The 144,179-nt window shown below is 43.7% G+C and overlaps 3 protein-coding genes across 7 annotated transcripts; 2 read left to right on the top strand and 1 right to left on the bottom strand.

The window, feature by feature from the left end:
- Nucleotides 1-30,792: 30,792 nt before the first annotated feature.
- Nucleotides 30,793-45,272, top strand: LOC120045665 (cytohesin-1-like). Its single transcript, XM_038990599.1, has 10 exons — nt 30,793-30,859; nt 30,957-31,075; nt 31,422-31,502; nt 31,588-31,700; nt 31,838-31,986; nt 39,609-39,720; nt 41,161-41,237; nt 41,377-41,448; nt 41,554-41,708; nt 45,194-45,272. The coding sequence occupies exons 1-10, from the start codon at nt 30,800-30,802 to the stop codon at nt 45,270-45,272; spliced, it is 1,017 nt and encodes a 338-aa protein (XP_038846527.1). The 5' UTR covers nt 30,793-30,799.
- A 16,935-nt stretch (nt 45,273-62,207) lies between these two features.
- On the bottom strand, nt 62,208-108,641 carry LOC120046671 (CDP-diacylglycerol--glycerol-3-phosphate 3-phosphatidyltransferase, mitochondrial-like). 4 transcript variants are annotated; one of them, XM_038992070.1, is made up of 10 exons: nt 103,910-104,186; nt 99,948-100,158; nt 99,295-99,469; nt 99,026-99,215; nt 98,725-98,903; nt 97,550-97,752; nt 97,088-97,379; nt 95,871-96,019; nt 95,367-95,505; nt 62,208-62,375 (listed from the first exon to the last, which is right to left on the bottom strand). In XM_038992070.1, the coding sequence occupies exons 1-9, from the start codon at nt 104,095-104,097 to the stop codon at nt 95,386-95,388; spliced, it is 1,707 nt and encodes a 568-aa protein (XP_038847998.1). In that variant the 5' UTR covers nt 104,098-104,186; the 3' UTR covers nt 62,208-62,375; nt 95,367-95,385. The 4 variants fall into 4 exon arrangements, with proteins under 4 accessions (XP_038847998.1, XP_038848000.1, XP_038847999.1 ...); XM_038992072.1 differs by lacking the exons at nt 62,208-62,375; nt 103,910-104,186 and adding exons at nt 89,246-89,763; nt 108,346-108,641; XM_038992071.1 differs by lacking the exons at nt 62,208-62,375; nt 103,910-104,186 and adding exons at nt 89,246-89,763; nt 108,404-108,641.
- A 22-nt stretch (nt 108,642-108,663) lies between these two features.
- LOC120046673 (suppressor of cytokine signaling 3-like) lies at nt 108,664-117,400 on the top strand. Of its 2 annotated transcripts, XM_038992073.1 has the most exons (4): nt 108,669-109,052; nt 109,668-109,783; nt 110,604-111,033; nt 115,799-117,400. In XM_038992073.1, the coding sequence occupies exons 3-4, from the start codon at nt 110,905-110,907 to the stop codon at nt 116,393-116,395; spliced, it is 726 nt and encodes a 241-aa protein (XP_038848001.1). In that variant the 5' UTR covers nt 108,669-109,052; nt 109,668-109,783; nt 110,604-110,904; the 3' UTR covers nt 116,396-117,400. The 2 variants fall into 2 exon arrangements, with proteins under 2 accessions (XP_038848002.1, XP_038848001.1); XM_038992074.1 differs by lacking the exon at nt 109,668-109,783 and having other exon boundaries at nt 108,664-109,052; nt 115,799-116,395.
- The last annotated feature ends 26,779 nt before the right edge of the window (nt 117,401-144,179 follow it).

Raw genomic sequence — 144,179 nt, 5'->3', positions numbered from 1 at the left:
CAGGTGAAAGCTATGATCCCTTATTGATGTCACTTGTTAAATCATCTTCAATCAATGTAGATGAAGTTGAGGAGACACGTTAAAGACAGATTTTTAAGCCTTGAGACAATTGAGACATGGATTGTGTATGTATGCCATTCAGATGGTAAATGGGCAAGACAAAGGATTTAAGTGCCTTTGAACGGGGTATGGTAGTAGGTTCCAGGTGTATCGGTGTGTGTCAAGAACTGCAAAGCTGTTGGGTTTTTCACGCTCAACGGTTTCCGTGTGTATCAAAAATGTTCCACCACCGAAAGGACATCCAGCCAATTTGACATAACTGTGGGAGCATTGGAGTCAAAACGGTGCCAACATCTTTGTGGAATGCTTTCGACACCTTGTAGAGTCCTTGCCCTGATGAATTGGGGCTGTTCTGAGGGCAGAAGGGGGGGTACAACTCAATAATAGGAAGACATTCTTAATGTTTTGAACACTCAGAGTATGTGGAATCATAATGACTCAAAGGTCTTCAATGGTCTTCAAAAAGGATAATGGCGCCGGAGGGGATGGCTGCCCTTTTATGGGCTTTTAACCAATTGTGCTATTTTGTATGTTTTTTTGCATTGTTTGTAACTTATTTTGTATATAATGTTGCTGATACTGTCTCTTATGTGCCGCAGCAGTCTAAGGCACTGCATCTCAATGCAAGAAGTGTCACTACAGTCCCTGGTTCAAATCCAGGCTGTATCACATCCGGCTGTGATTGGGAGTCCCATAGGGCGGCGCACAATTGGCCCAGCGTCATCCGGATTTGGCCGGAGTAGGCGGTCATTGTAAATAAGAATTTGTTCTTAACTTGCCTAGTTGAATAAAGGTTAAATAAAATAAAAAATAACAAATATGACCGAAAAGAGCTTCTGGATATCAGCAATTACTCACCTCGACCTGGACAAAGATTTTTTCTTTAATGAGTCTGATGCGAAGGATATACTTTTGCAGGCTCAAATCCCCATCATTCGCATGAAGAAAAGATGGAGATACAGGGGGTGCAAATCCGGGTACCTTGTGAGAATTCGTTGGCGAGTGGGTAACCCGCCTCTACCATCCGTTCTATTGGTCAACGTGCAATCACTGGAGAATAAACTGGATGACCTCAGTTCGAGACTATCCTACCAATGGGACATTTAAACACTGTAATATCTTATGTTTCACCGAGTGGTGGCTGAATATAGACTTGGCTGGGGTTTCCGTGCATTGGCAGGACAGAATTGCTACGTCCGGTAAGACGAGGGGTGGTGGTGTGTGTCTATTTGTCAATAACAGCTGGTGCGCGATGTCTAATATTAAGGAAGTCTTACCTAATGATAAGCTGTAGACCACACGATCTACCATCTATATTTTTCGTAGCCGTCTATTTACCACCACATACCGATGCTGGCACTAAGATCGCACTCAACGAACTGTATAAATCCATAAGCAAACAAGAAAATGCTCATCTAGAAGCGGCGCTCCTAGTGGCCGGGGACTTTAATGCGTTTTACCTAATTTCTACCAGCATGTCATCTGCAACCAGAGGAAAAATAACTCTAGACCACCTTTACTCCACACACAGAGACACGTACAAAGCTTTACCTCACCCTCCATTTGGCAAATCTGACCATAATTACATCCTCCTGATTCCTGCTTACAAGCAAAAGCAGGAAGTACTGGTGACTCGCTCAATACGGAAGTGGTCAGATGACACGGATGCTAAGCTACAGGACAGTTTTGTTAGCACTGACAGGAATATGTTCCCCGGATTCATCCAATGGCATTGAGAAGTATAACACCTCAGTCACCGGCTTCATCAATAAGTGCATCGAACACATCGTCCCCACAGTGACCGTAAGCACACATCCCAACCAGAAGCTACGGAATACAGGCAACATCCGCACTGAGCTAAAGGCTAGAGCTGCCGCTTTCAAGGAGCGAGACACTAATCCGGACGCCTATAAGAAATCCCGCTATGTCCTCAGACAAACCATCAAACAGGCAAAGAGTCAATACAGGACTATAATTGAATCTGACGCTCGTCAAATGTTGCAGGGCTTGCAAACTATTACGGACTACCAAGGGAAACCCAGCCGCGAGCTGTCCAGTGACGCGAGCCTACCAGACGAGCTATATGCCTTTTATGCTCGCTTCGAGGCAAGCAACACTGAAGCATGCATAAGAGTGCCAGCTGTTCTTGACGACTGTGTGATCACGCTTTCTGTAGCTGATGTGAGCAAGACCTTCAAACAGGTCAACATTCACAAGGCTGTGGACCAGATGAATTACCAGGACGTGTACTCAGAGAATGCGCGGACCAACTGGCAAGTATCTTCACTGACATTTTCAACCTCTAGCTAAGTCTGTAATATCTACATGTTTCGAGCAGACCACCATAGTCCCTGTGCCCAAGAAAGCAACGGTAACCTGCCTAAATGACTACTGCCGCATAGCATACATGTCGGTAGCGATGAAGAGCTTTGAAATGCTGGTCATGGCTCACATCAACACCATCATCCCAGAAACCCTAGACCCACTCAAATTCACATACCGCAACAACAGATCCACAGACGACAAGATCTCAATCGTACTCCACACTGTCCTTTCCTACCAAGACAAAAGGAAGAACTACAGTTGAAGTCGGAAGTTTACATACACTTAGGTTGGAGTCATAAAAATATTTTTTCAACCACTCCACAAATTTCTTGTTAACAAACTATTGTTTTGGCAAGTCGGTTACGACCTCAACTTTGTGCATGACACAAGTAATTTTTCCAACAATTGTTTACAGACAGATTATTTCACTTATAATTCACTGTATCACAATTCCTGTGGGTCAGAAGTTTACATACACTAAGTTGACTGTGCCTTTAAACAGCTTGGAAAATTCCAGAAAATGATGTCATGGCTTTAGAAGCTTCTGACAGGGTAATTGACATCATTTGAGTCAATTGAAGGTGTACCTGTGGATATATTTCAAGGCCTACCTTCAAACTCAGTGCCTCTTTGCTTGATATCATGGGAAAATCAAAAGAAATCAGCCAAGACCTCAGAAAAAAATTGTAGACCTCCACAAGTCTGGTTCATCCTTGGGAGCAATTTCCAAATGCCTGAAGGTACCACGTTCATCTGTACAAACAATAGTGCGCAAGTATAAACACCATGGGACCACGCAGCCATCATACCGCTCAGGAAGGAGACGCGTTCTGTCTCCTATCAGAGATTAACATACTTTGGTGTGAAAAGTGCAAATCAATTCCAGAACAACAGCAAAGGACCTTGTGAAGATGCTGGAGGAAACAGGTACAAAAGTATCTATATCCACAGTAAAACAAGTCCTATATCAACATAACCTGAAAAGCCGCTCAGCAAGGAAGAAGGCATTGCTCCAAAACCGCCATAAAAAAGACAGACTATGGTTTGCAATTGCACATGGGGACAAAGATCATACTTTTTGGAGAAATGTCCTTTGGTCTGATTAAACAAAAATAGAACTGTTTGGCCATAATGACCATCGTTATGTTTGAAGGTTAAAGGGTGAGGCTTGCAAGCCGAAGAACACCATCCCAACCGTGAAGCACGGGGGTTTGTTGCAGGAGGGACTGGTGCACTTCACAAAATAGATGGCATGAAAGAAATGAAAGCTGAATTAAATAATTCTCTCTACTATTATTTTGACATTTCACATTCTTAAAATAAAGTGGTGATCCTAACTGACCTAAGACAGGGCATTTTTGCTTGGATTAAATGTCAGGAATTGTGAAAAACTGAATTTAAATGTATTTGGTTAAGGTGTATGTAAACTTCAGACTTTAACTGTATGTGAGAATGCTGTTCATTGACTACAGCTCAGTGTTCAACACCATATTGCCAACAAAGTTCATCACTAATCTAAAGACCTCCCTCGGTAACTGGATCCTGGACTTCCTGACGGGCTGCCCCCAGGTGGTAAGGGTAGGCAACAACACATATGCCACGCTAATCCTCAACATGGGGGCCCCTCAGGGGTGCGTGCTTAGTCTCCTCCTGTACTCCCTGTTCACCCACGACTGCGTGGCCAACGGTGGCAGGCCTGATCACCGACGACCACTAGATATCCTATAGGGAGGAGGTCAGTGACCTGGCAGTGTGGTGCCAGGACAACAACCTCTCCCTCAAAGTGAAAAGGACAAAGGAGGTGATCATGGACTACAGGAAAAGGAAGGCCAACCAAGCCCCCATTAACAATGACATGGCTGTTGTGGAGCGGGTCGGGAGTTTCAAGTTCCTTGTGGTGTCCACATCACCAACAAACTATCATGGTTCAAACACACCAAGAAAGTCGTGAAGAGGGCACGACAATACCTTTTCCCCCTAAGGAGATTGAAAAGATTTGGCTAAGTCATAGACTGTTCTCTCTGCTACCGAATGGCAAGCGGTACCGGAGTGCCAAGTCTAGGTCCAAAAGGCTTTTTAACATCTTCAACCCCCAAGCCATAAGCTAAAACAATTAATCAAATGGTCACCCAGACTATTTGCATTGACCTCTCCCCCTTGTTTTTACACTGCTGCTACTCGCTGTTTATTAGCTATGCCTAGTCACTTTACCACTACCTACATGTACAAATTACCTCGACTAACCTGTACCCCCGCACATTGACTCGGTACCGCGGTATATAGTTATTATTCTTTTATGATGTTATTTTCTTTTTTCTTTTTTCTCTTCATTTCTTTTCATATTTTAGTTTTTTTAGTTTTTTATACTAAATTATATGCAGTACCAGTCAAAAGTTTGGACATACCTACTCTTTCAAGGATTTTTCTTTATTTTTACTATTTTCTACATTGTATAATAATAGTGAAGACATCAAAACTTTGAAATAACACATATGGAATCATGTAGTAACCAAAAAAGTGTTAAACAAATCAAAATTGATTTTATGTTTGAGATTCTTCAAAGTAGCCCCCTTTGCCTTGATGACAGCTTACTCTTGGTGTGTCCAAACCTTTGACTGGTACTGTATATACATTTTTTATTATTTTTACTTTTGTTTTTTAGTAAATATTTTCTTAACTCTATTTGCATAAAATTGTATAGTTGGTTAAGGGCTTGTAAGTAAGCATTTCACGGTAAGATCTACACCTGTTGTATTTGGTGCATGTGACAAATGCAACAGTTCACAAAAGGGTTCTTTGCTCTTTTAATGTTAATTAAATGTAAGAGGAGGCGGCTCATTCAATTATTTGGGGGCGTGGTTTGTTCACAGCTCTTTTTGAACAACCGTGCGTGATTGTGTCATTCCAGCTTATCTAATGTGTTGTGTTATGCTTTTACACATTATATATGATTATAGACAATGAAGCTGTCTTTGGAAGACTCAGGTATGGTCTTGTGTCAAATGAGAATGGTTGACTAAATTAGACAGTGGTTTTCAATTCTCTTCTCAGGGACCCCCAGCTGTTCCAGAGGTAGCTCACCTGATTCAACTTGTCAATGAACATAATAATAACATGGATGGAATATTAACAATATAATATGGCTGACCAGAATAAAAAACCCTGTATGGTTCTTCAAAAGGATCTACAAAGGACTTCTGATACATTTTTTTCCCTATATAACCCCACATTGGGTTGTGACCATAACAGAACCCTTTTTTGGTGCTATATAGAACCTTTTTTAATGGTTATTTATAGAACCTTGGGAAATGGTCCTTTGTAGCACCATACAGGTTCCATTTAGAATCGCATGAGCAGGGTTCTATATTCAGCAGCACCAAAAAGGGTTCTGATTTAGTTACAAGCCAAATAACCCCTATCTGGTACTATTTAGAACCATCAGTTTCTGGTGTGTACATCATATGCCAATTTGCTTATTCTTCACTCTGCCTGCTCCACCCAGAGCCATAGAACCTGACATTCTCCACTGTGTGCCGCATTTATGCATAGACAAATGTAGCTGTTTTAAAACAAACTCACCAAACATAATTTAACAGTGAGCTTGAAGAACAGTAATCCTATCTAGTGCCTATTCCTGTATTTAAAACCATGCTCAATAAAAACGTCCATTGAATGTGTTTTTAGTCCTCTCTCTTTCTTAGCGCTTGTCCTCTCCTGCCACTGTGGTAAAATCACCATTCACCATGGTTTAAATAATTTTACTGATAAACTCCTTAAGCAGAAAGGTCAGATTTGCTTTTGATATATATTCCTTTCAGAGGCTTATATCTAATAAGATATACAGTGCCTTACAAAAGCATTCAGGCCACTTGGATTTCTTCACAGTTTATTGTGTTACAAAGTGGGATTAAAATGCATTTAATTGGCATTTTTTTTGTCAACAATCTACAAAAAATATTCTGTAATGTCAAAGAGGAAGAAAAAATGAGGAAGTGAGGAAGAAAAAATGATATATATATTTTCATATTCATATAAATTATTTTGTATATTTGTATTATTCTCACTCTGTCCTTCAGGTGATTATTGGGGCGTCAATACAATGTTGTTAATCCATCATCAGTTTTCTACCCTCACAGACATTGTAGCGGTTTTAAAAATCACCAATGGCCTCATGGTAACATCCCTGAGCAGTTTCATTCCTGTCCTGCAGCTCCGTGCAGAAGGACAACTGTATCTTTGATGTGTCTGGGTGGTTTAATATATAATCCACTGCATAATTATTAACTTGACCATGCTTAAAGAGATATTCAATGTCTGATTTGCTATTGTTACCCATCTACCAATCACTGCCCTTCTTTATGTGGCATTCAAAATGCTCCATGTTCTTTGTAGTTGAATCTGTGCTTGGAATTCAAATGCAATACTGTTTGATGTATGGGGGGCAGAGGAAGGGTTAGTCATAAAAAAATAATGTCAACCCGTATTATTTCACACAGAGTGAGTCGATGTAACTTATTATGTGATTTAGCAAAATTTTACTCCTGAACTAATTTAGGCTTGCCTAAACAAAGGGGCTGAAAACTTATGCAACGACTATATTTTAGTTATGCATTTTTTGTTTATCTAAAAAAATTACAATTAAATCAATTTTAATCCCACTTTATAACACAATAAAATGTGAAGAAATTCAGTGCAAGGCACTCATATATTCCAATGTGTACCTTATTTTAAGTAACTTTTTCTCCTTGGTTCTGCAGATATCAGTGGCATATCATGTAATGATCTCTATGACTATATTTCTCCCAGGTTCTCTCCCTCTCTCAGCATATCCTGTTTTCCTCTCTTTGTGGCCAAATTTAGTGAATGAAGCTCTGATTCAAGCACACAGCTGCTCTTTAAAACCCTCTCCCTCCATTATCTCATTTTTCTCCCTCTTACTCTCCTCTTTTTCTTCCTCTCTCGTCTATCATTTTCTCTGTCCTTGTATGCTCTCATCTCTCTCTCTCCCGCTTTCTCGGTATAGCAAAGCATCCGATTGGCTACCCAGTAGCAAGTGTTCCTAAACCACGCCTCATTTCTACGGCATGGGACGCTCCAGTTCAGAGTCAATTCACAGCTGTTACATTTGAAGATAGAAAGTCTACAAAAATTTATCCTCAAAAAAATATGTATAATCTGAGCTCTCAAATAAAGTGGTGCTACGTAAGTAGCAATCTGTATTTTTTTTTAAGGATTCGTAGTTTACAGAAAGGCTACACGATGGTTCTGAAGTCGGAAGACGGAGTGGGTACGTAGCGACCGACCTAATTAGCCTAACGTTATCTAGCTGAGGCTATTTGATGTAGGCTCTAGCTTTATAAACAGTTAATACTTGTAGGCTATTTCTCTTTCATCTAAATTCTTGCTACATTGTTTCTGTTGGTTGTTAGTCAAATGTTTTAGCTGTACGTTTTCAAATTGACTGGCTAAAAAGTTAATTTACCCAGTCTGCAGCGCAACAGGTCTATAATCTGGTTTCCCTCTTATTCAAATTTCCAGACGACCTTAGAACAATAGGTTCATTTAGCTGACTGAATTGAGGCCATGCAGTTATGTGTGCATTGTGTAACACTGAATTCATAACTGTCTATAAATATGATGAAAGGGTCCACTGATTCAGTTAAAAGGATTTGATATAAAGAGGCTACATGCACGCACACACGTTGTGGGGATGCTCTTCTGTTAAAGGTTGTGTGGGGTGGTAGGAGTCAATTTAATCAATCAAATGTTTATTTGTATAGGTAAACAGTTGTCAACGTGTGTGTGAGTTGTGTAAAATATTGCCACTGGTGAGTGGTTTGCTTTGTCCTGTATGTGTGCCTGGTTCAATATGTATTTTCCCAATTGACAAACAGACAGAAAGTGAGAACTCCTGACATTTGTTTTGCTCAGTGAGTGTCCCAATCAAAAATGGCCCCCTTAGCCCTACATCCTATGCCTGGTGTCAGAGACTCCAGCCACCCTAGTCATAGACTGTTCTCTCTGCTACCGCATGGCAAGCGGTCCAAGAGGCTTCTAAACAGCTTCTACCCCCAAGCCATAAGACTCCTGAACATCTAATCAAATGGCTACCCAGACTCTTTGCATTCCCCCCCCTCTTTTACACTGCTGTTACTCTCTGTTATCATCTATGCATAGTCACTTTAATAACTACCTACATTTACATATTACCGCAACTAACCGGTGCCCCCACACATTGACTCTACCAGTACCCCCGTGTATATATTCTCGCTATTGTTATTTTACTGCTGCTCTTTAACCTCTCTTGGGTACGTGAGACGTTAGCGTCCCACCTCTTCAACAGCCAGTGAAACTGCTTTGCGCCAAATTCAAATACAGAAATACTCATTATAAGAATTCTGAAAACAAAACATATTTTACATAGGTTTAAAGATGAACTTCTTATGAATCCAACCACGGTGTCAGATTTTAAAAATGCTTTACGGCGAAAGCATACCTTACGATTATTTGAGAACATAGCCCAGTAGACAAATTATTACAAACAGTAATCAGCCAAGTAGAAGAGTTACACAAGTCAGAAATAGAGATAAAATGAATCCCTTACCTTTGATGATCTTCATATGGTTGCACTCAGCAGACATTCATTTACTCAATAAATGTTCCTTTTGTTCGATAAAGTATCTTTATATCCAAAAACCTGTTTTGTTCGCGCGTTTTCTTCAGTAATCCACAGGCTCAAACGCAGTCAAAACAGGCAGACAAAAATCCAAATTGTATCCGTAAAGTTAATAGAAACATGTCAAACGATGTTTATATTCAATCCTCAGGTTGTTTTTAGCCTAAATAATCGATAATATTTCAACCGGACAATAACGTCGTCAATATAACAGGTAAACAAGAAAGGCACTCTCTCGGTCGTGCGCATGAAAAAGCTCTGAGACACTTTAGGGTCCACTCATTCAGACTGCTCTTACTTCCTCATTTTCAGAATACAAGCCAGAAACAATTTCTAAAGACTGTTGACATCTAGTGGAAGGCATAGGAACTGCAATTTGAGTCCTAAGTCAATGGATACTGTAATGGCATTGAATAGAAAACTACAACAAAAAAAAACGACTTCTTGAATGGATTTTTCTCAGGTTTTCGCCTGCCAAATCAGTTCTGTTATACTCACAGACACTATTTTAACAGTTTTGGAAACTTTAGAGTGGTAGATGGTAGATTTGGGTAGAAAACAATCTATATGCATATCACATCTTCTGGGCCCGAGAAGCAGGCAGTTTAATTTGGGCATGCTTTTCATCCAAAATTCCGAATGCTGCCCCCTACCCTAGAGAAGTTAAGAAATAAAAGTAACAGGTAATTATTCTTTTTTTTATTCATAAGTAAGCATTTCACTGTAAGGTCTACTACACCTGTTGTATTCGGCACATGTGACTAATAACATTTGATTTGATCTGAGAGGATTTGATTGGTATAAACAATATGGGGAAACTTCCACTTAACCTATCAAGGTGGAGCTATTACCATATTGCTTACACTTGTCAAATCCTCTCAGATCTCCACAAGTGCATAGGGTTTAGGGCTCAATTTGGGATTGGGCCCGTGTCTCTCTGGGTCTCCCTCCAGTCTGACCTCTAAACCCTGACCCTGGGTCATACAGTCACAGAGAAGAGAGAGGGGAGAAAGGAGAGATGATGGGTGAATCGAAGGGATGCTGATATCTCACTCTCTGCACTCTTTTCCTCTCGTGACTCTGGGAGATTCTTAATTGGCAAAAGTCTGTCCTCTGCTCCTCCATGACCCCGGAAACCGATAAGTGGTGGAGAGTGTCAATTCTATAGTAGATGAACCGAGGAGTATGCTTCCCTCCTCGATTATCTACTCAGCGTTTTTTTTCTAGATCAAAAAGGGGCTATGCGGATCCGCAATGCGGATGGTTGTTGGAAGAATTTTAGAGAACATTATTTTTTTCCCTCCCCAATTTTGTAGTATCCAATTGGACAGTCTTGTCCCATCGCTGCAACTCCCGTACGGACTCGGGAGATACGAAGGTCTAGAGCCTTGCGTCCTCTGAAACACAACCCAGATGAGATGCACTGCTTCTTGACACAATGCCTGCGTAACCCGAAAGCCAGCTGCACCAATGTGTCAGAGGAAACACGGTGTCAGTGTGCATTGCGCCCAGCCCGCCACAGGAGTCGCTAGAGCGCGATGGGACAAGAACATCCTTGCCGGCCAAACTCTCTCCTAAGCCAGACGACGCTGGGCCACTGTTTTATTTATTACTTTTATTTAACTAATTAAGAACAAATTCTTATTTTCAATGACGGCCTAGGAACAGTGGGTTAACTTCACTAGGGTAGGGGGCAGCATTTGGAATTTTGGATGAAAAGCGCGCCCAAATTAAACTGCCTGCTACTCAGGCCCAGAAGATAGGACATATTAGTAGATTTGGATAGAAAACACTCTAAAGTTTCCAAAACTGTTAAAATAATGTCTGTGAGTATAATAGAACTGATATGGCAGGCGAAAACCCGAGGAAAATCCAACCAGGAAGTACTATTATTTTGAAAGGCTGTTTTTCCATTGAAAGCCAATCTACCATACAGACTTAGGACCCAGTTCACGAGCTCTGTGGCTTCCTCTACATGTGGCCAGTCTTTAGGCATTGTTTCAGGCTTTTACTCTGAAAAATGAGGGAGATACAGCACTTTCAATCAGTGGCCAGTGGAAATTTCCATTCATCAGCCATGCGCCTGATCGGGAACGCGCCTTTCTTGTTTCTCCTTTCCTATTGACAAAGCTTTTGTCTGGTTGAAATATTATTTATTATTTATGACAAACAACCGGAGGATTGATTTTAAACATCGTTTGGCATGTTTCTACTAACTTTTATTGTACTTTTTTAAATCATCAAAGGTAAGTGATTAATTTTAATGCTATTTCTGACTTTTTGACACTCGCCTTGGCTGGAAAATGGCTGTATGGGTTTCTGTGGCTAGGTGCTGACCTAACATAATCGCAAAGTGTGCTTTCTCCGTAAAGCCTTTTTGAAATCTGACACAGCGGTTGCATTAAGGAGAAGTTTATCTTTATTCGTATGTTTAACACTTGTATCGTTTATCAATGTTTATGATGAGTATTTCTGTAATTTGATGTGGCTCTCTGCACTTTCACCTGATGTTTGTTTGAGACAATGCATTTCTGAACTTAATGCGCCAATGTAAACTGAGATTTTTGGATATAAATATGAACTTTATCGAACAAAACATACATGTATTGTGTAACATGAAGTCCTATGAGTGCCATCTGATGAAGATCATCAAAGGTTAGTGATTAATTTATTCGCTATTTCTGACTTGTGAGCCCTCTCTTTGGCTGGAAAATGGCTGTATGGTTTTCCGTGACTAGGTGCTGACCTAACATAATCGCATGGTGTGCTTTCGCAGTAAAGCCTTTTTGAAATCGGACACTGTGGTTGGATTCACAAGAAGTTTATCTTTAAAATGCTGGATAATACTTGTATGTTTGAGGAATTTTAATTATTGGATTTCTGTTGTTTTGAATTTGGCGCCCTGCAATTTCACTGGCCGTTGTCGAGGGTCCCACTTGTACCAGAGAGGTTAACTGCCTTGTTCAGGGGCAGAACGACAGATTTTTATCTTGTCAGCTCGGGGATTCGATCTTGCAGCCTTTCGGTTACTAGTTCAACGCTCTAACTACTAGGCTACCCGCCACCCATGGGTCTCCCGGCCATGGCCAGCTGCGACAGAGCCTGGACTCGAACCAATTGCCAATGCTAATGGTGTGTTCTTTTGCTCGAACTTAATAACAAAATCAATACTGTTAAATTAATTGTTTTTGGAATTTTCAATTGCCCTGCCTGTCTAGCTTTTATTTTGGTGATTGTTAAAGATTATATTATTTAAAAAATAAAAAAAAGTTTTTAAAATCTTTTCTGCATACATTTATATCTGGTTTTAGTAATTTTTAAGTTTACACTGAAAGTGTTTTTCCATCCCGAAAATGTATTAACCTTTTTATTTTTTTAAACGGTTAGGCGGACTGCTCAAAGATTTCTTTGGCAGAAAAATCCCTGCCTACTTCAGCAGAGGATGCACAAGAGTATTGTAGAAAAGGCCCATGGAGTTGGTGGAATAATCTTTTAATTCATGGCCACTTACTCAGCTGGGCCAGGGGCGCTTTAATTTGGTCAGGTGGCAATGACCGACCGATCTCATCCCCATAAAAGGAGGAAAACGCCATCCCCTGATCTCGCTGCTTTCTCTTCCTTAACTCCGTCTAATCCACGTAAGTCCACCGACTCTGTTACCTTTCATCTGAACTATCTGTTGCGATCGGGAGAGTGGGCCATCAGTTATTGTTTATAGTTATTACCGCGGAGTGCGGCTTGGAGCGCACGCTTCAAACATATTGTGTAATGTGAATGGTCAATGATCACGGACCTACGGATCATCATAGGCCAATTATGCAATCGATATGGTTAATATGTACTGAAATGAATTACATGTACACATCAAATCAAATACATTTTTATTTGTCACATACACATGGTTAGCAGATGTTAATGCGAGTGTAGCGAAATGCTTGTGCTTCTAGTTCTGACAATGCAGTAATAACCAACGAGTAATCTAACCTAACAATTCCACAACTACTACCTTATACACACACAAGTGTAAAGGGATAAAGAATATGTACGTAAAGGTATATGAATGAGTGATGGTACAGAACGGCATAGGCAAGATGCAGTAGATGGTATAGAGTACAGTATATACATATGAGATGAGTAATGTAGGGTATATAAACATAAAGTGGCATAGTTTAAAGTGGCTAGTGATACATGTATTACATAAAGATGGCAAGATGCAGTAGATTATATAGAGTACAGTATATACATATACATATGAGATGAGTAATGTAGGGTATGTAAACATTATATTAAGTGGCATTGTTTAAAGTGGCTAGTGATACATTTTTACATAAATCTCCATCAATTCCCATTATTAAAGTGGCTGGAGTTGAGTCAGTATGTTGGCAGCAGCCACTAAATGTTAGTGGTGGCTGTTTAACAGTCTGATGGCCTTGAGATAGAAGCTGTTTTTCAGTCTCTCGGTCCCTGCTTTGATGCACCTGTACTGACCTCGCCTTCTGGATGATAGCGGGGTGAACAGGTAGTGGTTCGGGTGGTTGTTGTCCTTGAAGATCTTTATGGCCTTCCTGTGACATCGGGTGGTGTAGGTGTCCTGGAGGGCAGGTAGTTTGCCCCCGGTGATGCGTTGTGCAGATCTCACTACCCTCTGGAGAGCCTTACGGTTGTGGGCGGAGCAGTTGCCGTACCAGGCGGTGATACAGCCCGACAGGATGCTCTCGATTGTGCATCTGTAGAAGTTTGTGAGTGCTTTTGGTGACAAGCCGAATTTCTTCAGCCTCCTGAGGTTGAAGAGGTGCTGCTGCGCCTTCTTCACAACGCTGTCTGTGTGGTTGGACCAATTCAGTTTGTCCGTGATGTGTACGCCGAGGAACTTAAAACTTACTACCCTCTCCACTACTGTCCCGTCGATGTGGATAGGGGGGTGCTCCCTCTGCTGTTTCCTGAAGTCCACAATCATCTCCTTTGTTTTGTTGACGTTGAGTGTGAGGTTATTTTCCTGACACCACACTCCGAGGGCCCTCACCTCCTCCCTGTAGGCCGTCTCGTCGTTGTTGGTAATCAAGCCTACCACTGTAGTGTCGTCCGCAAACTTGATGATTGAGTTGGAGGCGTGCATGGCCACGCAGTCGTGGGTGAACAGGGAGTACAGGAGAGGGCTCAGAACGCACCCTTGTGGGGCCCCAATGTTGAGGATCAGCGGGGTGGAGATGTTGTTACCTACCCTCACCACCTGGGGGCGGCCCGCCAGGAAGTCCAGTACCCAGTTGCACAGGGCGGGGTCGAGACCCAGGGTCTCGAGCTTGATGACGAGTTTGGAGGGTACTATGGTGTTAAATATGAGCTGTAATCGATGAACTTCATTCTCACATAGGTATTCCTCTTGTCCAGATGGGTTAGGGCAGTGTGCAGTGTGGTTGCGATTGCGTTGTCTGTGGACCTATTGGGTTGGTAAGCAAATTGGAGTGGGTCTAGGGTGTCAGGTAGGGTGGAGGTGATATGGTCCTTGACTAGTCTCTCAAAGCACTTCATGATGACGGAAGTGAGTGCTACGGGGCGGTAGTCGTTTAGCTCAGTTACCTTAGCTTTCTTGGGAACAGGAACAATGTTGGCCCTCTTGAAGCATGTGGGAACAGCAGACAGGGATAAGGATTGATTGAATATGTCCGTAAACACACCAGCCAGCTGGTCTGCGCATGCTCTGAGGACGCGACTGGGGATGCCGTCTGGGCCTGCAGCCTTGCAAGGGTTAACACGTTTAAATGTTTTACTCACCTCGGCTGCAGTGAAGGAGAGCCCGCAGGTTTTGGTAGCGGGCCGTGTCAGTGGCACTGTATTGTCCTCAAAGCGAGCAAAAAAGTTATTTAGTCTGTCTGGGAGCAAGACATCCTGGACCGCGACGGGGCTGGTTTTCTTTTTGTAATCCGTGATTGACTGTAGACCCTGCCACATACCTCTTGTGTCTGAGCTGTTGAATTGCGACTCTACTTTGTCTCTATACTGGCACAGCTTGTTTGATTTCCTTGCGGAGGGAGAATATGATTCTCAATCAGAGGCAGCTGTCAATCGTTGTCCCTGATTGAGAATCATACTAAGGCAGCCGGGGTTCACGTGTGTGTTTGTGGGTGTTTGTATCTCGTGTCAGTGTTCGTGCCACACGGGACTGTTTTCGGTTTTGTCACGTTTGTTGTTTTTGTATTTGTAAGTGTTCAGTTTCGTTTTGATTAAATCAATATGAGCACTAACAACTCTGCGTTTTGGTCCGACCCTTACTCCTTCTCCTCATCCGAGGAGGAGGAATTAGACAGCCGTTACAAGTAGCCTTCAGAAAGTATTCAGACACCTTGACTTTTTCCACATTTGTTAGGTTACAACCTTATTCTAAAATTGATTTAAAACAAATTTTCCTCATCAATCTACAAACAATATGACAATGCAAAAACAATTTTTTTTGCAAATAAATATTCAGACCCTTTACGCAGTACTTTGTTGAAGCACCTTTGGCGGCGATTACAGCCTCGAGTCTTCTTTGGTATGACGCTACAAGCTTGGCACACCTGTATTTGGGGAGTTTCCCCCATTCTTCTCCGCAGATCCTGAGGCTCGATGGGGAGCGTCGCTGCACAGCTATTTTCAGGTCTCCAGAGATGTTCGATCGGTTTCAAGTCCGGGCTCTGGCTTGGCCACTCGAAGGACATTGAGACTTGTCCCGAAGCCACTCATGCGTTGTATTGGCTGTGTGCTTAGGGTCGTTGTCCTGTTGGAAGGTGATCCTTCACACCAGTCAGAGGTCCTGATCACTCTGGAGCAGGTTTTCATCAAGGATCTCTCTGTACTTTGCTCCATTCATCCTTCCCTCGATCTTGACTAGTCTCCCAGTCCCTGCTTCTGAAAAACATCCCCACAGCATGATGCTGCCATCAACATAGGGATGGTGCCAGGTTTCCTCCAGACGTGACGCTTGGCATTCAGGCCAAAGAGTTCAATTTAGGTTTCATCAGATCAGATAATCGTGTTTCTCGTGGTCTGAGAGTCCTTTACGTGCCTTTTGGCAACTCCAAGCGGGCTGTCGTGCTTTTGACTGAGGAGTGGCTTCCGTCTGGTCACTCTACCATAAAGGCCTGATTGATGGAGTGCTGCAGAGATGGTTGTCCTTCTGGAAGGTTCTCCCATCTCCACAGAGGAACACTGGACCATCGGGTTCTTGTTCACCTCCCTGACCAAGGGCCTTCTCCCCGATTGCTCAGTTTGTCCGGGCGGCCTGCTCTAGGAAGAGTCTTGGTGGTTCCAAACTTCTTCCATTTAAGAATGATGGAGGCCACTGTGTTCTTGGGGACCTTCAATGCTGCAGAAATTGTTTGCTACCCTTCCTTAGATCTGTGCCTCGACACAATCTTGTCTTGGCGCTCTACGGACAATTCCTTCAACCTCATTGCTTGGTGTTTGCTCTGACATGTACTGTCAACTGTGGGACCTTTTATAGACAGGTGTGTGTGTGCCTTTAAAAATCATGTCCAATCAATTGAATTTACCACAGGTGGACTCCAATCTAATTGTAAAAACATCTCAAGGATGATCAATGGAAACAGGATGCACCTGAGGTCAATTTCGAGTCTCATAGCAAAGAGTCTGAATAATTATGTAAATAAGGTATTACATTTTTTAATGTTATACATTTGCAAAAAAAACTAAACTTTTCGCTGTGTCATTATCAAATTGTATTTGTCACATGTGCCAACAGTGAAATGCTTACTTACAACTCCTTAACCATTAATGCAGTTTTAAGAAAAGTGTTTAGTAAAAAATTAAAGTAACAAATAATTAAAGAGCAGCAGTAAAATAACAATAGCGAGGCTATATACAGGGGTTACCTGTAAGGCGACACCGGTTAGTCGAGGGAATTTAGTTAATATGTACATGCAGGTACAGTTAAAGTGGCTATGCATAGATAATAAGCAGAGTAGCAGCAGAGTAAAAGAGGGGGGGGGGGGGGGGGGGTGCAATGCAAATAGTCTGGGTAGCCATTTGATTAGCTGTTCTGGAGTCTTATGGTTTGGGGGTAGAAGCTGTTAAGAAGTCTTTTGGAACTAGACTTGGCGGTCCGGGTCCGCTTGCCGTGCGGTAGCAGAGAGAACAGTCTATGACTAGGGTGGCTGGAGTCTTTGACCATTTTTAGGGCCTTCCTCTGACACCGTCTGGTATAGAGGTCCTGGATGGCAGGAAGCTTGGTCCCAATGATGTTTACAATACATTGAGGTATTGTGTGTAGATTGATTTTAGAATAAGGCTGTAATTTTAGAATAAGGCTGTAATGTAACAAAATGTGGAAAAAGTGAAGGGGTCTCTTTCTGAATGCACTATATACACACCTCTTAGTTGAGTACTAGGCCTACGTGTACAAAAGACACGTCACAACAGTCTTCAATGGATAATTTTGAGAACTTTAGCAGGTAAGTTCAATTTATTTTGTAGAAGACCTTGAAGTCTGTTGTGAGAAGACCAAAACTGTTTTTTAGTAGCCTAAATTACTTCCTTGTGGTTCTGTACATTTCGTGGATTTTTCCTCGTGTGTTTAAGGACAGTAAACAGGCAGAGGCCAACAGTGTGTGTTTTGTTGTTGAAGGTGCAGCCACCACACATCCAGTGGCAGTAGAGCTATGACAGTATGTTCTGTCACACACACTGACCTCTAAACTATACCGCAGGCCTGATTACTTCATAAGCTGATATGTAAATCCATTCTGTTATCTTCCCCTGATGAAATTTGGGACTCATGTAGTGTGGGCGTGCACGCACCAGGGAGATGTTATTCTCATGTCCATGTTTCAAAATGGGAGCTGATATTTTGGTCTACAGCTTCAGCTTCTCTGCTTAGCTGGCCTATGGTGTGACGGGTGTCCTTTGTCCATCTTTCTCGGATGGACATGTGGTGTTCTCTTTCTCTTATTTTTGTACTGCAGATATTGTTCAGGTGTGTGTCTGGGAGGGTTGGTTTGGTCTTGTGAGTGAGTACTTGGTTTGGCGCTTGAGTGCTTAATTGGCATGGGTTGGGCTGGTTTGTAAGGTGTATGTGGGGGTATGTCACCTCAGTAGTTGGCTAGAAGGGGGTTGGAGTTTAGGGTGTAATTTGATGGATGTAGGCTCTGTGTTGCCATGGTGACCCAGAGCACTATTATCCTCACTTTCTACTTCACACTCTCTCGCTCTCTCTTCCCCCCCCTCTCTCTCCCTCTCTCAGTGCCTCATGATCTGAGTCCCAAGGAGAAACAGGAGTTGGAGAGCATACGCCGCAGGAAACAAGAACTACTGCAGGCCATACAGGTAACATACACTTACTGCCAAATGCAAAGCAGCTGATTCTGTTATTGAATGTCAATTTACTCTCTCTGTGGTTTTAATTGGTTAAACCTGAAAGAGCATGTCCTAAGAATTAGGACCTCCTCCTCAACGCTGGGCCTGATTTCTACTCGCACGGTAGGCCCTCTTCACTGGCCAACCATGAAAGAGGTAGAGAAGGAGAGGGGAAGGGAGAATGAAAGGGGGGGAGCTGAAGGAACACATTGGTCCACTAGAGCGTTACATTCTAGATCAGGGGTTCCTAACTATTTTCTCCAGAGCCCCCTTATTCACTTTTGTAGTATTGTTTATTGAGAGAGTCTATATTAAATACAACACCAGCTTTATTTAATTTAATTTGAGGGACCGATGCATTTTTTAGTTTTTTTTCTTAAGATAATTTTCTGCAATTCTACCTGGTTTTACAAGACTCATATCTTTTAGGCAGGCTATTTAATAATGGATAAGGAAAATAAAGTCTAGAACCGGTTTCCCCAAATGTTATTCCATGACGAAATATATTTTATTATGATAATTTATATGAACCCTCAATTTAATAAAAAAAACAAGGTATACATCTGAATACCTACAGTGCCTTCAGGAAGTATTCATACCCCTTGACTTATTGTCACGTTCTGACCTTTATTTCCTTTGTTTTGTCTTTATTTAGTATGGTCAGGGCGTGAGTTGGGGTGGGCTGTCTATGTGTGTTTTTCTATGTTGGGGTTTTGTGTTCGGCCTGGTATGATTCTCAATCAGAGGCAGCTGTCAATCGTTGTCCCTGATTGAGAATCATACTTAGGCAGCCTGGGTTTCACTTTTGGTTTGTCTATGTGTAAGTTGCCTGTGTCTGCACTTGTCATTATATAGCTTCACGTTCGTTTCTTGTTTTGTAAGTCTGTTTAAGTATTCTTCGTTACGTTATAATAAATAGAAGAATGTATTTATATCACGCTGCGCCTTGGTCCTCCTCTCTTCAATGTTACGACGAACGTGACACTTATTCCACATTTTGTTGTTACAGCCTGAATTCAAAATGGATTACATCTATTTCCTCATACACAATACCCCATAATGACAAAGTGAAACATGTTTTTAGAAATGTTTGCTAATTTTTGAAAATGAAATACAGAAATAACACATTCACATAAGTATTCACACCCCTGGGTCAATACATGTTAGAATCACCTTTTGGCAGCGATTACTGAGTCTTTCTGTTCTGAGTAAGTCTCTCAGAGCTTTGCACACCTGGATTGTACAGTATTTGCACATTATTATTGTTTAAACTCTTCAAGCTCTATCAAGTTGGTTGTTGATCATTGCTAGACAGCCATTTTCAAGTTTTGCCATAGATTTTTTCTTACCTGATTTTAAGTCAACTGTGACTAGGCCACTCGGTAACATTTATATCGTCTTGGTAAGCAACTCCAGTGTACACTAAGTGTACAAAACATTAGGAACACCTGCTCTTTCCATGACATAAACCCTTCCAATTCAATTCTGGACCTTGAAGCCAGTTCCACTGCTTTTTTAAATTGTTCCCCTCTAATCACAGACTGATTTAGATGTGGGACACCAGGTGGGTGCAATTTAAATATCAGCTAGAACAGAAAACCAGCAGGCGCCAGACCTCGTAGGGTAAGAGTTGAATACCCTGACAGACTGACCAGGTGAAAGCTATGATCCCTTATTGATGTCATTTGTTAAATCCACTTCAATCAGTGTAGATGAAGGGGAGGAGATTTAAATAAGGAATTTTTTTATCCTTGAGACATGGATTGTGTGTGTGCCATTCAGAGGGTGAATGGGCAAGACAAAATATTTAAGTGCCCTTGAACGGGGTATGGTGGTAGGTGCCAGGCACACTGGTTTCAAGGTGCCAGGCACACTGGTTTCAAGGTGCCAGGCACACTGGTTTCAAGGGTTAGGGTTATGCTGCTGGGTTTTTCACACAACAGTTTCCAGTATGTATCAAGAATGGTCCATCACCCAAAGGACATCCATCCAACTTGACACAACTGTGGGAAGCATTGGAGTCAACATGGGCCAGCATCCCTGTGGAACGCTTTCGACACCTTGTAGAGTCTATACCCCAACGAATTGAGGCTGTTCTGAGGGCAAAAGGGGGTGCAACTCAATATAAGTAAGAGGTTCCTAATGTTTTGTACACTCAGTGTATATTTGGCCTTGCATTTTAGGTTATTATCCTGCTGACGGGTGGATTTGTCTCTGTCTGTTGGAAAACAGACCTGAACCAGGTTTTCCTCTAGGACTTTGCCTATGCTTTGCTGTATTCCTGGACCTGTACAAATCAGCTGGACTAGACAATCTGGACCCTCTCTTTCTAAAATGATCTGTCGCCATTGTTGCAACCCCTATTACCAGTCTGTTCAACCTCTCTTTCGTATCGTCCGAGATCCCTAAAGATTGGAAACTGCTGCGGTCATCCCCCTCTTCAAAGGGGGTGACACTCTAGACCCAAACTGTTATAGACCTATATCCATCCTGCCCTGCCTTTCTAAAGTCTTCAATAGCCAAGTTAACAAACAGATCACTGACCATTTCGAATCCCACCGTACCTTCTCCGATGTGCAATCTGGTTTCCGAGCTGGTCACGGGAGCACCTCAGCCACGCTCAAGGTAATAAACGATATCATAACCGCCATCGATAAAAGACAGTACTGTGCAGCCGTCTTCATCGACCTGGCCAAGGCTTTCGACTCTGTCAATCACCATATTCTTATCGGCCGACTCAACAGCCGTGGTTTCTCAAATGACCGCCTCGCCTGGTTCACCAACTACTTGTTCAGTGTGTCAAATCAGAGGGCCTGTTGTCCGAACCTGTGGTAGTCTCTATGGGGGTACCACACGGTTTAATTCTTGGGCCGACTCTTTTCTCTGTATATATCAACGATGTCGCTCTTGCTGTGGGTGATTCCCTGATCCACCTCTACGCAGACGACACCACATCTGGTCCTTCTTTGGACACTGTGTTAACAAACCTCCAAACGAGCTTCAATGCCATACAACACTCCTCCGTGGCCTCCAACTGCTCTTAAACGCTAGTAAAACTAAATGCATGCTTTTCAACCGATCGCTGCCCGCACCCGCCCGTCCGACTAGCATCACTACTCTGGACGGTTCTGACTTAGAATATGTGGACAACTACAAATACCTAGGTGTCTGGCTAGACTGTAAACTCTCCTTCCAAACTCATATTCAACATCTCCAATCCAAAATGAAATCTAGAATCGGCTTCCTATTTCACAACAAAGCCTCCTTCACTCACGCTGCCGAACATACCCTCGTAAAACTGACTATCCTACCGATCCTCGACTTCGGCGATGTCATTTACAAAATAGCCTCCAACACTCTACTCAGCAAATTGGATGCACTCCACCACTGTGATCTGTATGCTCTCGTCGGCTGGGCCTCACTACATATTCGTCGCCCGACCCACTTGCTCCAGGTCATCTATAAGTCTTTGTTAGGTAAAGCTCCGCCTTATCTCAGCTCACTGGTCACCATAACAACACCCACCCGTAGCACGTGCTCCAGCAGGTATATCTCACTGGTCGTCCCCAAAGCCAACACCTCTTTGGCTGCCTTTCCTTCCAGTTCTCTGCTGCCAATGACTGGAAGGAATTGCAAAAATCGCTGAAGGTGGCGACTTATCTCCCTCACTAACTTTAAGCGTCAGCTATCTGAGCAGCTTACCGATTGCTGCAGCTGTGCACAGCCCATCTGTAAATAGCCCATCCAATCTACCTACCTCATCCCAATATTGTTTTTATTTGACTTTTTTGCTCATTTGCACACCAGTATTTCTACTTGCACATCATCATCTGCACATCTATCACTCCAGTGTTAATTTGCTAAATTGTCATTTACTTTGCTACTATGGCCTATTTATTGCCTTACCTCCTCACGCCATTTGCACACACTGTATATAGACTTTTTCTATTGTGTTATTGACTGAACGTTTTTTTATTCCATGTGTAACTCTGTGTTGTTTGTTGCACTGCTTTGCTTTATCTTGACCAGGTCGCAGTTGTAAATGAGAACTTGTTCTCAACTGGTCTACTGGTCTAACTTACAGGAAGCTGGTGGCAAGTTCCTGTGAATATTACAGTAATGTACTTTCCGCTAGCCAGAGATGGGCAAAGATCCTTCAAAGTATCTTGTTACAAATACACAATACCTTGAAGGCCAATGTATCCTTAATTACAACAAAATTCTCGGTTACATAAAGGTTTTACTTGCTATGACGTGTTTTCTTATCAACCTTAGTATAATGCACTGACTAAGTCGCTCTGGACAAGAGCACTTGCTAAATGACCTCAATGTAAAAATGAACTTGCAAAGCACACCGCTGGGTATTATTCTGAGTTCAACCCTTAAACTACTTGTATTTTGATCAAATTAGGCCTAGTTCAGGGGCTGATACCCAGGCATGTTCTTTGCAAGTGTTCATTTTTACATTTTGGTAATTTAGCAGACACACTGATCCACAGCGACACTGTCAGTGCAAGAACATAGCACAGTCATAGCAAGTAAAAAGGTTACGTTACCGTTACCGAGAATGTTGTTATTGTTAAGCGGGCTATTTTGCAAGTTCATTTTTGTATTAGGAAATGCATGCATTCTTATTAAACTGTTACAAAATGGGCTACATGAATTGTAGTTCAGGCCAGTGAAATACAAATGACGAAATAGGTATTGAAATACCTACTGTACTGTATATCAAATACATGGAGCAGAAATACTGCCTGTCGTTGACACTAGCTACCTGCACTGTAAATCTGCAACAGTTTACTTACCACTGTTTCCAGTAATGCACTGTAGATTCTAGAAATGCAGCATGTTGCTGTAGACAGGTGTTCCTGTAATATGCTGTGCATTTGTGTTTCAGTAGATTTGATGTGATAATGATAAATGGAACGGTAGCCAGTAGGTTACTGTAAATTACTGGCAGCACAGAAGCGGCAGGTAGCAGAGCGGTTAGAGCTTTGCGCCAGTAATCAAAAGGTTACTGGTTTGAATCCCTAAGCCGACTAGGGGAAAAATCTGCTGACGTGCCCTTGAGCGAGGCACTTAATCGTAATTGCTCCTGTAAATCGCTCTAGATAAGAGTGTCTGCTCAATGACTCATTTTTATTTTTAAAAGCCAGTAAATTACTGGCAAAAACAAACTACTAAAAAAAGTAATTTAGCAGGCGCTCTTATCCTGTGGGTGTGTGCAAGTATTAGTATTAGTTTTGTGCTAGAGTTGAGTCTATTGGTAAAGGATGGTAGGACCCCAGGGGGGCTGATGGAGTGTGTAATGTCCCTGTTACCGAGACTGGCGACGTGTCGAATTGGTAACCCAAACACAGATGAAGGATACATCAGTCAGCAGACTCTCTCATGCACATTGTCCTCTGATTATCCCTCTAATCTGTTAGAAACCAGTCTGTAACCCCCTCTCTGGGTGTGTCCAAATGGCACCCTATTCCCTATGAAGTGCACTGGTAGTGGTCAAAAGTAATGGACTATGTAGGGAGTAGGAAGCCATTTGGACGCGACGTCTGTCTCTTCATCTCACCCTATAATAATAAATTATTTTTATTTTAGGAATAAGGCCTGTTTTTCTTTTGAAGCCAGAAGGAGGCTAGTATCAGCTACATTTAGGCCTATACTAGACTATGGGGATATTTTATATATGAATGCTTCTGCTCAGTGTTTGAGATCAATTGACACCTTTTACCATGGAGCTTTGAGATTTATTTTAAACTGCAAAACTCTTACGCACCACTGCACTTTATGCAAGGGTTGGATGGCCTTCTCTAGTCAATCGTAGGCTCAGTCATTGGTATACTTTTATTTACAAAGCCATTATGGGTTTACTACCATTTTATTTGGGCATTTTTATTGTTCAGAAATGTGGTGGGTACTCTCTTCGTTCGCAGGACTTTATCCTTCTAACGGTTCCAAATGTCCGAACTGTATTTGGTGAAAGGGCTTTTATGTACTCTGCGCCATCGGCTTGGAACTCCTTACAAAATACTTTTAAACTGGATGAACTTATCCCGATTGGTGTTTTTAAATCATTGATGAAGGATTTTGAGGTTGATTCCCTGACCTGTCAATGTTTTTTTTGCTGTTATATGATTTTGTTATATTCTTGTGAATTCTGTTTTCTTTACTAGATTACCTAATAGTTTTTCATGTTGTCTGTCTTTAATTGTGTAATGACTTGGTACTGCCTATCTTGGCCAGGATGCTCTTGAAAAAGATATTTCAAATCTCAATGAGCCCTTCCTGGTTAAATAAAGGTTAAATATTTTTTTCGATTCTCAAAGCGCTATGCCTCTCATCTCACCCTCTCTTATTCCTTCATCCTCCCTCTCTGTTGTTCTCTTCATCTTATTTATCCCTCTCAAATTTCTCTATCCCCCCTCTCTACATTCACAAAAAAATATTTTCAATATCCCCCCTCTTTCTCTTTGTTTCATCTTTCTGTTTTTGTGTCTTTGATCTCAGTGGCTCTGATTAGCCAGCCAGGGGCTTAGATCTTGACCTGCCCCTTAACCTGACCCTGAAAGGGACTGTGTTTGTGTGTGAGAGGTGGGACCAAGTCACTATTATCCGAGTCTCAAGTATAACAGGTCAAGACTCGAGTTAAGTCCAAGTCGTGCATTTTAAGAGCAAGTCAAGTCGAGTCACAAGTTTTCAAGTCTCAAGTCAAGTAAATAAATAAAATCTATACATGCAACTACAAATCTTTGTCTATATATTGAGGCAGCCCTTTTCATTAATTTGTCTACAACACAGTTTGATTAGACTATGTAATTATAAAATAGGAACCTTGTAGCAGTCATAAGAGCATGAAATCAGCAAAGGCAGGTTGATGTGCTCAGTGTAGATTTATTTATAGGTCTTGGTGATCCAATGGTGAAAGCACCATATCATACAAAATATACACAGGCAATAGCCCAAAATAAATAGCCTCTGTATCAGGCTTAACCTATCATATCTGAATGGACACAGGTAGAGGGCAAGACTGTACAGCCTCCCCTTGAGAAACCAAATGGAATCTGTCTAAAAGGAGCTCAAACAGGTAGACCTACATAATATAAGCACTTGGCCCCCAGGACCATACAATTACCCAATCGGCAATAAACTGGTCCTACAATGTAAAAGGCATTTTCCACATCCATTGTTACATTGGTACATTCATCTTAATCAGACTTAATGATTGTTAATATTTCAACACCATGCATACATGGAACAATCATTTTCTCTTATTGAACGTTTTGACCCCAAAGCGTGGAGCGCAGGCCATGTAGCATATTTCTGTTACACTGAGCACCATGCTCGCTCCTATTACGCACAACAATAATGGCAGAGACATAGGGCTGTATCACAACCGGCCGTGATTGGGAGTCTCATAGGGTGGCGCACAATTGGCCCAGCGTCGTCTGGGTTTGGCCGGTGTAGGCCGTCATTGTAAATAAGAATTGTTCTTAACTGATTTGCCTTGTTAAATAATATTTAAAAAAAATAGGACACAGAACTCCGACATAACACAGGAAATATTAATTAAATAAACAGAACTTCTCCCTCATTAGTCTTGCGAACGTTCATGTGCACTATAAACATTGGGCCCACTCAGAGCAGGGAACGAAATGGTTGGCTAAATGAAAATGTATTATAGGCCTATGAAACAGAAATGACTGTGTTGAAATTAACAGTACAGGGATGGCATGATGAAACGCTAGCTATTATTATTGTTGTATTGGATGTCATATAGATTTCCCACATAGGGCCTATGTATTTACATGTGTGAAAGCAACAGCAAACATTTCAACAAGAAAAAAAGCCCTCCATTGGCAGGAGTTTGGAGAGCGCAAGTGAAGAGCTTCGCATATGGTGTGTCTTCGCCACAGTAATAATTAATTTTAACAGCAAATTCCAAATACAAGCTTCATAACTAAATGATACATTTCAAGCAATTTTTACATACCAAAAGATCAGTAGGCCTATGTTAGTAATTGTTGCTGGTGAGCTAGCAAAGTAAACAGTTAATATTCTTGATTTTATTTAACTAGGCAAGTCATTTAAGAACAAATTCTTATTTACAATGACGGCCTACCAGAAGGCAGAAGGGATTAAAAATAAATACAAATATAGGACAAAACGCATCACGACGAAAGACACCACAACACTACATAAAGAGAGACCTAAGACAACAACATTAGCATGGTAGCAACACAACATGACAACATGATGGCAATGCAACATGGCTGCAGCTCAACATGGTATAAAATAGGAACCTTGTAGCTGCCATAAGAGCATGAAATCAGCAGAAGGCAGGTTGATCCTCAACACAGGGGCCCCTCAGGGGTGCGTGCTCAGTCCCCTCTGTTCACTCATGACTGCACGGCCAGGCACAACTCCAACACAATCATTAAGTTTGCCGATGACACCACAGTGGTAGGCCTGATTATCGACAACGACGAGATAGCCTATAGGGAGGAGGTCAGAGACCTGGACGGGTGGTGCCAGGACAACAACCTCTCCCTCAACGTGATCAAGACAAAGGAGATGATTGTGGACTACATGAAAAAGAGGACCGAGCATGCCCCCATTTTCATTGACAAGGCTGCGGTGGAGCAGGTTGAGAGCTTCAAGTTCCTTGGTGTCCACATCACCAACAAACTAACACGGTCCAAGCACACCAAGACAGTCGTGTAGAGGGCACGACAACACCTATTCCCCCTCCGGAGACTGAAAATATTTGGCATGGGTCCTCAGATCCTCAAATGTTCTATAGCTGCATCGTCGACAGCATCCTGACAGGTTGCATCACTGCCTGGTATGGCAACTGCTCTGCCTCTGACCGCAAGGTACTACAGAGGGTAGTGTGAACGGCCCAGTACATCACTGGGGCCAAGCTTCCGGCCATCCAGGACCTCTATACCAGGCGGTGTCATAGGAAGGCCCTAAATATTGTCATTGACTCCAGCCACCCTAGTCATAGACTGTTTTCTCTGTTGCCGCACGTCAAGCGGTACCGGAACGCCAAGTCTAGGTCCAAGAGGCTTTTAAACAGCTTCTACCCCCAAACCATAAGACTCCAGAACATCTAATCAAATGGCTACCCAGACTCTTTGCATTGCCCCCCCCCCCCCCCCCCCCCCCCCCCCCCTTTATTTTTACACCGCTGCTACTATCTGTTATCATCTATGCATAGTCACTTTAATAACTCTACCTACATGTACATATTACCCCGTACCGGTACCCCCCTGTATTTAGTCTTGCTATTGTTATTTTACTGCTGCTCATTAATAACTTGTTTCTTGTTCTTATCTGTATTTTTTTTAAACTGCATTCATTGTTGGTTAGGGGCTTGTAAGTAAGCATTTCACTGTAAGGTGAAATACAACTACACCTGTTGTATTCTTCGCATGTGACTAATAACATTTGATTTGAGTCCCATTGCTTTAGGACTTGTCCCTGTTTAGGTCACCTAATAGGACAAATTCATTCTTGGTGTAAAGGGCCAGGAGAGAGCTTAGGGTATTTAGGGTACAGGCCGGTGCTGATGGTGGCCGATAACACCCAGTATCAGTCAACAAAGTTTAATGTGTAAAACCAGCAAATCAAATTGTTTGGGGACAGACTTGGTTGGAGACAACCGAGCACTGAAGGTGATCCTTGTTAAAGATTGCCACTCCATCACCTTTGGAAGATCTGTCTTGCCGAAAAAGATTAGAACCAGAAAGGTTATCAGTGTTCAAAACTCTCTTTCTTAACCACGTCTCTGTAATGACCAACACATCTGGATTGGAGCTGTGAACCCACACTTTCAATTGATCCATTTTTGGTAATAAGCTTCTAGTGTTAACGTGCAGAAAACCCAGGCTTTTACAAGAGCAGAAATCATTGAAGCAGATATCAGAGCACAAATCAGAATTGGGGCTAGCAACAGCAGATGGCCAGGGTGTTCATGCACATTTCCAGATATAATCGGAAGTAATACAATCAGGGCAAGGCAGAGGATAGGGAGAGCTCTGCAGTGTTGATTTTATAACACTTGAATGTACATTAGATGGCAACAAGATCATATTGTACAGCAATTTCATCAGGTAACATGAATACAAAGCCGGCAAGAGGTGGTTAGAATAGGATGGGAGGCCAAGAATCTGTAACCAATAGAGAGTCAGAGTCCCGAGTGTGGGAACAAACAGTCTGTCCCACGGTTGGTCTAAACAAGCAAGTTCATAGTCAACAAAGCATGCAGGAGTCATGAGGCAAATAGCATAAAGCACAAGAGAAAAATATAACAACTTGGGGCTAGCCATTGTAAGTTCAGAGTCACTCGCCTCAACAGTGCATGTGTGCTGGAGACTAGCGAAAGCTTGGGAGAGGGGGGGGGGGGGGGGGGGGAGTGTGGCGGGGGTACCTATACCAGACAGGGGGAGACAGGCCAGGGCAGACGGTGAACAGATCGCCAGGTGGAATCCAAGCAGCAGTGCAGCAGGCAATGGGAGTAGGTGTCACACCCACTTGGGAGAAGCTTTTTTCGGGAGGCTAACTTAGCTGGTAAGTCTCTGTCCGTCTTTTCCACGTAGAAAAGGAGGTCATTAGTTTGCTATATCTTTTCAGTGTTGGTGAATGGTCTTTTACGACGTCCAAACAAAGTTCTCCTGTGGCTGTTATATTTTGGGGATTCTGAGGAGGTTATCTTCTCTGCACAGATGGAGGGGGCTTCATAAGCCAAACAATGTTTAGAGCTGCATATTTATTTATGTCAATCCTCTCCTCCTACAATTTGACCTTTGCGCTGCACCCGATTCTATAGCTCTATGCTACAGCAAATCAGTAATCTGTTCGCTAGCTCACCGACCTGTGTTGATTGACAGTTTTCTGGTCCAATCACAGTGCCGAGTGTGCGTTTCACTAGCCAATCTGTCGCAGGTTTCTTTTGCAAGGGCGATGCTGCGGCTACTGTCTCTGGCTGTGTGTAGAGTAATCCACTTTGACTCCGTGCCACAAAATGAGTGACAGGTGGGGGGAGGTATGGAGGGGGAGGGTTGTCTGGTTTGACCCTAGCTAGCAGCAGGTGCATCAGTTCCCAGTGGGACCATCTGTAGAAGATTCACCCACTTACCTCCTCCTACACAACCCATAGAACTGTCTCCACTTACCTCCTACACAACCCATAGGATTGTCTCCACTTAACTCCTCCCAAACAATATATAAAGTATGTCTCCTGTCAGAAACCTTAAACCCTTGTTCAAAGGCAGATATTTCAGTTGGTTTACTTCTTGCAAACACACTCCATCCATACACCAATTACATATACACAACAAACTTCTCTCACTCTTCTTTCTCCCGCCTTCATTCCTCTCTCCCTCCCTCTCTTTTAGTGCCATGGGTATGAGTATTAGCTGAGGCTGCATCAAAGCTGCTCTGTGGGGTTGAGGGATGGTCAGACATCACGAGACAGACAGAGTAATGTGATCTCTATGTACCATACACTCATCTCTCTCTCTCTCTCTAGAGGCTGAAGGATGAGATAGAAGAGGTGACGAATGAAATTGACAACCTGGGCATTACCAAAGAGAGGTATGATCTGTGTGTGTTTCTATGTCTGTTATTGTGATTGTGTATCACTCTACTGAGGATTGTCCTGTGTGTGTGTGTGTACTGTATGTACTGTGTGCGTTCTACCCTTTGTGTGGTGATGGCTTTGGGTGTCGCAAAACTGCCCCTCCCTGCCTTCAGGCTATGCTCAAACCCTACACCCCAAACCTAGCACTCTGTTCTGCCACCTGTGGTCTCAAGGGCCATCCCACCCCAAGCCCGCCCGCTGAAAAATAAATAATAGTTGCACTTGTCTTTTCCTACTAGCACTTTGCTGATAACTTTTTATTGAGGAAAAGGTTACTTACTACTACTGTGATATGTGTGGCTGTCTTACCTAGCTATCATAAGATGAATGCACTAACTGTAAGTCGCTCTGGATAAGAGCGTCTGCTAAATTACTCAAATGTAAAAAATGTTGGGAGAGGGAGAAGAATCATCCTTAGTGAAGTGTCCCCAGACTCCCCACCCACTAACGCATGGTATTGGTAATGATGTCAGTGATCAGGTGTTTGTGTGTGTCTCCTTTAAGAGGGATTGGTCTGGGCCAGTTGTTGCCCTGAAGCTACAGACACCTAAATGAGTTAATGGGGCTGTTAATTGAGGGATGGTGTTAATAACATGTATGAAGTGTGTGTATAAATGGTTTACAAAGATTTCTGTCTGTTATGAAGGTCATTGGAATTGTGTTTTGAAGGTCCTATGTAGTGTTTAGGTAGGCTCTATGAATGTGTTATACAGACTTCATAACTGTGTTTTGTCTGTAGAAAAAGCATGCAGAGAAACAAGCAGGTGTCCATGGGCCGTAAGAAGTTCAACATGGACCCCAAGAAGGTGAGGGAGAAACCCAATGGCAAACCAGCCCCTAACTCCCACTCTGTGCTGTGGTTGGGGTTCTGTGTTTTGATTGGCTGTGTGTACCATCAATCAGGGGATCCGGTTTTTGATTGACAGCGGTCTGCTGAAGAACACCAGCGATGACATCGCTCAGTTCCTCTATAAAGGGGAGGGGCTTAACAAGACCGCCATCGGAGACTATCTGGGGGAGAGGTGAGAAACGGGTGGGTGGGGAGGGAGGGAGATGACCTCTTAAGTGGGTTAATGCGTTCTCAGCTCAGTGATATTGATTTGGCCCATCCTCCCTAGATAGACAGACACACACATTGACCACAGAAAGGAGGTCAGTATTAGGAGATTATAGATTATATTTGGGTTTCCATGTTTCTGGTTGCAGAGCTGTTTTCTGAGAAATCTCACAGAAACAGAATGAACAGGAAACGCTAATTCTTGTTTTTAAAACGTTTAATTACAGTATTCCCTACTGAACATGACCCTGATCTATTCAGTTTTATGGCCATAAACTTGAATACTGTCTGTTGGTATGTGTTTTCTGTAGAAATGACTTCAATCTTGAGGTTCTACATGCCTTCGTGGAGCTGCATGAATTCACAGACCTCAACCTGGTCCAGGCCCTCAGGTAACACACACACACACACACACGACATCTCTTTTGCACGCATGCACACACACACTCCCTTATGATTGCATGTTCTCTCACCCAGGCAGTTCCTTTGGAGTTTCCGGTTGCCAGGCGAAGCTCAGAAGATCGACAGGATGATGGAGGCGTTTGCCCAGAGATACTGTCACTGTAACCCTGGGGTCTTCCAGCACAGCGGTATAGAAAGGCCACCATTCAGTCGCTCGCTCGCTCGCTCACACACACACACACACACACACACACACACACACACACACACACACACACACACACACACACACACACTAACCTTCCCGTCCCTCTCTGTGCTCCAGATACGTGTTATGTGTTGTCGTTTGCTGTGATCATGCTGAACACCAGTCTCCATAACCCCAATGTGAAGGACAAACCCTCCCACCAGAGATTCAGCGCCATGAACAGAGGAATTAACGATGGAGGTGACCTGCCTGAGGACCTACTCAGGGTAACTATCACTTTCTCCATCCCTCTGTCCTTTTATAAAGCTCTTTCTCGTCCCCTCCCTTTATCTATACCTCTGTTTCTTCTGCCCTCTATCCATACAATACTAGAGGTTGAGGACCTGGTCACACATGAGAAACCATCCTGTGTTTGCAGCAAACGTCTGTCTATATACAGTGTCGTAACGATGTGCAAATAGTTAAAGTAGAAAAAAGAAAATAAATAAACATAAATATGGGTTGTGTTTACAATGGTGTTTGTTCTTCGCTGGTTGCCCTTTTCTTGTGGTATTTCACCCAATACATAAAATAAAATGTTATTGGTCACATACACATATTTAGCAGATGTTATTGTGGGTGGAGCGAAATGCTTCTGTTCTTAGCTCCAACACTGCAGTAGTACAGCGCCCTCCACTAATAATGGCACCCTTGGTAAATATGAGAAAAAAAATTATATTGTTTATCCTTTTGGTCTTTCATTTAAAATATTCACTAAAATCTAAAATTTTATTAAAGTAAAATAATTGAAAGAAAAAATAAAACACATATTTTTCTCAAATATATGTGTGCCACAGTTATTGGCACTCTTCATTCAATACTTTGTGCAAGCTCCCTTTGCCAAGATAACAGCTCTGAGTCTTATCCTATAATGTGTAATGAGGTTGGAGAACACATGGCAAGGGATAGGGGCTCCCTCTGCTGTCTCCTGAAGTCCATGATCAGCTCCTTCGTTTTGTTGACGTTGAGGGAAAGGTTATTTTCCTGGCGGAGTGGGAGTTTATCAAAATTGGATTTGTTTTCGAATTCTTTGTGGGTCTGTGTAATCTGAGGGAAATATGTGTCTCTAATAGGGTCATACATTTGGCAGGAGGTTAGAAAGTGCAGCTCAGTTTCCACCTCATTTTGTTGGAAGTCTCTCACTCTTTTTCAATATCTCTCCTTGTCTCTCTGTCTGTCTGTCTCTGTCTCTCTGTCTGTCTCTCTCTCTCTCTCTCTCTGTCAGTCTCTCTCTCTCTCTCTCTCTCTCTCTCTCTGTCTGTCTGTCTGTCTGTCTGTCTGTCTGTCTGTCTGTCTGTCTGTCTGTCTGTCTGTCTGTCTGTCTGTCTGTCTGTCTGTCTGTCTCTCTCTCTCTCTCTCTCTCTCTGTCTGTCTCTCACTCTCTGTCTGTCTGTCTGTCTGTCTGTCTGTCTGTCTGTCTGTCTGTCTGTCTGTCTGTCTGTCTGTCTGTCTGTCTGTCTCTCTCTCTCTCACTCTCTGTCTCACTCTCTGTCTGTCTCTCTCACTCTCTGTCTGTCTCTCTCACTCTCTGTCTGTCTCTCTCACTCTCTGTCTGTCTCTCTCAATTCAATTCAAGGGGCTTTATTGGCATGGGAAACATGTGTTAACATTGCCAAAGCAAGTGAGGTAGATAATATACAAAAGTGAGGTAAACAATTAAAATTAACAGTAAACATTACACATACAGAAGTTTCAAAACAATAAAGACATTACAAATGTCATATTATGTTTATATACAGTGTTGTAACAATGTACAACTGGTTAAAGTACACAATGGAAAATAAATAAGCATAAATATGGGTTGTATTTACAATGGTGTTTGTTCTTCACTGGTTGCCCTTTTCTTGTGGCAACAGGTCACAAATCTTGCTGCTGTGATGGCACACTGTGGAATTTCACCCAGTAGATATGGGAGTTTATCAAATTTGGATTTGTTTTCGAATTCTTTGTGGATCTGTGTAATCTGAGGGAAATATGTCTCTCTAATATGGTCATACATTGGGCAGGAGGTTAGGAAGTGCAGCTCAGTTTCCACCTCATTTTGTGGGCAGTGAGCACATAGCCTGTCTTCTCTTGAGAGCCATGTCTGCCTACGGCGGCCTTTCTCAATAGCAAGGCTATGCTCACTGAGTCTGTACATAGTCAAAGCTTTCCTTAAGTTTGGGTCAGTCACAGTGATCAGGTATTCTGCCACTATGTACTCTCTGTTTAGGGCCAAATAGCATTCTAGTTTGCTCTGTTTTTTTGTTAATTCTTTCCAATGTGTCAAGTAATTATCTTTTTGTTTTCTCATGATTTGGTTGGGTCTAATTGTGCTGTTGTCCTGGGGCTCTGTGGGGTGTGTTTGTGTTTGTGAACAGAGCCCCAGGACCAGCTTGCTTAGGGGACTCTTCTCCAGGTTCATCTCTCTGTAGGTGATGGCTTTGTTATGGAAGGTTTGGGAATCGCTTCCTTTTAGGTGGTTGTAGAATTTAACGGCTCTTTTCTGGATTTTGATAATTAGTGGGTATCGGCCTAATTCTGCTCTGCATGCATTATTTGGTGTTCTACGTTGTACACAGAGGATATTTTTGCAGAATTCTGCATGCAGAGTCTCAATTTGGTGTTTGTCCCATTTTGTGAAGTCTTGGTTGGTGAGCGGACCCCAGACCTCACAACCATAAAGGGCAATGGGCTCTATGACTGATTTCAAGTATTTTTAGCCAGATCCTAATTGGTATGTTGAAATTTATGTTCCTTTTGATGGCATAGAATGCCCTTCTTGCCTTGTCTCTCAGATCGTTCACAGCTTTGTGGAAGTTACCTGTGGCGCTGATGTTTAGGCCAAGGTATGTATAGTTTTTTGTGTGCTCTAGGGCAACAGTGTCTAGATGGAATTTGTGGTCCTGGCGACTGGACCTTTTTTGGAACACCATTCTCTCTCTCTCTCTCTCACTCTCTGTCAGTCTCTCTCTCTCTCTCTCACTCTCTGTCTGTCTCTCTCTCACTCTCTGTCAGTCTCTCTCTCTCTCAATTCAATTTGCTTTATTGGCATGACGTAACAATTTACATATTGCCAAAGCGTACTTTGGAGATTAAGTGATACATTTACAATATTAACATAATTAAAATAATAATAATCAAGATTGTCAATGGGACAATGTTACAACAATAATCAAGGGTAAAAATAACCATACAATGGACAATAACATAGAGGACATGTGCAGGTTGATTGGTCTGTAAGACACTGTCCCTCATTTTATGGCAGCTATGTAGTGCGCTGCCAACCCACAGCGCTCTGCATCCTCCCCCAACAGGACGGGTAGCCTATTCTCATAAGAGAGGTCTTTGAAACCTTGAATAAGGAAACACTATTTGTTTTATATTTTGGACATTTTGTCAGGAAATGCAGCTCTGTCTCAGGTTCTGCTGTGGTGTAGTGGTTGCACAGCCTTTCCTCTACAGGGAGCCAGATTTCCTGTGTCTATCCTTCTCGATGACAAGGCTGTGCTCATTGAGCATGTACTTTGTCAAGGTTTTTCTAAGGTTTTGATCAGTCACCATGGTCAAATAGTTTGCCATGGTGCCAGATAGCACTGATTTGTGCTTGTGTTTCCCAATAGGTAATGTAGTTTTGTTTTGACTGTTGTAATTTGGTTTATTCTGATTCATTGGCTTTTTGGTCCTGAGGCTTCAGTGTGTTAGTAAAACAGGTTTGTGAACCTGGACCAGCTAGATGAGGGGACTCTTTGCTCAGCTCTTGGCATTGCAGGGCTTGGTAATGATATGAGAGGGGGTCACTGTATTTTAGATGTTTCAAAAACTTAATTGCTCTTTATAAAAAAAAAAATATTAGTGGATGTTGGCCTAATTCTGCCTTGCATGCATTGTTTGTAGTTTTCCTCTGGACAATCTTACAGAACTCTGCATGCAGGGTTTCAATGGGGTGTTTGTCCCATTGGGTGGAATCTTGTTTTGCAAGTGGACCACACACCTCGCTGCCATATAGTGCAATTGGTTCAATGACACAATCAATTAGTTTTCGCCAAATTTGAGGTATTTCGATTTGATTTTGTTTTTTAGAATGCCCTGTGTGCTTTCTCTCTGTTCATTCACCGCCTCATTAAGGTGTCCCGTTAAGATTATTTTTAAACCTAAGTAATTGTAGTGTGTGCAGTACTCTATATTTTGTACCAATTATGAACTTTGGTCTAATTCCCTGAGATCTGGATCTTCTCTGGAAAATGAATTACACTGCTCAAAAAAATAAAGGGAACACTTAAACAACACAATGTAACTCCAAGTCAATCACACTTCTGTGAAATCAAACTGTCCACTTAGGAAGCAACACTGATTGACAATAAATTTCACATGCTGTTGTGCAAATGGAATAGACAACAGGTGGAAATTATAGGCAATTAGCAAGACACCCCCAATAAAGGAGTGGTTCTGCAGGTGGTGACCACAGACCACTTCTCAGTTCCTATGCTTCCTGGCTGATGTTTTGGTCACTTTTGAATGCTGGCGGTGCTTTCACTCTAGTGGTAGCATGAGACGGAGTCTACAACCCACACAAGTGGCTCAGGTAGTGCAGCTCATCCAGGATGGCACATCAATGCGAGCTGTGGCAAGAAGGTTTGCTGTGTCTGTCAGCGTAGTGTCCAGAGCATGGAGGCGCTACCAGGAGACAGGCCAGTACATCAGGAGACGTGGAGGAAGCCGTAGGAGGGCAACAACCCAGCAATACCTCCGCCTTTGTGCAAGGAGGAGCACTGCCAGAGCCCTGCAAAATGACCTCCAGCAGGCCACAAATGTGCATGTGTCTGCTCAAACGGTCAGAAACAGACTCCATGAGGGTGGTATGAGGGCCCGACGTCCACAGGTGGGGGTTGTGCTTACAGCCCAACACCGTGCAGGACGTTTGGCATTTGCCAGAGAACACCAAGATTGGCAAATTCGCCATTGGCGCCCTGTGCTCTTACCAGATGAAAGCAGGTTCACACTGAGCACATGTGACAGACGTGACAGAGTCTGGAGACGCCGTGGAGAACGTTCTGTGCCTGCAACATGCTCCAGCATGACCGGTTTGGCGGTGGGTCAGTCATGGTGTGGGGTGGCATTTCTTTGGGGGGCCGCACAGCCCTCCATGTGCTCGCCAGAGGTAGCCTGACTGCCCTTAGGTACCGAGATGAGATCCTCAGACCCCTTGTGAGATCATATGCTGGTGCGGTTGGCCCTGGGTTCCTCCTAATGCAAGACAATGCTAGACCTCATGTGGCTGGAGTGTGTCAGCAGTTCCTGCAAGAGGAAGGCATTGATGCTATGGACTGGCCCGCCCGTTCCCCAGACCTGAATCCAATTGAGCACATCTGGGACATCATGTCTCGCTCCATCCACCAACGCCACGTTGCACCACAGACTGTCCAGGAGTTGGAGGATGCTTTAGTCCAGGTCTGGGAGGAGATCCCTCAGGAGACCATCCGCCACCTCATCAGGAGCATGCCCAGGCGTTGTAGGGAGGTCATACAGGCACGTGGAGGCCACACACACTACTGAGCCTCATTTTGACTTGTTTTAAGGACATTACATCAAAGTTGGATCAGCCTGTAGTGTAGTTTTCCTCTTTAATTTTGAGTGTGACTCCAAAACCAGACCTCCATGGGTTGATAAATTTGATTTCCATTGATAATTTTTGTGTGATTTTGTTGTCAGCACATTCAACTATGTAAAGAAAAAAGTATTTCATAAGAATATTTCATTCATTCAGATCTAGGATGTGTTATTTTAGTGTTCCCTTTATTTTTTTGAGCAGTGTATTTTTGTCTTTTTTGGGTGTACTGCCAGGGCCCAGGTCTGGCAGTACTGCTCTAGCAGGTCCAGGCTCAGCTGTAGGCCATGTGCTGTGGGTGACAGCAGGCACAGGTCATCTGCGAAGTGCAGGCGCTTAACCTTTCAATTGTGGAGACTAACACCAGCGGCTGAGGATTTTTCTAGAGTACCACTGTTGATGTAAATATTGAAGAGCGTGGGGCTCAGATTGCAAACCTGGCGAAGGCCCCGCCTCTGGTTAAATAGTTATTATGTTATTTTCTTACCAATTTTTATGCTGCGCATATTGCCAGTTTTAATAATGTCATATGTTTTACCCCCTACACCACCTTCAATAACTTTGTAGAACAGTCCTGTAGGCAAAATAGAATCAAATGCATTTTGGAAGTCGATAAAGCAAGCGTAAATTTTGGTGTTATTTTGGTGGACATGTTTATCTATCAGGGTGTGTAAGGTGTAAATATGATTGGTCATGTAATGTTTTGGTATAAATCGAATTTGGCTTTTACTCAAGACATTGTGCTTATTAAGGAAGTTTAGAACTCTTGCATTTATAATACTACAGAAAACCTCAAATTATTGTTCACACAAATGCATCTGTAATTGTTAGGGTCAAATATGTCTCTGTTCTTAAAGATTGGGGTTATGAGTCCTTTATTCCAGATGTCAGGAAAATAACCTACAGTCAGGATAAAATTTAACTGTTTTAATATAGCGATTTGAAATTTTGCACTAGTGAATTTGAGCATCTCATTTAGGATGCCATCAGGTCTGCATGCTTTTTTTAAATGTAAGGGCCTGAAGTTTCTTATAGAGCTCCTGGTCAGTCATTGGGGAGGCCAATGGATTTTGATTGTTCTTTATAGCTTTTTCTAATCCATTCAACTTCTCACGAATTTGGCATTGTTCTGTGTTTGTATCAGTTTGAACGGTGTTGTAGAGTGTTTTAAAATGGGTTGTCCATATGTCACCATTTTGTATTGCTAATTCCTCTAGTTTCATTTTTTTTTTGGCGTTTTACAATTTTGCCAAAAATGGTTTGTTCATGGACTACTCAATTAGTGTCAGCTGCTTGCTGTTGTACTGGGCTTTTTTGGTTCTGAGTGTATGTTTATAGAGTTTTAAAGTCTCACAGTAATAAGGCATGAGGTGTAATTCACCATTATTTGGGTCTCTGTGCTTTTGGTTTGATAGTGTTGTCATCTGTGGTCTTTTTTGGTTTGTTTTTTATAAATCCAGTTGTGCTTCTTTTGCCGTTTGCCTGACTATATTGCTGATGTTTTTTTACTGACAGATTGATGCCTTCTTCACTGTGAGTGGATGTGGTTTCCAGAAAGTTATCTAAGAGTGTTTAGATTTTTTTTCTTTCTCCATCTCTCTCTCTTTCCATACCTTTCTATCTCTTTCCATATCTCTCTTTCCAAATCTCTCTCCCTCCATATCTCTCTCTCTCTTCATGTATCCCTCTCCATATCTCTTTCTCTCTCTCTCATATAAATATATATATTTCCCTCTCCATGTTTCTCTCTATATATATAATCTCCCTTTCTCTCTCCATATCTCTCTTTCTCTCTCTCTCTCTCGCCATATCTCTCTCTCACCATATCTTTTTCCATCTCTCTCTCCGTATCTCTCTCTCTCTCCATATCTCTCTCTCTCCATATCTCTCTCTCCATATCTCTCTCGCTCTCCACATCTCCTTCCATATCTCTTTCTCGCTCCATATCTCTCTCTCTCACTCCATATCTCTCTCTCTCGCTCCATATCTCTCTCTCTCTCTGTATCTCTCGCTCTCTCTCCATATCGCTCGCTCTCTCTCTCTCTCTCCATATCGCTTTCTCTTTCTCCATATCTCTCTTTCTCTCCATCTCTCTCTCTCCATATCACTCGCTTTCTCTCTCTCGCTCTCTCTCCATATCGCTCACTTTCAATCTCGCTCTCTCTCTCTATATATATATATATAATCTCTGTCTCTGTGTGTGTGTGTGTGTGTGTGTGTGTGTGTGTATATATCTCCATCTCTCTCTCGTGCTCTCTGTAGAACCTGTATGAAGGTATAAAGAACGAGCCCTTTAAAATTCCAGAGGATGATGGGAATGACCTCACACACACTTTCTTCAACCCTGACCGGGAGGGCTGGCTGCTCAAACGAGGTGAGAGAGTCAACTTTGCTGTAAAAGTCTTATAGAGCACAGAACAGCAAGCTTGATTGATACTTCCACTCCCTCGGATGGACAGATGCAGAACTACACTCTCCTGTTTGGCCTTCTCATTCATACCAAGAATATAGCCTATATAATGGGTATACGTATTTATGACTCAATGTAGTTTGTCTTTGTGTTTTTTCTTCCTCATTTGTTTTGGGTGATTTTGGTCTCCAGGAGGTATGTAAGTATGTATTTATGGATTGGAAGCCTGACGCCTTGATCATACCAACAGCGTCATTTTGGTACACTAGAAGTACATTAATTTCCAATGGAACGCTGCATTTGCCTTGCAGCATTGCATCGTAGTGCGTTCTGTGTGGTGCATACGTTGGATTTATGGAACATATGCGTCAAACTGTATGCGTAGACGGCTTGACAGAAATGGTAGCAGAAGGTGAATGTTGAACTTTTGTTGCACACACATCCAGATGATGCTGCTTACTATTTTGCGTAATAATGCTATCGGTGTGATCAAGGCGTTAACCTCCTCAGCCTGTATGTGCTTTGCTTCTTGGTGCTGCTTCCCATACTTTGCCATGCAACCCAAGGTTTTGTCCAATGAAAATATATTGTTAACTATGATTTCATTATAAAGAATGAAATGGTTTTTAATTGTTGGTAAAATGTGATTTATCTGCTCTTTAATCTGTGCAAGATGTCATTGACTTCAACGCAAACAACCTTTAAACCTAACCCTACCATCCAATCAGTATCTCAACCATAGAGATATATAGAGGACTCTAGTGCTCAAAAGCCCGTTGCAGCATGGGCAGCGCAATTGAGGACTTTTACCATTTTGAAGTAGTCAACTGGGTGGGACTTCCTATGGGTTAAAAAATGATCACATAATTCCATCCGGGTCATCAGGAGGGATCAGCTAATGATTTATACTCGTGAGCAAATATTCCATAACTGCAGGTGGCAGTAAATCGGCAACCATTATACCTGTTCAAACACACTCCAGGTGGCAGTATGCACCCTTTCAGTTTGTTTAGCAACTTACAGAAGTAGTAGTAGTAGAAGAAGAAAATGTACTACTTCAAAATGGAGATGGCCTCAATGGCACTGCCTGTGCACTTATAGACGCCATAATGGGACAGATACAAAGAAGAGTCCTCTATCATTCTGTATGATCTCAACTAATGCATTGCATTCATGGTCGACTTTGTTGCCATCATGCTGTGTCTTCTGAGAAGCATGACTGCATTAAAGGCTACCTGGAATGCGTCCATAGCCTCCTGCCTGGTACTGGCTGATGTATGTGCTGCCATCTGTCTGTCTGGACTGTCTAGGGGCACCTTTTTAATCAGTGGATTTTGCTTGTTCTAACCCTTTCATCTTATGAATCCTGATTGAACTCTGACCTTTAACCTCTAAACCCCTCAGGAGGGCGTGTGAAGACGTGGAAGAGACGATGGTTCATCCTCACAGACAACTGCCTGTACTACTTTGAGTACACTACTGTGAGTTGCTCTCTCTTTCTATTCCTCTCTCTTTTTCTGTTATGCTTTTTTCTCCATGACATGCAATGTACCAGTTGTGAGCTGTAATGCTCTCGCTGTGCTTTCTCTCTTCTCATTTCTCACTCCTCCCTCCCTCCAGGATAAGGAGCCTAGGGGTATCATCCCTCTGGAGAATCTGAGTATTAGAGAGGTGGACGACTCCAAGAAACCAGTAAGTTACTTTCTTTCTCTCTCCCTCTTTTCCTGTGCTCTTTCTCCCTGTTTCCTTTTAAAAGCCTCTGAGTCACATCTCTCCCTCGCTTTCTCTCTCTCTCAGAACTGTTTTGAGCTGTTCATCCCGGACCACAGGGATCAGGTGATCAAGGCATGTAAGACCGAGGCGGACGGACGTGTTGTTGAGGGCAACCACACTTTCTATCGAATCTCCGCCCCCACAGCCGAGGAAAAGGAGGAGTGGATCACCAGCATAAAGTGAATTCTTGGCGGTGTCCCATTAACCTCTCATTCTTCCTGAAGTGTATATGCATTAAAAAAACACCATTGGATTTGTGTAGGCATGCGCTAGAGGGACTTTCCATATACAGTTGAAGTCGGAAGTTTACATAAGTCTTAGCCAAATACACTGCTCAAAAAAATAAAGGGAACACTTAAACAACACAATGTAACTCCAAGTCAATCACACTTCTGTGAAATCAAACTGTCCACTTAGGAAGCAACACTGATTGACAATAAATTTCACATGTTGTTGTGCAAATGGAATAGACAAAAGGTGGAAATTATAGGCAATTGGCAAGACACCCCCAATAAAGGAGTGATTCTGCAGGTGGTGACCACAGACCACAGACCACTTCTCAGTTCCTATGTTTCCTGGCTTATGTTTTGGTCACTTTTGAATGCTGGCGGTGCTCTCACTCTAGTGGTAGCATGAGACGGAGTCTACAACCCACACAAGTGGCTCAGGTAGTGCAGCTCATCCAGGATGGCACATCAATGCGAGCTGTGGCAAGAAGGTTTGCTGTGTCTGTCAGCGTAGTGTCCAGAGCATGGAGGCGCTACCAGGAGACAGGCCAGTACATCAGGAGACGTGGAGGAGGCCGTAGGAGGGCAACAACCCAGCAGCAGGACCGCTACCTCCGCCTTTGAGCAGGAGGAGCACTGCCAGAGCCCTGCAAAATGACCTCCAGCAGGCCACAAATGTGCATGTGTCAGCATATGGTCTCACAAGGGCTCTGAGGATCTCATCTCGGTACCTAATGGCAGTCAGGCTACCTCTGGCGAGCACATGGAGGGCTGTGCGGCCCCACAAAGAAATGCCACCCCACACCATGACTGACCCACCGCCAAACCGGTCATGCTGGAGGATGTTGCAGGCAGCAGAACGTTCTCCACGGCGTCTCCAGACTCTGTCACATGTGCTCATGTGCTCAGTGTGAACCTGCTTTCATCTGTGAAGAGCACAGGGCGCCAGTGGCGAATTTGCCAATCTTGGTGTTCTCTGGCAAATGCCAAACGTCCTGCACGGTGTTGGGCTGTAAGCACAACCCCCACCTGTGGACGTCGGGCCCTCATACCACCCTCATGGAGTCTGTTTCTGACCGTTTGAGCAGACACATGCACATTTGTGGCCTGCTGGAGGTCATTTTGCAGGGCTCTGGCAGTGCTCCTCCTTGCACAAAGGCGGAGGTATTGCTGGGTTGTTGCCCTCCTACGGCTTCCTCCACGTCTCCTGATGTACTGGCCTGTCTCCTGGTAGCGCCTCCATGCTCTGGACACTACGCTGACAGACACAGCAAACCTTCTTGCCACAGCTCGCATTGATGTGCCATCCTGGATGAGCTGCACTACCTGAGCCACTTGTGTGGGTTGTAGACTCCGTCTCATGCTACCACTAGAGTGAAAGCACCGCCAGCATTCAAAAGTGACCAAAACATCAGCCAGGAAGCATAGGAACTGAGAAGTGGTCTGTGGTCACCACCTGCAGAACCACTCCTTTATTGGGGGTGTCTTGCTAATTGCCTATAATTTCCACCTGTTGTCTATTCCATTTGCACAACAGCATGTGAAATTTATTGTCAATCAGTGTTGCTTCCTAAGTGGACAGTTTGATTTCACAGAAGTGTGATTGACTTGGAGTTACATTGTGTTGTTTAAGTGTTCCCTTTATTTTTTTGAGCAGTGTACATTTAAACTCAGTTTTTCACAATTCCTGACATTTAATCCAAGTAAAAATTCCATGTTTTAGGTCAGTTAGGATCACCACTTATTTTAAGAATGTGAAATGTCAGAATAATAGTAGACAGGATTTATTTAAGCTTTTATTTATTTCATCACATTTCCAGTGGGTCAAAAGTTTACATACACTCAATTAGTATTTGGTAGCATTGCATTTAAATTGTTTAACTTGGGTCAAACGTTTCGGGTAGCCTTCCACAAGCTTCCCACAATACGTTTGGTGAATTTTGGCCCATTCCTCCTGACAGAGATGTTGTAACTGAGTCGGGTTTGTAGGCCTCCTTGCTCGCACACGCTTTGTCAGTTCTGCCCACAAATTGTCTATAGGATTGAGGTCAGAGCTTTGTGATGGCCACTCCAATACCTTGACTTTGTTGTCCTTAAGCCATTTTGCCACAACTTTGAAAGTATGCTTGAGGTCATTGTCCATTTGGAAGACCCATTTGCGACCAAGCTTTAACTTCCTGACTGATGTCTTGAGATGTTGCTTCAATATATCCACATAATTTTCATCCCTCATAATGCCATCTATTTTGTGAAGTGCACCAGTCCCTCCTGCAGCAAAGCACCCCCACAACATGATGCTGCCACCCCCGTGCTTCACGGTTGGGAAGATGTTCTTCGGCTTGCAAGCCTCCCCCTTTTTCCTCCAAACATGACGATGGTCATTATGGCCAAACAGTTCTATTTTTGTTTCATCAGACCAGAGGACATTTCTCCAAAAAGTATGATCTTCGTCCCCATGTGCAGTTGCAAACCGTAGTCTGGCTTTTTTATGGTCGGTTTTGGAGCAGTGGCTTCTTCCTTGCTGAGCGGCCTTTCAGGTTATGTCGATATAGGACTCGTTTTACTGTGGATATAGTTATTTTTGTACCTGTTTCCTCCAGCATTTTCACAAGACCCTTTGCTGTTGTTCTGGGATTGATTTGCACTTTTCGCACAAAATTACGTTCATTTCTAGGAGACAGAACGCGTCTCCTTCCTGAGCGGTATGATGGCTGCGTGGTCCCATGGTGTTTATACTTGCACAGTATTGTTTGTACAGATGAACGTGGTACCTTCAGGTGTTTGGAAATTGCTCCCAAGGATGAACCAGACTTGTGGAGGTCTACATTTTTTTTCTGAGGTCTTGGCTGATTTCTTTTGAGTTTCCCATGATGTCAAGCAAAGAGGCACTGAGTTTGAAGGTAGGCCTTTAAATACATCCACAGATACACCTCCAATTGACTCAAATGATGTCAATTAGCCTATCAGAAGCTTCTAAAGCCATGACATCATTTTCTGGAATTTTCCAAGCTGTTTAAAGGCACAGTCAACTTAGTGTATGTAAACTTCTGACCCACTGGAATTGTGATACAGTGAATAAGTGAAATAATCTGTCTGTAAAAATTGTTGGAAAAATTACTTGTGTTATGTCATGCACAAAGTAGATGTCCTAACCGACTTGCCAAAACTATAGTTTGTTAACAAGAAATTTGTGGAGTGGTTGAAAAACGAGTTTTAATGACTCCAACCTAAGTGTATGTAAACTTCCGACTTCAACTGTACCAGTCATTTACTTTCAAATCCATTCCGGGAAGTGAACAAGTGCACACTTTGGGAGAAAGGAGAGAGTTTTGGTTCTTATTTCTTCCAAGTCATGTCCTATCCTTCATCTGTATGATCCTGCTCTAGTCTCATGACAAAGAGTTAAATTCATATTGCTCTCCCCTCTCTTAATGTAGAAAAGCCATCAGCAGGGACCCCTTCTATGAGATGCTGGCAGCACGGAAGAAGAAGGTGTCTGCCCTGACAAGTCTGTAGAAAAGACCCAGGCTCCAGCACTTCAGCAGGAGGAGCAGGCCTCACTCTATTCTACAGCCCAGTGTTTGTGCCCATGGACCTGAACTATGGACCTATGGAACTGTATACACAAGAAAGCAGAAGATCCCAAAAGCCTGTTGAAAGTCTAGGTGGACGCTGTCATCATATTGATCTTGTTTTCTTCAGATTCACAAACACTGGAGGGGAAGGATTATGAAGGGGCACAGGGTTGGGACAGGAAAGCAGAGAGGATTAGATGTCCTTTTTCAGCGCCCTCTACAGGAAGTTACATAATGCAATATTATGCTTTGATAAAAATTTACAGAGAAAGGCAACATGAACCTATTTTTACACAAACCTCTTTTCTGAGGGTTCTTGTCATAGTGCTGTTGTAACTACAGAACATTTCTTTCTGAAGGGTTCTCATAACAAACCACCACTGTTTCTCCTCTCTCTGTCTCTCTGTGTGTGTCTCTCTCGCTCTGTCTCTCTGTCTCTGTCTCTGTTTCTCTCTTTCTTTGGTTCCATGTTTGTTTAAAGGTAATTGATAGGAATTGCCAGGGACTGACCTCACAATGCAATATCACGCTACTTAGGTGCCGATACGATATGTATTGCGATTCTCACGATTCTATATGTATTGAGATTCGATACTGTGATTTTGCAATTCGATATTCCAAACATATTTCTCAGGATATGTCTGCTGCAGAGGGACAAGAGAGCCATGAGATAACGAGTTTTGATCAGTCATGGAAATGAAAGTGCTGAAAACAAATTGGCTCCCTATTTCAAAAGAAGATGGCGAACAAGCTATACATGAGTTTTGGTGCAGGTTAAGCCAACTAGCGCAACAGTATTATTGTCATATTGTCAAACGATATGATACATCATCAAAAATAATATCCCGATATGTAACCGTACAGATTTTATTCCTGCATCACTAGTAATTGGGCTGTGTCAGTGAGCCAGGGTTTGAGATATGGGAGCTGAGTCGGCAGAATAGTTGCAAAAAACTGTCTCTGCCCAAAGCCTTTCTCTGCTGCCATCACTGTATTAGTTCTGCTCTTCATTTAGTTTTTTTGTGTTGATACCTCTGTTACTGCAACTGCACAGTCACGTGGAAGGAGGAGGAATGGCGGAAGGGGGAGAAAGAAATGAAGGTGAGAGGTAGACAAAGGATCATAACATATCACTTTGTTTCGGGTTGAACTATTCAGTCTTTTATTCTGATATTGTGACAATTAAAAGTACTTTTGTAGAAGCAGCAATATGTTTGCAGAGAAAGGATTTGGTGAATAAATAAAAGACCTAAGGTCTATTAAGACCTTATTACAGTGTTATACAGTTGTGTGCTGTCTGTTACAAATGTGTTATAAGAGATGCATTTCTGTCATCAATGTGCTCTTTGGAGGGCTGTGATTTAGTTTTTATAATGGCAAATAAATTAATCGACAATTGTTATGTTCTCAATGTACTGATTATGAAATGCAAGTCAAGCTTGAATTATATACGTTTATTTACCTATAATGCACATCATTTATTGTTTGTTTTGTATCATAAAGGTTTGTGCTGTTATGCCCTTATTATGCCATCATGTTTTTGTTCATTTGATTTCAGATTATCAAAAATATATCTTCAATGCTAGTCTCATTTTTCCTTTCTTTGTTTAAGATTTGACTTGGCAAGTGAGGTTAAACTCAGTAAAAACTTTATTTTGACGTTGGATATAAACCACACTAGACACAAAGACACGGTGATATATGGTCCACGTTTCATAGCACCAGCCCTTTGAGCTGATTGACAAGCAGAACAAAAGCGTTTGGAATGGGTGAATTTTTAGGACAACGTTTTGTCAGTTTTGATGTCTAGCTAGCTAGTAAGATTGATGTTCACCGAAAATCAGGGAATAGCTAGCTAGCAAACAGTTGACAGTGGCTGTCAGAACTAGGAGGACATGGAAGGTTGAGAGGGTTGAGTTTTTACAGAATGTCACATTAAAGGCACTAAAATTGAAGCCGGACAAATGGCAGAAATGTATTGCAGGGGAGACCTTACAGAAATTAAATATATTACAGTACATTTGGAAAGTATTCAGACCCCTTCACTTTTCCACATTTTGTTACATTACAGCCTTATTCTAAAATGGATTAAATTGTTTTTTCCCTAATCAATCTACACATAATACCCCATAATGACAAAGCAAAAACAATTTTGACATTTTTGCAAATTTATTACAAAAAAAAAATGGCAATATCACATTTACATAAGTATTCAGACTCTTTACTCAGTACTTTGTTGAAGCACCTTTGGCAGTGAGTACAGCCTTGTGTCTTGTTGGGTATGACGCTACAAGCTTGGCACATGTATTTGGGGAGTTTGTCCCATTCTCTGCAGATCCTCTCAAGCTCTGTCAGGTTGGATGGGGAGGGTCGCTGCACAGCCTTTTTCAGTTCTCTCCAGAGATGTTCGATCGGGTTCAAGTCCGGGCTCTCGCTGGGCCACTCAAGGACATTGAGACTTGTCCCGAAGCAACTCCTGCATTGTCTTAGCTGTGTGCTGAGAGTTGTTGTCCTGTTAGAAGGTGAACCATTGCCCCAGTCTGAGGTCCTGAGCGCTCTGGACCAGGTTTTCATCAAGGATCTCGCTGTACTTTGCTCAGTTAATCTTTCCTTTGATCCTGACTAGTCCCCCAGTCCCTGCCGCTGAAAAACATCCCCACAGCATGATGCTGCCACCACCATGCTTCACAGTGGTGATGGTGCCAGGTTTCCTCCAGACGTGACGCTTGGCATTCAGGCCAAAGAGTTCAATCTTGGTTACATCAGACCAGACAATCTTGTTTCTCATGGTCTGAGAGTCCTTTAGGCAAACTCCAAGCGGGATTTCAAGTGCCTTTTACTGAGCAGTAGCTTCCGTCTGGCCTCTCTACCATAAAGGCTTTATTGGTGGAGTACTGCAGAGATGGTTGTTCTCCCATCTCCACAAAGGAACACTGGAGCTCTTTCAGAGTGACCATCGGGTTCTTGCCCTGACAAAGGCCCGCTCTTGGAAGAGCCTTACTGGCTCCAAACTTCTTCCATTTAAGAATGATGTTCTTGGGGACCTGCAATGCTGCAGAAATTGTGGTACCCTTCCCCAGATCTGTGCCTCCACACAATCCGGTCTCGGAGCTCTACGGACAATTCCTTCTCCCTGAGCTCTATCGACAATTCCTTCGACCTCACGGCTTGGTTTTTGCTCTGACATGCAATGTCAACTGTGGGACCTTACTCTATATAAACAGGTGTGTGCCTTTCCAAATCATGTCCAATCAATTGAATTTACCACAGGTGGACTCCAATGAAGTTGTAGAAACGTCTCAAGGATGATGAATGTAAACCGGATGAACCTGAGCACAATTTCAAGTCTCATAGCAAAGTGTCTGAATACTTATGTAAATAAGGTATTTCTGTTTTTGTTTTGTCATTATGGGACATTGTGTGTTGATTGATGAGGATTTTTTTTATTTGATCAATTTTAGAATAAGGCTGTAACTGTAACGGCAGTCTACTTCGTCCTCCTCCTCAGACGAGGAGAGGCGAGAAGGATCAGAGGACCAATGTGCAGCGTGGTAATTTGACATAATGAATTTAATTGACAAAACAAAAACACTATACAAAATAACAAAAGAACATACCGTCACAGTCCTAGCTGGTGCAGAACACAAACACAGAGACAGGAAACAACCACCCACAATCCCCAACACAAAACAAGCCACCTATATATGATTCTCAATCAGGGACAACGATTGACAGCTGTCTCTGATTGAGAACCATATCAGGCTGAACATAGAAACAGACGAACTAGACACACAACATAGAATTCCCACCCAGCTCACGTCCTGACCAACACTAAACAAGCAAAACACATAAGAACTCTGGTCAGGACGTTACAGTACCCCCCCCCCTGAGGTGTGGACTCCGAACGCACCCCTAAAACTCAAGGGGAGGGTCTGGGTGGGCATCTGTCCGCGGTGGCGGCTCCGGCGGTGGACGAGGACGCCACTCCACCACTGTCTTTGTCCCCCTCCTTAGCGTCCTTTGAGTGGCGACCCTCGCCCACGACCTTGGCCTAAGAATCCTCCCCAAGGCCCCCACATGATTTAGGAGGTAGCTCAGGACAGAGAGGTAGCTCAGGACAGAGAGGTAGCTCAGGACAGAGGGGCAACTCAGGACAGAGGGGCAACTCAGGACAGAGGGGCAACTCAGGACAGAGGGGCAACTCAGGACAGAGTGGCAGCTCCGGACTGAGTGGCAGCTCCGGACTGAGTGGCAGCTCATGACTGGAGGGCAGCTCATGACTGGAGGGCAGCTCATGACTGGAGGGCAGCTCATGACTGGAGGGCAGCTCATGACTGGAGGGCAGCTCATGACTGGAGGGCAGCTCATGACTGTAGGGCAGCTCATGACTGTAGGGCAGCTCTGGCAGCTCCTGACTGGCTGGCGGCTCTGGCAGCTCCTGACTGACGGACGGCTCTAGCGGCTCCTGACTGACGGACGGCTCTAATGGCTCGGGACAGACGGGCAGCTCTAATGGCTCGTGGCAGACGGATGGCTCTAATGGCTCGTGGCAGACGGATGGCTCAGATGGCGCTGGGCAGACGGATGGCTCAGATGGCGCTGGGCAGACGGATGGGGAGGTGGAATAACCCGCACTGGGCTGTGTTGGCGAACCGGGGACGGATGGCTCAGATGGCGCTGGGCAAACGGATGGCTAAGATGGCGCTGGGCAGACGGATGGGGAGGTGGAATAACCCGCACTGGGCTGTGTTGGCGAACCGGGGACACCATGCGTAAGGCTGGTGCCATGTACACCGGCCCGAGGAGACGTACTGGAGGCCAGATATGTAGAGCCGGCTTCATGGCACTTGGCTCAATGCTCACTCTAGCCCGCCCAGTGCGGGGAGGTGGAATAACCCGCACCGGGCTATGCACCCGTACAGGAGACACCGTGCGCTCTTCCGCATAACACGGTGTCTGCCCGTACTCCCGCTCTCCACGGTAAGCATGGGAAGTGGGCGCAGGTTTCCTACCTACCTTCGCCACACTACCCTTTATCCCCCCCCAAGAAATTTTTGGGGTTTCTTCACGGGCTTCCAGCCACGCTTCCGTGCTGCCTCCTCATACCACCGCTCCTGGGCTTTAGCTGCCTCCATCTCTTCCCGAGAGCGGCGATATTCTCCAACCTTAGCCCAGGGTCCTTCTCCGTTCAATATTTGCTCCCATGACCATTCCTCCTGGTACCGCTGCTGCTGTCGCTGCTGCCCGTTCTCACGCTGCTTGATCCGGGTTTGGTGGGTGGTTCTGTAACGGCAGTCTACTTCGTCCTCCTCCTCAGACGAGGAGAGGCGAGAAGGATCAGAGGACCAATGTGCAGCATGGTAATTTGACATAATGAATTTAATGGACAAAACAAAAACACTATACAAAATAACAAAAGAACATACCGTCACAGTCCTAGCTGGTGCAGAACACAAACACAGAGACAGGAAACAACCACCCACAATCCCCAACACAAAACAAGCCACCTATATATGATTCTCAATCAGGGACAACGATTGACAGCTGTCTCTGATTGAGAACCATATCAGGCTGAACATAGAAACAGACGAACTAGACACACAACATAGAATTCCCACCCAGCTCACGTCCTGACCAACACTAAACAAGCAAAACACATAAGAACTCTGGTCAGGACGTTACAGTAACGTAACAAAATGTGGAAAAAGTCAAGGGGTCTGAATACTTTCCAAATGTACTGTATATCTTGAATATATTTACATTTTGTTAAATGTATTGTGGAATATATTAGAGTAACAATATGCTAAAATATATTCTACATAATATATAAATAATATATATTTGAGATATTTTTTGGTAATGTATACAGTGTTGAGACCATATTATACATGTATTATTCACAATATATTTGAAAATGTATTGATATAGCAATATTTTTATATCATTGGAACTGTCACCATTCATATAACATTTTGAAACTGAACAAAAATATAAACGCAACATGTAAAGTGTTGGTCCCATGTTTCCTGAGCTGAAAAAGAAAATCCCAGAAATGTTCCATATGCACAAAAAGCTTATTTCTCTCAAATTGTGTGCACAAATTTGTTTACATCCCTGTTAGTGAGCATTTCTCCTTTACCAAGATAATCCATCAACCTGACAGGTGTGTCATATCAAGAAGCTGATTAAACAGCATGATCATTACACAGGTGCACCTTGTGCTTGGGACAATAAAAGGCCACTTTAACATGTGCAGTTTGTCACACAACACAATGCAAAAGATGTCTCAAGTTTTGAGGGAGTGTGCAATTGGCATGCTGGCTACAGGAATGTCCAACTGAGCTGTTGCCAGATAATTTAATGTTAATTTCTCTATCATAAGCTGACTCCAACGTCGTTTTAGAGTACTTAGCAGTACGTCCAACCGGCCTTTCAACCGCAGACCTCGTGTAACCATGCCAGCACAGGACCTCCACATCTGGCTTCTTCACCCACAGGATCATCTGAGGTGGTGCTGAAGGGTATTTTTGTCTGTAATAAAGCCCTTTTGTGGGGAAAAACTAATTCTGATTGGCTGGGCCTGGCTCCCCAGTGGGTGGGCCTATGCCCTCCAAGGCCCACCTATGGCTGCACCCCTGCCCAGTCATGTGAAATCCATAGATTAGGGCCTAATTTATTTTTCCAATTTACTGATTTCCTTCTATGAATTGTAGCTCAGTAAAATCATTGAAATTGTATGTTCCATTTATATTTTTGTTCATTATACTAGATAATATTACTGAGACAATGCATATATAATACAACCTACACAATACAACTATATTATTGTAGTGAATTCAGGGGGTAGCCCCGACTGGGAGTCGAACGCAGGTGCAGTGACTGTCAAGCCAACAGCTTAACGCCAAGAGGCCTGAACCTCTTGACAAGGTTGCTAGGTGTTGGGTTAAGGTCGCTACTTTAGCCCCTTGCTCCTCCGATGACCACCATCCCAGTTCTGACACCAGTGTAGCAAATTCAGGGGGTAGCCCTGACTGGGAGTCGATCCCTGGTCCAGTGACTGTCAAGCCAACAGCTTAACGCCAAGAGGCCTGAACCTCTTGACAAGGTTGCTAGGTGTTGGGTTAAGGTCGCTACTTTAGCCCCTTGCTCCTCCGATGACCACCATCCCAGTTCTGACACCAGTGTAGCAAATTCAGGGGGTAGCCCTGACTGGGAGTCGATCCCTGGTCCAGTGACTGTCAAGCCAACAGCTTAACGCCAAGAGGCCTGAACCTCTTGACAAGGTTGCTAGGTGTTTGGTTAAGGTCGCTACATTAACCCCTTCCTCCTCCGATGACCACCGTCCCAGTTCTGACACCAGTGTAGCAAATTCAGGAAGTTTCCCCGACCGGGACTCAAACCCTGGTCTAGCAATTGTCAAAGTAACACTAACCGTTACGCCAAGAGGTCTGAACCTCCTGACGAGGTCGCTAGGTGTTGGGTTAAGGTCGCTACAATTTTCAGATAATGCTTCATTATTGATTGCTGTCACTGAGAATTCACAAAAAAACACTTTAAAAAAGGCAGCAGATACACATTAATATGTTTATTTTTAATAGGCAGCAGATATACGTTAATATGTTAAAATTAATATGTCCGGACCTTGACAAACTATGCAGTGAATGAGTGATGACCATGAAAACGACTGATGGCTATAGCTATGCTCAACAAGTAAAGCATTCTTCTGGCTTTATCTAGCTCTATTTGTGATATTTTAATTGGCATTGCTGGCTTGCTACTTGGTAAAAAAAAGTATAATAGAGGCACGTGAGGTCAGTTGTGCACATGTAAAACCGTATATTCACGTATTAAATGTAGAGTGAACATGTTAACACCACCTTTTCACATGTGAAGAGAATAAGATGTTTTCACCTCACATGTGAATTGCAGGAATTGCAAGTTCACATGTGGGGGTGAAATAATGTTATTCTCCTCACATTGGAAAAGGTGGCGTTAACACGTTGCAGTGGGATGCTTAATTAGCCATATACAGTATACTGTAAGCCAACCATCTGTACAAATTTCCTATCTTTTCATTCAAAATCTTTTTCTTGAGCCGCCAGTTCTGGTTATGGAGTGCAAATAAATGGAGCCATAGAGACCGTACACGGACCAGTGGGGTAAATCTTGGTGGGGCAAACTTTAATGTCTTTTTTGTAGATGCATGCCAGCAAAGCCACTACACAACACTAAACCTTACATTAATTGCACTATAACGGCAACAAACGGTGCCCACAAACTGTTAGGGCCTACATAAAGCTGACCCAACAGCAGTCCCAACACCTTACCACTGCTACACCTGGCTATCAGCGGAGGCTTGTCTGGCAGCGAAACAGTTCATTCAGCCTCATTTACTGTCTTTAAAAAAAATGCTGATATGGCTGATTTGCTTAAGCAAATGTGGTTTCTACTGACAATTGAGATGTACAAACTATGGCATAAGGGGATGACTAGCGAGTAAGAGGCAATCCATAATTTTGATTAAGACAATGAGCGAGCTAGGACGGACATAGTCAGTGTAACTATTTGTTCAGCACCTTTGAAATGTACAGCGACAGAATTCAGAACATAGGCCGTTCTTATGGTGTTCTCCCTGTACACCAAGTCAGAACCGTAGGATAAATAAAAGGGGGCATATAAGCAGACAATGAAAGCTCTTACAATATTCGCTACATGTGCACCACCCAGTCAGAACAGTAAGGGAAGTTATGAGGGGAAAAGGGACCAAATTATTAGGGTGAGGCACATGGGCTACTAACAGCTTACTACACAACATACACTTAGTATTACTTTCTTAGCTACAGTATACATATCTCCCTGGCATATTACATCATTTATGCAGCAGCATACAAGACATTTTGGGACTCACCTTGTGCTGTGCTCACTTGAACAGGAAGGTGGTGCGGCGGTCCTTCATGGGTAAATTTTGTCACCAAACTTTGTCATCAAAGTCTGACATTCTCTGTGTTTATGGTGCTTTCAAGACAACTGGGAACATTTTTTATTTTTTTTAACTGGTTGAATCATAAGGTCAGTGATCTTCAGGTCGAAGCTTTAGAAAAAGTCAGAGTTCCCGACTTGCAATTCCTAGTTGGATGACCATTCAAAAAGTTGTTTTTTTCCCTGAGTTCCCAGTTGTCTTGAACTCACTGAAGTCTGAGATATACCCGGTTCCGAGTTTCCAGTTGTTTTGAACGCGGTAAAAGTCATGCTAGATTGACAGCCTGGCCAATGTTGAATGTTTATCCTTTTTTGCTTGGAAAAGAGACCCTTAAACCCAGACTTGGACTACACACCCACTCCACTGAATAGCAGGCTAATGATTACTATACTTGCAGTTAGCCACTGAATCCTTCCAAACCACTCATTGTTGAATTTGCGATTTCCTACTTGTTGTGTAATGTTTATGTCCAATGGCCGATGAGCACCGATACGTTTTATCTGTAATTTCTGTTATTTATCTTCATATGATGAGGATTGAAAAGGATTTGCCAGTAGATTGTCAACTTGATTTATGATATTGACATGATCAGTCCAATCAAAGCTACGGTAGATATAACGTGATTTGATGTCATTTTATCTGTGGCCAATTACCTTAAGCCTTCTTGGATGGGCACTTCTAATGTAACTCTATGGCAGTGTAACCGATGTGAAATGGCTAGCTAGGTAGCGGTGGTGCGCGCTAGCAGCCTTTCAGTCGGTGACGTCACTTGCTCTGAGACTTGAAGTAGTGGTTCCCCTTGCTCTGCAAGTAACGATGCTTCGTGGGCGACCGTTGTTGATGTGTGCAGAGGGTCCCTGGTTCGCGCCCGGGTCGGGGCGAGGGGACGGACGTAAAGTTATACTGTTACAGCAGCACCCAAGCGGCTTGAATTTTCGAGCTCTCCCTGTAGATTTTTTCGGTGATGTAGTGTCCCCATGAGTGACAGAACACTGAGCCAATCACGGTGCAACTAGAGAACATTACCAACCCCTACACTCCTTATTTTCCGCTGGCTGCCCCACCACCACAGAAAGCACTGAGCTAGGCTGAAACACCTACATTTTGGAGCTGCCTTACTCAAGAAAGCAAAAAAGAGACCATGTTTGTATGAGGCTTTATTAACTCAATTATATATATTTTTTTACATTGTTTGCAAACTGATATGTGACACGTATTAATGCCAAAATAACATGCAAAACTTCTTAGGGATAGGGGGCAGTATTTTCACGTCCGGATGAAAAGCGTGCCCAAAATAAACTGCCTGTTACTCAGGCCCAGAAGCTAGGATATGCATATAATTGGTAGATTTGGATAGAAAACACTCTAAAGTTTCTAAAACTGTTAAAATAATGTCTGTGAGTATTGAGGTTGAGGTCATAGTATTTCCCATTGGTTTTCTATTGAAAGCGCTTTTTAATAGGAACCTGGTTGCAGTTCCTATGGCTTCCACTAGATGTCAACAGTCTTAAGAAATTGGTTGATGTTTTTCTTTTGAGAATAGAAGAAGTACGGCTGTTCTTTGTAAGTGTCACTCCAGATGGATTCTACTGTTTGGTGCGCGTGAACTGGAACGCGCTTCAAGTTGTTTTTATCCGGTATTGGAAACAGTTTATCCTGTCTCAAATTTGATTGATTATTTACATTGTCAAACGTGCCAAATAAATGGACATTTTGGGGATATAAAGAAGGACATTATCGAACAAAAGGACAATTTGTGATGTTTCTGGGACATTTTGGAGTGTCAACAGAAGAAGATCTTCAAAGGTAAGGCGTTTATTATATCATTATTTCTGACTTTTGTGTCGCCACCTGCCTGGTTGAAAATTATTGTCATGTGTTTGTATGCGGGGCGCTGTCCCCACTTGCCACTAGATGGGAAAGTCTTCTATGGGCTTTGCTATCACAGAAGCGATCAACGGCAAAGATCAGAGCTCAATACATTTCCATGGACAGCAGCTGTCATGACATTTCTCCAAACAGCCTTTCTACATTTGCACGAGAACTAAATTAGGAAACAAGCCAAGATTGGATCATGGAAACACATGCCTGGTAGAGATATGATTCTGAAAGTAACGCACAAGTTGTTTGACCAAGTCGTTTGAGGAGAGCAGCTTGTCTACTCCCATGTTCTTCATCCTCTCCCCTGGAGTCGACCCCCCTCAAAGACGTGGAAGGCCAGTATATATATATATATATATATATATATATATATATATATATACACTGCTCAAAAAAATAAAGGGAACACTTAAACAACACAATGTAACTCCAAGTCAATCACACTTCTGTGAAATCAAACTGTACACTTAGGAAGCAACACTGATTGACAATAAATTTCACATGCTGTTGTGCAAATGGAATAGACAAAAGGTGGAAATTATAGGCAATTAGCAAGACACCCCCAAAAAAGGAGTGATTCTGCAGGTGGTGACCACAGACCACTTCTCAGTTCCTATGCTTCCTGGCTGATGTTTTGGTCACTTTTGAATGCTGGCGGTGCTCTCACTCTAGTGGTAGCATGAGACGGAGTCTACAACCCACACAAGTGGCTCAGGTAGTGCAGTTCATCCAGGATGGCACATCAATGCGAGCTGTGGCAAAAAGGTTTGCTGTGTCTGTCAGCGTAGTGTCCAGAGCATGGAGGCGCTACCAGGAGACAGGCCAGTACATCAGGAGACGTGGAGGAGGCCGTAGGAGGGCAACAACCCAGCAGCAGGACCGCTACCTCCGCCTTTGTGCAAGGAGGTGCACTGCCAGCGCCCTGCAAAATGACCTCCAGCAGGCCACAAATGTGCATGTGTCTGCTCAAACGGTCAGAAACAGACTCCATGAGGGTGGTACGAGGGCCCGACGTCCACAGGTGGGGGTTGTGCTTACAGCCCAACACCGTGCAGGACGTTTGGCATTTGCCAGAGAACACCAAGATTGGCAAATTCGCCACTGGCGCCCTGTGCTCTTCACAGATGAAAGCAGGTTCACACTGAGCACATGAGCACATGTGACAGACGTGACAGAGTCTGGAGACGCCGTGGAGAACGTTCTGCTGCCTGCAACATCCTCCAGCATGACCGGTTTGGCGATGGGTCAGTCATGGTGTGGGGTGGCATTTCTTTGTGGGGCCGCACAGCCCTCCATGTGCTCGCCAGAGGTAGCCTGACTGCCATTAGGTACCGAGATGAGATCCTCAGACCCCTTGTGAGACCATATGCTGACACATGCACATTTGTGGCCTGCTGGAGGTCATTTTGCAGGGCGCTGGCAGTGCACCTCCTTGCACAAAGGCGGAGGTAGCGGTCCTGCTGCTGGGTTGTTGCCCTCCTACGGCCTCCTCCACGTCTCCTGATGTACTGGCCTGTCTCCTGGTAGCGCCTCCATGCTCTGGACACTACGCTGACAGACACAGCAAACCTTTTTGCCACAGCTCGCATTGATGTGCCATCCTGGATGAACTGCACTACCTGAGCCACTTGTGTGGGTTGTAGACTCCGTCTCATGCTACCACTAGAGTGAGAGCACCGCCAGCATTCAAAAGTGACCAAAACATCAGCCAGGAAGCATAGGAACTGAGAAGTGGTCTGTGGTCACCACCTGCAGAATCACTCCTTTTTTGGGGGTGTCTTGCTAATTGCCTATAATTTCCACCTTTTGTCTATTCCATTTGCACAACAGCATGTGAAATTTATTGTCAATCAGTGTTGCTTCCTAAGTGTACAGTTTGATTTCACAGAAGTGTGATTGACTTGGAGTTACATTGTGTTGTTTAAGTGTTCCCTTTATTTTTTTGAGCAGTGTATATATATATATATATACACACACACACACACACACACACACACACACACACACACACACACACACACACACACACACACACACACACACTATAGCACTTTGAACCCTGTCTGTCGTGGCTGAGGCTGCTCTAGACATGGCAGCTACACTCTTAGAAAAAAGGGTTCTTTGCAGCAGGATATGATTCTACCAATAACCGTTTTTGATCAGAAGAACCGTTTTTGGAAGACAACGGTTCTTTGTAATACAAAGGGTTCTACCAAGAACCTTTGACATCATAAGAAATGTTTTTGGAAGAAAGGGTACATTGATGATTCTTTGGGAGGCAAGAAGGGTATATAATATTTCCCAGCATGCTTTAGTGCAGGGAGATTTTCAGAATTGCTTGTTTTACTGTAATATCTGTGTTTTTGCATTTACATGTATCGGTTAATACATTTGATGCTAGACAAAGATAAATAACATACAGTTTTCTAAACTAATCCATTCTGTTGGATTTATTGCACCCGTTACTGAGATGGATGTTCAAGTTTAAATGATTGAGGTAGTCTCGTTATCAATGTTTCCTACCCTGCCAATCATTCTGAATGTAGGTGATTAACAATTCCACTTGTTGGATATTCTAACTCCGGCTGGAATCCAATAGGAATTACACATCATTTTGCAAGCCAGCATAATGTGAATTGCAGGCCTGATGTGGTCTGTAAACCAGGATATTCCTAGAGTATAAATAGGCCCTCAAAAAAAGGCTTTGTGATATATGTAATGCATTGTCATGCATAGTACAATTTTAAAGGCTAATAAGGCTGGTGAAACCATTCATAGAGGGTTCTAGGAAGAACCCTCCAAAGATAAGGGTTCTTGGTAAAAACCCTTCAGAGACAATTCTAGGAAAAACCTTCAGATTATGAAATGTTTCTTGGTAGAACCCTTCATATAAGGTTCTAGATGGAACCCTCTGCAAAGGGTTCTACCCAGCACCAAAAAGGGTTCCCCTATGGGGACAAACCGAAGAACCCTGTATGGTTCTACTTGGCACCTTTTTTTCTAAAAGTGTAGAGAAGGACACTGGGTTATACTGTAGGTCCACTGTCTGTATGGGAACCATTTACTTTCTACTGACAGGCTGGAGTTTGAACAGCCAGCAAGTTACTTTCTGCGTATCAAATGACACCCTATTCCACTTTACAGGGAATAGGGGTGCCATTTGGGATGCAACCATTGTCATGGAATATTTTGTGCCAACATGAAGGATATTTTTGCATAAAGCTTTATATGGCTCTTGTTGTTATTAAACTACAATTGCAACCTCATATAGAGTAATTATATACTAACTATACAGTATAGACTATTTGCCAGGTATTAAATAATAAACCCTCTATTTTGTAGAACATCCACCTGGTGGCCAAGTGGCTGGGCAGCCTGGATAAACTAGTGGAGCGCTACAGCATGGGTAGCCATGACAACTATCTTGTGCATATGTCAGCTAAGCCTTCACCCACGCCAGGGTTGAATGGCGCCAGAGGGGATGGCTGCCGTTTTACAGGCTCCTAACCAACTATGCTATTTAGTTAGTTTTTTTGCGATGTTTGTAACTTATTGTTTTACTTATTTTGAACATAATGTTGCTGCTACCGTCTCTTATGACCAAAAATAACTTCTGGACATCAGAACAGAGATTACTCACCTCAAACTGGACAAAGACTTTTTCTTTAACAAGTCCTATGCGAAGGAAATACTGCTTTGTTGGGAACGGGCCCAAATCCCCGTCATTTGCGTGAAGAAAAGACGGAGAAAAAGGGGGCGGAGGTCGGGCTGCCTTCTGAGAATTCGTTGGCGAGTGAGTAAACCTCCACTACCATCTGTTCTATTGGCCAACGTGCAATCATTGGAAAACAAAATGGATGATTTACGATCAAGACTATCCTACCAATGGGACATTGAATACTGTAATATCTTATGTTTCACTGAGTCATGGCTGAACAACGACACGGATAATATAGAGCTGGCGGGATTTTCCATGCATTGGCAGGACAGAGAAGCTACGTCTGGTAAGACGAGGGGCGGGGGTGTGTGTCTATTTGTCAAGAACAGCTGGTGCGCAATGTCTAATATTAAAGAAGCCTTGAGGTATTGCTCGCCTGAGGTAGAGTACCTTATGATAAGTTGTAGACCACACTATCTACCAAGAGAGTTCTCATCTATATTATTAGTAGTCCTCTATTTACCACCACAAACTGATGCTAAGACCACACTCAACCAGCTGTATAAGGGCAGAAGCAAACAAGAAAATGCTCATCCAGAAGTGGCGCTCCTAGTGGCCGGGGACTTTAATGCAGGCAAACTTAAATACGTTTTACCTAATTTCTACCAGCATGTCACATGTGCAACCAAAGTAAAAAAAAAACTCTAGACCACCTTTACTCCACACACAGAGACACATACAAAGCTCTCCCTTACCCTCCATTTGGCAAATCTGACCATAATTCTATCCTCCTGATTCCTACTTACAAGCAAAAATTAAAGCAGGAAGTACCAGTGACTCACTCAATACGGAAGTGGTCAGATGTATTATGCAGGACTGTTTTGCTAGCACAGACTGGAATATGTTCTGGGATTCATCCAATGGCATTGAGGAGTTTAACACCTCAGTCATCGGCTTCATCAATAAGTGCATAGACGACGTCGTCCCAACAGTGACCGTACGTACATATCCCAACCAGAAGCCATGGATTACAGGAAAACATCTGCATCGAGCGAAAGGCTAGAGCTGACGCTTTCAAGGAGCGGGACACCAATCCGGAGACTTAAGAAATTAGCCATTACCTCTATTATGTTGAAACCATCTGGCAGTTTCTCCAAGATCTCAGTGCTAAGTGCTATAGTGTGTGTGTGTGTGTGTGTGTGTGTGTGTGTGTGTGTGGTCATTAAAGGCTCTGAGGTGGAGTGACAGTATGACAGTGTCTGTCTCTCATACCTTCTCTCTGGACACCCCTCCTCCCCCAGCACTGTCTGACTCTTTGGGCTGCACAGTGCAGAACAGCTTCTCTGAGATGATGGTGAGGAAGCCTATCTCAGCATTTGGGTGGAGGTACGGTAGGGGATCTCTGGAGACAGCAACTCATCTATATACATATAGTTGCCCTGGACACACATATTGGGGGTTCCTGAGAGATAACAATATTTGTAGTTTGTGTGTGTGTGTGTGTGTCTTCCCCTCAGGTGAAGGGCATCTTGAATGAGATCTTGGAGAAACTGCCAGATGGTTTCAACATGATAGAGGTCATGGGTAAGGTGGAGGAGAGAACTCCCTACATCATTGTGGCCTTCCAGGAGTGTGAGAAGAACCTCCTCACCAAGGAGATCACGCGCTCTCTGAAAGAGCTCAGCCTCGGACTCAAGGTATGAGACAGAGTGTGTATGTGTGTGACAATGCATCACAAATTCGATCTTTTGGTATTTTTTTTATTAGTCCACTGTTGATACAGTCCCAAAATGTTTTGCATGTCAGCAGTCAAGTTTTCAAGATATTGGACTTTCAAGAAGCAAAGTTTCACCGGCCAAATCATCATGATGATGCAAATACTCCATACACACCTGTTTGTCTAGTCATCTTCACACACGTTAGTGTATTCCCCCTCAGACACACACCTGGCTATTTACAGTCACAGACTCATGTACCAGATTCCACTCTGTCAATACAGAACTAATGAGAGTTTATTGAATGTACAAAACATCCTGTGCTACAGTTCCTCCTGTTGGTCTATATGTACAGAATGTTTATAGTTCAATGAAAACACACAGCAGTAAAAACAGTACTATATTTCAAGAATTGGTAAACTAAGGGGTCCGTTTGTACAGCACTGTAGATACACACAAACACAGAATGTGGCGATGAAGAGAGTCAGTCACAGGGGTTGGAGTGATGACAAATGTTTCTATGTTTAGAGTTCAATCCTTTATATGGTGTGTGTGTGTGTGTGGGGTAGTGTGTGTGCAGGGGCGCGCTGGGACACCCAGATGGGGATGATAGCGGACGCTCGTCTGAAGGAGCTGACCCCCAACATGCCGATCTTCATTAAGGCGGTACCGGTGGACCATCAGGAGACCAAGAACGTGTACGAGGAGTGTCCCATCAACAAGACCTGTATGAGGGGCCCCACCACCTGGACCTTCAACCTCAAGACCAAGGAGAAGCCTGCCAAGTGGGTATTGGCCGCAGTCTGCTTCCTGCTCAGTGTGCAACAGAGAGGAGAGAGAGAAACACAAAAACAGTACTTTCATCTGAAATAAATAACAAAAACAATGTTTCTAAAAAAAACTATATAAATATTTATGTCATACATGTCTATTGGAGGGATGTGATTCTGATTACAGTTATCAGTGAGGTAAGAGGATGTGTGGGGGAGAAAGACGTGTGTTGAGCTTGGAAAGCATTAAAAAACTCCACTGTATCACAGTACATCTTTCTCACTGTTCCTATAAGCTCCACTAGAGGGCAACCTGTACCAGCATGGCTAGTACACACATCAGAGGCACTGTACAGTACACACCTGCCTGCGCGCACAAATGCGCTCACACACACACAATACCGCAGTGATAACCCTTTGAATGGGAAAGTGAGGTTTGTTTATTGGCGAGCTTCCAGCCTACTGTTAGCACAGTAACAATAGAACTCCTGTAGATAAGAAAATCTATCTTTAACGCCTCAGCTATTGTTAGAGCTAGTGTTGATTTTTCCTCTGCCAGATCACCAGATAGCAGTTAAGTACTTCAACTACAACCACAGCCTTATATAAACCAAGTTTCTCTTTTATTTATATATATATTTTTATCTGGGATCCTGAAAGGACTGATCTCCATAATATATAAATAACTTTTGGATAGCTCATATTCTGAGCTAGCAATTAAAAAAGTATGGTCCACAGATCTAAGTGGATCTGAACAACCCTTTAACTGGAACAGAATATGGAAAAATATGACCTTGGCATCAACTTATACATTTTACATTTGTTCACAGACTGTACTTAACACCAAGGAAAAGTTTTATGATTAAATTGGCCACAACTCCCAACTGTTCATTGTGTCCCTTAAATAAGGCAGGCACATTCCTTAATATGATGTGGGACTGCCCTGCAGTTAAATTCTTCTAGGACAAAGTTACACAATTCCTTTTGAAGTGCATGAATGTAAATATTCAATGCGTTGCATCTGCTATGTTACTTAACGATGATAACTCATTGAATCTCTCAATTAATCAGAGACAATTACTACTGGCAGGCAGCACTGCTGAAAAAAAATGTTGGCTCTTAGATGGCAATCACCTCACTCTCTCCCTATCCGCCAGTGGACAGTTACTATTAGAAGTTATAACATTATCATTATCGACAGCGAGAATGAATAGTGCTTGTCAAGGGACAATTGAGGCCTGGACAAATATACTTGACTCTGTAAAGAAAAATCTCAGGTAAAGCCCAACACATACAAATAAACAATCTTTAAAGCTCAACACATATACTGAGTGTAAAAAAACCATTAGGAACACCTTCCTAATATTGAGTTGCTACCCCTTTTTCCCTCAGAACAGCCACAATTCATCAGGGCATGGTCTCTACAAAGTGTCGAAAGCGTTCAACAGGGATGCTGGCCAGTGTTGCCTCCAATGCTTCCCACAATTGTGTCAAGTTAGATGGATATCCTTTTGGTGGTGGACCATTCTTCATACACACGGGAAACTGTTGAGGATGAAAAACTCAGCAGCGTTGCAGTTCTTGACACACTCAAACCGGTGTGCCTGGCACTTACTACCATACCCCGTTCAAAGGCACTTAAATATTTTGTCTTGCCCATTCACCCTCTGAATGGCACACAGACACAATCCATGTCTCAATTGTCTCAAGGAATAAAAATCCTTCTTTAACCTGTCTTCTCCCCTTTATCTACACTGACTGAAGTTATTATAGCTTCACCTGGATTCACCTGATTCACCTATGTCAAATCAAATCAAATGTGCCGAATACAGCAGGTGTAGGCCTTACCATGAAATCCTTACTTACAAGCCCTTCACCAACAATGCAGTTCAATAAATGGAGTTAAGAAAATACTCAAGTGAAAAAAAACAGTACAGGGTCAATGTGCGGTTAGTCGAGGTAATTTGTAAAGTGACTATGCATAGATAATAAACAGCGAGTAGCAGCAGTGTAAAAAGAAAGTAAATAGTCCAGGTGGCCATTTGATTAATTGTTCAGCAGTCTTATGGCTTGGGGGTGAAGCTGTTAAGTAGCCTTTTGGTCCTAGACTTGGCGCTGCGGTACCGCTTGCCATGTGGTAGCCGAGAAAACAGTCTATGACTTGGGTGACTGGTGTCTGACAATTTTTGGGGCCTTCCTCTGACACAGCCTAGTATATTGGTCCTGGATGTCAGGAAGCTTGACCCTAGTCATGTACTGGGCCGTATGCACTACCCTCTGTAGCGCCTTATGATCAGATGCTAAGCGGTTGCCACACCAGGCGGTGATACAACCGGTCAGGATGCTCTCGATGGTGCAGCTGTATTACTTTTTGAGGATCTGGGGACCCATACCAAATCTTTTCATGGAAGGAGCAGGTGTCCTTAATGTTTTGTACACTCAGTGTATATACAGTGCTGTGAAAAAGTATTTCCCCCATTCCTGATTTCTTATTCTTTTGCACATTTGTCACACTTAAATGTTTCAGATCAAACAAATGTAAATATTACACAAAGATAACCCAAGTAAACACAAAATGCAGTTAAGTGATGATTTTATTTATTAAGGGAAAAAAAGCTATCCGAACATTCATGGCGCTATGTGAAAAAGTAATTTCCCCCTAACCTAATAACTGGTTTTGCCACCCTCAGCAGCAACAACTATAATCAAGCGTTTGCGATAACTGGCAATGAGTCTTTCACATCGCTGTTGAGGAATTTTGACCCACTATTCTTTGCAGAATTGTTTTAATTCAGCCACATTGGAGGGTTTGAGCATGAACCGCCTTTTTAAGGTCACGCCACAGCATCTCAATCGGATTAAAGTCCGGACTTTGACTAGGCCACTCCAAAACCTTCATTTTGGGTTTTTTAAGCCATTCAGAGGTGGACTTGCTGGTGTGTATTGTATCATTGTCCTGCTGCAGAACCAAAGTGCGCTTCAGCTTGAGGTCACAAACTGATGGCCGGACATTCTCCTTCAGGATTTTTTGGTAGAGAGCAGAATTCATGGTTCCATCAATCACAGCAAGTCGTCCAGGTCCTGAAGCAGCAAAGCAGCCCCAGACCATCACACTACCACCACCATATATTACTTTTGGTATGATGTTCTTTTTCTGAAATGCTGTGTTACTTTTACGCCAGTCGCACACCTTCCAAACAGTTCAACTTTTGTCTCGTCAGTCCACAGAATATTTTCCCAAAAGTCCTGGGGATCATCAAGATGTTTTTTGCCAACAGTGAGACGAGTCTTTATGTTATTTTTGGTCAGCAGTGGCTTTTGCCTTGGAATTCTGCCATGGATGCCATTTTTGCCCAGTCTCTTTCTTATGGTTGAGTCATGAACACTGACCTTAACTGAGGCAAGTGAGGCCTGCAGTTCTTTAGATGTTGGTGTGGGTTCTGTTGTGACCTCTTGGATGAGTCGTCGCTGCGCTCTTGGGGTAATTTTGGTAGGCCGGCCACTCCTGGGAAGGTTCACCACTGTTCCAAATTTTCTTCATTTGTGGATAATGGCTCTCACCGTGGTTCGCTGGAGTCCCAAAGCTTTAAAAATGGATTTGTAACCCTTTCCAGACTGATATATGTCAATTACTTTGTTTCTCGTCTGTTCCTGAATTTCTTTGGATCACGGCATGATGTCTTGCTTTTTGAGATCTTTTGGCCTACTTCACTTTGTTAGACAAGTTCTATTTAAGTGATTTCTTGATTCAACAGGTCTGGCAGTAATCAGGCCTGGGTGTGGATAGTGAAATTGAACTCAGCTTTCCAAAAAATTTGATTAACCACAGTAAATTCATGATTTAACAAGGGAGGGGGCAATTACTTTATCACATAGGGCCATGAAGGTTCGGATAGCTTTTTCCCCTCTTGTCAATACGGGGGCGCTGTTTTCACTTTGGAAAAAATTGTGCCCAAATGAAACGGCCTCGTACTCTGTTCTAGATCATACAATATGCATATTATTATTACTATTGGATAGAAAACACTCTCAAGTTTCTAAAACTGTTTGAATTATATCTGTGAGTAAAACAGAACTCATTTTGCAGCAAACTTCCATACAGGAAGTGAAAAATCTGAAAACGAGGCTCTGTTTCAGGGCCTGCCTATTCAACTGGCTTTTATTTATCGATATGCATACACTTCATACGCCTTCCACTAGATGTCAACAGGCAGTGGAAGGTGGAATGGGGTGTCTAGCTTGATCTGAGGCCGAACAAGAGCTTTTGGAGTGACAGGTCCGGTATTTTCTTTGTCTTCGACGGCGCGCGAGGGACCTCGACATTGTCTTCTGAAAAGCGTTCGGTATACACGGCGAATATCTCCGGCTCTGATTTTATTTGATACATATGATAATAACATCATAAAGTAGGTTTTTTCAACCGAGTTTTATCAGTTTATTCAACGTTTATTGGGGCTTTTGGAGTTTTCCGTTCCTTGCGCCAAGAGAGGATGGGAATGTTAGCAACCTTGGCTAGCATTGTGGCGCGAATTCGACAGAAGAAATGGACATTCTAAAACCAAACAACGATTTATTCTGGACCAAGGACTCCTTGTACAACATTCTGATGGAAGCTCAGCAAAAGTAAGAAAACATTTATGATGTTATTTCGTATTTCTATGTAAAATGTTGACTCCTATTCTCCGCCATGTTGGTGAGCACTGTCTCACAATAATGCAAGCTGTATGTTATGGTAAAGTTATTTTTAAAAATCTAACACAGCGGTTGCATTAAGAACCAGTGTATCTTTCATTTGCCATACAACAAGTATTTTTATGTAAAGTTTATGATGAGTTCTTTGGTCAGATTAGGTGAGTGTCCAAAATATCTCCTGTGATTTTGGTGAATCGTTGCTACGTATGAAACAATGTATAACCAGGATTTGTAGCTATAAATATGCACATTTTCAAACAAAACATAAATGTATTGTATAACATGATGTTATAAGACTGTCATCTGATGAAGTTGTCCAAAGGTTAGTGATTAATTTTATATCTTTTGCTGGTTTTTGCGAAAGCTACCTTTGCGGTGAATAAATGCCGTTGTGTGTTTGGCTATTGTGGTAAGCTAATATAATTCTATATTGTGTTTTCGCTGTAAAACACTTAAAAAATCGGAAATATTGGCTGGATTCACAAGATGGTTATCTTTCATTTGCTGTATTGGACTTGTGATTTCATGAAAATTATATTATATGATATCCCTGTCCCGTTAGGCTAGGCTATGCTAGTCAGCTTTTTTGATGAGGAGGATCCCGGATCCGGGAGGGTGATGAAGTAGAGGTTAATAAATAAAATGATCACTTAAAAACTGCACTTTGTGTTTACTTGGGTTATCTTTGTGTAATATTAAAATTTGTTTGATGATCTGAAACATTTAAGTGTGACAAATGTGCAAAAAAATAAGAAATCAGGGAAGGGGCAAATACTTTTTCACAGCACTGTATAATATATATACAATAAATATATAAACTCAGCAAAAAAAGAAACGCCCCTTTTTCAGGACCCTGTCTTTCAAAGATAATTCGTTAAAATCCAAATAACTTCACAGATCTTCATTGTAAAGGGTTTAAACACTGTTTCCCATGCTTGTTCAATGAACCATAAACAATTAATGAACATGAACCTGTGGAACGGTTGTTAAGACACTAACAGCTTACAGACGGTAGGCAATTAAGGTCACAGTTATGAAAACTTAGGACACTAAAGAGGCCTTTCTACTGACTCTGAAACACACCAAAAGAAAGATGCCCAGGGTCCCTGCTCATCTGAGTGATTGTGCCTTAGGCATGCTGCAAGGAGGTATGAGGACTGCAGATGTGGCCAGGGCAATGAATTGCAATGTCTGTACTGTGAGATGCCTAAGACAGTGCTACAGGGAGACAGGACGGACAGCTGATCATCCTCGCAGTGACAGACCACGTGTAACAACACCTGCACAGGATCGGTACATCCGAACATTACACCTGCGGGACAGGTACAGGATGGCAACAACAACTGCCCGAGTTACACCAGGAACGCACAATCCCTCCATCACTGCTCAGACTGTCCGCAATAGGCTGAGAGAGGCGGGACTGAGGGCTTGTAGGCCTGTTGTAAGGCAGGTCCTCACCAGACATCACCGGCAACAACGTCGCCTATGATCACAAACCCACTGTTGCTGGACCAGACAGGACTGGCTAAAAGTGCTCTTGACTGACGAGTCGCGGTTTTGTCTCACCAGGGGCGATGGTCGGATTTGTGTTTATTCGTCGAAGGAATGAGCTTTACACCGAGGCCTGTACTTTGGAACGAGATCGATTTGGAGGTGGAGGGTCCGTCATGGTCTGGGACGGTGTGTCACAGCATCATCGGACTGAGCTTGTTGTCATTGCAGGCAATCTCAACGCTGTGCGTTACAGGGAAGCCATCCTCCTCCCTCATGTGGTACCCTTCCTGCAGGCTCATCCTGACATGACACTCCAGCATGACAATGCCACCAGCCATACTGCTCATTCTGTGCGTGATTTCCTGCAAGACAGGAATGTCAGTGTTCTGCCATGGCCAGCGACAAGCCCAGATCTCAATCCCATTGAGCACGTATGGGACCTGTTGGATCAGAGGGTGAGGGCTCGGCCATTCCCCCCAGAAATGTCCGGGAACTTGCAGGTGCCTTGGTGGAAGAGTTGGGTAACATCTTACAGCAAGAACTGGCAAATCTGGTGCAGTCCATGAGGAAGAGATGCACTGCTGTACTTAATGCAGCTGGTGGCCACACCAGATACTGACTGTTACTTTGATTTTGAGCTCCCCTTTGTTCAGGGACACATTATTCCATTTATGTTAGTCACATGTCTGTGGAACTTGTTCAGTTTATGTCTCAGTTGTTGAATCTTATGTTCACACAAATATTTATACGTTAAGTTTGCTGAAAATAAACGCAGTTGACAGTGAGATGATGTTTCTTTTCTTGCCGAGTTTACACACACGCACACACACACACACACACACACACACACACACACACACACACACACACACACACACACACACACACACACACACACACACACACACACACACACACACACACAACACACACACACACACACACACACACACACAAATATAGTGTTGTTTCATGAGCTGAAATAAAAGATCCCAAAAAGCTTATTTCTCTCAAATTTTGTGCACAAATTTGATTACATCCCTGTTCGTGAGCATTTCTCCTTTGCCAAGATAATCCACCTGACAGGTGTGACATATCAAGAAGCTGATTCCACAGAATGATGATTACACAGGTGCACCTTGTGCTGGGGACAATAAAAGGCCACTTTAAAATTTGCAGTTTTGTCACACAACATTATACCACAGATGTCTCAAGTTTTGAGGGAGTGTGCAATTGGCATGCTGACTGCAGGAATGTCCACCAGAGCTGTTGACAGAGAATTTAATGTTTATTTCTCTGCAATAAGCGACCTCCATTGCGTTTTAGAGTTTCGCAGTACGTCCAATCGGCATCACAACCGCAGACCACGTGTATGGCATCGTGTGGGCGAGCGGTTTGCTGATGTCAACATTGTGAACAAAGTTCACCAAAGTGCATTCGAAGGCAATCTGAATGCACAGAGATACTTTGACGAGATCCTGAGGCCGATTGTCGTGCCATTCATCCGCCGCCATCGCCTCATGTTTCAGCATGATAATGCACGCCCCATGTCGCAAGGATCTATACACAATTTCTGGAAGCTGAAAATGTCCCAGTTCTTCCATGGCTTGCATACTTACCAGACATGACACCCATTGAGCATGTTTAGGATGCTTTGGACCGAAGTGTACGTCAGCGTGTTCCAGTTCCCGCCAATATCCAGACATTCCGCACAGCCATTGAAGAGGAGTGGCACAACATTCCACAATCAACAGCCTGATCAACTTTATGCGAAAGAGATGTGTCACGCTGCATGAGGCAAATGGTGGTCACACCAGAAATTGACTGGTTGTCTGATCCACGCCCCTTACCATTTTTAAGGTATCTGTGACCAACAGATGCATCTGTATTCCCAGTCATCTGAAATCCATAGATTAGGGTCTAACAAATGTATTTCAATTGACTGATTTTCTTATATGAACTGTAACTCAGTAAAATCTTTTAAATTGTTGCATGTTGCATTTATATTTTTATATACTGTGATATACAGTGAATTTGGAAAAGTATTCAGATCCCTTGACTTTCTCCAGATTTTGTTATGTTACAGCCTTATTCTAAAATTAATTAAATAGTTTCGCCCCCATCAATCTACACACAGTACCCCAGAATGACAAAGCAAAAACAGATTTTTAGACATTTGTGCATATGTCTGGAGGAAACCTGGCATCATGCCTACGGTGAAGCATGGTGGTGGCAGTATCATGCTGTGGGGATTTTTCAGTGGCAGGGACTGGGAGACCGGTCAGGATTGAGAGAAAGATGAACAGAGCAAAGTACAGAGAAATCTGGAGCAGGTTTTCATCGATTTCTCTGTACTTTGCTCCGTTAATCTTTCCCTCGATCCTGACTAGTCTCCCAGTCCCTGCCGTTAAAAAACATCCCACAGCATGATGCTGCCACCACCATGCTTCACTGTAGGGATGGTACCAGGTTTCCTCCAGACATTACGCTTGGCATTCAGGCCAAAGAGATCAATCTTGGTTTCATCAGACCAGAGAATCTTGTTTCTCATGGTCTGAGAGTCCTTTAGGTGCCTTTTGACAAACTCCAAGCAGGCTGTCATATGCCTTTTATTGAAGAGTGGCTTCCGTCTGGCCACTCTACATAAAAGGTCAGATATTTGGAGTGCTGCAGAGATGGTTGTCCTTTGGGAAGCTTCCCCCATCTCCACAGAGGAACTCTGGAGCTCTGTCAGAGTGACCATCGGGCTCTTGGTCACCTCCCTGACCAAGGCCCTTCTCCCCCGATTGGTCAGTTTGGCCGGGTGGCCAGTTCTAGGAAGAATCTTGGTGGTTCCAAACTTAATTTAAGAATGATGAAGGCCACTTTGTTCTTGGGGACCTTCAATGCTGAAGACATTTTTTGGTACCCTTTTCCAGATCTGTGCCTCGACACAATCCTGTCTCGGAGCTCTACGGACACTTCCATCGACCTCATGGCTTGGTTTTTGCTCTGACATGCACTGTCAGCTGTGGGACCTTATATAGACAGGTGTGTGCTTTTCCAAATCATGTCCAATCAATTGAATTTACCACAGGTGGACTCCAATCAATTCGTAGAAATATCTCAAGGATGATCAATGAAAACAGGATGCTCAATTTTGAGTCTCATAGCAAAGGGTCTGAATACTTATGTAAATAAGGTATTTCTGTTATTATTTTTAATACATTTGCAAACATTTCTAAAAACCTGTTTTCGCTTTGTCATTATGGGGTACTATGTGGAGATCGATGAGGGGAAAAAAACTTTTTAATCAATTTTAGAATAAGGCTGTAAAGTAACAAAATGTGAAAAGTCAAGGGGTCTGAAAACTTTCCGAATGCACTGTATATTAGAGTACTAGTCAAAAGTTTGGACAAACCTACTCATTCAAGGGATGTTCTGAATTTGACTATTTTCTACATTGTCGAATAATAGTGAAGACATCATAACTATGAAATAACACATGGAATCATGCAGTAACTAAAAAAGTGTTAAAAATACCAAAATATATTTTAGATTCTTCAAAGTAGTCACCCTTTGCCTTGATGACAGCTTTGCACACTCTTGACATTCTCTCAACCAGCTTCACCTGGAATGCTGAGCACATGTTGGCTGCTTTTCCTTCACTCTCAATCTCTCCTTCACTCTGCGGTCCAACTCATCCCAAACCATCTCAATTGGGTTGAGGTCGGATGACTGTGGACGCCAGGTCATCTGATGCAGCACTCCATCACTCTCCTTGGTCAAACAGCCCTTACACAACCTGGAGGTGTTGGGTCATTGTCCTGTTGAAAAACAAATGATAGTGGGACTATGCGCAAACCAGATGGGATGGCGTATCGCTGCAGAATGCTGTGGTAGCCATGCTAGTTACGTGTTTTGAATTGTAAATAAATCACAGTGTCACCATTAAAGCACCCCCACACCATCGCACCTCATCCTCCATGCTTCGCGGTGGGAACCACACATGCGGAGATCATCCGTTCACCTACTCTGCATCTCACAAAGGCACGGCAGTTGGAACCATAAATCTCAAATTTGGGCTCATCAGACCAAAGGACAGATTTCCACCGGTCTAATGTCCATTGCTCGCGTTTCTTGGCCCAAGCAAGTCTCTTCTTATTATTGGTGTCCTTTAGTAGTAGTTTCTTTGCAGCAATTCGACCATGAAGGCCTGATTCACGCAGTCTCCTCTGGACAGTTGATGTTGAGATGTGTCTGTTACTTGAACTCTGACGCATTTATTTTGGCTGCAATTCCTGAGGCTGATAACTCTAATGAACTTATCCTCTGTAGCTGAGGTAACTCTGGATCTTCCTTTCCTGTGGCGGTCCTCATGAGAGCCAGTTTCATCAAAGCGCTTGATCGTTTATGCGACTGCACTTGAAGAAACTTTCAAAGTTCTCAAAATGTTCCAAATTGACTGACCTTAATGTCTTAAAGTAATGATGGATTGTCGTTTCTCTTTGCTTTTTTGTCACTCGTTTCAGGAAACTAGGCGTATGTCCCGGGTCACTACTTCACAGGAGAGCCATTTGAACGTAAACGTTTTTTGTCAGAAATGCCTTCTGGAACATGTGAACTTTCATGCGCCTTAATAACTTCTTAAGGCTAGGGGGCAGTATTCTGAAGTTCGGATGACTGAAGTGCCCAGAGTAAACTGCCTGTTCCTCAGGCCCAGAAGCTAGGATATGATATAATTATAATATAATTGGTAGCATTGAATAGGAAACACTCAGAAGTTTCTAAAACTGTTAAAATAATGTCTGTGAGTATAACAGAACTGATATTTTTTGAGGTCACAGGCCATTCCAATGCTTGTCTATGGGATATTCAAAGGAATTCCTCCCAGATTGCAGTTCCTCTGGCTTCCACTAGATGTCAGTCTTTAGAAAGGGTTTCAGTCTTGTTTTTTGAAAAATGAGCTAGTAGTTGTAGTTTTTCAAGGTGTCTCTCGTTAGGACTGTAGTCTTGTGGCGCACGTGGATGAGGGCGCGCACTTCATTATTTATCTCCGGTATTGAACATACTACATTCCGTCTTAAATTGTATCGTTTATTTACATATTAGGGTACCTGAGGATTGATTAGAAACGTTGTTTGAGTTGTTTGGACAAAGTTTACCGGTAACTTTTGGGATTCCTTTGTCTGCAAGTTGAACGAGTGGAACGGGTGGATTACTGAATCAAACACGCCAACTAAACTGACTTTTTTGGGATATAAAGAAGGACTTTATCGAACAAAACAACCATTTGTTGTGTAGCTGGGACCCTTGGGATTGCAAACAGAGGAAGATCTTCAAAGGTAAGTGATTTATTTTATCACCATTTCTGATTTTTGTGACGCCTCTGCTGGTTTGAAAAATGTTTTTAATGCTGGTGTATGCGGGGAGCTGTCCTCAGATAATCGCACGGTATGCTTTCGCTGTAAAGCCTTTTTGAAATCTGACAAAGCGGCTGGATTAACAAAAAGTTAAGCTTTGACACTTGTATTTTCAAGAATGTTTAATGTTATGATTTTTGTATTTTGAATTTCGCGCTCTGCATTTTCACCGGATGTTGTCGAGGTGGGGTGCTAGCGTCCCACCTAGCCCATTAATAACAGACTTATGTCATCTGTAATTAGTTGGTTTAGCCACAAAAAAGGTCAGCAACTTTCCTGCTAGCCATGATTGGCTGAGATAATAAGTGGGCTGGACATGCCGAGAGAGGAGTTCAGATTGATCTGCCATATAGCAGCTTCTGTCTATTTGAGCTGGTCAGTATGTGTAGGTAATCCTGTCTATCGCAGCTTTAAAACTCAGTCCTCCACTTTCTGGAGTTTTGAAACCAGTGAAGTTAGATTATGATAGCTAAGGAGATGGAGAAAACACGTGTCTCCGAATTACATCTTCATACTAAGGGCAACCATGGAATCCGTGAAAGGGAGAGGCATCCATCCATGATGTAAGATAGTCTAGCTAGCTACATTTTCAGATATTACACATTTCAAATTTTGACAAAGTAATTTTCATTTCAAGTTAAAGTATACTGTTAGCTAGCTAACGTTAGCTGGCTGGCTCGCTAGCTAACATTATGTGTATGATGTTATTATTCATATCTCAGAGCAATTTGCTTTGCTAGTTATAGGCTAATGTTAGCTAGCTAACATTGAGCCTGGGTGGTTAGCTACCTGCAGATTCATGCAGGGTAGTAACGTCATGAGTTGGGATTATGGTTAATTGTTTACTTAGCTAGCTAGCTACATGTCTTAACAAAAGACTTCACTATGCAAGAAACCATTTCAATTGAATGTCACTGCAACAACTGTTAATAGATGTAGCTGGTAAATTCGCTCTGGCTATCTACTCTGATATCTACTCTGTGCCAGAGCGCAGAATAACTGACAAATTTACTAACGCTCAACACCCGTTGGGAAAAAAAGCGTAAATTGTTGCCAGCAGCACAGTTACAGTCACCAACACCCTGGATAACATAAAAACAGCCTAACCAGCTCTGCTAGGGTGAGTAAAATGGTCAGTTAGCTGTTCTCTCATTTGTGTCTGGAAGTAGCAAACAAGCTAGCCAACATTAGTCAGTTAGCATGGGTGCTTGACTGTTCTTGTTGTTAGGACAGAACACCCGGATCAACCCTTAAAGAGATGGGTGGGGTTAAAGTTTTAAAGGGTGTGAACGATGCTGAATGGGCGTAGAGAAAGAAGAGCTCTCCAGTAGGTAATAAAACGTTCAAAGGCCATTTCAAATAATAGTAATCACAGTGAACAGATCAGGGTTCCATAGTCGCAGGCAGAACAGTTAAAACTGGAGCAGCAGCACGGCCAGGTGGAATGAGGACAACAAGGAGTCATCATGCCAGGTAGTCCTGAGGCATGGTCCTAGGGCTCAGGTCCTCATTCAGAGAATTAGAGAGAGCATACTTAAATGCACACAGGACACCGGATAAGAGGAGAAATACTCCAGATATAACAGACTGACCCTAGCCCCCCGACACATAAACTACTGCAGCATAAATGCTGGAGGCTGAGACAGGAGGAGTCAGGAGACACTGTCCGATGATACCCCCAGACAGGGCCAAACAGGCAGGATATAACCCAACTCACTTTGCCAAAGCACAGCCCCCACACCACTAGAGGGATATCTTCAACCACCCCAACTTACCATCCTGAGACAAGGCCGAGTATAGCCCACAAAGATCTCCGCCACGGCACAACCCAAGGAGGGGGGGCGCCAACCCAGACAGGAAGACCACGTCAGTGACTCAACCCACTCAAGTGACGCACCCCTCCTAGGGACGGCATGGAAGAGCACCAGTAAGCCAGTGACTCAGCCCTTGTAATAGGGTTAGAGGCAGAGAATTCCAGTGGAGAGAGGGGAACCGGCCAGGCAGAGACAGCAAGGGCGGTTCGTTGCTCCAGTGCCTTTCCGTTCACCTTCACACTCCTGGGCCAGACTCAATCACTCAATCATAGGACCTACTGAAGAGATGAGTCTTCAATAAAGACTTAAAGGTTGAGACCGAGTCTGCGTCTCTCACATGGGTAGGCAGACCATTCCATAAAATGGAGCTCTATAGGAGAAAGCACTGCCTCCAGCTGTTTGCTTAGAAATTCTAGGGACAATTAGGAGGCCTGCGTCTTGTGACCGTAGCGTACGTGTAGGTATGTACGGCAGGACCAAATTGGAAAGATAGGTAGGAGCAAGCCCATGTAATGCTTTGTAGGTTAACAGTAAAACCTTGAAACCAGCCCTTGCCTTAACAGGAAGCCAGTGTAGGGAGGCTAGCACCAGAGTAATATGATACATTTTTTGGTTCTAGTCAGGATTCTAGCAGCCGTATTTAGCACTAACTGAAGTTTATTTAGTGCTTTATCCAGGTAGCCAGAAAGTAGAGCATTGCAGTAGTCTAACCTAGAAGTAACAAAAGTATGGATTAACCTGTTTGGGCTGCAGGGGCAGTATTGAGTAGCCGGATAAAAGGTGCCCATTTCAAACTCAATTCTTGCTCGTACAATATGCATATTATTATTACTATTGGATAGAAAACACTCTAGTTTCTAAAACCATTTGAATTATATCTGTGAGTAAAACAGAACTCCTTTTGCAGCAAACTTCCTGACAGGAAGTGGAAAATCTGAAATCGATGCTCTCTTCTAGGGGCTGCCTATTAAAGTCCTTGATATTTATTCGTTTAGATGCACTTCATACGTCTTCCACTAGATGTCAACAAGGAGTGAGAGAAGAAATTGAGTGTGTAACTTGATCTGGGCTCGTATAATAGCTCTTTGTATGACGTGTCACCAGTTTCCTGTTTTCTGGAGAGCGCTTCAAGGGACCTGGATTTGCCTTCTGATAAGCTGTCGTTATGGACGACTAATATCTCCGGCTTTGATTTTATTTGATACATGTGACAATATCATCGTAAAGTATGTTTTTTCAATATAGTTTAATCAGATTATTGAAATTTTTTCGGGAGTTTTGCCGTGTTCCGTTCTCTTCCGTTTGTTGACATGGAGAGATTCGCGCCACTTGGCAAGTGTGCTTGCTAAATCGAGAGGGAAAAAGGCCATTCTAAATCCAAACAACGATTGTTCCCGACAAAGGACCCCTTGTACAACATTCTGATGAAAGATCAGCAAAAGTAGGACCCATTTTATGATGCTATTTCATATATCTGTCGAACATGTTGTGCTAGTCGTTTGCGCCCAGCTTTTGGGTACTCTCTCGCTATACCTAAGCTGGATGTCGTAATGAAGTTATTTTTAGAATTCTAACACGGCGATTGCATTAAGAACTAGTGTATCTATCATTTCCTATACAACATGTATTTTTTAGTTATGTTTATGAATAGCTATTTGGTCAGAATATGTGTGTCAGAAAAAGTGTCAGAAAAATATCCGGACGTTGTGGGAAAAAGATGCTACGTTAGCACAATGTATAACCACTGATTTCAGCTCTAAATATGCACATTTTCGAACAAAACATAAGTGTATGTATAACCTGGTGTTATAGGACTGTCATCTGATGAAGCTTATCAAGGTTAGTCAAAAATTATATATCTTTTGCTGGTTTGTTACGATCGCTAACTTTTGCTACTGGGGAATGGCTTGTGTTTCTGGCTATTGTGGTAAGCTAATATAACGCAATATTGTGTTTTCGGTGTAAAACACTTAAGAAATCGGAAATATTGGCTGGAATCACAAGATGCCTGTCTTTCATTTGCTGTACACTATGTATTTTTCAGAAATGTTTTATGATGAGTATTTAGGTATTTGACGTTGGTGTCTGTAATTATTCTGTCTGCTTTCGGTGCAATTTCTGATTGTAGCTGCAATGTAAACTATGATTTATACCTGAAATATGCACATTTTTCGAACAAAACATAGATTTATTGAATAACATGTTATAAGACTGTCATCTGATGAAGTTGTTTGTTGGTTAGTTTGGTTGGTTCTTGGTTAGTTAGGTTGGCTTTGTGCATGCTACCTGTGCTGTGAAAAATGTCTGTCCTTTTTTGTATTTGGTGGTGAGCTAACATAAATATACGTGCTGTTTTCGCTGTAAAACATTTTAAAAATCGGACATGTTGGCTGGATTCACAAGATGTTTACCTTTCATTTGCTGTATTGGACTTGTTAATGTGTGAAAGTTAAATATTTCTAAAAAATATATTTTGAATTTCGCGCCCTGCACTTGAAGTGGCTGTTGTCATATTGTGGCCGGCCTCGGGCTTGCAGCCAGAAGAAGTTAATTTTTCTGCATCATTTTTGGACAGAAAATGTCTGATTTTTGCAATGTTACGTAAATGGAAAAAAGCTGTCTTGATATGTTTGTCAAAAGAGAGATCAGGGTCCAGAGTAACGCCGAGGTTCTTCAGTTTTATTTGAGACGACTGTACAACCATCAAGATTAATTGTCAGATTCAACAGAAGATCTCTTTGTTTCTTGGGACCAAGAACAAGCATCTCTGTTTTGTCCGAGTTTAAAAGTAGAAAGTTTGCAGCCATCCACTTCCTTATGTCTGAAACACAGGCTTCCAGCAAGGGCAATTTTGGGGCTTCACCATGTTTCATGGAAATGTACAGCTGTGTGTCATCCGCATAGCAGTGAAAGTTAACGTTATGTTTTCGAATGACATCCCCAAGAGGTAAAATATGTAGTGAAAACAATAGTGGTCCTAAAACGGAACCTTGAGGAACACCGAAATGTACAGTTGATTTGTCAGAGGACAAACCATTCACAGAGACAAATTGATATCTTTCCGACAGATAAGATCTAAACCAGGCCAGAACTTGTCCATGTAGACCAATCTGGGTTTCCAATCTCTCCAAAAGAATGTGGTGATCGATGGTATCAAAAGCAGCACTAAGGTCTAGGAGCACGAGAACAGATGCAGAGCCTCGGTCTGATGCCATTAAAAGGTCATTTACCACCTTCACAAGTGCAGTCTCCGTGCTATGATGGGGTCTAAAACCAGACTGAAGCATTTTGTATACATTGTTTGTCTTCAGGAAGGCAGTGAGTTGCTGCGCACAGCTTTTTCAAAATTTTTGAGAGGAATGGGAGATTCGATATAGGCCGATAGTTTTTTATATTTTCTGGGTCAAGGTTTGGCTTTTTCAAGAGAGGCTTTATTACTGCCACTTTTAGTGAGTTTGGTACACATCCGGTGGATAGATAGTCGTTTATTATGTTCAACATAGGAGGGCCAAGCATAATCAGCTAAGACAACAACAACAACAGGTAAAATGGCGATGAATGGGCAGAGAGGGTCGGTTAACTACACACAGGGCCTGAGTTCAAGGCAGATAAAAAAAAATGGAGTGCCGTGATCAATGAACAGTCCAGCAGGCATCAGCTATGTAGCCAAGTGATCATAGGGTCCAGTGAACAGCAATAGATGGAACAGGGAAGCCACAGGGTAGTCGTTACTACGCTAGCACGTGGGAGACACAGCGTTTAAAGTTAGCAGGCCGGGGTAAGTAGAAGCGTCTGCTCCTACGTTGAAGGCACAGCGGATGGAGTTAGGTCGGCGGACCAGTCGTGGTGGTACGGCGAGGCGCCGTGTCGACATAGAGTCCGGGCCAGATGGTGAAAGAGGTATTGTAGTTGTAGTAATTTTGTTTGCTAGCCGGGAGATGCGCCTGGCTCGCGGCTAACTGGTGCTAGCTTCGGGGCAGGGGGGTTAGCCACTATAGCCACTCGGTAGCAGCGATGATCCGATGCAAGGGTCCAGAGCTTACGGCAAGGATCTGGTGGAGTAGTGGATTCTAGGTGTGTTGGGGGTAGAGTCCGGGAGGCATCGGCTGAGTAGCCGAGTGATCACAGAGTAGGCCGGGAGGTGGGCCTGGCTCAGCTTTGGGGCTGGGTCACTCAGTGGCAGCTAGCTAGCTGTGATGATCAGGAGTAATGGTCCAGGGAAACCGGCGTTGTAGTGGAGAAAACAGTCCGATACAGGCAGGCTGGCAAGTATTATCCAGGCTAAAAAAACATCTGGTGTCTGTGCAGAAGGTAAAGGCCGCTAGCAGTGGCTAACAATGACTAAATAGCTAGTAGCTAATTAGCTGGTTAGCTTCTGATGGCAAGCTTCTGATGGAGGTTCTGGCTATAAGGTCTAAAAACATAGCGGATCCATGTAACATTGGGTGAGGCGGGTTACAGGAAGGTATATTTAATTTAAAAATGGAAAAGAGATTGAAAATAAATTGAAATATATTTAAAAAAAGACGAAAAATACAAAAAGTAAACGAGAGGACGACAAACCACGTCTGCAGTGCTACGCCATCTTGGTTAACTTTTTAGACCAATGACCAAATCAAGACGGTCAGTCACATTTGAGCTGTTCTTTCCATAATAGGAACTTGCTCTTTTACCAAATAGGGATATCTTCTGTATACCACCCCTACCTTGTCACAACACAACTGATTGTCTCAAACAAATTAAGAAGGAAAGAAATTCCACAAATGAACAAGGCACACCTGTTAATTGAAAAGCATTCCAGGTGACTACCTCATGAAGCTGGATGAGAGAATGCCAAGAGCGTGCAAAGCTGTCATCAAGGCAAAGGGTGGCTACTTTGAAGAATCTCAAATATATTTTTATTTGTTTAAAACCTTTTCTCAATAGGGGGTGCTGTTTTCACTTTGTAAAAATTTCGTTCCCAAATTAAACTGCCTCGTACTCAATTCTTGCTCGTACAATATGCATATTATTATTACTAATTGGATAGAAAACACTCTCTAGTTTCTAAAACCGTTTGAATTATATCTGTGAGTAAAACAGAACTCAAGTTGGAGCAAACTTCCTATGAGGAAGTGAGAAATCTGAAATCAGGCAGGCTGTTCTGGGGTCAGTTTATTCATTTGCATGTCTTCTATTGGTCGAGATGCACTGCATACGCCTTCCCCTAGATGTCAGCAAATAGTGAGAATTTGAATGGAGTTGCTAGGCAGATCTGAGGCCATATAAAGGGTCTTGGAACGTGGGGTGCAGTCTTTTCAACATTCGCCATGACGCAAGACAGACCTCAGGATGGCGTTCTGGAAAGCTCCCGTTATAGCCCTTAGATATATCCGGCTCTGATTTTATTCGATATAGGTGTTAAAGACATCATAATGTTGTTATTTTAAACCGAGTTATATCAGTTTATATCAGTATATTGCGATTTTCGGATATTTCTTTGTGCTGCGTTATAGTGAGTTGGGCACGTCTGGGCCACATGGCTAATGTTTACTGCTAATTCCAAAGTTGAAGGCGACAATCTACAACCGGAGCAACGATTCTTCTGGACAAAGGACAACTTGCCCAAGATTCTGATGGAAGCACATCAAAAAGTAAGAAGTATTTATGATGTTAATTCGTTGTTCTGTTGAAAAATGTGAAACTACTATTCCGCCATTAATTTCGGTGCGGCCTCGCTTTAACGCACGCTGTATGTCGTAGTAACGTTAATTTAAAAAATCTAACACAGCGGTTGCATTAAGAACTAATGTATCTTTCATTTGCTGTCCAACCTGTATTTTTTAGTCAAGTTTATGATTAGTTACTGATTAGATTAGGTGCCTCTCCCAAGATTTCTCCGGACATTTTGTTGGCAGCTTGGCTACTATTCTCATTGTATAACCACGATTTGTGCCGCTAAATATGCACATTTTCGAACAAACTCTACAAGTATTGTGTAATATGATGTTATAGGACTGTCATCTGAAGAAGTTTGAGAAGGTTAGTGAAAAAATTCATATCTTTTGCTGGTTTATTCGTTATCGCTATTGTTGGCTTGAATCAATGCTGTTGTGTGGTTGGCTATTGTAGTAAGCTAATATAATGCTATATTGTGTTTTTGCTGTAAAACACTTAAAAAATCTGAAATATTGGCTGGATTCACAAGATCTTTGTCTTTCATTTGCTGTACGCTGTGTATTTTTCATAAATGTTTTATGATGAGTATTTAGGTAATTCACGTTGGTCTCTGTAGTTATTCTAGTTGCTTTGGTGAGAGTTGTGATGGTGGCTGCAATGTAAAACTATGATTTATACCTGAAATATGCACATTTTTCTAAAAAAACATATGCAATACAATAAATATGTTATCAGACTGTCATCTGATGAAGTTGTTTCTTGGTTAGTGACTATTTATATCTTTATTTGGTCGAAATTGTGATAGCTACCTATGCAGGAAAAAAATGGTGGAAAAAAAAGTTGTGTCTTTTGCTATCGTGGTTAGCTAATAGCAATACATATTGTGTCTTCCCTGTAAAACATTTTAAAAATCAGAAATGATGGCTGGATTCACAAGATGTGTATCTTTCATCTGGTGTCTTGGACTTGTGATTTAATGATATTTAGATGCTAGTATTTACTTGTGACGCTATGCTAGGCTATGCTAGTCAGCTTTTTTACTGATGGGGGTGCTCCCGGATCCGGGATTGTGATGAAGTAGAAGTTAACACTTTTTTGGTTGAGAGGTGATGATCATGATTCCATGTGTTATTTCATAGTTTATGTCTTCACTATTATTCTACAATATAGAAAATTGTAAAAATAAAGAAAAACCCTTGAATGAGTAGGTGTGTCCAAACTTTTGACTGGTACAGTCTGTGTGTCTGTCTGTATATATATATATATATATATATATATATACACACACACCTATTTTCATATTTTTTACATTTGCATTCAGGCCCACAGGGAAGGGGTGGTATGAGGCGTGTTTTTCTCTGGTTGCTGGTGGAAGATTATTGCCTGTCTGATGTTTGCACCCCTCAAAGAAAGGAAATAATAAAAAGGTTGGTCACAGAAAAAGGAACACACATCAGGTATCCCTCTAAGCCTCCCTCTGACCCCCACTGCCTAGTACAGTGCATACAGTGTATCTGTCAAGTCATCACCACTAGTGCCATAATGAGAGAGGATGTGTTCCATCATAGCCATTAGCATCGTGAAACATCTTCTGGAGATTAATATATGTCATTAACACACTTATCGGGTTCAGTCAAACCTTTAATACCATTTTAAGAACTCTCAAAATCCATGGCGGTCGTCAGTGACGTTTATGAGGGAGACTTCTTGTTTTTAATGAGCATGGCCTTATTTATTTTACTGCATGTTGGATGACTGACATTCATATTCCATTCACCCAGTTCAATGTAACATCGATAGGTTGGTTTCCCTATACCCATCATGAGGGTTGCTACAACCTAGCCTATGAATGAAAGTTTACAATGTAGGTGCATACAAGATGAGAGAAAATGTTGAGATGACAGTGACACATTCAATACCGCCTTGCACTCTTGCCTGCATCTACAGTTGAAGTCGGAAGTTTACATACACTTAGGTTGGAGTCACTAAAACCTGTTTTGCAACCACTCCACAAATTTTTTGTTAACAAACTATAGTTTTGGCAAGTCGGTTAGGACATCTACTTTGTGCATGACACAAGTAATTTTTCCAACAATTGTTTACAGATTATTTAATTTATAATTCACTGTATCACAATTCCAGTGGGTCAGAAGTTTACATACACTAAGTTGACTGTGCCTTTAAACAGCTTGGAAAATTACAGAAAGTTATGTCATGGCTTTAGAAACCTGTGATAGGCTAATTGCCATCATTTGAGTCAATTGGAGGTGTACCTGTGGATGTATTTCAAGGCCTACCTTCAAACTCAGTGCCTCTTTGCTTGACATCATGGGCAAATCAAAAGAAATCAGCCAAGACCTCAGGCACAAAATTGTAGACCTCCACAAGTCTGGTTTGTCCTTGGGAGCAATTTCCAAACGCCTGAAGGTGCCACGTTCATCTGTACAAACAATAGTACGCAAGTATAAACACCATGGGACCACGCAGCTGTCATACCGCTCAGGAAGGAGACAAGTTCTGTCTCCTAGAGATGAACGCACTTTGATGCAAAAAGTGCAAATCAATCCCAGAACAACAGAAAAGGCCCCTGTGAAGATGCTGGAGGAAACAGGTACAAAAGTATCTATATCCACAGTAAAACAAGTCCTATATCGACATAACCTGAAAGGCTGCTCAGCAAGAAAGAAGACACTGCTCCAAAACAGCCATAAAAAGCCAGACTACGGTTTGCAACTGCACATGGGGACAAAGATCGTACTTTTTGGAGAAATGTCCTCTGGTCTGATGAAACAAAAATAGAACTGTTTGGCTATAATGACCACCGTTATGTTTGGAGGAAAAAGGGGGCGGCTTGCAAGCCGAAGAACACCACCCCAACCGTGAAGCACAGGGGTGGCAGCATCATGTTGTGGGGGTGCTTTGCTGCAGGAGGGACTGGTGCACTTCACAAAATATATAGTATCACGAGGAAAGAAAATGATGTGGATATATTGAAGAAACATCTCAAGACATCGGTCAGGAAGTTAAAGCTTGGTCGCAAATGGGTCTTCCAAATGGACAATGACCCCAAGCATACTTCCAAAGTTGTGTCAAAAGGGCTTAAGGACAACAAAGTCAAGGTATTGGAGTGGCCATCACAAAGCCCAGACCTCAATCCTATAGAACATTTGTGGGCAGAACTGAAAAAGTTTGTGCGAGCAAGGAGCCCTACAAACCTGACTCAGTTACACCAGCTCTGTCAGGAGGAATGGGCCAAAATTCACCCAACTTATTGTGGGAAGCTTGTGGAAGGCTACCCGAAACATTTGACCTAAGTTAAACAATTTAAAGGCAATGCTACCAAATACTAATTGAGTGCATGTAAACTTCTGGCCCACTGGGAATGTGATGAAAGAAATAAAAGCTGAAATAAATCCCTCTCTCTGCTATTATTCTGACATTTCACATTCTTAAAATAAAGTGGTGATCCTAACTGACCTAAGATAGGGAATTTTTACTCTGATTAAATGTCAGGAATTGTGAAAAACTATATAATACTATCTATTTGGCTAGGGTGTATGTAAACTTCCGACTTCAACTGTATCTTATCTGGGGTGTAATCAATAGTCCAACAGAAACAAATGAGCGTTTCTATTGGACAAAACAGGTATTTTCTGTTTAAGAAATGTTTTTCAACAGAATCGGCTGAATGAATACACCCTTGATCACAAATAAACCATTAACTTTCATAGTAGCCACGTTTTATTCCTTCCTGCCCCTATGCGCTCTCCTCCCCTCACCTGTTCCCTTTGTTTGTTGACTTCAATTAACACATCAGCTGTATGTGACCAGGCGAAAAAACCTTTCCAAGCCAAACCATGTCATAACCGCTACACACAGCCTACATAATTGTCCCCATATTGGCTAAAGCAGGGGTGTCAAAGTCAAATGGACGGAGGGCCAAATAAAAAATTTAGCTACAAGCCGAGGGCCGGACTGTTCGAATGTTCATTGAAAATTTTTTAAATGACGCATATAGTCTAGTGAACCTAATTGAACCTACTGAAAACCTAACAAATATATTCCAATATGATCAGATAAATAAAGCAATATTTTCTTATGGCTCTGTCAGTAATCTTTAATTTTCAACAGACACAAAAGACAAATTTCCTTTATATAAAAATCCCCATAACATGAACATTAAATGAAAGAAACCGGTATTCAAGGCACCATCAGTAGCCTATATTTTCTATTTTAGCAAAAGTGGGCTAAATTTACTTCAAAGAAAAAAACAATAATAGCAATTTTCTATCATCCACTCAACTGAAATATTTTTAAAATATAATTGGATTGAAATACAATAAAATAAAGTGCAAAAATCTATTAATCAAAAACAACACTTTGTTTAAGGAGAAGTAACATGCAGTGAAAACAAATATTAAACTTTAACTTTTAAACTTGAACTGAGTAAAAACTCTAAATATGTGATTGCACAGTAATGTTCACTTGTTTGAGGTTGAGGGTGATACTTGGTGGTGTCCCATCTTTTCCACAAGTTCATCAATGTTCGGGGTAAGGCTCTGAGCTGAGGAAATCCTCAGAATTGAGTGGAGGTGTTCAGCAGTAAGTCGACTTCTGTGTGATGTTTTGTTCAGGTTCATCAAAGAAAACAGTTGTTCACACAGGTATGTGCTGCCAAACATAGACAACGTTTGAGCAGCCTGGATGCGCAGCTGGGGCATTGTGTCGGGGAGGAAACGGGCGAACTCCGCAGCACCCACTGCCGCATATTTTGCCCTCAGTGCATCATTGCATTGGAGGTCAATCAACTCCATTTGGAGGTTTGGTGGTGAGCTTTCCACGTCAACAGCAAATGGGTTACCGAGCAGTTCCAACCTGCTTTTTTGTGCTTCAAAGTCAGCAAATCGGCGTCGAAAGTCAGCGGCAAGCATACCTATTTTATCAGCCAACTGTGCGCTCGGGAACGCACTGGTAGAGAGCTTCTCTTTCATGGTCTGGCAGCTGGGAAAGTGGCTCAAATTTTCTTTCCGCATCTGCGTCTCCCACAGAGTCAGTTTGGTTTTAAATGCCTTCACTGTACTGTACATATCAGAGATGACATGATCCCGACCCTGCAGCTGCAAGTTCATTGCATTCAGATGACTCGTAATGTCACACAGAAAAGCCATTTCACACAGAAACATTTCGTCTCGGAGTTGTGTTGTGTCTTTCCCTTTGCTGTCCAAGAACAGACAAATCTCCTCACGAAGCTCGAAACATCTTTGAAGCACCTTTCCCTGGCTTAGCCATCGCACCTCTGTGTGATAAGGCAAATCACCATGCTCCGTTTCTAACTCCGTCAGAAATGCCTTGAACTGGCGGTGATTCAAACCTTTGGCTCTGATAAAGTTAACTGTGCGCGTGATGATGCTCATTACATGCTCCATTTTCAAGGCTTTACCGCACAACGCTTCCTGGTGTATGATACAATGATAAGCTGTCAGCTCACCTGTCGCGTTTTCCTCTTGCATCTTTTCCCGTATCTTCGCCACCAGTCCGCTCCTGTGTCCACACATCGCAGGTGCTCCGTCGGTTGTCAAACCCACGAGTTTTTCCCAAGGCAGCTCCATCTCATTTACACATCTTGACACCTCTTCATACAAATCATGCCCCGTAGTTGTGCCATGCATAGGACGTAAAGCCAAAAACTCCTCTGTCACGCTTAGGCTGGAGTCCACTCCGTGGATTAAAATTGACAACTGGGCAATGTCAGAAATGTCGGTGCTCTCATCCACAGCCAAGGAATATGCAATGAAATCTTTTCCCTTTTTCACAAGCTGCTCTTTTAGATTGATGGACAACTGGTCTACTCTCTCGGCAATGGTGTTTCTGCTCAGACTCACATTTAAAAAGAGTTGCCTTTTTTCTGGGCAAACTTCGTCACAAACTTTAATCATGCAGTTTTTGATGAAATCCCCCTCCGTAAATGGCCGGGCTGATTTAGCGATCTCTTCTGCCAAAATAAAACTGGCCTTGACAGCAGCCTGGCCTTGTGATTTGGCTTTTTTGAACAGAGCCTGTCGAGATTCCTCTGCCTTTTGTAGCCTTTGTTCCATGTCCATATTCTTGTTTTTGTCCGCGTGTTTCGTTTCATAATGTCGTCTCAGATTATACTCTTTCAGTACCGCCACACTTTCTCCACACAGAAGACACACAGGTTTTCCAGCTACCTCCGTGAACATATACTCCGACTCCCACCTTGTTTGAAACCCCCGGTTCTCAGTGTCCACCTTCCGTTTTGCCATTTTTGATGGGTATCTGAAAGTTAATTTTACTGTGATGCTGACGACTGCTGTGCCAATAAATATTGAAATGAAGCAGCCTACTGCTCGGTGCGTCACCGTTGCATTGTGGGAAATGTAGTATTGGTGCGTGTAAAAGATCTGCGGGCTGCCGGCTTGCTGCGGTCTGCGGGCCGGTTCTAATAATAAATCAAGATCATCCCAGGGGCCGTAAAAAACCTTCTCGCGGGCCGGATGTGGCCCGCGGGCCTTGACTCTGACATATGTGGGCTAAAGTAACGTCCTAGTCAACATAGCTAATAGAACTAATCTGTTAATAAACCCGCTACAATCATGCAGTAATGTTAGTGTATAGTCAGTAAGCAGTTACACCAGCGTGCCCCAGTGGCAATACATTAATAAAACCAAAAGCTTACCTTGCCTTGGAAGAGTTCCAGTATTGTGTTGGATAGTCGTAGCTAGCTAGCTAACATAGCATCCCTCTGGATGTCGATTAAGGCAGTCCCCCGCACCTCTAGGATTCAGAGGGGTTGGGTTAAATGCATTACACATTTCAGTTGAAGGCATTCAGTTGTACAACTGACTAGGTATCCCCTTTCTGTTTAAGCCAGCTGCATTAGCTAGCTAAGTAAGTGAAATAAAAAAAAATTTTACGCACTCTTGCTTCTCTAATTTTGAAATGAATTTGTTGTAACTGTTCAACTATGGTCTTTCTCTCTGAGTCAACTACTCACATTTTATGCACTGCTAGCTAGCTGTAGCTTATGCTTTCAGTACTAGATTCATTCTCTGATCCTTTGACTGGGTGGACAACATGTCAGTTCATGCTGCAAGAGCTCTGATAGAGGACGTCCTCCAACATGGTAGTTGTCATAATTACTGGGTAAATCTATGGAAGGGGGTGAGAACCAAGAGCCTCTTAGGTTTTGTATTGAAGTCAATGTACCAACGGACGGAAGCTAGCTGTCCTCTGGCTACACCATGGAGCTACCCTACAGAGTGCTGTTGAGGCTACTGTAGACCATTGCAAAACAGTGTGTTTTAATCAATTATTTGGTGACATGAATATATTTAGTATAGTAACCTAAAAAGAGAAAAAAATGCAATGTTTTACCATTTTTATGAAATTCACTGAGAATGGTCCTCCCCTTTTTCCGAGGGGCCGCCACTGCTCAAAACACATTCGCTTTTAGGTTACAAAGATATTCATACACCCACACACGGTCCAGTTCAGTTTATGGGGTGACTCACTGTATGAGCTAGATAGAGTAGTAAACACTAATACTTCAGTTCATCTCTCAATTGTCCTTAAAGGGAAAATCCACTCAAAAACTATCTTCAGGTATTTTTTCATTAGTCCACTGTTGATATGGTCCCAAAATGTTTTGCATGTCAGCAGTCAAGTTTTCAAGAAGCAAAGTGTCACCAGCCACATCATGAAGAAAAATATATTTAAGTAGATTTTCACTTTAAGGCTCCTCCAGGGATCGCAACACTCCACACACACTTGTATATTCAATTTCAATACACACCTGGCTATTTACAGTCACAGACTCATGTACCAGATTCCACTCTGTCAATACAGAACTAATGAGAGTTTATTGAATGTACAAAACATCCTGTACTACAGTTCCTCCTGTTGGTCTATATGTACAGAATGTTTATAGTTCAATGAAAACACACAGCAGTAAAAACTCAGTACTATATCTCAGGCATTGGTAAACTAAGGGATCCGTTTGTAGATACACACAATGTGGCGATGAAGGGTCAGTCACAGGGGATGGAGCGATGACAGATATTTCTATGTTTAGAGTTCAACCCTTTATACAGTGTGTGTGTGGGGTAGTGTGTGTGCAGGGGAGTGCTGGGACACCCAGATGGGGATGATAGCGGACGCTCGTCTGAAGGAGCTGACCCCCAACATGCCGATCTTCATCAAGGCGGTACCGGTGGACCATCAGGAGACCAAGAACGTGTACGAGGAGTGTCCCATCAACAAGACCTGTATGAGGGGCCCCACCACCTGGACCTTCAACCTCAAGACCAAGGAGAAGCCTGCCAAGTGGGTATTGGCCGCAGTCTGCTTCCTGAGAGAGAGAGAAAAAAAAAAAAAAGACTGAAGTACTTTCATTTGAAATACTTTAAAATAACAAAAACAATGTTTCTAAAAAAACAAATTAAAACATTTGTCATCCATGTCTATTGGAGAGATGTGATGCTGATTACAGTGAGGTAAAAGGATGTGTGTTGAAAAACAGCATGAAAAAAAACCTCCACTATCACAGTACATCTTATTCACGGTCCCACGGTTCCTAGGAAGCTCAGAGGGCAACCTGTACCATCATGGCTAGCACACACACACACACACACCTCAGTGATAACCCTTTGAATGGGAAAGTGAGGTTTGTTTATTGGCGAGCTTCCAGCCTACTGTTAGCACAGTAACAATAGAACTCCTGTAGATAAGAAAATCTATCTTTAACGCCTCAGCTATTGTTAGAGCTAGTGTTGATTTTTCCTCTGCCAGATCACCAGATAGCAGTTAAATACTTCAACCACAGACTTACAGTGCCTTCAGAAAGTTCACACCTGGACTTTTTCCACGTTATGTTGTGTTACATACTGAATTTAAAATGGATTAAATATATTATTTTTGTCACTGGCCTACACCCCCCCCCCCCCATAATATCGAAATAGAATTATTGTTTTTCGTTTTACAAATGAATTAAAAATGAAAAGCTGAAATGTCTTGAGTCAATAAGTTTTCAACCCCTTTGTTATGTCAAGCCTAAATAAGTTCAGGAGTAAACATTTGCTTAACAAGTCACAGTGAGTTCACGGAACTTATTATGTGTGCAATACGTGTTCAACAGGATTTTTGAATTACTACCTCATCTCTGTATCCCACACATACAGCTAATTGTAAGGTCCCACAGTCAAGCAGGGCAATTTGAACACAGCTTCAACAACAAAGACCAGGGAGGTTTTCCAATGCCTCGCAAAGGGCACCCATTGGTAAATGGGTAAAAAAAAAAGAGACATCGAATATCCCTTTGAGCAGGGTGAAGTTATTAATTACACTTTGGATGGTATATCAATACACCCAGTCACTACAAAGATTCAGATGTCCTTCCAAACTCAGTTGCCGGAGAGGAAGGAAACCGTTCAAGGATTTCACCATGAAGCCAATGGTGACTTTAAAAACAGAGTTTAATGGCTGTGATGGGATAAAACTGAGGATAGATCAACAACGTAGTTACTTCACAATACTAACCTAATTGATAGAGTGAAATGAAGGAAGCCTGTACAGAATAAAAATATTCAAAAACATGCATCCTGTTTGCAACAAGGCACTAAAGTAAGACTGCAAAAAATGTGGCAAAGCAATTAACATTCAGGACAAAAAGATATGTTTGCAGCAAATACAATACAGAGTACCACTACACATATTTTCAAGCATAGTGGTGGGTGCATCATGTTATGGGTATGCTTGTAACCATTATGGACTGGTGAGTTTTACATGATAAAAAATTAAATAAACTGAATGGAGCTAAGCACAAGGCAAAAATCCTAGAGGAAAACCTGGTTGTGTCAGCTTTCTAACAGACACTGGGCGATGAATTCACCTTTATGCAGGACAATAACCTAAAACAAGACCAAATCTACATTGGAGTTGCTTACACGACAGCGAGTGGCTGAGTTAGTTGACTTAAATCTACTTGAAAATCTATGGCAAGACCTGATACAAATGATTTATTCAATTTTGAATTCCATCTGTAACACAAAAAAAGTGTAATAGGTCAAGGGTAATGAATACTTCCTAAAGGCACTGTACCGGATACCACAGTGGGGTTGGGATTGCCAGGGACCTCACAATACTTGTGCCGACACGATATGTATTACGATTCTCTATGCATTGCAAGTCCATACTGTGATTTTACGGCGATGCGATGTTCCAAACCATATGTCCGCTGCAGCTGGACAAGAGAGAGCCATGATAAAACAAAAGTTTTGATCAGTTAAGAAAACAAATTTTAAAAAAAGTGCTGAATACAAAATTGGCTCCCTATTAACAAAGATGGAAAACAAGCTATGAAGGAAAAATACTGGCGTTTTGGTGCAAGTACAGTCACTAATGCAAAAATATTGCGATGTCAAAACGATACGATCAGTGCTAATTTGTACATCTGGAGGTCCCGGATCACAGTGAGTGCAAAACGGGCGCTGTTATCCAGGTGGCTCATGAGACGTGACAAACACACATGTAGCAGCGCAGCAGACAGCGTAAACAGCCAAATAGAGGACTATCTATGGGGGTGAAATTGACAGCGAGCTACAAGGTGGTGATTAATTCAAAGCATTGTAGACATCACTGCAGAACACCCACTATTTGCATAAAATCTATTTTAATTGGTCGCATTCACATATTCAGCAGATGTTTTTGCAGGTGTATCGAAATGCTTGTATCTGGTTGAAATTCTGGTGAGTTACCGCCGCTCTGAAATGTTTTGGGCTAATAATGTGAGAAATAACAACAAAAAATGATATATAATAATAATAATAATAATTTTAAAAAGTTGCTTAGGAGCTAGAAAACAGGGTGAGCATCTCAATTGGCTCCATCTTGAAACTGACCCATAGCCTATAGTATGCCCACATACTTGAGTATAGCAGTGGGGCTTACACAAGTCCAAATTTCTTATTTGAAGACATCAATTTACAGCAACATTTTGATGTCACAGACACTGGGCGATGCATACAGAACACCCGCCATATGCATACAGTGCATTCGGGAACTATTCAGACCCCTTCACTTTTCCCCACATTTTGTTACGTTACAGCCATATTCTAAAAGGAATTAAATAGTCCCCACCCCCAATCTACACACAATACACCATGACACAGTAAAAACAGATAAACATTTTTGCAAATGTACTACAGTAACAATAAAATTCAGGAATATCACATTTACATATGTATTCAGACCCTTTACTCAGTACTTTCATGAAGCACCTTTGGCAGCAACTACAGCCTTGAGTCTTCTTGGATATGACGCTACAAGCTTGGCACACCTGTATTTGGAGAGTTTGTCCCATTCTTCTCTGCAGATCCTCTCAAGCTCTGTCAGGATGGATGGGGAGCGTCGCTGCACAGCCATTTTCAGGTCTCAGAGGATGTTTAGATCGGGTTCAAGTCTGGGCTATGGCTGGGGGTCCTTCACCCCAGTCTGAGGTCCTGAGTGCTCTGGAGCAGGTTTTTAATCAAAGGATCTGTCCGTTCATCTTTCCCTCGATCGTGACTAGTCTCCCAGTCCCTGCCGCTGAAAAACACCACCCACAGCATGCTGCCACCACTATGCTTCATTGTCAGGATGATGCCAGGTTTCTTCCAGACGTGACGCTTGGCATTCAGGCCAAAGAGTTCAATCTTGGCTTCATCAGACCAGAGAATCTTGTTTCTCATGGTCTGAGAGTCCTTTCGGTGCCTTTTGGCAAACTCCAAGCTGGCCGTCACGTGCCTTTTGCTGAGGAATAGCTTCCGTCTGGCCACAACCATAAAGGCCTGATTGGTGGCGTTCTGCAGAGGTGGTTGTCCTTCTGTAAAATTCTCCCATCCCCACAGAGGAACTCTGCAGTTCTGAGAGAGTGACGATCAAATTTTTGGTCACCTCCCTGACCAAGGCCCTTCTCCCCCGATTGCTCAGTTTGGCCGTGCAGCCAGCTCTAGGAAAAGTCTTGGTGGTTCCAAACTTCTTCCATTTAAGAATAATGGAGGCCACTGTTCTTGGTGCCCTTCAATGCTGCAGAAATGTTTTGGTACCCTTCCCCAGATCTGTGCCTTGACACAATCGTGTCTCGGAGCTCTAAGTATAATTCCTTCGATCTCATGGCTTGGTTTTTGCTCTGACATGCACTGTCAACTGTGGGACCTTATATAGACACACACACAGGTGTGTGCGCGCCTTTCCAAAACATGTTCAATCAAGTTGTAGAAACATCTCAAGGATGATCAATGGAAACACGATGCACCAGAGCTCAATTTTGAGTCTCATAGCAAAGGGTCTGAATTCTTAAGTAAATGTGATTTGTTTTTATTTTTAATACATTTGTAAAAATATGTTTTTCGCTTTGTCATTATGGGGTATTGTGTGTAGATTGATTGATGTTTAATCTTAGAATAAGGCTGTAAAGTAACAAAATGCCAAACTGCAGTCAGTTCAAGACCCTGGTGAGGACGACGAGTATGCAGATGAGCTTCCCTGAGACATCTGGACAGTTTGTGCAGAAATTCTTCGGTTGTGCAAACCCACAGTTTCATCAGCTGGTCTCAGACAATTCTGCAGGTGAAGAAGCCGGATGTGGAGGTCCTGGGCTGGCATGGCTTCAAGTGGCCTGCGATCGTGAGGTCGGTTGGACGTACTGATAAATTCTCTAAAAAAAACAACAACGTTGGAGGAGGCTTTTGGTAGAGAAATGAACATTCAATTTTCTGGCAACAGCTCTGGAGAACATTTCTGCAGTCAACATGACAATTGCACGCTCCCTCAACTTAAGACATCTGTGGCATTGTGTTGCGACAGAATTACACCTGTGTAATTATAATGCTGTTAAATTCAGCTTCTTCATATGGCACACCTGTCAAGTGGATGGATTATCTCGGCAAAGGAGAAATACTCACTAACAGGGATGTAAAACAAATGTGCACAACATTTGAGAGAAATGATCTTTTTTGTGCATATGGAACATTTCTGGGATCTTTTATTTCAGCTAATGAAACATAGGTCCAACAATTCACATGTTGCGTTTATATTTTTGTTAAGTGTAATTTAAGATACCAATGTAGCAGTAGACCAAATATCACAATATTGAAATATAACTTAAAATAAATCAATGTAGGCTACAGCAACAAAACATGAGAATATATAGTGCTTTGCCGTGATAATATGAAACGCATATTCAGAATAACTTCACAGTACAGAAGTTTGTGAAGGAAAAATATGTTCCTACCTTAGTTTTCAAAACCGCCCACAATGACTCTTTCCATGTCAAGTCCATGTAACTCCTGACAGTCAATTTCTTGCTCAAAGCCATGTGGCTGTGACATGAGGCAAATCTACATCCCTGTCTGAACACAAATCAGGTCACCCTCTTATCCTCCCTCTGACCCCACTGTCTCGTACACTGCATACGCCATCTGTCAAATCATCACCACAATGCCATAATGAGAGGGGATTTAACTAGTGGGAGGAGGGAAACACGCTGTCACATTCCTTTCTCACTCACTCTCGCACAGCTGAATGGGTCCAGATGCTAACTGCAGAATGTTGATGCACTCAGCTGAGGGATCAAAGGCCAGAGAGTTTCTCTCAGAGCCGGGACATTGAGGAGGGAGTGTCCCCTACATGTACAATGGATAAAGGTCTGTGTGGTAAGGGCAGTGGGGGTAGGATTCAAGCAGGGGTAGCTCGGTTTAGTTTCGGAGGTTGATGCGGCCTAGGGCAGGGCTAGATTGGAATCTAGGATTGGAGTTTGGGTTGAGGGCTGGTACACACAGCAGTAACTGAGGACATTCTGCCATTCTAGACAGCGTCTACTTCTGTGCGTGACTAAGAGATGATCGTTCAGTGGGAGTGGTACCTGTGTTGGGTTAGTACACTGTGTGCCTGTGCGCTCTTGTCTGCGTGTGGTACCTGTGTTAGGAGGTGTCTCTCAGAAGAAGTTCTTGATGAGGGGAGTAAGCAGTTTGACCCACAGTTTGACGTGGCGGTCTGGCTGCTGGAACGTAGAGCTGGACACCTCGGTAGACCTCTGGTACAACATCTCCTGCTCCTGTGTGGGTGATAGAGAGACAGCGATCGGGATGTAGAGAAGCAGAAAGATAAATAAATAATGTGTGTATGAAGGGGAGTGGCAGGTAAACACAGCACATTCAAATTGAAGGCCATAGTATAGCCATACATCAGCTCCCACTGTCTCACATACAGACATTTAGCACAAGTTGCTGAACAAGTTTCCCTCCAAGCTCGATCTCAGTCTGCGTTGCATATGCCAGCTCAGCATAGTTTATTATACCAGGAACTATCAGACCAGTTGAATTTTGTAGACAGGCCTTTGGTTGAGAGCTGTATAAAGCAGAGCCACAGTATCGAGCCATCAAGTCCGTTTAAATAAAGTTTTCAGTTTGAATGGCCTACCTCCTGCAGCTGGGCCTGTAGTACCTGGTTCTCCGTTACTATGGCGATCTGGGCCTCCAGGTCCCGGTGCACAGAGCGATAGCCAAAGTTAGGAGACCCAATCAGTGTCAGGCATGGCCGCACTTGCCCCCGTAGGTAGTACCACAACCCTGCGTGCACACACACACACACGAGAGAGAGATATTGGTGGAGGAAGGAAAGAGGGGAGTAGTTTCCCCATATCAGTGATTTGTTCTGCAGCGGGGGGTCAGGGTCTGCTCTACTCTAATGGTCATTGATTCTCTCCCAGCTGGGTGCTGTGTGTGTTCTCCCCCACTGTTCTCGCTCCTGCAGTGCTTGCTGTGCTTACGGGAAACCGCCGGCCCGCCCTGCTTCATCTAATAAAAGGGACTTCTCTTCACTGTGTGTGTTCATTTCCCGCTCTCCCTCTCCCCTACATTTTTTCAAAGACTGGTCTTTTGAAGAAAAAAAAAACAACTTACCTAGCTACTAATGCATCACTAACATTTCAGTTAAGTCAAATATTCTTTATTTTGGACACATTGCCTTTTTATTCTATAAGTATCAGCGAAAGAGAAGTGCATGTTGGCAGTAGTTTAGATATCATTTGTCAGAGCATTGTTTATAAGCCGTTTCAAATGGGGATTTTGGTTCCCATTTCCCACACCCACAAATATAAAGAACACACTAAAGCACAGAAACCCCCGAAGTCCATCAAAACCCAGAAATGACTGTGTGTGTGTGTGTGTGTGTGTGTTTCCTTGGCCCGGGGCTAAGGGTGAATGACTTGACAAGCCGTTGTCACTCCCGCAACATGTCTAGCTTACCACAGGGACAGAACAGCAGAGCCAGAGAACAGAACAGTAGAACGTGGTCCAGCTAATCTGTCTGTCAGACTGGAATAGACACTCTGTGCGAGTCCCAAAGGGCACCCTATTCCCTAAATAGTGAACTACTTTTGACCAGGGCCCATAGAGCTCTGGTCAAAAGTTTAGTGCACTATATAGGAAATAGGGTGCCATTTGGGACACCCTCGGCTTCCCAGAAGCTCACTCTCTGACTGTGGCACATCATAGCAACAACAATCACATCACTACCTGGCATAACTCACAGCCAAACTGATTCTACTCCGTTGTGATTAGTTCTATCTAGGCTCTCAGGCCAAGGGTTATATTGTGTGTGTATTCTACTTTCTCTGCACTCTGTGTGTCACCCACCCTTGGCGTGGAAGGTCCATTGTGCTCTGTGGTACTCGTGGAGGTGAACCCTCTCCTGCTGTCCCAGCTGACACACTTTGCTGTAGAACTGTCTGGCAATGTGGATGTAGGCGGCTGGGATCTCTCCGGCAATGCCCTTGGCGCCGAAAAACCCGTTGACCTCCGGGGAGGCGGTGAGGATCCGGTAGTCGGCGCCCAGCCCGAGAACCAGCGACATGTAGGCCCTGGTCAGGTTGAAATACCCCGACGTCAGAAACACCGTCGCACCGGGACCTGCATCAGTCAGCAAACGCTACAAGGAAATAAGGTGAAGTTCAGATGTAGTGGCCACATTTACATTTTTAAGTCACACATGAACAAAAAAGACAAAAACATCCCAAGATAACATGTGCAATGGGAGTTGTTTGTCCAATATTAGTTGGTGAGGGTAGTGGTAATCCAGGTGCATGTCTGTGTACCCACCTGTGTGACCTGCTCATCCACCTGTATTCCCAGAGGTTTCATCTGAACCAGAGGAAAAACCCAAGTATCCTCCTTCCCTCCTTCCTCCCCCTCGCTCTCCCGCACTAAACGTTCTGATTCGGCGATGTGTTGCCGCGCATGAGCCGTGTTGACCACCTCCATGATGTGTTGCCGAGCCGACGCCGAAAATTCATCCCTGTTGCCTAGTGACAAAAGAATGTAGTGATGTAAGAGAAGAGGAAACAGACCGACCTGGTTAAAGCTAGAATCCATTTTAGGATTTCTAAATTAATGATATATACACACACATCAATTAATTCATGAAGAACATGACTTATAAATGCCTCATGACCTTAGTTAAACAAAAAAACATGGTGAAAATTATGTCGGTATCATGGTCAGTCCTAGCAACCATAGCGATGTCTATGAATTTAAGGGTGTCAACTTTCTCCAGGCCCATCCCTAAGCTTTTTACCAAAACACATGAGGGGTGACCCCTTTATTATTGTTTCGATGAAGGATTCTAGCTTTAACCATACACTGCAGCAAACGTTGAATGACATCTTTCACACACACACACACACACACACACACAGTGTGCAGTAGAGCAGGTGAGTGCATAAAGTACAGTAGGTAATTTAGTTCTGGGCATGACGGCTGTGGGTCAATATCTGGACTATGCCTGGCGGCTGGGGTCACGCACAGACATGACTCAGAGAGAGAGGAGTGAGGGAGGGGAAGGAGTGAGAGAGGGGTACCTGTAAGTTCAGCATTTGAGTTCATTCTAAAGACGTGCATTTAAAGTTAACGCTCCCCTTCAGCTGGGGAACTTCATTCACTAATGATTAGAGTGTGTGTGTCTTCCCACTCCGTACTGCTTACCAGCAACTCTGACATCACTGCTCTATTTCTGGTCTCCGTGCCAACTGCGGTCCAGTTCTGCAGACGTGTCATTCAGCTCTCTCGCCTGCCTCCCACTCTCTCATTCACACACATGCCAGTTCGCTGATTTCACCGTGTGTCTGAACTGGAACCAGACTACATTTGCAGCCAATCTGATTCCATTAACCTTTCCAACACCACCACATTATGAGTGTGCGGGCAGAACTGAGCAAGGAGTTACACACTTAGGGTCTGTGTGTGTGTTACCTCTGTGTTATGTGTGCGTTTTATACCTCTGTAGGGGTGCACCATGCCGTACATCATGCTCACAGAGTTGTCGGTCTGTAGCTGTAACGACACGTCACCCACGGCGCCCACCAGATCAGAGAAGAAGTCGGCCACCTCCCCACAGTTCTCCAGGAGCACGTAGCGGTCCTGTCTGTTGGTGAAGTACGAGTCACTCAGGTTGGCCCTGCGGAAGGAGGGAGGAGAGACGGAGAGTGAAGGACAGAGAGACAAGGTTGAACGAGAGACGCCAAAAAAACATCAGCTACTGTATGAGAAAAACACCAACTGTTTTTCGTGAGCGTGTACCCGCTGATGATGAGGTCGTCATCAAACAGGTAAGCTTTGATGTGCTGTACCCCGATGGTCTCGTTGAAGCGCTGTGGGACCAGGAGCCGGAGCAGCCCTCTCAGGTCAGGGGTATGGTACAGAGATACACGCATCTGACTGCTGTACTGCTTCAGCAACGGCAGCAACATGGTTCTAGAGTTAGTCTTACCTAGACCGACAGAGAGAAGGGTTACAAACAGACAACTTTGTAAGAGTAATATGGCATTCTCCCTCACACACACTCCTACCTCGTGAGCCACGAGTGTAGTCAAGTAGAATGGAAACCTGCAGGTCGGGGTTGTCACCCTCCTGTGAACGCTTCAGAGCTTCCTGCATACAGTCCACCAACTCCTGTTCCAGCGGCCCTGTACCCAGATACAGGGAGGCCATCACCACCCGCCTCTTAGCCGTCTTTATACGAGCCTGAACGGAAAAAACAATAAATTACAGTAGATTCAGGCATTACAGGACACAAACTAGAGGGCTTCATCAGGGGGCTTGAACTCCCTCCAAATAAAATTCAAAGACGTCAAACACACAGAGCCTGATATTCTTCCAGCCTAGTCATTATTTCTCAATCAGGTGAGTCACATGCACTGTTTCCTAATGTTCCCACACAGCCAAATAAACAGCTTTTTGTTGTTGTTGCTGTGCCCGAAAGGGTTGATGCCGGTGACTCAAGCATTATCACAAACTCACACATCCTGTACGCAATTCAAACAAATAGTCAACCACGGAAAGAAACAAACACACACACAGTTGAGCGCCACTGTGGTATAAAGAGCACACTGTGTTGGAGGGAACAATCAATTATTTCCTTTCCTAATTTTTGGTTTATTACACCCTCTTTTTTAGTACATCACATGATTTAGAGAAAGCTTCCACCACACACACACCTTACCTTCATGGTGTGGTAGAACTGGTCAGGGGATGTGAGGATGTGGATGTGTGTGCCGGGCACCCTGAAGGCGGGCACGTGTTCTGCCATCCAGCGGAAGCGGGCACGGAGGCCATCGGTGCCCTGAACTCCAGTCGAGCCAGGGGACCTGAAGACAGGAAGGGGAGAGGGGTCTGCCTCCGCTAGGAGAGGGGCTAAGAGCAACACGGATGACCTGGAAGAGAGAGAGGTAGGGGGTGGGGAGACATGGAGGGAAAGAGAAAGATGGAGAGAAATTTGTCTATAGCTGGAAAACATTGTGATATACTGATGGGTTCTGACTTATAAACTTGAAATATCCTTAAAATCAACTCACTACACTAAGAGAGAGAGGGGAATGCAGAACATGTTTTTGTTGTTTAGACAGACAGATTATTTCACTATATCACAATTCCAGTGGGTCAGAAGTTCAAACACTAAGTTGACTGTGCCTTTAAACAGCTTGGAAAATTCCAGAAAATTATGTCATGGCTTTAGAAGCTTCTGATAGGCTAATTGACATGATTTTAGTCAATTGGAGGTGTACCTATGGATGTATTTCAAGGCCTACCTTCAAACTCAGTGCATCTTTGCTTGACATCATGGGAAAATCTAAATAACTCAGCCAAGACCTCAGAAAAAAAAGAATTATAGACCTCCACAAGTCTGGTTCATCCTTGGGAGCAATTTCCAAATGCCTGAAGGTACCACGTTCATCTGTACAAACAATAGTACGCAAGTATAAACACCATGGGAATACGCAGCCATCATACCACTCAGGAAGGAGACGTCTTCTGTCTCCTAGAGATGAACGTACTTTGGTGCGAAAAGTGCAAATCAATCCCAGAACAGCAGCAAAGGACCTTGTGAAGATGCTGGAGGAAACAGGTACAAAAGTATCTTTATCCACAGTAAAACGAGTCCTATATCGACATAACCTGAAAGGCCGCTCAGCAAGGAAGAAGCCACTGCTCCAAAACTGCCATAAAAAAGCCAGACTACGATTTGCAACTGCACATGGGGACAAAGATTGTACTTTTGGAGAAATGTCCCCAGGTCTGATGAAACAAAAATAGAACTGTTTGGCCATAATGACCATCGTTATGTTTGGAGGAAAAAGGGGGACGCTTGCAAGCTGAAGAACACCATCCCAACCATGAAGCACAGGGGGTGGCACATCATGTTGTGGGGGTGCTTTGCTGCAGGAGGGACTACACAAAATAGATGGCATCACGAGGAAAGAAAATTATGTGGATACAGTCAGGAAGTTAAAGCTTGGTCGCAAATGGGTCTTCCAAATGAACAATGACCCCAAGCATACTTCCAAAGTTGTGGCAAAATGGCTTAAGGACAACAAAGTCAAGGTATTGCAGTGGCCATCAAAGCCCTGACCTCAATCCCATAGAAAATATGTTGGCAGAACTGAAAAAGCGTGTGTGAGGAAGGAGGCCTACAGTTACACCAGCTCTGTCAGGAGGAATAGGCCAAAATGCACCCAACTTATTGTGGGAAGCTTGTGGAAGGCTACCCGAAACATTTGACCCAAGTTAAACAATTTAAAGGCAATGCTACCAAATACTAATTGAGTGTATGTAAACTTCTGACCCACTGGGAATGTGATGAAAGCTGAAATAAATCATTCTCTCTACTATTATTCTGACTAACTAACATTAACTAACATAAGACTTGGAATTTTAATGTTACACATGCACATTTGTGGCCTGCTGGAGGTCATTTTGCAGGGCTCTGGCAGTGCTCCTCCTTGCACAAAGGCGGAGGTAGCGGTCCTGCTGCTGGGTTGTTTCCCTCCTACGGCCTCCTCCACGTCTCCTGATGTACTGGCCTGTCTCCTGGTAGCGCCTCCATGCTCTGGACACTACGCTGACAGACACAGCAAACCTTCTTGCCACAGCTCGCATTGATGTGCCATCCTGGATGAGCTGCACTACCTGAGCCACTTGTGTGGGTTGTAGACTCCGTCTCATGCTACCACTAGAGTGAAAGCACCGCCAGCATTCAAAAGTGACCAAAACATCAGCCAGGAAGCATAGGAACTGAGAAGTGGTCTGTGGTCACCACCTGCAGAACCACTCCTTTATTGGGGGTGTCTTGCTAATTGCCTATAATTTCCAACTTTTGTCTATTCCATTTGCACAACAGCATGTGAAGTTTATTGTCAATTAGTGTTGCTTCCTAAGTGGACAGTTTGATTTCACAGAAGTGTGATTGACTTGGAGTTACATTGTGTTGTTTAAGTGTTCCCTTTATTTTTTTGAGCAGTGTAGATACTTTTGTACCAGTTCCCTCCAGCATCTTCACAAGGTCCTTTGCTGTTGTTCTAGGATTGATTAGCACTTTTTGCACCAAAGTACATTCATCTCAAGGAGACAGAACGGGTCTCCTTCCTGAGCGGTATGACGGCTGCGTGGTCCCATGATGTTTATACTTGCGTACTATTGTTTGTACAGATGAACGTGGTACCTTCAGGCATTTGGAAATTGCGCCCAAGGATGAACCAGACTTGGCTGATTTCTTTTGATTTTCCCATGATGTCAAGCAAAGAGGCACTGAGTTTGAAGGTAGGCCTTGAAATACATCCACAGGTACACCTCCAATTTACATCATTTTCTGGAATTTTCCAAGCTGTTTAAAGGCACAGTCAACTTAGTGTATGTAAACTTCTGACCCACTGGAATTGTGATAGTGAATTATAAGTGAAATGATCTGTCTATAAACAGTTTTTGGAAAAAATACTTGCGTCATGCAAAGTAGATGTCCTAACCGACTTGCCAAAACTATGGTTTGTTAACAAGAAATTTGTGGAGTGGTTGAAAAACGAGTTTTAATGACTCCAACCTAAGTGTATGTAAACTTCCAACTTCAACTGTACATGCAAGTGCCTCCATCATCTGTCGCTCAGCTGCAGTGAATAGAGATGTGATAGTGTGTAGCCAAATCAAGCCTCTAGGGTGCCATGAATATTGAGATAAAACTGTTCTGTCTATGGCCATAAGCATGCTATACTGGTCCTTGAAAACTATACAAATACCACATATTATTATTAAGAGTCCCATGTAGCCTAGCTAGTCTAGGTGCCATGATAGCCACCTCAGGTTATAGGAATGAAGATAAAGCTCAGCTATGTCCCAAATCGCACTCTATTCACTACGTGCCCTGGTCAAAAGTAGTACACTAAATAGGGAATTTGGTGCCATTTGGGACGCAACCCTAGTCTGGATGAGGAGTCGTTTTGACCGCCCAGGGTTGATCTCACTCCTGCATGACAGTCTACAACCCTGACCTTGGTACTCACAGCTATGCCTAGGCCAGACAGACTGTCTGTGAGGCACTATGGTATTAGCTACTTAAAATGATGTAAAACTGACGCATACTATATGCAGTTGTGGACAGACATCTGACAGTCGTTGTTACTTTAGGTTTTCAGGAAACCACAAAAAGACCTTAGATATGTCCTCATTCTGAGAATTTCTGAGTCACTCTTACTCTACACGCAGAGACTTGACAACACAAGGAGGAAGAGGCGAATTCACAGATAAGGGCTAAAGAAACTGGAAAGGAAGTCTCATATCGCGCCATATCTAGCCTACAGAGAATGTTTTGCAAAGTTTATATCTACTGGCTGAACTTGACTTGCACGTGTGTTTATTATGTAACCTTGACTTGAGCATGTAGCTATGTTGTAAGATTTAAACTATTTGCACACAACAGTAATGACAATCAGATCAACGAATGCAACATAAAAATGTTTCAATAATATTCGACGCAAGCTATCAAATTGATATTGCGAAAAAAAAAAACAGGAAACACTGTGCACGTAAAGACAGTAAGCACACGTCGCTGGCAAGACATGAGAGCTCTGTCATTACGTCTGACGAAGAAAAAGTGTCTGTCTTTTTTTATCCATGTCTACAACAGTCGTATATTACCCTCTCCTCCGATCCCTTGTGCGGAACAATCGGTCTGATATTCGGGTGAAAATCCCGGTGAGGACCGGTGTGTACACAGAGTACACAAGCCTCCTCCACGACATGGGAGCCGCCATCATGACAGCCGTTTCAATCCACCCAACTTTATCAGCAAATTGAGACGAAACAAGGAAATCCGCACTGCACATGCACAAAATGTTCTGCACACAATGTTCAACGTATGTGCATCGGGGTACAGCTGGATTATAAATAAACTTTCTGAAATTTAGTTGAGGGCAGAATCTGGATTAAAGAAATCTATGTATCCACATTATTTCAGCGTAACTGAATGCGCCACACACAGTACATTACTTATTTGTCTGTATTAATAATACATTTCCAGTTCTAGCGGGACCTCTAGCGGTCGAGTTCTGAACTACAGAGCCAGGTGGTTCTGTCCGGGACCTGACTTTGAGGGTACTTTATGGGCACCTTGAAATCGCACCTCTACTATAGGCTACACATTTAGCTATCAGGGGTAGATCAATATTCTAAGGCAAAAAATATTTACTTGGATGATAGCCTACCTAATTCAAGTGGCCTTACAGGCAGAAGGCTTTGGAAATTGCAAAGATAAACTAATCTAACTAGGGTTCCTTATAGCAGTGTTTCCCAAACTCGGTCATGGGCCCCTCTGGGTGCAAGTTTTGTTTTTTGCCCTAGCACTACACAGCTGATTCAAATAACCAACTCATCATCATGCTTTGGTTATTGAATTAGCTGTGATGTTCTAGGGCAAAAAACAAAACGTGAACCCAGGGGTGCCCATGACCGAGTTTGGGAAACCCTACTTTCTAACCTGTACCCTCACGCATTGAGTACCGGTACCCCCCTGTATATAGCCTTGGTATTATTTTGTGTTACTTAATTTATTTTTATTTTTTATACTTTAGTGTATTTAGTAAATAATTTCTTAACAACATTTTTTGAACTGCATTATAAGTAAGCATTTCACGGTAAGGTCCAGGCTGTATCACAACCGGCCGTGATTGGGAGTCCCATAGAGCGGTGCACAATTGGCCCAGCGTCGTCCGGGGTTTGACCGGTGTAGTCCGTCTGTAACGGCAGCCTTCCCTCTCTTCACGAGAAGAGAGAGTGTAGCAGGGATCGGACCAACACGCAGCGTAGCCAGTGCTCAACATGTTTAATAAAACTAATAAACAGTGAACACTTAACAAATAACAAAATAACAAAATGTGGCAAACCGATACAGTCCTTTCTGGTGCAGACAAAACACAAAGACAGGAAACAACCACCCACAAAATCCCAACACAAAACAAGCCACCTATATATGATTCTCAATCAGGGACAACGATTGACAGCTGCCTCTGATTGAGAACCATATTAGGCTGAACACAGAAACAGACGAACTAGACACACAACATAGAATTCCCACCCAGCTCACGTCCTGACCAACACTAAACAAGCAAAACACATAAGAACTCTGGTCAGGACGTTACAGTACCCCCCTCCTGAGGTGCGGACTCCGAACGCACCCCTAAAACTCAAGAGGAGGGTCTGGGTGGGCATCTGTCCGCGGTGGCGGCTCCGGCGCAGGACGAGGACACCACTCCACCACTGTCTTTGTCCCCCTCCTTAGCGTCCTTTGAGTGGCGACCCTCGCCCCCGACCCTGGTCTAGGAACCTTCACAAAGGTCCCCCCTAGATAGAGGAGACAGCTCAGGACAGAGAGGTAGCTCAGGACAGAGAGGTAGCTCAGGACAGAGAGGCAGCTCAGGACAGAGAGGCAGCTCCGGACAGAGGGGCAACTCCGGACAGAGGGGCAACTCCGGACAGAGAGGCAGCTCCGGACTGAAGGGCAGCTCCGGACTAATGGCAGCTCCGGGCTGAGGGGCAGCTCATGACTGGCGGGCAGCTCATGACTGGCGGGCAGCTCATGACTGGAAGGCAGCTCATGACTGGAAGGCAGCTCATGACTGACTGGCAGCTCATGACTGACTGGCGGCTCATGACTGACTGGCGGCTCTGGCGGCTCCTGACTGGCTGGCGGCTCTAGCGGCTCCTGACTGGCTGGCGGCTCTAGCGGCTCCTGACTGGCTGGCGGCTCTAGCGGCTCCTGACTGGCTGGCGGCTCTAGCGGCTCCTGACTGACGGACGGCTCTGGACAGACGGGTGGCTCTAATGACTCGGGACAGACGGGCGGCTCTAATGGCTCGGGACAGACGGGCGGCTCTAACGGCTCGGGACAGACGGGCGGCTCAGATGACGCTGGGCAGACGGATGGCTCAGATGGCGCTGGGCAGACGGATGGCTCAGATGGCGCTGGGCAGACGGATGGCTCAGACGGCGCTGGGCAGACGGATGGCTCAGACGGCGCTGGGCAGACGGATGGCTCAGACGGCGCTGGGCAGACGGATGGCTCAGACGGCGCTGGGCAGACGGATGGCTCAGACGGCGCTGGGCAGATGGATGGCTCAGACGACGCTGGGCAGACGGATGGCTCAGACGACGCTGGGCAGGCAGTCAGCTCAGATGGCGTTGAGCAGACGAGCAGTGCAGGCGGCGTTGAGCAGACGAGCAGTGCAGGCGGCGTTGGGCAGACGAGCAGTGCAGGCGGCGTTGAGCAGACGAGCAGTGCAGGCGGCGTTGGGCAGATGAGCAGTGCAGGCGGCGTTGGGCAGACGGCCGACTCTGACCTGCTGAGGCGCACAGTAGGCCTGGTGCGTGGTTCCGGAACTGGTGGTACCGGACTGGAGACACGCACCTCAAGGCTAGTGCGGGGAGCAAGAACAGGGCACACTGAATTCTCAAAGCGCACTATAGGCCTGGTGCGTGGTACCGGCACTGGTGGTACCGGGCTGAGGGCACGCACCTCAGGGCGAGTGCGGGGAGAAGGAACAGTGCGTACAGGGCTCTGGAGACGCACAGGAGGCTTGGTGCGTGGTGCCGGAACTGGTGGTACCGGGCTGGAGACACGCACCATAGGGCTAGTGCGTGGAGGAGGAACAGGGCTCTGGAGACGCACAGGAGGCTTGGTGCGTGGTGCCGGATCTGGTGGTACCGGGCTGGAGACACGCACCATAGGGCTAGTGCGTGGAGGAGGAACAGGGCTCTGGAGACGCACTGGAAGCCTGGTGCGTGGTGTTGGCACTGGTGGTACTGGGCTGGGGCGGGAAGGTGGCGCCGGATATACCGGACCGTGCAGGCGTACTGGCTCCCTTGAGCACTGAGCCTGCCCAACCTTACCTGGTTGAATGCTCCCCGTAGCCCGACCAATGCGGGGAGGTGGAATAACCCGCACTGGGCTGTGTTGGCGAACCGGGGACACCATGCGTAAGGCTGGTGCCATGTACACCGGCCCGAGGAGACGTACTGGAGGCCAGATATGTAGAGCCGGCTTCATGGCACTTGGCTCAATGCTCAATCTAGCCCGGCCAGTGCAGGGAGGTGGAATAACCCGCACCGGGCTATGCACACGTACAGGAGACACCGTGCGCTCTTCCGCATAACACAGTGTCTGCCCGTACTCCCGCTCTCCACGGTAAGCATGGGAAGTGGGCGCAGGTCTCCTACCTGACTTCGCCACACTACCCTTTAGCCCCCCCCCCCCCCCAATAAATTTTTGGGATTTCTTCTCGGGCTTCCTGGCCAGCCGTGTTCCCTCATAACACCGGTTCCCCTTCTCAGCTGCTTTCGCTCTCCTAGCTGCCTCCACCTGTTCCCATGGAAGGCGATCCTTACCAGCCAGGATCTCCTCCCATGTGTAGCAACCCTTTCCGTCCAATACGTCCTCCCAAGTCCATTTCTCCTGGTCCCGCTGCTGCTGCTGCTGCCGCTGCTGCTGCCCGTTGCTACGCTGCTTGGTCCGAGATTGGTGGGTGGTTCTGTAACGGCAGTCTAAGTCGTCCTCCTCCTCAGACGAGGAGAGCCAAGAAGGATCAGAGGACCAATGTGCAGCGTGGTAATTTTCCATGATTTAATGAACATGAAAACAATACACTATACAAAATAACAAAAGAACATACCCTACAGTCCCGTGTGGCACAAACACTGACACAGCAACAGGAACAATCACCCACAAACAAACAGTGAGAACAGCCTACCTTAATATGGTTCTCAATCAGAGGAAACGTCAAACACCTGCCCCTAATTGAGAACCATATCAGGCAACACATTTAACCCAACATAGAAACACACAACATAGAATGCCCACCCCAACTCACGCCCTGACCAACTAAACACATACAAAAACAAGGAAAACAGGTCAGGAACGTGACTCCGTCATTGTAAATAAGAATTTGTTCTTAACTGACTTGCCTAGTTAAATAAAAGTAAAATAAATAAATGAAAGAAAAGGTATACACTGATTGTATTGATTTGGATTTGATTTTTGGAGTACATTATACCCAACAGAAGGGACAGGCTATACAACTTACCATACGAGGTCCGGAGCCTGCTGTTTTTCTGTTCTACATGATAATTAGTTGCACCCACCTGGTGTCCCAGATATAAATCAGTCCCTTAGACGGTAACAATGAAAAAACGCAGTGTGACTGGCGTCGATTCCAGAGTTGAGTTTGAGGGGCCTATAGTATACTGTGGAAGCTTGAGTTTAAATTGTGTATTGTGTAACACTTTGTTTATAAGTGCAGTAGGCTAGTCGTCAGGCTTGAATTGTGGTTTTTATCAAGGGTAGTCTAAGCAAACGGCTTTAACTGTTTCACCTTGTCAGAGGAGTGGATGGGAAGGGAGGACTCACCAGCCAATAACTACGGGAATCTTCCCGTAAAAGGCCACGCACTGATTATTTATTGGAAATCTGCCAACGCGCGCGCGCGTGTGTGTGTGTTTACTGGAAGAACCTCAGAGCTGAGGAGGTGGAGCCTTCGCTCTACTCGTTGACCGCGGTAACACAGCTACCTCCGTTTGCTGGAGAGAGAAAGAGTGAGAGAGAGGGAGAGAGAGAGAGAGAGAGGGGACGCCGACGTCTTTACCGATACACTCCTCCGTCGGTTAGAAGAGGCAGTCTATTCAGAGTTAATGACCAAGTTAATAAATGATTTAACACATAGACATTCGGGGACTTTGGATATTTTCTCCTTGGAGAGGAACGCTGGACCCCGGTACAGGAACAATCTCCAAGGTAAATAAACAGGCTCCATACCGGGGCATAGAGTGCTGCTGTTGCTGTAAATGGTGCATAAAATAGCATACTGCATATGTGTGTAACAGTGCACATGTTAAGCAAGACGTTGTAATTGCGCAAAAACATGATTATCATAACGGCGATATGGGAAGCCATTTGTGCCTCCAAAACATCACAGGGAACCAGCTCTACTACAGGCAGCTTAATGGCGCAATGCAGAACAGGACTTTGCTTTTGAGATGTATTATACTCATTCTCCTTATTCCAGATAGACACACAGAGATAGACAGTGCTATGTTGTACACTCTTGGAAGGAAATAAGCCTCAAATAACCTTTTGGTGTTCAACAGATTGCCACATACCTTTTTTTTTCAGGTCAAAACTGTTCCTTGAGGAACCTCTCTGAAAAGGTTCTTCAAGGAACCCCTGTGTAAAGCTTATAACAGTAACCTTTTTGTGATGCAAGGGGTTAAATTTTGAACCTATTCAATAATATATTGTAGTGGCAACAGCCTATCAGAAGATTGGAGGCATGACTTTTAGTTATTTTTGTCCCCACTGTAAGAGTAAATGTTATTCATGTTAACCCTTTGCTATATTGAAACATTAAAGGTTGTTCCAAGAACCCCTCAACTAACCGACGGTGAAAATATGAACCCATTGACTGCAATGGCTCCTTGAGGAACTCCAGGTTTCCTCGAGTCAGCCTACTCTCTTAGAATTAGGGGGTAAGTCACATTTCTATTTTGTGGCTGGAAGGGGCCTCAGCTCAGCTCAGACAGACACCATGTTTAGCAGCTGCAGAGCGGGCAGTTATGGCATCTCTTGCCGCTTCAAGTAACAACTAGCACCGGTCCTTGGTGAATGGAGATCTATTCAATATGGAGCTGGGCCCATTCCATCTTGCTTCAAATGCACTGATCAGCAGCACAGTGAGACGGCCAGACCCACCCACCTGGGGGTAGCCTATTTACCATGAAACCGGAGAACCATAGAGCTCTGCTGGAGCTCAGCAGGCTGCATGGGAATCAGGTTATTTATTCAGAATGAACCTGGACTCATTCATAATAACCCGGTTTCTGAACCCCCCCCCCCCCCCAGTGGTAAAAGAGAGTTTGAGCTGAGCTGTTTAACACTGTACACGTATAGTGTGTGTGTGTGTGTGTGTGTGTGTGTGTGTGTGTGTGTGTGTGTGTGTGTGTGTGTGTGTGTGTGTGTGTGTGTGTGTGTGTGTGTGTGTGTGTGTGTGAGAGAGTGTGAACACAGTTATTTGGACCTTAATGTCAAAGATGATAATGACCTGACTGACAACAGGGATCGAGGTTCAAACCTCTAGCTGAATGTTTGTGGGTGTGTAGCTATTTGTGTTTTTGTGAAAGTGTTTAATATACAGAAGATGTACTCCACCATGTGTTGGCCTCCATATAGAATCAGTGGAAAAAGACTACTTCACACCTTTGAAGTGTTCACAAGAGAAAATGTATGATAACACTATTATAACACATTTCTGCCCCCTGCTCTCTCTCTCTCTCTCCTTTCTCTCTGCAGCTGTCTGCAGTGGGTGGTCTCTCTGAGGTCCTCTTTGGACTGCTCCTCAGTGTCGTCGCTCTGGGAAACGTGTGTGCACCCCCCTCCTCCCCACCTTCCTCACGCCCTCTCCCCCCTCCTCCCTCACGTCATCGCTCCCTTTCCTCCCCTCCTTCCTCACGCCCTCACCCTTTCCCCACATCGCAAACCCTCTTCATCCCTTCTTCTCTCTCTCCCTCCTGCCCCCTACTCTCCCTCGCCCCTCCCTGCTCTGGACCCCCCACCCCTCGGTCAACGAGCCGAGCGTGGGGGTCAGGGCGCCATGGTAACCCACAGCAGGCGCGACCCCCCCACCATGAGCAGCATGACCCCCCCAGAGCCCAGAGGTCATGGGTCTCGTGTGCACCCCCTGCGCTATAAACCCTTCAGCTCACATGCACACTACCAACAGGTCAGTTAAATACTGTCATGACTGTGTCAGTCAGCTCCACATGTACTCGAGGTAAACTAGCTAGCCTCATCATCATTATTCCTCCCCCAGTCTCTTGGTTTGTCCAATTGTTATCTTTACAACATAGTATAATATGGTTCCTCTTGTTGATAAATCAATCCACTTTTATTGGTCGCATACACATATTTAGCAGATGTTATTGCGGGTGTAGCGAAATGCGTGTGTTCCTAGCTCCAGCAGTGAAGTAATATCTAACAATACACACATCTAAAAAGTTAAAAATAAAATTAATAAATATAGAAACATTAGGATACATATACAGTGTCTTCGGAAAGTATTCAGACCCCTTGACTTATTCCACATTTTGTTATGTTACAGACTTATTCTAAAATTGATTAAATAAAACCATTTCCTCAGCAATCTACACACAATAATACCCCATAATGACAAAGCAAAAACAGGTTTTTAGAATCTTTAGAAAAACAGAAATTCCTTTGCTATGAGACTCGAAATTGAGCTCAGGTGCATACTGTTTCTATTGATCATCCTTGAGATGCTTCTACAACTTCATTGGAGTCCACCTGTGGTAAATTCAATTGATTGGACATGATTTGGAAAGGCGCACACCTGTACATATAAGGTCCCACAGTTGCATGTCAGAGCAAAAACCAAGCCACGAGGTCGAAGGAATTGTCCATAGAGCTCCGAGACAGGATTGTGTTGAGGCACAGATCTGGGGAAGGGTACCAAAACATTTCTGCATCATTAAAGGTCCCTAAGAGCAGTGACCTTCATCATTCTTAAATGGAAGAAGTTTGGAACCACCAAGACACTTCCTAGAGCTTGCCGCCCAGCCAAACTGAGCAATTGGGGGAAAAGGGCCTTGGTCAGGGAGGTGACCACCAACCCAATGGTCACTCTGACAGAGCTCTAGAGTTCCTCTGTGGAGATGGGAGAACCTTCCAGAAGGACAACCATCTCTGCAGCACTCCACCAATTAGACGTTTATGGTAGAGTGGCCAGACGGAAGCCACTCCTCAGTATTTTATTATTATTTTATTTAACCTTTATTAAACCAGGCTAGTCAGTTAAGAACAAATTCTTATTTACAATGACGGCCTACCAAAAGGCAAAAGGCCTCCTGCGGGGACGGGGGCCTGGGATATTTTTCATTTTTTTAAAATATATACTGTATATATATATATATATATATATATAGAACAAAACACTTATCACAACAAGAGAGACAACACTACATAAAGAGAGACATAAGACGACAACATAGCAAGGCAGCAACACATGACAACCCAGCATTGTAGCAACACAACATAACAACATGGTACCAGCACAAAACATGGTACAAACATTATTGGGCACAGACAACAGCACAAAGGGCAAAAAGGTAGAGACAACAATACATCACACAAAGCAGCCACAACTATCAGTAAGAGTGTCCATGATTGAGTCTTTGAATGAAGAGATGGAGACAACGGCCCAGTTTGAGTGTTTGTTGCAGCTCGTTCCAGTCTCTAGCTGCAGCAAACTGAAAAGAGGAGCGACCCAGGAATGTGTGTGTGCTTTGGGGACCTTTAACAGAATGTGACTGGCGGAACGGGTGTTATATGTGGAGGATGAGGGTTGCAGTAGATATCTCAGATAAGGGGGAGTGAGGCCTAAGAGGGTCTTATAAATAAGCATCAACCAGTGGGTCTTGCGATGGGTATACAGAGATGACCAGTTTACAGAGCAGTGTCGAGTGCAGTGATGTGTTCTATAACGAGCAGTGGTGACAAATCTGATGGCCGAATGGTAGTCATACCTTGTGGAATTGGTAATAATCTGAGAAAGATTTAGGGAGTCCCATTGCTTTAGGACTTGGTCAGGTGGTTTAAGCATGTCCCAGTTTAGGTCACCAAGCAGGACAAATTCAAACTTAGAGTAAGGGGCCAGGAGAGAGCTTAGGGCAGGTAGGGAACAGGCTGGTGATGATGGAGGACGATAGCACCCAGCAACAGTCAACAAAGAGCTATTTGAAAGTTGAATGCTTAAAACCAGCAAATCAAATTGTTTGGGGACAGACTTGGTGGAGACAACCGAGCACTGAAGGTGATTCTTGGTAAAGATTTCCACTTCTCCACCTTTGGAAGATCTGTCTTGCCGAAAAAGGTTATAACCAGAAAGGTTAACATCAGTATTCAAAACACACTTCCTTAATTAACCACGTCTCAGTAATGACCAACACATCTGGATTGGAGCTGTGAACCCACACTTTCAATTGATACATTTGAGGTAATAAGCTTCTAGTGTTAACGGCAGAAAACCCAGGCTTTTACGAGAGCAGAAATCAGTGAAGCAGATATCTGAGCACAAGTCAGAATTGGGGCTAGCAACAGTAGATGGGCCAGGATGTACATGCACATTTCCAGATATCATCAACAGTAATACAATCAAGGCACAGCATAGTAAAAGGCACATGGCAGCATGCTTGGAGTTTGCCAAAAGGCTTCTAAGAAACAAGATTCTCTGATTTGATGAAACCAAGATTGAACTCTTTGGCCTGAATGCCCAGCATAATGTCTGGAGGAAACCTGGCACCAGCCCTACGGTGAAGCATGGTGTGGCTACGTTTTTCAGCGGCAGGAACTGGGAGACTGGTCAGGATGGAGGGAAAGATGAGCGGAGCAAAGTACAGAGAGATCCTTGATGAAAACCTGCTCCAGAGCACTCAGACTGGGTGGCTAAGGTTCACCTTCCAATAGGACAATGACCCTAAGCACAAAGCCAAGACAACACAGGAGTGGCTTCAGACAAGTCTCAATGTCCTTGAGTGGCCCAGCCAGAGCCTGGACTTGAACCCGATCAACATCTCTGGAGAGACCTGAAAATAGCTGTTCAGGTCTCCAGAGATGGATCTGCAGAGAAGAATGGGAGAAACTCCCCGCATACAGGTGTGCCAAGCTTGTAGGGTCATACCCAAGAAGAATCGAAGCTGTAATTGGTGCCAAATGTGCTTCAACAAAGTACTGAGTAAAGGGTTGGGAATACTTATGTAAATGTTATTTCAGTTTTTTTAAATTTGCAAAAATGTCTGAACCTATTCTTGCTGTAACGTAACAAAATGTGGAAAAAGTTAAGGGGTCTGAATACTTTTCGAATGTACTGTGTGTGTGTATGATGGGATGTATAGACATTATGGAGAGAGTATGGTTAGAATATGTAGTATATCTGAAGAATAGTATATGTACAGCAATAGTTAAATATGATAGGCCTTGACTAGAATACATTATAGACATATGAATTGGGTAAAAAATTGTATGAAAACATTATTAAAGTGACCAGTGTTCTATGTCTATAGGGCAGCAGTCTCTAAGGTGCAGGTTTGAGTAACCGGAGGGTAGCCGGCTCGTGACAGTAACTAAAGTTCAGGGCAGGGTACTGGGCAGAGGCCGGCTAGTGGTGACTATTTAACAGTCTGATGGCCTCGAGAGAGAAGCTGTTTTTCAGTCTCTCTGTACCAGCTTTGATGCACCTATACTGACCTCACCTTCTGGATGGTAGCGGGGTGAACAAGCTGTGGCTCAGGTGGCTGAGGTCCTTGACGATCTTCGTGGCCTTCCTGTGACACCGGGTGCTGTAGATGTCCTAGAGGGCAGGCAGTGTGCCCCTGGTGATGCCAACGTTGGGCAGACCTCACCAACCTCTGGACTGTGCAGTTGCCATACCAGGCGGTGATACAGCTCGACAGGATGCTCTGAATGGTGCATCTGTTAAAGTTTGTGAGGGTCTTATGGGCCAAGCTGAATTTCTTCAGCCTCCTGAGGTTGAAGAGGCGCTGTTGCATCTTCTTCACCACACTGTCTGTGTGGGTGGACCATTTCAGTTTGTCAGTGATGTGTACTCTGAGGAAACTTGAAGCTTTTCACCTTCTCCACAGTGGACCTGTCAATGTGGATGGGAGCATGCTCCCTCTGGTGTCTCCTGAAGTCCACGATCAGCTCCTTTGTCTTTTTAATGTTGAGGAAGAGGTTATTTTCTGTAACCACTCAGCCAGATGCCTCACCACCTCTCTGCCGGCTGTCTCGACATTGTTGGTAATCAGAACCACCACTGTTGTTGTGTTCAAACTTGATGATTGAGTTGGAGACGTCCGTGGCCACTCTGTCATGGGTGAACCGGGAGTGCAGGGGGGGGGGGGGGGGGGGGGGGGGGGGGGGGGGGGTTGCGCACACACCCTTGTGGAGCCCCCGTGTTGAGGATCAGCGTAGTGGTGGTGTTGCCTACCTTCACCTCCTGGAGGCAGCCCGCCATGAAGCCCAGGACAGTAATTTAGTTTCTTGGGTACAGGAACAATGGTGGACATCTTGAAGCAAGTGGAGACAGCAGATAGGGAGAGATTGAATATGTCAAACGACAGTGTATGTATCGTAGTTATTGTCATCAACTATTTTTAAGCAATAAGGCACGAGTGGGTGTGGTATATGACCAATATACCGTGGCTACGGGCTGTTCTTATGCACGAGGCAATGTGGAGTGCCTGGATACAGCCCTTAGCCATGGTATATTGGCCATATACCACAAACCCCCGAGGTGCCTTATTGCTATTATAAATTGCTAACCAATATAATTAGAGCAGTAAAAAGAAAGGTTTTGTCATACCTGTGGTATACAGTCTGATATACCATGGCTTTCAGCCAATCAGCATTCATAGCTCGAACCACCCAGTTTATAATATACAGTAAGTAACCTATTCTTCTCCTTGCTTCAGGTGCTGTGTGCGGTGCGTAAGCTACAAGAGAGTGGGTTCTACTGGGGTGCAGTGGGGGGTCGTGAGGCTAGCTCTCTGCTCCGCTCCCAGCCCCCCGGGACCTTCCTGGTTCGAGACTCATCCGACCACCACTACTTCTTCACACTGTCGGTCCAGACGGCCCGCGGGACCAAGAACCTCCGTATCCACAGCCAGGGGGGAAGCTTTTACCTGCAACCCGACTCGTGCTGCACACACATGCCCCCGCGCTTCGACTGTGTGCTCAAACTGATTGGACACTACATGGGGAAGGAAGGAAGAGGTGGAGAAGCAGCAGGAGGAGGAGAGGGGGAGGCTGGGGTAAGGGCGGGGGGAGGCACGGCTGCGCCGGAAGGAGAGACTGTGGGGTCGGGGACTGGGAGTGTGTATCTGATCCACTCAGGGGGAGAGAAGGTTCCGTTGGAGCTGCGTCGACCCCTCCCCTCCTCCCTGTCCTCCCTCCAACACCTGTGTAGGAGGACCCTGAACGGACACCTCGGGGGCTCGGTCAGCCCCGACACACACCAGCTCCCTCACACACTCAGGAACTTCTTGGAGGAGTACGATGCCCCCATCTAACACACACATACAAACAAAAACACACATACTCACACAGTTCAGGTTTGTGGTTTCCCCCTCTAACGGTTGAGGATAGGATTTGGAAAGGGTAAGCTGTTCCAGATCGATGCCACCGCTTTCTTACCAAGGGGAGCCTAATATAGGTAACCATTGATACGCCTCCGCTCCTGGACAGACCGTTGATGGGAGTCAAGACGAGACTGGTAGGGTTAAAACTCGTTTCCCTCTCAGCCAGTGACCCAATCTCCCAGCGGGTGCTGTGATTGGGTAGTCAAAAAGATTGATAGGTCGATAATGCAGACCGTGGACCCGCCACACATGCATGCAAACACATACACAGTGCTGTGTGTGGCTTTAGGAGTGTAGCCAGAAGGTTGTTTTGGGTTTGTTGTGCTGCTGTGGCTGAGGTATAGCTCCTTCTATTGATCAACAGAGGCTTTCATCTCCTCCCTTTTTCTCCTGTTTGACATGTAGAATGGGCTCAATGGACTGCGAGAGGGAGGGAAAGGAAGCGAGAGACAAGGAGAGCAGCGTAATGAGAGTGTCTGGAGAACAGCAGTATGTCAAACGAAGGGGCCAAAAGCAGAGTGAAAGTGTTTGTGTGTGTGGTGTCGTACACATTTCCACTGCTGTATGCCAACTAGCATTGCCTCATAGGAGGGTGTGGGGGATCATGGCTGAAGACAGCCACTAGCCTCACAAACATACACAAGACACCACGTGCGTATGTACATACAGCTTACAGTGCTGTGAAAGTATTTGCCCACTTTCAAATTGTCTCTACTTTTGCATATTTTTGATACTGAATGTTATTAGATCTTCAACCAAAACCTAATATTAAATACAGGGAACCCGAGTGAACAAATAACACAATTATATACTTATTTCATAAACACAGTTAGGCAACACCCAATGCCCCTGTGTGTGAAAGTAATTGCCCCCTTACACTCAATAACTGATTGTGCCATCTTTAGCTGCAATGACTGCAACCAAATGCTTCCTGTAGTTGTTGATCCGTCTCTCACGTCGCTGTGGAGGAATTTTGGCCCACTTATGCATGCAGAACTGCTTTAAGTCATTGACATTTGTGGGTTTTCAAGCATGAACTGTTCGTTTGAAGTCCTGCCACAACATCTCAATTGGGATTAGGTCTGTACTTTGACAAGGCTTCAAATTTGTTTCTTTTTAGCCATTTTCATGTAGACTTTATTGTTTGTTTTGGATCATTGTCTAGCTGCGTGACCCAGCTGCGCTTCAGCTCACAGATGGATGGCCTGACATTCTCCTGTAGAAATTCTCTGATACAGAGTAGAATTCATGGTTCTGTCTATTAAGGCAAGTGGTCCAGGACCTGAGGCAGCTGGGTCATGCAGCAAGACAATGATCCGAAACACACAATCAGGTCTACATGAAAATTGTTAAAAAGCAACACATTTTAAGTTTTGGAATGGCCTAGTTAAAGTCCAGACCTAATCCAAATTGAGATGTTGTTGCAGGACTTGAAACAAGCAGTTTATGCATGAAAACCCACACATGTCATTGAGTTAAATCAGTTCTCCATGCAAGAGTGGGCCTAAATTCCTCCACAGCGATGTTGGAAAAAATATGCAAAAATAGAGAATCAAAAAGGGGGCAAATTCTTTTTCACGGCACTGTAACTGCAGCTTTGGTAGCTCTTCTGTTAGAATGTGATGGAGATGCCTCTGTGTCTTTGTCTTTCTTCCCATCTCTCCATCCATCTACTCACAAGAGAAGATTTATGATAACACTAACACCGCTCACTCGCTTATTTATATAAATAAATAGATCTCTCTCTCACTCAACCCCAAAGCTAACAGTGGATCTTATTTTAGTTCCTGGCAGGCAGAAACAACATGTGTCCTAAATGCTACCTTATTCCCTTTAAAGTACACTAGCCCTGGTCAAAAGTAGTGCACTGTATATAAAATTGGGTGCCATTTGGGACACAGTCAGAAACAAAAACTGAAGCCGAACATAGTCAGTAGTCCGGGGGGGATTAAAGGGTGAGGGATTGAAGGGTGAGGGAAGAGTGCTGAAGATGAGTATGGCTGAGGCTGGATGAGGGGGGGGACAGGCAAGGATGATTGGGGGAGAAGCGGTAATAGTGAGTGAGTGGTGAGGGATGAGTAGGCAAGATTGTTTTCACACTGGGCCACAGAGACAACAAATCCTTAATTTGAAGATGATGATGTCGTGTTTAGCTAAATCCATGTCTTCCTGATAGGAGCCTAGCTAGTAGAAGAGCAACGTTTGTAATTTTTAACATCTATTATCGTCATATCAACCTAATGTGTCGCACCAGCTCAGCTACATGTGTGTGTCAGAAGTACTTGTCTTTTATAAAGACTGCTCATGACCTCGCCACTAGACTGGCAGACAGTGCAAGCCCAACTATCTGGAACAACAAAAAACTAAAAGCATTTCAGAAGAGAAATTAAAGATTGAACTTTGCACATATTTATATTTCTAAGATATTTCAACAATGTATATTAAAGAGCACTATTTTTACAAAATTGAACTGATTCTCCTTGTGCCTTCATTTGTCTGTTGGATACACACATTTCTGTCTCTGCTTTTTGAATATCACACTTACACGGTGTAATCAGAAAACAAGTGCTATGGTTTAAACACAAATACAATGAGGTTTCCTGTACTGAGAATGCACACAGATGAATAAACACAATCACACTTACACAGAACATCTCGCAGCTTTCTCACACCATAAAGGAAAAAACACACCTACACAGTTTAATTTCTACATTGTGGTTTCTACCTCAAGTTTTTTAACTCGAAGGTACAGCTGCTTTAGAGCTCTCATGCAACTTGCCAAAATCACACAACCACACGCATGCATGCACACACATACAAACAAACCCTCACACACACCTTTACCGATACTGCCTCCCCTTCTCCATGAACCTATTAGATTACATAATTGACCATTTGTTTATGTTTTTCTACTTCACAAACATAACACAAAACAAAATGCCATGTAGGGGCAGCGATGCGCGTCAGACGCACTCATCACTCTAACAAACACAGATTCCAAAACCAAATTACTTTATTCCACAGGTTTCCAGTGTGTACAGGTATCCACAGATCTTCAGGTAAGTAACAATACCAAGGTAAGTATCTTCAGGTACGCACACTTATTTCCACAGGGATAACAATTAGGATGTGGTAAGAAAAATGTATGACAACAGCTGAAAAGTGTCAGTTACAACTAGAGTTCTAAAACGTAAACAAACCCAAAAGCCAAAATAGAGTGGACATGAGCCACTGCATGGTCTCTTAAGACAGTATCCCACAACAAAAAATAATGAGACGACTTAAACTATTTAACATGAAGTAAACCAAGAAATGTATTTTATACTAATGTTGACAATCCTAAATTGGCTCCCACATTACCGGCCCCTAATTGTTATCTTAAACATGAAACAATTACTCAAAACTACATAAAGAGCCATGTTTATGATGTTCTTCAGTACAGCTGTACTATCCGTCCACAAAACGGAATCTTCAAGCTACAGCTCTCTTTTCAGAATCTTGTCCATGCGTCCTGCCATGGTGGCTGCTGTGAGCTCCATAAGGGGAATAATGGTATGTTTGAGCAGAGAAACTCTAGCCTTCACAATGATGAAGGCACAATGTACTTCATCGTGGCTGTTCCGTTGCAGCAGGTAGCACACTGTACCGTAGCCTTCTTCACTCGCATCTGAGAAGTGATACAGCTGAGCGAACGGTGACTCTACAAAGCCTGAGGGTTTAAAGCACTGACCAACTCAAGTCTTTCTACTGATGGAGCACCTTCATCCGGTCGACCATTCCTGAGCAAGCTGATCTGGCACGAAGTCATCCCAGCCTAGGTTCAGTCTGCACAGCTCTTGCAGGATCTTCTTCACTGGCAGAACCACTGGAACCATGGTCACCAATGGATTGTAGATCAAGCTCACGATGGATCCTTCTTCTGGTGAGGGTCTTGGATGACAACTCTGAACTTGAAGGTGTCAGACTGGACATTCAGTCACTGTAGTAGCTGACGTGTATAGTGTTGAATCATCCGCATACATAGACACACTGGCTTTACTCAAAGATTGAAAAAGTAAGGGGCCTAGACAGTTGCCCTGGGGAATTCCTGATTTTACTTGGATTATGTTGGACGGCTTCCATTGAAGAACACCCTCTGTGTTCTGTTAGACAGGTAACTCTTTATACACAATATAGTAGGGGTGTAAAATCATAACACATACGTTTTTCCAGCAGCAGATTATGATTGATAATGTCAAAAGCTGCACTGAAGTCTAACAAAACAGACCCCACAATCTTTTGATCATCAATTTCTCCCAGCCAATCATCAGGCATTTGTGAAAGTGCTGTGCTTGTTGAATGTCCTACCCTATAAGTGTGCTGAACAGCCGTTGTAAAATTGTAAAATAGCATTGTATCTGGTCAATGTCACGTTCCTGACCTTATTTCCTTTGTTCTGTATTGTTTAGTTGGTCAGGACGTGAGCTGGGTGGGCATTCTATGTTATGTGTTTCTATGTTGGGTTCACTGTCAACTAGCCTGATATGGTTCTCAATCAGGGGCAGGTGTTTTACGTTTCCTCTGATTGAGAACCATATTAAGGTAGGCTGTTCTCACTGTTTGTTTGTGGGTGACTGTTGCTGTGTCTGTGTTTGTTTCACCACACGGTACTGTTTCGTTTCGTTCGTTCGTTTGTTCCTACCTGTTCGTGCGTTCATGTTTTATGTGTTCTCAAGTTCAGGTCTGTTAACGTCGTTTATTATTTTGTAGTTTGTTCAAGTGTTTTTTTCGTCTTCGTTATTATTATAAAAATTATTAGGTATTCAACCCACGCTGCGTTTTGGTCCGATCCTTGCTTCTCTTCAGACGAGGAGGAAGACGAGCGTTACAGTCAAACACAATTTTTTCCAAAAGTTTACTAATGGTTGGTAACAAGACTCAGTTATTTGAGTCAGTTAAGGGGGCTTTACTATTCCTAGGTAGCGGAATTACTTTTGCTTCCCTCCAGGCCTGGGGGCACACACGTTCTAGTAGGCTAATTTGAAAATATGGCAAATAGGAGTGGCAATATCATCCGCTATAAGTAATTTTCCATCCAAGTTGTCAGACCCCAGTGGCTTGTCATTGTTGATAGACAATGTTTTTTTTCACCTCTTCCACACTCACTTTTCAAAATTAAAATGCTTGTTTTTCATAATTTGGTCAGATATCCTTGGATGTGTAGCGTCAGCTACTGTATGTGAAATTTAAAAATAAATAAAAAATAAATAAAAGGAAGCCACCTCAAGCCTATAATCCTCAGCAAGCAAACAATTTCCATATTGGAACTCCAGTTTGTCCCGAAACAAAGTGTAGTACATACAACTCCTACAGCTCCTATTTCTCCAGACAAAGAGGGCTCCATTGCAAAACTCATCTGGGAATAACTTTGTTAGCTTGATGGATTGGTCAATTGGCAAACCACAGTGTACAGTGGTTCTTCCTTTAAAAGTTGCGGTGTACTGCAGCACAGCTTGCGGGGTGCCTCAGAATTCTATGGCATGTTATTTAAGTGTCAGCCATTGTTGCCAGAATGACGCAATTTACCACAATCTATCACAAACGGTCGTGGCATAAGCTCAAAACTTTTAGAGGAAGAACCACTGTATGGGCTGCTGAATTTGGACTGAAAAAGGAGAACCGACAACGGGCAGCAGGGCCAGAACCTGGTCCCCTGGACTAAATTGTCACGGCTCAGCTTGCCGGTCAAACAACCTTTTCATCCTCACCTGAGAGGATGCTAGTTTTTCTTTAGCCATTTCACAAGCTACATACAACCTGTGTCAGAAACCACTAACATATGACAACAAATTTGGGAAAGGCTCAACCACCTTCCAATCCTCCTTTAATACAGCAAGGGGACCACGCACAGTATGACCAAAAACAAGGTCATTAGGACTGAGTTGTGCTCTCTTGTGATACTTTAACAGCGAGTAGCAACCAGGGTAACCCCTCTTCCCAGTCACATTCTAATTCAGTGCAGTACGCATATAACAGTGACTTCAAAGTCTGATGAAAACGGTCAAGGGCCCTTGACACTGCGCAGGATAAGCACTGGCCTGATTATGTTATATACGCAATTATCGCAAGACTTGTGCAAATATGTGCGAAGTGAAGTTGGAACCCTGATCAATCTGAATCGCCTTAATGTACGTATTCCGAAAATTGAGATGAACTGTGACAAAGCCTTCACAACAGACTTAATGGTAATGTTGCAAAGTGGATAGGCTGCGGGATATCTCATAGCCTGACAACACAGTTAACATGTAGGTGCGACCAGCTTTAGAACGGCGTAAGGGTCCAACACAATCAATAATCAAATGCTAAAATGGCTAGCCTGTAACAGAAATCGGTTGTAGTGGGACTGGATTTAACATCTTATTAGGCTTCCCAGACAGCTGACAAACATGGCATGTTTTGATGTAAGAGGAAATGTCTTTAAACGAGGCCAACAAAAATGACGCAAAATTCAATCATAGGTTTTACTAACCCCAAAGTGAACAGAAAGGTCATGAGATGTTTTCAAATCTAGATCTCGAAGCTTAGAAGGAAACGATCTGAACAATAGCGTCACCCACAACTTTTGCTGTGAGGCGTCCATTTCCTCACCAACAACTGATCTTGAATGTAGTAACCCTGGGCAGCACTCCTTACCTCCTCACCCAGAAGTACTTGATCAAATTAACCTTTTAAGGTAGGATCAGCAGACTGCTCCATCACAAGATCAATACAGGACATAGGCAAAGGTAAATAATTTAATGTATTATCAAACTGTTCGGCTATGTGTTGTGTAAGTTCCGTTTTGACCGTAGTGTCAGCACAGGTCATAGCACGAGTCACAGCACATGCAGAGAATACCTCCAGGAATCGCATATAAGGCCCTCCCCCGCCCTCCTTTCGGAAAAGCTGACCACGACTCCATTTTGTTGCTTCCAGCCTACAAACAGAAACTAAAACAACAAGCTCCCTCGCTCAGGTCTGTTCAACGCTGGTCCGACCAATCTGATTCCACGCTTCAAGACTGCTTCGATCACGTGGATTGGAATATGTTCCGCATTGCGTCCAACAACAATATTGACGAATACGCTGATTCGGTGAGCGAGTTCATTAGAAAGTCCATTGACGATGTCGTACCCACAGCAACGATTAAAACATTCCCAAACCAGAAACCGTGGATTGACGGCAGCATTCGCGTGAAACTGAAAGCGCGAACCACTGCTTTTAACCAGGGCAAGGTGACCGGAAACATGACCGAATACAAACAGTGTAGCTATTCTCTCCGCAAGGCAATCAAACAAGCTAAGTCCCAGTATAGAGACAAAATAGAGTCGCAATTCAACAGCTCAGACACAAGAGGTATGTGGCAGGGTCTACAGTCAATCACGGATTACAAAAAGAAAACCAGCCCCGTCGCGGACCAGGATGTCTTGCTCCCAGACAGGCTAAATAACTTTTTTGCTCGCTTTGAGGACAATACAGTGCCACTGACACGGCCCGCTACCAAAACCTGCGGGCTCTCCTTCACTGCAGCCGAGGTGAGTAAAACATGGCTGGTGTGTTTACGGACATATTCAATCAATCCTTATCCCAGTCTGCTGTTCCCACATGCTTCAAGAGGGCCACCATTGTTCCTGTTCCCAAGAAAGCTAAGGTAACTGAGCTAAACGACTACCGCCCGTAGCACTCACTTCCGTCATCATGAAGTGCTTTGAGAGACTAGTCAAGGACCATATCACCTCCACCCTACCGGACACCCTAGACCCACTCCAATTTGCTTACCGACCCAATAGGTCCACAGACGACGCAATCGCAACCACACTGCACACTGCCCTAACCCATCTGGACAAGAGGAATACCTATGTGAGAATGCTGTTCATCGACTACAGCTCAGCATTTAACACCATAGTACCCTCCAAACTCGTCATCAAGCTCGAGACCCTGGGTCTCGACCCCGCCTTGTGCAACTGGGTCCTGGACTTCCTGACGGGCCGCCCCCAGGTGGTGAGGGTAGGTAACAACATCTCCACCCCGCTGATCCTCAACACTGGGGCCCCACAAGGGTGCGTTCTGAGCCCTCTCCTGTACTCCCTGTTCACCCACGACTGCGTGGCCATGCACGCCTCCAACTCAATCATCAAGTTTGCGGATGACACTACAGTGGTAGGCTTGATTACCAACAACGACGAGACGGCCTACAGGGAGGAGGTGAGGGCACTCGGAGTGTGGTGTCAGGAAAATAACCTCACACTCAACGTCAACAAAACAAAGGAGATGATTGTGGACTTCAGAAAACAGCAGAGGGAGCACCCCCCTATCCACATCGACGGGACAGTAGTGGAGAAGGTGGAAAGTTTTAAGTTCCTCGGTGTACACATCACGGACAAACTGAATTGGTCCACCCACACAGACAGCGTTGTGAAGAAGGCGCAGCAGCGCCTCTTCAACCTCAGGAGGCTGAAGAAATTCGGCTTGTCACCGAAAGCACTCACAAACTTCTACAGATGCACAATCGAGAGCATCCTGTCGGGCTGTATCACCGCCTGGTACGGCAACTGCTCCGCCCACAACCGTAAGGCTCTCCAGAGGGTAGTGAGGTCTGCACAACGCATCACCGGGGGCAAACTACCTGCCCTCCAGGACACCTACACCACCCGATGTCACAGGAAGGCTATAAAGATCATCAAGGACAACAACCACCCAAGCCACTGCCTGTTCACCCTGCTATCATCCAGAAGGCGAGGTCAGTACAGGTGCATCAAAGCAGGGACCGAGAGACTGAAAAACAGCTTCTATCTCAAGGCCATCAGACTGTTAAACAGCCACCACTAACATTTAGCGGCCGCTGCCAACATACTGACTCAACTCCAGCCACTTTAATAATGGGAATTGATGGAAATTATGTAAAAATGTACCACTAGCCACTTTAAACAATGCCACTTAATATAATGTTTACATACCCTACATTACTCATCTCATATGTATATGTATATACTGTACTCTATATCATCTACTGCATCTTGCCATCTTTATGTAATACATGTATCACTAGCCACTTTAAACTATGCCACTTTATGTTTACATACCCTACATTACTCATCTCATATGTATATGTATATACTGTACTCTATACCATCTACTGCATCTTGCCTATGCCGTTCTGTACCATCACTCATTCATATATCTTTATGTACATATTCTTTATCCCTTTACACTTGTGTGTATAAGGTAGTAGTTGTGGAATTGTTAGGTTAGATTACTTGTTGGTTATTACTGCATTGTCGGAACTATAAGCACAATCATTTCGCTACACTCGCATTAACATCTGCTAACCATGTGTATGTGACAAATAAAATTTGATTTGATTTGATTTGATCTCTGTACGTTTTCATCGATAATCCCTACATGGGATGGGGTATGAGAAACCACCAGAGGAGATGCATCACGCCAGACACAACTGCTGGCTAAGTTGTTAACCAAAATCACATGAACACTGTCAACGGGCAGAAAAGGGACACATCCTAATGGAAAGCTCACCTTGGACTAGGTCAGATATAAGTTTGACTTTGTGCAAGGGTACAGACAATGTATTCAAATCTATCCCTTGAATCAGGACACTGGTTTCTGTATCTGTCTCCAGAGAAAAGGGCAGAACAGACTCCAAAATAAACGATTCAGAGGCACCAGTGTCTCGCAGAATCTTTACTGGCACTTGCACATCACTTCCTAATAGTGAAACATAACCCTCTGACAAATGGCAAATAATAAGTACTAAAAGGTGTGGACAATTCTTGAGCTTGCACAACAGGATTAACATGAGGAACAGGCGCAGCTAACGCAACAGGTTAAATTTGTGCTGGCCAATCTGCTTACCTTTTTACCAAAGACAGGACATTCATTCTTCCAGTGGTCTTTACCTTGACAATAATTACAGATTTTACTTACATCATTCTGTCCACATGAACCATGTTCGGATCTAGATGGAAATGCGTCATTACCAGAAACAAAGGAATTTGCTGAGCGAAATCCACTTGAAATGTTCCTCTGCCCCCAATCTCGCATATGGGACCCCCAAAACTGCTTTTGTGGGTCAATACGTACTCATCTGCCAAAACAGCAGCTTCAGATGCAGTCCGTACTTTATGTTCATTTATATAGGTAGCAAGACGATCAGGGACAGATTCTTTAAATTGTTCGAGGACAACCAGGTTACACAAATCTTCAAAACTAGTGACTGCTAACGCAGTACACCAACGATTGAATTGAGTTACCAAATCCTGTGAAAACTCAACATGGGACTGTTTTTCACCTTTCTTCAACATTCTGAAACGTTGTCGATATGCTTCAGGGACCAACTCGTAAACATGCAGAAGAGCAGTTTTAACCTTTACGTAATCGTCGGCATCTATAGCGCTAAGACATGAGTAAGCCTCCTAAGCCTTACCGGTCAAAGACACTGTAGTGTCAAAGTACGGTCTGCATCAGGCCAAGCCTAAGAGTCTGCTACACGTTCAAATAACGTAAAAAATAGATCAGGATCCTTTTCAGTAAATTTAGGCAACAACCAGAGATTACCAGCAACATCAAAGACGGAGAACGACCAAGGGAAGAGCGTCCCATTGGGGAGCTTGAGTAGTCATTCTCAAAAAGAATTCATATGAAAACTTGCCTTCTCTGACAAGTTCTAACCCCCGATGTTGCAACCACAGTTTAGCTTGTTCCGTATTCTCATTCAACCTTTCCAAATCAAGTTATTTTTGCTGTTTCAACCTTTCCAGATCTTTGTCATGATTTAGCTGCAATAAAAGTAACTCATTTTTTTGCTTGAATGTCAAACCAGCTCTAGACACAATTGCTACATCCAGTACAGCTGGACTAGGTTCACTCAATTCTGCCTTCAAAATAACAGCTGAAAGCAAATTAGCTGACAGAATAGACCTCACTATATCTTTGAGATACAGTGTCACTAATCTCAACATGATAATACTCACTCAACTTCAAAAGCAGTTCCTTCGTAAACTGCATAAGCAACTCTTCAGAAGGAGTATGGATAAAATCCTCAATCGATGCCATAATGCGACTACAAAATTAACAGAATAAAACCCAAACTTTTAAAATGTGGCACTATGTCCAACCGACCTTACACCATGTGTAACCATGCCAGCCCAGGACCTCCACATCCGGCTTCTTCACCTGCGGGATTGTCTGAGACCAGTCAACCGAACAGCTGATTAAACTGTGGGTTTGTACAACCAAAGAAATTCTGAACAAACTGTCAGAAACCGTCTCAGGGAAGCTCATCTACGTGCTTGTTGTCCTTACCAGGGTCTTGACCTGACCGCAGTTCGGTGTTGTAACCGACTTCAGTGGGCAAATATTCACCTTCGATGGACACTATACCGGGCAGATGGCAGACAGCGTGTATGGTGTTGTGTGGGCGAGCGGTTTGCTGATGTCAATATTGTGAACAGAGTGCCCCATGGTGGCGGTGGGGTTATGGTATGGGCAGGCATAAGCTACAGACATTGAATACAATTGCATTTTATCAATCGCAGTGCTAGCTGTGCCACCAGAGACTCTGGGTTCGAGCCCAGGCTCTGACGCAGCCGGCCGCGACTGGGAGGTCCATAGGGCGACGCACAATTGGCCTAGCGCCGTCTGGGTTAGGGAGGGTTTGGCTGGTAGGGATATCCTTGTCTCATCGCGCACTAGCGACTCCTGTGGCGGGCCGGGCGCAGTGCACGCTGCCCAGGGTCCCTGCTCATCTGCGTGAACGTGCCTTAGGTATGCTGCAAGGAGGCATGAGGACTGCAGATGTGGCCAGGGCAATGAATTGCAATGTCCGTACAGTGAGACACCTAAGACAGGGAGACAGGACGGACAGCTGATCATCCTCGCAGTGGCAGACCACATGTAATAACACCTTCACAGGATCGGTACATCCGAACATCACACCTGCGGGACAGGCACAGGATGGCAACAACAACTGCCCGAGTTACACCAGGAACACACAATCCCTCCATCAGTGCTCAGACTGTCCACAATAGGCTGAGAGAGGCTGATCTGATAGCTTGTAGGCCTGTTGTAAGGCAACAGGTGCAGTGATCTGTGAGCTGCTCTGACATCTGGTGCTTAAAGTTAGTGAGGGAGATATGAGTCTCCAGCTTCAGTGATTTTTGCAATTTGTTTTCAGTTATTGGCAGCAGAGAACTGGAAGGAAAGGCGGCCAAAGGAGGAATTGGCTTTGGGGGGGACCAGTGAAATATAACTGCTGGAGCGCGTGCTACGGGTGGGTGTTGCTATGGTGACCAGTGAGCTGAGATAAGGCAGGGTTTTACCTAGCAAAGACTTATAGATGACCTGGAGCCAGTGTGTTTGGCGACGAATATAAAGCGAGGGCCAGCCAATGAGAGCATAAAGGTTGCAGTGGTGGGTAGTATATGGGGCTTTGGTGACAAAGCGGGTGGCACTGTGATAGACTGCATCCAATTTGCTGAGTAGAGTGTTGGAGGCTATTTTGTAAATGACATCGCCGAAGTCAAGGATCGGCAGGATATTCAGTTTTACGAGGGTATGTTTGACAGCATGAGTGAAGGATGCTTTGTTGCAAAATAGCAAGCCGATTTCTAGATTTAATTTTGGATTGGAGATGCTTAATGTGAGTCTGGAAGGAGCGTTTACAGTCTAACCAGACACCTAGGTATTTGTAGTTGTCCACATATTCTAAGTCAGAACCATCCAGAGTAGTGATGCTGGACGGGTGGGCAGGTGTGGGCAGCGATCGGTTGAAGAGCATGCATTTAGATTTACTAGCGTTTAAGAGCAGTTGGAGGCCACGGAAGGAGAGTTGTATGACATTGAAGCTCGTCTGGAGGTTAGTTAACACAGTGTCCAAAGGGCCAGAAGTATACAGAATGGTGTCGTCTGTGGAAGAGGTGGATCAGAGAATCACCAGCAGCAAGAGCGACATCATTGATGTATACAGAGAAGAGAGTCGGCCTAAGAATTGAACCCTCTGGCACCCCCATAGAGACTGCCAGAGGTCCGGACAACAGGCCCTCCGATTTGACACACTGAACTCTATCTGAGAAGTAGTTGGTGAACCAGGAGCCTATGTGAAGTCATCCTGACCCAGTAGTTGTGGCATTACCCTTTCTAGAAATTCTTCTTTCGGGGAAATGTTGGGGAAAACTACGAAAAGAAGATTTGACAGGCAACTGAAGTCCTCCATCCCATAACATGTTTCAATAAGCCCTGTAATGATATATTTTCTGAGGCTTTTCTTGTGTGATTTCCTCCAGAGTTAACCCATTTTAAGCCTTCTCCAAACGTTTGTTTGGAGAGTTCAGTCATATTAGAGCATTCTATGTTCTTTTTTCTATGTTTTGTATTTCTTTGTTTTGGTCGGGTATGGTTCTCAATCAGGGACAGCTGTCTATCGTTGTCTCTGATTGGGAACCATACTTAGGTAGCTTTTTCCCACATGGTTTTTGTGGGTAGTTATTTTCTGTTTTGTGTTTCTGCACCTGACAGAACTCTTCGTTGTCGTTTTGCTCTTTGTTATTTTGTTCAAGTGTTTTTTGAAAATAAATCATGAACACTTACCACGCTGCGCTTTGGTCCACTCCTTCTTCATCCGACGACCGTTACATATTAGCTTTTATATTTTCGGATATTTTCTTCATCTGTTTAGACAGTTTCTCATTATCAGTGCAAATTTCTGTTAGTGGTGTCTCTAAACTCACTTTAGTCGATTTGTCAACTACTTGGTCCATGGTCACATTGTTTCGCTGTGTTTGTTTGTCCCTATTTCTAGATCTAGTATTTGCCATAGTATGTACACTGAACAAAAATATAAACGCAACATGTAACCATTTGAAAGATTTGACTGAGTAACAATTCGTATACGGAAATCAGTCAAATGAAATCAATCCGTTAGGCCCTAAATCTATGGATTTCACGACTGGGAATACTAATATGCGTCTGTTGGTCATAGGTACAGTACCTAAAAAAAAAAGTAGCGGTGTGAATCAGAAAACCAGTCAGTATCTGATGTGACCACCATTTGCCTCATACAGCACGACACATCTCCTTCACATAGATTGGATCAGGCTGTTGATTGTGGCCTGTGGAATGTTGTCTCATTCCTCTTCAATGGCTAGCCCGAAGTTGCTGGATATTGGCGGGAACTGGAACACACTGTCGTACACATCGATCCAGAGCATCCCGAATATGCTCAATGTGTGACATGTCTGGTGAGTATGCAGGCCATGGAAGAACTGGGAAATTTTCAGGGTCCAGGAAATGTGTAAAGATCCTTGCGACATTGGGCCGTGCATTATCATGCTGAAACATGAGGTGTGATGGCGGCGGATGTATGGCACGGCAATGGGCCTTAGGATCTCACCATTGTATCTCTGTGGATTCAAATTGCCATCGATAAAACGTAATTGTGTTAGTTGTCCGTAGCTTACTCCTGCCCACACTATAACGCCACCATGGGGCACTCTGTTCACAATGTTGACATCTGCCTGTCATCTGCCCGATACGGTTGAAACCGGGATTCATCAATGAAGAGTACACTTCTCCAGCTTACCAGTGGCAAGAGTGTGCAAAGCTGTCATCAAGGCGAAGGATGGCTACTTTGAAGAATCTAAAATCTAAAATATATTTTGATTTGTTTAACACTTTTTTGTTACTACATGATTTCATATGTGTTATTACATAGTTTTGATGTCTTCACTATTATTCTACAATGTAGAAAATAGTAAAAATAAAGAAAAACCGTTGAATGACTAGATGTGCCCAAACTTTTGACTGGTACTGTGTGTTTGTTCAGTCAAGTTATTTTCTATTTAAGAGGCATGTTTTCATAAAGAAAGGGAATGCCAAACGGATCACCTTCACCTGACTACCTCCCAGTCACCATACTTGGAATCCTGATTACATAATAGATTGACAGAGTCAGCAACATTGATGGGAATAGGGTAATATACTATTACAGTAATGTTTAGTATCTGGCGCCCATCAGGAGGACTCCACTTCCTGGTTCCAACAAATACAAAGACCTCACTGTTTTAGGCAATTCCCAGAGCCCTGCATGATAACAATATCCAGAGCACAACAGCCTTGTAGCTGACGCATTATGCCTGAGACCAAAAGTTTTTAATGACCACATGACTAGTCAAATCTCTGGACCCTAACTTCAAAGATGAGATATAATGAAATGTATTGTTGCTCAGGGGATATTTAGAATAACACAACTCATATGTATAACAAGCACACAGCCGCATGTAAGTGGGGTCCAGTCTGACAGTAAATGCACTCTGTTTTCATTTTCTTGCATTGCATTCAATACTCATTAGGGACATTCAGAGGGAGAGAGAGTTATAATTGGTTATAATGCACACACACATACCCTAGCACTAAAACAGGAAGGTCAAAGTGTCACACCCTGATCTGTTTCACCTGTCCTCGTTATTGTCTCCACCCCCTCCAGGTGTCACTTGTTTTCCTCAGTGTATTTATCCCTGTGTTTCCTGTCTCTCTGTGCCAGTTCATCTTGTATGTCCAAGCCCACCAGCGTTTTTTCCCGTTTTCCTGCTTTGCCTTTTCTCCTTTTTCTAGTCCTCCCGGTTTTGACCCTTGCCTGTTCTGGACTCATTACCCACCTGCTTGTCCATTCTGCCTACCCTGACCTCAAGCCCGCCTGCCACTCTGTACCCCCTGGACTCTGATCTGGTTATGACCTTTTGCCTGTCCACGACCATTCTCTTGCCTATTCCCTTTGGATTTATTAAACATCTTAAACTCTAACCATCTGTCTCCTGTGTCTGCATTTGGGTTTCGCCTAGTGTCATGATACAAAGAAACAAAGACGGGTTCCCAGATGCATTCAGTTGTTTCAGGCAACCCCTCCCACAAAACGCACACACATCAGTATGCTATAGGCTCGCTCTGGGGTGTACCTAACAGCAATGGAATGCAGTGAGCTTTTACACATCCGGCCTGAGGGGATGGTAATGTGTACTGTACTGAGCTGAACTGTACCGTTGTGTGTGTGTGTGTGTGAAGGTCTGGGAGAGAGAAAGACGGGGGGTCAGAGAGAATTTGTGTGTGTGAGGTCAGAGAGGTGAAAGGTTCCATGTGGGAGAGATTCATGATGGGCTGTGATTAACAGTGTATAGAGTGTGTGTGTGCGTGAGGATCTGGGTGGATTGCTGGCATTGGTATCAACCTGGGGGAGAATTTCTTCACCCTCCCCCCATCCCCCTCTCTCTCTTTCACATGCATGCACATGCGCACAAGCACGTACACACAGTCTGTCTGGCCTATGTTTGTTTTACTATCCTTATGTGGACCAAACAATTTATTCCCATTCAAAATCCTTTACCTAACCCCTAACCCTAACCCTAACCTTAACACTAAACCTCCTATACCTCACCCCTAACCCTAATTGTAACCATTAACCTAACCCCTAAAATATATTTTTTCCTTGTGGTGACCAGCTAAATGTCCCAACTTGTTAGAATTCTCCTCGTTTTACTATCCTTGTGAGGACTTATGGTCCCCACAAGGATAGTAAAACCAAACACACACAAGGTTCCCATTCCCTATGCGCCTTATGTTTAGTCTGGGGTTCGTTTCCAGGAAAGAGGTGCTTTATTTTTGTAGAATTTTTATGACGTGACTGTGTGTGTGTATGTGTGCCTGTGTTTGTGAGAGAGAGAGGAAAGATGAGAGAGCAGAAACAACAACATCAACACACTGTGCCCATGTCATTTATTTGTGTCATTCTGTCTTCTCTTTTTTCTAGTTTTGGTTCCTCCGTTTCCTGTCTTCTTCCCGGTAACCGATGATGAGGAATGTGTGTGTGTGTGTGTGTGTCAGATGAGCAACACAGGCACGACTGACGCACACAGACTACCAAACAGGAACAATCAGCCTTCCTTCCTAAAACACACCAAAATAACCCTGAAGCGAGAATACACACACACAGGGACGCACAAACAATCTCACGCTCTCTACACAGGCCGGTTAATAGTGACTAACTTTATATTTCCCTAAAGTATCTGGATAATGGTGATGGAATCTAGGTTATAGTCTATAGCTGAGAGAATTTCTACTTCTCTCTTCCCCTCACAACTACTGGACTGGAACAAAACCCTGCAGGAGGTTAGCTCTCCAGGAGGAGGGTTGGACACCCTACCATTTTACACATTCCACCATGTAGTTGCATGGATATATACATTAATGTATCCCTAACATCCGGTGCTTGACTTGGACTGAAATAGGTGCTGGTACTTAATTTGGATGCCTGTACTGTTTATATTTAGGTGCAAGAGCTCCTCAATACTTTTGAAGCAATATTCTATAAGAGGAACAGGAGCTCAAGCAGTAGAAAATTTGAGGTGCCGGTACCCAAGTCAACTACTGCTAACATCTTATGTCCTTCCTACAGTATCAATACATGGCTGAATCCTTTACATGCCTATACTGTAGTATGTAACAGAGTCCTTATTCAGCTGACCAGGGACTCAAACCCAAATTCAAAACACGTCAACCGTGTTTCTATGCTGGCATGCCCAGGAATATGGGGGCCGGTAGGATGAATCCCCCATTTAACTATGAATCTGGATTTCACTATGGGGTTCCAGTAAAGGGTCTTAGTTAGCCGATCAGTTCTGACGGGAAAGCCGTTACAGGAAAGACGTTTGATTGGCCAATCATCAGTACCTCAGTTACAGCCGGTTCTGAGAAAGTTGGAGAGGGATTCCAGGAATCTGGATTTACCGTCCGCAACATTCCATCACTCACAGCACAACATCAGCAGAGAGAGGGAGGGAGAGGGGAGAGGAGTAGAAGGGGGATGGAGAGAGAGAGGGGATAGAGAGAGTGAGGAGAGAGAGAGGGGTGTACAAAGAGACAGATGAATGTAGACCAAATGGGAAGCATATTCAGTTGGTCATATGCATGCTTTGGTATGCTCCAACAGACATGTACAGGACTGTACAGCATTTCCATATATAGTGAACAAAAATATAAACGCAACATGCAACAATTTCCAGTTACAGTTCATATAAGGAAATTAGTCAATTGACAAAAATTCATTAGGCCCTAATCTATGGATTTCAATTGACTTGGCAGGGGCGCAGCCATGGGTGGACCTGGGAGGGCATAGGCCCACCCACTGGGGAGCCAGGCCCAGCCAATCAGAATGAGTTTTCCCTCACAAAAAGGCTTAAATACAGACAGAAATACTCCTCAATTTCATCAGCTGTCTGGGTGGCTGGTCTCAGATGATCCCGCAGTTGAAGAAGCCGGATGTGGAGGTCCTGGGCTGGTGTGGTTACATGAGGTCTGTGGTTGTGAGGCTGGTTGGACATACTGCCAAATTCTCTAAAAGGACGTTGGAGGCTGCTTATGGTAGAGAATTGAACATTCAATTATCTGGCAGCAGCTTTGGTGGACATTCCTGCAGTCAACATGCCAATTGCACGCTTCCTCAAAACTTGAGACATCTGTGGCATTGTGTTTTGTGACAAAACTGCACATTTTAGAGTGGCCTTTAATTGTCCCCAGCACAAGGTGCACCTGTGTAATGATCATGCTGTTTAATCTGCTTCTTGATATGCCAGACCTGTCAGGTGGATGGATTATCTTGGCAAAGAAGAAATGCTCACTAACAGGGATGTAAACAAATATGTGCACCAAATTTGCGAGAAATACGTTTTTTGTGCTTATGGAAAATTACTGGGATCTTTTATTTCAGCTCATGAAACATGGAACCAATACTTTATATGTTGTGTTTATATGTTTGTTCAGTTTAGTGTCATTATCAAATGAGACAATCTTACTACTGGTACTGAAATTAGTAATCTCTTTCTCCACCAGTTTACATACCAGTTTGTTTGTTGGTTTATCACTTATGGTACGTCTGTGGAATGTGTGTGTGTGTGTGTGTGTGTGTGTGTGTGTGTGTGTGTGTGTGTGTGTGTGTGTGTGTGTGTGTGTGTGTGTGTGTGTGTGTGTGTGTGCATTAACCTTCCTATAAGGGTAAATGGCCTGTTCCTCCACACCCTTCTCTTTACTGTGAGGGATGTCATTCATTTCCCTCTCCCCCTAACACACACACGCACACACACACACACACACACACACACACACACACACACACACACACACACACACACACACACACACACACACACACACACACACACACACACACACACACACACACATTACTGTGGGATGTCATTTGCTCCCAGGAGGAGAAACACAGGGTCTGTTTCCAGCAGAGAAGAGAACATCACCTGACCCTCTGAGAGCCAATCAGGGAGCAGTATGGAGACTGAGCCCCCAGTACAGCTGGTTTATAGGTCTCCACTTCAGAGAAGTCACATGACTTACCAGAGAAAGAGAGAGAGAGAGAATTGAATTGAATTGAGAGAGCGAGAGAGAGGGGGGAGAGAGAGGGCGCTAGCTGTAGAGAGAGGAGGGTTGAAAATGGGTTAAATGGGGGAAAAGGGGACAAGGGGAGAAGAGAGAAAGAGGGGGAGGAAAGAGGGAAAGGGGGAGAAACAGGGGGTAGATGCTGGAACGTAGAAATGGGTATTTGAAATGACTTCAGTATTCAAATAATATCATGATATTTCTTCGGATATCCGGATAGTTGAAATACATGTGTTTTAAAGATATATATATTTTTTACTTCAATTGAGACTCGAGAAAGAGAATCGGTGCGCTGCGCTCTGACAGGCTGTATGTGGCATCGAGGGAGAGAAAGTAGCCAAACCGACTCATGCTAGTTAGACAATCTATGGCAGCAACAAGTTTGTCTATCATACCACCTAGTAGTGCCAGCTCAGTGGCCTTCTGGCTAGAGTGTCTGCCCTGAGATTGGAAGGTAGTGAGTTCGATCCCTGGCCGAGTCGTACCAAAGACTGTAAAAACGGGACCTGATGAGTCTCTGCTTGGCACTCAGCAATAAGGAGATAGATTTGGGGTAAAGGTCCTGTGATAGGCTTGTACATCCCCCTGTCCAGGGGGTGTACTTGTACATCAAGCTGCCTCATACTACAGAAACAGGAGATAGGGCAGGAGCCTATGAGCCATTCTGGCTCGTGCAGGGATACTTACATCTATCAGTGCCTGTCTTGACTGCATCAAATTGTTGTAAAGAAGCTAGCTAATTGAGACTATTATGCTGCAATCCCTGTCCATTGTCTACAGCAACACCATTCATATGAAACAACAGCCTACTGTTTGATTGATCATTGTAGCCTACTCCTTCTCATTTAGCCAAGTTAATTCAGTAACTTTAATTACATTTTGCATTGATTAGCTCCCTCTTCACTGGCTACACATAGAGCCTCTGACTGTAGTGCTGCTTTGATTGACCGACAATAACAACATCGTGAAGCATGGAGGAGGAGGTGTGATGGTGTGGGGGTGCTTTGCTGGTTACATTGTCTGTGATTTATTTAGAATTCAAGGCACACTTAACCAGCATGGCTACCACAGCGTTCTGCAGCGATACGCCATCCCATCTGGTTTGCGCTTAGTGGGACTATCATTTGTTTTTCAACAGGACAATGACACAACACACCTCCAGGCTGTGTAAGGGCTATTTGACTAAGAAGGAGAGTGATGGAGTGCTGCATCAGGTAACCTGGCCTCCACAATCACCTGACCTCAACCCAATTGAGATGGTTTGGGATGAGTTGGACCGCAGAGTGAAGGAAAAGCAGCCAACAAGTGCTCAGTATAATATGTGGGAACTCCTTCAAGACAGTTTGAAAAGCATTACAGGTGAAGCAAGTTGAGAGAATGCCAAGAGTGTGCAATATTGTAGAATATTTATTGAGGAAATGGAATGGGTATGACAAATTAGGATTCCGGAGGGGAATGAGAATGGACCAGATGAAGCAGAGGGCTGCAGATGAAGGATCCGGATGGGTGGACTCTGTGGCATGGAATCTCAGGTACACATCATCGTCAGGCCGTCATAGTTAGACTGCTGTGGTGATGGCAATCCTCAAAAAGGGCACTCCAAGTTAGCCGGACCCTGGAGAGGAAGTGAACTGTTCTGGACTGCAGGTGCTGAATGGTTGCCGATATAGTTGAGGTAGTACAGGCTTACGGACGAGATGCCAAAGGAGTGACCCAACCTTAGACCCCAGGAGAGCAAGCATAAGCGACGGTGGCAAGGAAGAAAACCTTGTGGAACCAGGCTCAGCTGGGGAGCTAATCCTCTTTTGGCTGGGGGGGTAGGATTCGGTGTGTGTGGTAGATGGTGTCCGTGACATGAGGCAGTGACTGGAAGACTGTGCATGAGTAAATGCTGTTTCTGAGAGATGAGAATGCTGTGGGCTGTTGATGTCAAAGCGGATGCAGGAATGATAGGCTTCAGAGTACAAGCATCTGAAGAGTTGTATGCACTAGCGGTTCTGGGGGGGGGGGGGGGGGGTTGGGGGGGGGCAGTGCCCCTGACAACAATTTTGGGCCCCCCTAAATGTGGAGTATGAAATAATTTTTACATAATTCATTTTTGCTATCGTTCTTTTTTTACATCCGTTATTAGACAGTGGCAACGATGATGATTATGAACATGGTCTTTTGCCTGCTAATGCCTGCAATGCAGTGAAGAAAACAATATGACAACAATAACGTCTAATGTAACTGGCCCCTCTAACAGTACAACTAGCCTCAGCTTGGCCCCCCCCATTTGAAATGGTCTAGAACCGCCACTGGTTGTATGGTGTGGGCTGGGATGCCCTGTCGAGATGCCATGGATGCAGCTCCGATGTGGAAGGAGTGTCCGGAGAATTGGCTAGCCGGATAGGCGTACAGGGATAGTATTTGTCTCAGATGGGAACCATTGGCTTGGCGATGGAACCATATTCGGTGATGAATAGTGAATTGGATGGAAAAGCATGTAGAGATTATCTGAGCTGTAGGAAGTAGGTGAGTGGTTCTTAAGGGCTGAGGGTAGATCGGTGTTTGAAGGTGAAGGTATCTTTGTCTAGGATGGTGATGTGTCTGACATGCTGAGATGATCAGAAACGATGTAGTTAGAAGATGAAAACGTATACTCGTAACATCGTGGGGAGCGAAAGAACGCCAGCGGAGAGACTGCGATGGAGACGTAACCTAGTCTCAGCATCTGGATGCAGGCAGACAGGATGTCAATGGTGATGGGATAGCGACGAGGGGGGTGGGGCGGCCTTGGGCGAGGCTGAGCTGTGGCCGGCAGTTAAAGACTTGAACAGAGGCAGTTGGTTCACTGATCTAGGAGAGGGTCTCAGCTGGTAAGACCAGGGGCCAAACCACAGCAGGGGCAGTTGGCATGTAACTGGCTAAGCTGGCTGGGATGTGAGAGTTCATTGGAGGTAAGGATCAAATCAAATCCCATTTTATTTGTCACATGCGCCGAATACAACACCTTACTCTCAAAGGCTTACTTACAAGCCCTTTACCAAAAATGCAGTTCAAGAAATAGAGTTAAGAAAATATTTACTAAATAAACCATAAATAAAATAAAATAACAAGCCACACAATAAAATAACAATAACGAGGCTATATACAGGTTAGTTGAGGTAATTTGTATATGTAGGTAGGGGTAAAGTGACTATGCATAGATAATAAACAGCGAGTTGTAGCAGTGTAAAAACAAATAGGGGGTGTGTCAATGTAAATAGTCTCCTGAGGGGGGAAAGGTGTTGTCGTGCCCTCTTCACGACTGTCTTGGTGTGTTTGGATTATGATAGTTTGTAGGTGATGTGGATACCAAGGAACTTTTAAATGGGGGCCTGTTCGGCCCTCCTTTTCCTGTAGTCCACGATCAGCTCCTTTGTATTGCTCACATTGAGGGCGCCTACCCTTACCAACTGGGGGCGGCCCATCAGGAAGTCCAGAATCCAGTTGCAGAGGGAGGTGTTTAGTCCCAGGATCCTTAGCTTAGTGATGAGCTTTGAGGGCACTATGGTGTTGAACGCTGAGCTGTAGTCAATGAACAGCATTCTCACATAGGTGTTCCTTTTGTCCAGGTGGGAAAGGGCAGTGTGGAGTGCGATTGAGATGGCATAATCTGGGGATCTGTTGTGACGGTATGCGAATTGGAGTGGGTCTAGGTTTTACGGGATGATGGTGTTGATGTGAGCCATGACCAGCTTTTCAAAGCACTTCATGGCTACTGACGTGAGTGCTACGGGGCGGTAGTCATTTAGGCAAGTTACCTTCGCTTTCTTTGGCACAGAGACTATGGTGGTCTGCTTGAAACATGTAAGTTAGGGAAAGACTCGGTCAGGGAAAGGTTGAAAATGTCAGTGAGGACACTTACAATTTGGTCCATGCATGCTCTGGTAATCCATCTGGCCCCGCGGCCTTGTTAATGTTGACCTGTTTGAAGGTCTTGCTCACATCGGCTACGGAGAGCTTGATCACACATTCATCCGGAACAGATGGTGCTCTCATGCATGCTTCAGTGTTGCTTGCCTCGAAGCAAGCATAAAAGGCATTTAGCTTATCTGGTAGGCTTGCATTACTGGGCAGAGGCTGGGTTTCCCTTAGTAGTCCGTAATAGTTTGCGAGCCCTGCCACATCCGACTAGCATCGGTGCGGATGTTGCCTGTAATCCATGGCTTCTGGTTGAGATTTGTACGTACGGTCACTGTGGGGACGACGCCATCGATGCACTTATTGATGAAGCCGGTGACTGAGGTGGTATACCTCGCAATGCCATTGGATGAATCCCGGAACATATTCCAGTCTACGCAAGCAAAACAGTCCTGAAGCGTAGCATCCACGTCATCTGACCATATATACTGTATGTCTATATAAATGTACATTCTGCCAGTGTCGGTGTGTGCTAAGTTGAGGGTCTTCAATTTGAGTGATAGAACCAACGTGAAGCACTAAGGAATGTCATTCTAAATTTGGGTTGGATAAATTATCAATAGTTCTAATTATAATTTGGAAAGGCGAGGCTTCTAGAGACAGAGTGATGCCCCTAAAATGTGAGGAGAGCCACTAGATTGTAGCTTTGGCTAACCTTGCCCCAATCTCATTCTTATCAAGGTTGGTGTGAAACTGTTATAAAATGTGTTCTCTATCTTCCTGTGAAAGTCAATATGGTTTCTAGGTGGGGTGGAACATGTGAATGATTATTGTTCCAGATGAGGGATTGTGGAAACGGACACGTGTTTTGTAACTGACTTGAGCAAGTTTTTAATATGTTTATAACTGTATAAGTGGGGCAGTTAATGTGTTATGGGTTAGATGGAATGATTTATGTGCAAATTATTGCAATCATATATGTGCACTCGTGCAATCATTGGCGACGAATGTTGTACTTTTGTCCCAGATCACTCTTCTAATGACTTATCTCGCCGAATACATTGCCACTGTTGCTAAGAATAATTCTCCACAACCAGAGGGGATGCTTGCAACTTGGTTGGAATCCCTGTTTGGAAGTTGGGGATCCCAAATTGCCAAATGGGCTGCAATGTGTCTCTTTTGCTTAGTTGGCCTAATTGTGTTATTAACATGCTGTGTAGTGTATGTGTGTGTATAAAGGTATAACCTTTATTATGATTATAGTATTACTATACTAATTTGATTGTATAACACAGAATGAAAGGTTTGAAAGTGTCTATCTCATTACATTTTTAACGATTATTATCATAGAAGTGATAAAAGTTGAGAATGTGGAGGAAAAATGTATGGTCTGGAGGGACAGCCTTAAATTTTACATCTTGTCTCACACAATCATTGGTTCCTGTAGATGCTGGGTAGAGATATGAGGGGGAGATATTTTGGCAGAATGCCCAGAATAAGTTAAGATAGGAGACGGTGCCAGTCACATGCAGGAACCAACCTTATGTAGCTTGTCTGTGTAAGCAGTATATAAGAGAACTAACAAGACTGCACCGGTAGAGCTCACTTCAGACCGGAACTTTATTTATCTAAGTTTGACTGTGACCTCTCCAGCTTGCTGTTCACAAAGAATGATTCATTTCAGATTGACTTCAGGTGTTCCTGCGGTAATTTCCATGACAGCTTTTAGTTTTTGAAATATTTAGTTCTAGCTTATTACTAGCCACCCATTCTAAAACTGACTGCAGCTCTTTAATAAGTGTTGCAGTGACTTCACTTGCTGTGGTAGCTGTCATGTATAATGTTCAGTCAACAGCATACAGTCGGAAGTTTACATACACTTAGGTTGGAGTCATTAAAACTCGTTTTTCAACCACTCCACAAATTTCTTGTTAGCAAACTATAGTTTGGCAAGTCGGTTAGGACATCTACTTTGTGCATGACACAAGTAATTTTTCCAACAATTGTTTACAGACAGATTATTTCACTTATAATTCACTGTATCACAATTTCAGTGGGTCAGAAGTTTACATACACTTAGTTGACTGTGCCTTTGAACAGCTTGGAAAATTCCAGAAAATGATGTCATGGCTTTAGAAGCTTCTGATAGGCTAATTGACATAATTTGAGTCAATTGGAGCTGTACCTGTGGATGTATTTCAAGGCCTACCTTCAAACTCAGTGCATCTCTGCTTGACATCATGGGAAATCAAGACCTCAGAAAAAAAGTTGGAGACCTCCACAAGTCTGGTTCATCCTTGGGAGCAATTTCCAAACGCATGAAGGTACCACGTTTATCTGTACAAACAATAGTACGCAAGTATAAACACCATGGGACCACGCAGCCATCATACCGCTCAGGAAGGAGACGCGTTCTGTCTCCTAGAAATGAACGTACTTTGGTGCGAAAAGTGCAAATCAATCCCAGAACAACAGCAAAGGACCTTGTGAAGATGCTGGAGGAAACAGGTACAAAAGTATCTATATCCACAGTAAAACAAGTACAATATATCAACATAATCTGAAAGGCCGCTCAGCAAGAAAGAAGACACTGCCCCAAAACCGCCATAAAAAAAGCCAGACTACGGTTTGCAACTGCACATGGGGACAAAGATCGTACTTTTTGCAGAAATGTCCTCTGTTCTGATTAAACTGTTTGGCCATAATGACCATTGTTATGTTTGGAGGAAAAAGGGCGAGGCTTGCAAGCCGAAGAACACCATCCCACCCATGATGCACGGGGGTGGCAGCATCATGTTGTCGGGGTGCTTTGCTGCAGGAGGGAATGGTGCACTTCACAAAATAGATGGCATCATGAGGAAAGAAAATTATGTGGATATATTGAAGCAACATTTCAAGACATCAGTCAGGATGTTAAAGCTTGGTCGCAAATGAGTCTTCCAAATGGACAATGACCCCATGCATGCTTCCAAAGTTGTGGAAAAATGGCTTAAGGGCAACAAAGTCAAGGTATTGGAGTGGCCATCACAAAACCCTGACCTCAATCCTAAAGAACATTTGTGGGCAGAACTGAAAAAGCGTGTGCGAGCAAGGAGGCCTACAAACCCGACTCAGTTACAACATCTCTGTCAGGAGGAATGGGCCAAAATTCACCCAACTTATTGTGGGAAGCTTGTGGAAGGCTACATGAAACGTTTGACCCAAGTTAAACAATTTAAAGGCAATGCTACCAAATACTAATTGAGTGTATGTAAACTTCTGACCCACTGGGAATGTGATGAAAGAAATAGAAGCTGAAATAAATCATTCTCTTTACTATTATTCTGACATTTCAGTGGCAGGTCATTAGTAAAGATTTCAAAAAGTAAGGGGCCTAGACAACTGCCCTGAATATTCTACCTGGATGATGTTGGAGAGGCTTAAATTAAAGAAACACCCTCTGTGTTCTGTTAGACAGGTATATCTCGATCCACGTTACAGCAGGGGATGTAAAGCCATAACACATACATTTTTTCCAGCAGCAGATTATGGTTGATAACGTCAAATGATTTGACGCTTGACGCTTGATTTTATCCATTTCTTTCAGCCAATCATCAGTAATTGTGTACGTGCCATACATGTTGAATGCCCTTCCCTGTAAGCATGCTGAAAGTCAGTTGTTAATTTCTTTTCTGTGAAATACTCTGGTGAAACACAATTTTTTCCAAAAGTTTACTTAGGGTTGGTAGCAGGCTTATTGGTCGGCTGCTTGAGCCTGTAAAGGGTGCTTTGGTATTCTTGGGTAGCGGACTGACTATTGCTTCCCTCCAGGCCTGAGGGCAAACACTTTCCTGTAGACTTAGATTGAAGAGATGGCAAATTGGAGTGGCAATATAGTCGGATATCGCCCTCATTTTTCATCCATGTTGTCAAACCCAGGTGATAGACAACAACATTTGTTTCACCTCTTCCACACTCACAAAGTAAAACACACTCCCATAACACTGCTATTTGACAGATGCAGCAATGCTGGAATGTACTGTATCAGGGAGAATAAACATGCATGAAGGCACGCACAGATGCGCTCACCCATCACATTGGTCATGAACTCACATTGGCATTACCACATAGCGCTAATAACACAGTCTAATGAGTCATTGATCATCAAACAAGCAAGTGTGTGTCACAGTGTGTGTACACATGTTTGATTGTGAGTGAAAAAGAAAACGTTTATAGTCTGGGTGCATGTGTGGGTGTGTATGCACGTGTGGGTGTGTATGCACGTGTGGGTGTGTGTATGTTATGCGTTGTTTGTGCATTACACTTATGACCAACTCTGTATTGTACAACCACACTCCAGGTTTACACTGACTTTCACTTA

This window comes from Salvelinus namaycush, chromosome 4, assembly GCF_016432855.1.
Source record: "Salvelinus namaycush isolate Seneca chromosome 4, SaNama_1.0, whole genome shotgun sequence".
NCBI classification, from domain to species: domain Eukaryota; kingdom Metazoa; phylum Chordata; class Actinopteri; order Salmoniformes; family Salmonidae; genus Salvelinus; species Salvelinus namaycush.
This window is presented reverse-complemented; position numbering and strand designations above follow the sequence as displayed.

Bases quoted from the DNA above. Each gene is read 5' to 3' on its own strand.
- LOC120045665 (XM_038990599.1), top strand. From the start codon at position 30,800: ATGCAGAGAAACAAGCAGGTGTCCATGGGCCGTAAGAAGTTCAACATG. The intron at 31,503-31,587 runs GTAACACACACA...TCTCTCACCCAG, and splicing joins AACCTGGTCCAGGCCCTCAG to GCAGTTCCTTTGGAGTTTCC. The intron at 39,721-41,160 runs GTGAGAGAGTCA...TAAACCCCTCAG, and splicing joins GGGCTGGCTGCTCAAACGAG to GAGGGCGTGTGAAGACGTGG.
- LOC120046671 (XM_038992070.1), bottom strand. From the start codon at position 104,097: ATGTGCAGTGCGGATTTCCTTGTTTCGTCTCAATTTGCTGATAAAGTT. The intron at 100,159-103,909 runs GTAATATACGAC...TCTCTCTTCCAG, and splicing joins ACAAGGGATCGGAGGAGAGG to GTCATCCGTGTTGCTCTTAG. The intron at 97,380-97,549 runs GTGGGTACACAG...ATTTCCTTGTAG, and splicing joins TGGATGAGCAGGTCACACAG to CGTTTGCTGACTGATGCAGG.
- LOC120046673 (XM_038992073.1), top strand. From the start codon at position 110,905: ATGGTAACCCACAGCAGGCGCGACCCCCCCACCATGAGCAGCATGACC. The intron at 111,034-115,798 runs GTCAGTTAAATA...TCCTTGCTTCAG, and splicing joins CACATGCACACTACCAACAG to GTGCTGTGTGCGGTGCGTAA.